This window comes from Cynocephalus volans, chromosome 3 (assembly GCF_027409185.1).
Source record: "Cynocephalus volans isolate mCynVol1 chromosome 3, mCynVol1.pri, whole genome shotgun sequence".
Classification (NCBI taxonomy): domain Eukaryota; kingdom Metazoa; phylum Chordata; class Mammalia; order Dermoptera; family Cynocephalidae; genus Cynocephalus; species Cynocephalus volans.
Window position 1 is genome coordinate 15822454 of NC_084462.1, and position 142452 is coordinate 15964905.

General features: G+C 46.8%; 3 protein-coding genes and 1 pseudogene across 12 annotated transcripts in view; 2 read left to right on the plus strand and 2 right to left on the minus strand.

Annotated features, from left to right (window-relative positions):
• The first annotated feature begins 22063 nt into the window (after positions 1–22063).
• Positions 22064–73552, plus strand: SUN1 (Sad1 and UNC84 domain containing 1). Of its 6 annotated transcripts, none has more exons than XM_063091419.1 (23): positions 22064–22129; positions 34188–34284; positions 39884–40072; positions 41637–41821; positions 42869–42895; positions 43001–43183; positions 48414–48611; positions 49212–49295; positions 49632–49742; positions 51001–51099; positions 51612–51705; positions 52386–52444; positions 52608–52753; positions 53368–53607; positions 57422–57508; positions 58819–58862; positions 60681–60816; positions 62531–62785; positions 63449–63533; positions 66016–66131; positions 68971–69138; positions 71319–71411; positions 71797–73552. In XM_063091419.1, exons 2-23 carry the CDS (start codon positions 34208–34210, stop codon positions 71908–71910), a joined length of 2790 nt encoding a protein of 929 aa, XP_062947489.1. In that variant the 5' UTR covers positions 22064–22129; positions 34188–34207; the 3' UTR covers positions 71911–73552. The 6 variants fall into 6 exon arrangements, with proteins under 6 accessions (XP_062947489.1, XP_062947490.1, XP_062947488.1 ...); XM_063091420.1 differs by lacking the exon at positions 22064–22129 and adding an exon at positions 22558–22632 and having other exon boundaries at positions 71800–73552; XM_063091418.1 differs by lacking the exon at positions 22064–22129 and adding an exon at positions 22565–22632.
• A 1248-nt stretch (positions 73553–74800) lies between these two features.
• GET4 (guided entry of tail-anchored proteins factor 4) lies at positions 74801–93558 on the plus strand. Of its 5 annotated transcripts, none has more exons than XM_063089046.1 (9): positions 74801–75030; positions 82738–82816; positions 83287–83368; positions 84306–84455; positions 88368–88506; positions 89879–90019; positions 90253–90328; positions 90483–90555; positions 92359–93558. In XM_063089046.1, the coding sequence occupies exons 1-9, from the start codon at positions 74864–74866 to the stop codon at positions 92445–92447; spliced, it is 996 nt and encodes a 331-aa protein (XP_062945116.1). In that variant the 5' UTR covers positions 74801–74863; the 3' UTR covers positions 92448–93558. The 5 variants fall into 5 exon arrangements, with proteins under 5 accessions (XP_062945116.1, XP_062945121.1, XP_062945118.1 ...); XM_063089051.1 differs by lacking the exon at positions 74801–75030 and adding an exon at positions 75168–75393; XM_063089048.1 differs by lacking the exon at positions 74801–75030 and adding an exon at positions 75168–75387.
• Positions 86138–87230, minus strand: LOC134371673 (glutamine synthetase-like; annotated as a pseudogene).
• A 3764-nt stretch (positions 93559–97322) lies between the features above and the next one.
• ADAP1 (ArfGAP with dual PH domains 1) overlaps positions 97323–142452 on the minus strand; it is a 51075-nt gene continuing 5945 nt past the window's right edge. The window contains exons 2-11 of the mRNA XM_063091515.1: positions 130568–130698; positions 123948–124039; positions 116614–116696; positions 103973–104085; positions 102928–103074; positions 99558–99641; positions 99016–99078; positions 98055–98126; positions 97532–97760; positions 97323–97351 (exon numbers count right to left, since the gene is read on the minus strand). Coding sequence (XP_062947585.1) covers positions 97323–97351; positions 97532–97760; positions 98055–98126; positions 99016–99078; positions 99558–99641; positions 102928–103074; positions 103973–104085; positions 116614–116696; positions 123948–124039; positions 130568–130698 — 1043 coding nt within the window. The remainder of the gene's footprint in view (positions 97352–97531; positions 97761–98054; positions 98127–99015; positions 99079–99557; positions 99642–102927; positions 103075–103972; positions 104086–116613; positions 116697–123947; positions 124040–130567; positions 130699–142452) is intronic.

The following is a 142452-nucleotide window of genomic DNA, read 5'->3' on the forward strand; positions in this document are numbered from 1 at the left end:
CTGGATCAAGAAAATAATAAAATACTTATTATATGATTATTCTTATTTCTAAAACAAATTTGTCATAGAGGAAGGAAGTGTTTAAAATGATCCACTCTAAAGGCTGGTGGGTTAGGTCAGTTGGTTAGAGCAGGGTGTTACAACACCAAGGTCAAGGTTTCTTATCCCTGTTTGCGCCAGCTGCCAAAAAAAAAAAAAAAAAAGTAAAATGATCCACTCTGGGTGTCAAGTACTAAGGAAACTAGGTTTGCAAATAACAGCCTGAACTGATTCAGGAGCCCCATCTGATGACAGATTAATATGCAGCTAGAACAAAGGAGGGTGTTCCTCCAGCTGCTTTCAGACCCAGGAGACCTTCCAGTCTAAAATCCTTTCTTCCCTTGGGTAGTGCTGGGAGCACTGCTGAATGTTCACTACCTGTTGATCCTGTCCCTCCAGGGACATGCCTACATCATGTCCGCTTTGTGCTTGTCCAGACTGGAAGACCCCTTCACTGAGGGAGTGTGCCAGGCCAGCAGCCTCTGAATGTTTGTTTATTTATCAACACCTCACTTTATTCCACTAAGGATGAACGGACTTCCAACAAGAAGACAGTCATTAAAAGAGACAAAATCAGGACCAAGAAGAAGAAATCAGCGCCCAGCTGAGATTGGACACCTGTAAAAGAGACGGAGCATTAGCTCCTCAGAGAAGACAGTGCTGCTCCTAGGATGGAAGGAGGCTTCTGCTCCCAGCTGAGCCAGGACAATTTAGAGGACCCAGTGGGGAATGGGCTGCCTACCCTTCAAGCCAACTCCTGGGCTCTTGACTGGCACGTATGAGGAATTTTCTACCGGAATATTATGATAATCTCCCCTTGGAACCAGAGGAGAATAGGGTTAGATTGTGAGTCTGTATTCATTTCAACATTTTTTTTTTTTTTTTGTCGTTTTTTTCGTGACCGACACTCAGCCAGTGAGTGCACCGGTCAGTCCTATATAGGATCCGAACCCGCGGCGGGAGCGTCGCTGCGCTCCCAGCGCAGCACTCTACCAACTGCGCCACGGCTCGGCCCGCATTTCAACATTTTAATGATTCTGTTGGGTTGAGGTTTGTACCCCTCCATGTGTAGCACCCATTGAATTTGGATGGGATCTTCCACACCCCTGGCTCCAGGGGTGGACCCTCAAAATCAACCTCTTACTTTCCCTACTAGTCTGAGGCAATAGTTCTTAAACCCAGATTGCTGGGCTCAGACCTTCTGATTTAGTAGATCTGGGATGGAGCCTGAGAATTTGCATTTCTAGCAAATTCTCAGATGATGATGCTGATCTGAGGACCACACGTTGAGAACAACTGGTTAAGGCAAACAGTGCATAGGCATTTCCCTGTCCTGAGTGATGAGACATCCAGGAGTGGTCCAGTCAGAGCAGAAGACTGTATATTTGTTTATGTGTTTTATTTCTTTGATGGCTGCATAAAAGAGAAAAGGAATTCTCTCTTTGTCCAAGAAATGGAGCCAGAACCCTGATCAAATTGTACTTGCAATACACCCCCAAGTCTTTCAGTTACTAAAGATACTAAAATCAACACTGCTTTAGCCAGTTTGAGCTGGGTGTTCTATTACAGTTGTCCCTCAGTATCCTCAGGGAATTGGTTCCAGGACCTCCCCTCCAGATACTAAAATCTGAAGATGCTCAAGTCCCTTATATAAATGGCATGTTTGCATATAAACTATGCACATCTTCTCATGTACTTTAAATCATCTCTAGATTACTTATAATACCTAATACAATGTAAATGCTATGTAAATAGTTGTCACACTGTATTGGGGGTTTTTTGTATTTTTGTATTTTTTATTTTTTTTTATTTTTTATTTATTTATTTATTTTTTAAAGATGACCGGTAAGGGGATCTTAACCCTTGATTTGGTGTTGTCAGCACCACGCTCAGCCAGTGAGCGAACCGGCCATCCGTATATGGGATCCGAACCTGGGGCCTTGGTGTTATCAGCACCGCACTCTCCCGAGTGAGCCACGGGCCGGCCCTGTATTTTTTATTTTTTATGAGTATTTTTGATCCATGGTTGGTTGAGTCAGTGGATGCAGAACCTGTGGATAGAAAAGGCCTATTGTACTTGCAAAACAAAACATCAGAATTGAAACAGAATTAGATAAAACACTGATCATAATGACCTGGATTAAATAAAATTTGTATATCCTAAACTTGTGCCTAAGAGAAAGTGATTAAGCCATTAGGCATTAGACTCCCATTCCTCTAAGTGTAGTTCACTTCCAACCATCCCTGGTACCCCCAGAGATTTGGGAGGCGACCAGTTGAACATGAGTGGATAGGGGGAGTTCTGCTGGCAGACTAGCTACAGCAGTTGGCAATGAGTCTATCCTCTCCCAGTGATGCTGTGAGATTCAGCCTGACTGTACTCTCTGTTTACAACCTTTGCACCCCAAACACCACCACTGAGGAGCCCTGACAGGAGCCCAACCTGGCTAGGTGTGGTCCATGAAAAGCCCAGCCCACTTGCTATTAACCACATCCTTCCTGAAGGGGAGAATACAGAGCTGGCAGATAACCCTTTCCTGGGGCCTGGGATGGAAGGATGAGGGCAAGAGCCCCTTCCTTCTTCACCACACACCCTCCTTGCCCTTTCTTATGACTGGTGGAAAGAGTACTCCACATATAAATAGGCTTCTTTAAAAAATGGCTGATTTCAGGACTAGAAAGTCAGGGAGTGCTCAAAAAAGTACACGGGTGAAGAAAGAACTCAGGAGTTGTATTAGTCCATTTTTGTTGCTTATAACAAAATACATGGAACTGGGTATTTTATAAAGAAAAACAAAATTTGGGCCGAGCCTTGGCGCACTCGGGAGAGTGCGGCACTGGGAGCGCAGCGACACTCCCGCCGCGGGTTCGGATCCTATATAGGAATGGCCGGTGCGCTCACTGGCTGAGTGCTGGTCACGAAAAAGACAAAAAAAAAAAAAAAGAAAAACAAAATTTATTGCTTACAGTTTCTGAGGTGGGGAAATGCAAAGTCCATCTGGTGACAGTGACCCCAGGGGCCTCACATTGCAAGATGGTGGGAGCAGAGAGAGCAGAGAGAGAAAGATAGACTCTCCTCTTCTTTTAGAGCCCCCCAAACCACACCCATGACCACCATTTTTAATCCATTGACTACAGCATGGTCCTGCAATCCAATCACCTCTTTGGGGCTCCATCTTTTGATTACCGTAATAGAATTTCCCACCCTCTTAACAGTCACAGTGGGGTCTAAGTTTCTAATACATAAAACTTGGGGGACACAATTCAAGCTTCAAAGAGTTTTGAGGGGACATAATTCAATCCACTACAGGAGTCAACTTGAAGGTGCTCTTGATGGATAAAGCTGGAAAAATATGAGCAACAAAATAATAGTACTATTGACTATATCTTATAGAATAACATAAATATCCATGAGTCTGTGTGATACAAATAAAGAATAGAAAAATGGAGAGCAGACAGTTCTTCCTTACAGAAATGTTCCAATTAATAGATGTAGGAGGAATGAGGGAAATACATAGAAAATCAACATTAGGCAAGCACCGTAGTAAAAATTGTAGCAAGCAAGATCCACTGAGGGATGCTAAAATTACGGAGCAAAAGTTTTGAGACAAACAGGTTATTTGCATAGTTTCAAATATCTCCCCTAAGATATTTATTAATTACAAAGGGAAAAATAGTAACTTCACGGTAGAGAAACTCAGCCAACACAATTTAACCAAGTGATCAAGGTGAAGAAATATCGACATCATGTACCCCAAATATGATGTGCCAAGAAGGATACAAGGTCACTTTTGTGGTGTTCTGGCCAAAATGCATGGCCTTAAACTAAGCATTGGAAAAACATCAGACAAATGCAAACACAGGACATTCTACGAAATAACTGAGCAGTACTCTAAAAAATGTCGAGCCTAAAAGACAGGGACATTGTGAGGAACTGTCCCAGACTGAATGAGTCTAAGAAGACCTGACAACTAAATGAAATGTGGGATCTTGGGTTGTCCATTAGTGGAAGAACTGGTGAAATCTGAATAAAGTCTGTAGTTTAGTTGACAGTATTGTACCAGAATTAAATTCCTGGTTTTGATATTTGTACCATAGTTATGTAAGATGTTAACATTAGAAGCTGAGCAGAGAACATGGGAACTCTGTACTATGTTTGCAATTTTTCTGTAAAAAAAAAAAAGTCTAAAATTATTTCAACATAGAGTTTAAAATCAGGGCCAGTCCTGTGTCTCAGAAAGGGCAAGCTGGTGAGAGGTCAGGTTGGATGCTGTTTTGTGGAATATCTGCTTCCTGGCCCATCTCTACTACCTGTGGGAAGTACAAATGAACTGAGCAGGAACAAGCTTGTTGCTTTGTGTTGCTTCGCCCCCCACGGATTTGTCACCCCACTTCCCCTGGGTGACAGAGATGCAAAGGATTACTCAAAGCCCATCTCTTCTGAGCAGTGAGAAGCCCCGAAGTGGTTAACTTCCCTGGGAATGCTCAAGCTAGAGGCAACCCTTCATTGGGAAATTAATGCCAAATTGGGGTTCTCTTCCTGCATTTATTTTCCAGACCAGGAAGTTACAGGAAGAGACATAGGTGGGGTTATAGTTTAACAGTATAGGCTGGTAACTTTCAGTGAAACAAGCCAGATGACATTCCAGTAAGGCAAATAACAAAAGCTTGATCTTAGCAAAAATTCCTTCCTACAGTGATTTCTCAGTATCTTTACATAACAATCAGTAACTAGTCTGTCCCTGAGCCAGCAACCTTGCTGTGCCACAAATCTTTATCTTACACCAAAGATTTATAGCCTGAGGGAAATTTCCAGTCCTCTGCAAGGTTAATATTTGAAACTGCAAGGCTTTGGAAAACCAGGCCCTGTGAAGTACATATGCTTTTTAGTATAATCCACAAAGCTTAGCAAATTGGAGCAGCCAGAAGGAGATCAGTGTCAGGGAGTTTCCAAATGAGCAAGAGGAAGATGGCAGGAGGCCAGTTTGGACAGGCGGCAAGAGTCAGATCATTAGGGTCTCATCAGGTGAGAATGGAAAAGATACACTCACCCCCCTCACTGCCATTCTTACAATTTCATTATTCTCTTAGGTTTTCCTTTAGTACCTGTTCAGTATTAAATAATGTACAGTACTTAAACCTCTATGTCTTGTCCCACAAACTTTGGACAGAATCTCTGTCCTCTGCCCACCACAGAAGATGAAGTTCCCATCTTTTCCTTGCTTCTCCCCCTTCTACACACCTCATGACAGCTGGACATTTGCTTTTACATTGTCGAGGTTACTATTTAGAACAGATTGAAAATATTTACGTTTTCATGATTTGCAGGTAGATTGATTCCAAAGGCTAAAGATCAATCCACAATATTTTCTGATGATGGCTATATATATGTTATTTATTGAATAGCCTAGTGTGTTAGCATTTTCCTCTCTTTAAGCCCTATGTCCTTAAAGAAAAAGATTATACATTATACTCAAAATAATGCCACAGTTTGGCTTGCTTCATATTTGTAGGGTTTTTTTTTGTTGTTGTTGTTTGTTTGTTTGTTTTTAAAAAGGTGACCAGTAAGGGGATCTTAACCCTTGACTTGGTGTTGTCAGCACCATGCTCACCCAGTGAGCTAACCGGCCATCCCTATATGGGATCCGAACCTGTGGCCTTGGTGTTATCAGCACCACACTCTCCCGAGTGAGCCACAGGCCGGCCTGGCTTGCTTCATATTTGGACCAAGACTTTCATGTACAGCTTTTTATTTTATTTATTGAGTTTATTATAGCCTTTCTTTTTTCCTATTGACAAAAAAAAAATAGTGTGCCTTCACCATATTCTCACATTTACCCAGCCACTCATGCTAAACATTGCTCAGAATGCCCTGCCTTTTTTTCCCCTGGAGTTGTCCATCTCGGAGGCCTCCAGCCTCCTTGCCCTCAAGGCCTGCTGCCCAGCCTCACCCAGGGACATCACTCCACAATGCTCCAGATTACTCTACTGCTCGGCTGGTCCCAGGCTTTCCCTATTCGTGGCTTCTTTCTTCATTTGCTGAGATACATTACAAGCACATCCTCAGATGGGGGTGTCCTACATATTTAAAAATGCCTTTAATTTTGCCCTTATAACGGGGCTTAAAATTCTAGATCCAAAACTTTCCCTCAAAATTTTGTTGTTGTTGTTTGTTTTGTTTTGGCACCTGCATGGTACAGGGATCCAACCCTAGACCTGGTGTTATCAGCACCATGCACTAACCAGCTGAGCTAAATGGCCAGCCCTCCTTCAGAATCTTAAAGGCACAACTTCATTATCTTGCTGTTGACTGTTTGATGCCTGTACCTTTGTAGGAATCATGAGTTTTATCTAGGGATACTTTTAAGATCTTTTCTCTATGCCTGATGCTCTGAAATTTCACAAGAGCAAGTCTACATGGGTGTCTTTTTTCATTCACCCTGCTCTGTGCTTGATGGGACCTTTTACCTTTTACCTGTGGTTGAGCTAAATTGTTGCTTTGCTGCTGATTCCCTGGGGAAGGCTTTTTGTGCAGCTCAGGTTTTAACTGTTGACCTTGTAAGTACTTCCAGTCTTGTGAGGTCTGGTTCACCTGGGTTGAGTGGAAACTCTGGACTGGATCTAAGTCTTTTCAGCAAACTGCATCCCCTGCAGTTCTATATTCCTGACCAGTCTCCACTGAGTGGTCCTGCACTGATTGGGGGGCAGATCAGCTGTCCTTGCGGTGCCCCAGTGTTTCCCCAATGACCTGTCTCCCCCACCGCCCGCACTCCAAACATTTCCCATGGGACGGGCTGTGTGCAGGTCCCTTCTGATGACTCACCAGCCTCTAAGTAGTTCTTTTTTCAGTTGTTGTGGCTCCTCCCTCCTATGTCCCCGTGAACCCTATCAGTGGTCTTGCTGGCCTAGGGGCCACCATGGCCCTCTCTTCCCCTGCTGCCTCCAAGAAACTTCATAGGAAGGGCACAGCGGTGGCTTTTGCCAGCTCTTGCTCCGTGTGCTCACCAGCTCCAGTCTTGAAGCAGCCAGGATTCGAAATGGTAGGAGCGGTCCTTTCTTTCTCTCATCATGGCTTCTCCTGCCTTCGTGAACTCCATGGGCTTCTCCTCCTCTTCCCTTGAGCTCTAGCAGCCCCAGCTTGGCTGTCGTTGCTTTTTAATAGTTGCAAATTGGTTGATGTGTGGGAGAGAGTGACACTGCAGACCATCTATTCTGCCATCTTTCCCAATTAGAATATTATTAAGATTCTCCTTTGTTTCCTGATCACCGGTTCCCTGTGGAAGTACTGCAGTCATTGCATTTCTTAGTCCTTGGTCTTTCTTTTTCATACTGCTGGTTTCCCTAGTGTCTCCCATGTAAGAACAGAAAACTTGCTTGATCATTCCAGGTAAGTCAGTTTTCTTAATAGGCCTCTCTTTGACTTAGGGAGGTTGACAGGGTGCTTCATGTCCAAGGGTACGGTTTACCAGGTGTCCAGCTTTGTGAGGTATGGAAAGGGAAGAGGCATTGGAGAACCTCACTAGATGCTAAACTAAGAAAGGAATTACCTGGGATACCCAAGCCCACTCTAAAACCCTCCCAAGCAGTTTGCTCCATTTCTTTGAAAAGAGGTATCTGGCTTTTTGACCAGGGAAGCATGCCAGCTGTCAGTTGCTCTGTGGCCCGGGTATGGGAGGGAGCAGTTGTTCCAGCTGGAGCTTTACTTAATCCCTGTGGTGCCAACCCCACCCCCAGACCTGCCACTCTGAGCCCAGAGACCACTGAAAAGATGCACCCCACCTCTGTTCAGCCCACTGGAGTGCCTATTCTGGGATGCTGCCCCCTCTACTGCACTTCACCCACGTGCACCTCCTACCGCCTCTGCCCTCCCTGAACGTGTTGAAGTCTCTCCTCCACTGACGCCTCTCCCCTCTCCTTCCTCTTCCTTTCTTTTCTGTGCTTTTCCACTAGCCATTTCACTGAGGCCTCAGATGGGAAGGGGAGACAGTGGCTGTGTCCAGCTCTGCCTCTTGCACTGAGATCTTTTGTCTGTGGGTGGTGGAGAACGTCCCTGTGTGTTGTTGGGTAGAAAAAGCAGATAGTAACACAGTATCTATACAGACCGCTTTTATAAAAATAAAAGAGACAGAATAAATATTAAAATGTTCCCAGAAGTTACCTCTATGTTATGGGATTAAAGTGATCTATGTTTGTTTTTAACTTTAAAAATATTGTGTGTTTTTTAGCACATTTGGTTAGAGCCCAGTGTTATAACACCAAGATCAGCGGTTTGGAACCCCATACAGGCCAGTCAACAAAAATAAAATAAAATAAAATATTGTGTTTTTAAAAAACTTTTTGTGTATTTTCTAAAAACTTTTGTTATGAGTGTGGCAGTTTGCATAGTGGCTAACGCTTCAGGCTGTGGAGTCACATGGATCTGTATTTTTGAGTGTTGGATCTGCCACTCACGAGCAGAGTGAATGTGGGCAAATCAACTCTCCAAGCCTCAATATCCTCGTTTGTCATAGAGCTGTTGTGAGGGTTCAATAAGATTGCATGTGCCAAGAGCCCCGAAAAGTGCAAGGCAGCCAACAGGAAGTACCTAATAAATAAGGGCTATTACTATGCTATTTAAGATTAAGAAAAAAAAAAAAAAAACAGTGAACAATTCACAACATCAAAATTTGAACAAATAGCTTTCCTGGGTACCTTTCAGGGTGAATGAACTGCAAACGGTACAGCCAGGTAACTGGACCAATTAACTCCTATAAAGCAGTTCATTATGGGAATCACTTGGATTCTGGAGAACGTCTACCAAAGATAGCGATTTTGGTGTGAGAAGAGTTAACGTTGAATGTCATATTGTGGCATTACTTGGCTACCTGGACTACTTGCTTATTGAGGCCATTCCAGAATGACCCATCAATTCTCTATGCCAGGGAAATCCAGCCAGTTTTTCTAAAGCAGTTCATAGAGTCATCAAGATTATACTCGTACTTTAACCACACGAATAAGAGGACACACCCAGCCAGAGATATGTCAAGGGCCCCTTCCTGCATTCCTACCTCCCAAAGAAGGCTAAAGAGCAGTTTTCTCTGGATAGCACATTGCTTGTCCTGCAACAAATTTCTGATTGTGACATGAAAGGCTGATGAAAAGTTATTAAAAGCTTAAATAAACAGTCCTTAATCATCCTTGGTAGATTTCTCTGCAAGGAGAGAAAGTAGCCGTGATTAGAGTAGAATTAGTGTGCTGGGAGCCCAGCAGCTCCTCCTGTAAGAGGTTGGACCAAGACCCTCAAGCCTGGCATTTACTGGGAGAAACACTGATGTAAAGTGTTTTATTAGTTTTTATGTGTGTGTGTTTTAGGTATTTCCTGATATAACATTTTCGAAGGGATGGGTGTCCATGCAAACTAATAGACATACAGTCCATTCATTCTACAAAACATATCGAGCACCTGGTGTGGGTTGGACACTGTGCTGAGCACTGATGAAATGGTGATGACCAGACGCTTCTGCCTCCAGAAAACTTAGAGTCTAGTATACCGCTGTCCAACAGAAATACAGTGTGAGCACATGTAATTACAATTCTTCCGATAGCTACTGTGTTGGTCAGTTTTAGGTGTCAACTTGACCAGACTAAGGAATACCTAGAGAACTGGCAAAGCATTATTTTTAGGTGGGTCTATGAGGGTGTTTCCAGAGGAGATTGGCGTGTGAGTCTAAGTGGATTAAGTGGGGAAGATCCACCCTCAGTGTGGGCAGGAACCACCCAATTGGCTGGGGGCCCGGGAGAGAACAAAAAGAGAGGAAAGGCAAAGTGGTCTCATTCTCTCCTGGAGCCTGGGACACTCCCTTGGACCTGCCCTTGGACCCCAAACTCTCTGTCCTTGGGACTCCATGGCTTTCGCCAGTGGGCCACCACCTCCCGCCCCCCAGTTTCTCAGGCCTTTGACCATCTACTTCCCTGATTCTGAGATTTTCGGACTGGGACTGAGCTACACTACCAGCATCCCAGGGTCTCCAGCTTGCAGATGGCCTGGCATGGGACTTCTCAGCCTCCATGATTGTGTAAGCCAATTCCCCTAATAAATCCCCTCTCATATACCTTTATATATATATACATATCCTATTGGTTCTGTCTCTCTGGAGAACGCTGACTGATACAGCTACCTTAAAAGGTAAAAAAAAAAACAAAAAAAACCAGGAAATCAATTTTGATAATATATTTTATTTAAACTGCTATATCAAAAAATTATTTCATTAATCAATATAAAATATAATGAGTAATCTTGCATTTTTTTTCCATACTAAGTCTTCTGGATCTGGTGTGTATTTTACATGCACAGCACCTCTCCATTACGTTAGTCCGCCTGTTAACTGTCCTGGATACCGAGATTGCTTTGGTTTTAGTGCTAAAAGTCCTTGGTCCTGGAAACTCATCCAGAGGATGAAAAACGTCCTGGTTTTTGGTGGTGGGTATGAAAGTTCAGGGGAAAATGCAAAACCCACATGGTGGCCCCCCAAAATAGGGGCTAAAAGCAACATAGTTTTTAGTGTCCAACAGGTTCAGCAAAGATTGTCCACCGTTTGTGGTCACTGAGGCTGCTTCTCTGCAACCATTGATGTTGTCAAACATGAATTGTGGTTCACAAAACGATCATCCTCTGTCGCACCATTCCAAGTGACGTGGCTTACGGGTGCAATTTAAGTGTGTCGTAATCATGAACGTTAAATTGTCAGATTTTGGCTTTGCCTGTGGATTAACTGTTGTGCTTTGTGTTGAGATAGTGTTTAACGTTGTGAGTATTGTGCCCATGTTCTCTAAGAGTTCAGGCAATGAAAACGATTAGAATACCAATGCCAGCTTGACAGTCACTGCCAAAGACGACGACTACACGACCATTAGTTTAATAACAGTTGGAAGGACACACATGATTAGAGAGGTAAGTAACCAAACAGAGCATCCTACGCAATTTGCAGAAAAGAATTTGGGATTGGTTGTGGTGGAGAAGGGGATGAAAACACATATGCAGACTCAGTCTCGAGTCCCCAGTGAGGCAGGCAAGTTCTTCTAAAGTTTTTTCATTTTCCAAAAAGCCACCGAGGCTCAGTTAAAAATACTGGCCGCTGAATTAGTGTGGGCAAACCACAGTAATGAACCCCCAGTACCACGCTGTTCCCTCGAGTGCTCTATGAGGCTGAATAAAGTTACATTTCCTCATTTAGAGGTTGGAACTAAAATGTCCTGTGGGTGAACGAAAGGGGAAATTTTGATAACAGATGCATCGTCTGCCCTTCCAGTATAGAGCTGATTCTGTCAGATCTTACCAGCAATGATGCTTTCTACAGTATATCAAGTGATGGCTCCCAGCCCAGCAACAACAAATATGTTCTTTCAGCTCCTAGTTACTTTAGTTTGAAAAAAGGGAGTTTCAGATCATCCTCTTGATTTCTATGAAGATTTTAATGAAACCACAGAAAACATTAAAGGAAGGATTATTGATATTTCATCCAAATACAAACTAGATTTTGCTCGTCTTTCTGCATATTTGGCAGATTCCATTCGGTCTATCATCTTATTACCAAAGAAAATGAAAATATCTTACTTCTAAATGTCCTGAACTCTGCTAATAAAGGCGAGATTTACTTACCTGTGATTCTGGGGATTTCATAATGAAAGTTCTGCTCACCTTTCAGTTTCCTCAAAATGTGTAGATACAATGAGCTTTTAGACTTTATAAAAATGGAAGAAGAAAGTGCCTTCAATATTTCCTACAAGATAGCTATCATTGTTGCTGATCGTAGAAAAGATGTTAAAATGTTGGCCTGTCCTAAAATCTTATTTTTTAAAGTATGGAACAGAAGAATATTGTTTCTGATTTTTTTTTTTTTTTGGTGGCTGCCCAGTCCAGGGATCTGAACCCTTGTCTTTGGTGACCACACACTAATCAACTGAGCTAACTGGCTGGCCTGAGAATATTGTTTTCTAAATACGCAGAGGATTAAAACAGAGGAAGGGATCACAGGGAAACATAAATGTATATGCTGTTGCTCCAAAACCGGGGTTTTTTTTGGCAGGGGCAGGTGGCTGGCACAGGGATCCAAACCTGTCACCTTGGTTTTATAAGGCTGCACTCTAACCAACTGAGCTAACCAGCCAGCCCTTGTCCAAGATTGTTTGATGATCTTTGAAGAGGATAAATGGATGAACTGACTGCACCTGAGCTGTTCAGTGTTCTGTGTAGGTTGTGACAATAACTACAGGAAAGAAAAAAAAGAAAAAACCTCATTTTTTGGAAATAAGACAGCTTCAGATCTCAAAAGGGTATCACCAGAAAAGGGCAGCCAAGTTAAGGTGACTTTCTCATTCCCTTATTTATTTGAAATCCAGCTTCTATTTAAAGTTTACATTGCTTCTGTGCTTTAAAACCATTTTCCCTGAGGAGAGGTTCAACTTATGATGACTTTCAATGTGCTGCAGAGTGTTTAAAAATGGACATTTTAGACATTGATAGACTATCTGATAAATTTATACATGCAAAGGACCTGATTAACAAGCAGCTGGTCTACCGAAATAAGCCTATAGATACAAAGTGGAAGGACATTTTTTGAGACCTGGAAACTAATACCCACAAATCTAAAAGCCTGTGTTGCTAATAAGATGTCATCACACGGGACTGACACCAATGGAGTGACTGTATCAGTGGCTTCCTAAGCAGAGCTGTATTGCACATTTGGCTGTATTTTGTTTTTCTACTGCATGAAAGACAAGAAGGATGTAAAAGCTGTAGGCAGTTCAGAGAAGTAGTGTTAGATAAGGAAACAGAGCAAAAATGTCCTACTGTAGGATGGGACAGAAATAACATGTCAATGTCATTTTTTATTAAACATAGGTAAAATGTGTTGAATTAGTCCCAGTGTGTTTGTGTGCTGCTTTTTGAAAGTCTTACGTTAGAAAGCAAGATCATGATATACGCAGCAACGTGGATGAATCTCCAGGGAGCTATGCTGAGTGAAAAAAGCCAACCTCAAAAGGGAACATACTACATGATTGTATTTATATAACATTTTTGAGATCATAAAATTTTAGAAAAATAGGGCAGATTAGTGGTTGCCAGGAGTTAGGGACACAGGGTAGATAGGGGGACAGTGCAGGCGTGATTATACAAGGGCAACAGAGAGCCCCATGGTGCTGGAACTTGTCCGTATCTTCACTGTGGTGGTGGACACAGGAACCTACACCTGTGAAAAAATGCATAGAACTGCAAAATAGTAGTAACAATAAATATTTTTAAAAAGTAAAAAAAATGAAGAATTTTTTTGAAAGATTCTAAAGATCCATAGAACTAAACACACACACACACACATACACACACTAATGAGTAGGAGTAAAATTGGGGGAATCTGAATAAGATTGGTGAATTGTATCATTGTCAAAAATCCTGGTTGTGATACACCTTAGTTTTGCAAAATGTTACCATTGGGGAAATGATGTATTATTTCTCATAATTGTATGTGAATCTACAGTTATCTCAATAATGTCTTCATATTATCAAATATGTCTTCAGAACACATAATAGCAAAGCCTGTAAGATTTAAATATCCAAAAAAGTTTTTAAAAATTTTAAATAAATTGCTATACCAGAGGACAGAAAAAAAATTATAGATAATATTGTTATATTTTTCCTCCCTATTCCTACTATTAATTACTACTAATTGTCACTGTTAACTAGTATTATGTCTGTTTTGTTTGAATAATAGCATTTATGTAACAGAAAAGTAAATAATACGTGTTTCCAAAAAATACCTTTTTATATTTTTTATGTTAAAGTAACAGCACACGTGTGGATAATGGATATATAACTAATTATTTATTTTGGCGGCTGGTTGGTATGGGAATCCAAACCCGTGACCTTGGTTTTACCAGACCACACTCCCCCAAGTGAGCTAACTGGCCGGCCCTTTTATTATTACTGTGTTTTGGCAGGAGGAGCTGGTATGGCCATGTCCTGCGTTGGTGGCGCTCTAAAAACTTGGTCACTATAAGCCCATCCCAAGGGCTCAGTAGCCCTTAATTTCATGGTATCAAAAACAGAATCCCTGCTCTCACAGAGAGCCTAATGCAGGGAGGCCTTCCAGCACCCTGAGAAACTCTGCCCTGTTTAGTGTCTGTTTTCCAGAAAATGTGTCCTCTACTCACCTTTCTGGAGAACATAAGCCATAAAAACGTCCCTTTTCTTGATCCAACAATTCCACTTCCAGGAATTTATTCTAAGGAACTAGGACAAGTGGGCAAAGTTGAGTGTTCAAGGATGTTTCTAGAGCTCTATTTATTTCTATAGAAATGAACCAGAAACAATGTGAGCACATTCATTTTCACGAGACACATCTCCAGCCGTAGTGAAATTCGATGAAGCAGATTTATTCAGACAAATGAAAAAGGAAGGTCCCAGAAGAAAATGTGGTGTGTGACTCTATTTTTGTCGTAAAAAAAAAATAGATGTCAGATAATACTCCAAAATATGAATAGTGGTTATTTTTTATGGGTCACTATAGTGATGTTTTGATGTGTTATTAGGTTTATCCCCCCTTTATGCTGAGTTAAAAATTTTTTTTTGGACAACACATATGGATTGCTTGTTGAAATGGAAAAATGGTAAAAACTTAAAATCAGCTGCCACAATGACAGCTACTTTTCTCATTAGCACCACAATCCCCTAAGTAGGCATCTGTCTTCAAATTTCTGCTCAAGACCAGCAGCTTTGCCCCAGAAACCTGCTTTCCTAGGTCCCAGTCACTGTCACTTTTCTTCGCCTCCCTTCAGCCTTTTCCTAGGCAAGTTCCCACAGCCCACTCCCAGACTGGCCCAGTGGCTTTCAGCCCAGGTCCCCTGAAACAATGCTCCTCCTGCCCAAAACAAAGGGGCAGCCTGTCATTCTCATCCATCCGGCCCCTGGAGTCACCATTTTCAAACCTGCCCTTCTCTCTCTGAACAGGATAAAGCCCCAAGCAAGTGGATTTTACAATCAGGTGGGAGGATTTTGTCCACAGGAAGACCTTGGAGGTGGCTACCTTCCAGATGGCCTGGGCAGCCCAATTGACCGGTTTCTGAGCCCTCCCTCAGCCCCTCAGAATCCTAGAAGGTCTCGGGGGTCGGGGATGTCCACCACTGGATCCCTGGAGAGGAGTACGCCTCTGTTTCTGGGAAATGCATCAAGTGGGAAGCACATACAGCTGCCCTAACAGAAGGGCTTCTCTCCTCAGCCCCACTGGGCGTGGCTGTGGGATGGCAGGCCCAGCATTGCCAGATACTTTGATTTCTCAAGACAAGCTGGAAGTCCAGATTTAAAAAAAAAAATTTTAAGTCTTTTAATCTTTAAATATCGTCAACTAATTCATGTTTTCTTAAAACACTGTGCAGGGCCCAACAAACATATCCGCAGTCTGTATTGAGTCCACAGGCGGCTCATTTGGAAACTCGGATACAGAGCTACTCAGTATTTATCTCCGAAGTGCAGATTACACACCAGGCCCTCTGAGGGCCCACTGCCTATCAAACTTGGGGGGATCCAGCAGTGAACAGAACCACAAAAGTCCCTTCCCTTGAAGATCTTTCATTCTGGTGGTGGGGAGACAGATATGAAACAAAACAAATTAGTAAGACAGTGATAAATTAAATCCATGCTAGAGGGGGATGGGGACTGACTGCATAACTGCTTAACAGGCATTGGTTTCTTTGGGGGGTGATGAAAAAGTTCTGGAACTAGATATAGGTGGTGGTTGTACAACACTGTGAATGTAATAAATTCCATTGAATTATACACTACTTAAAAATTTTTTAATTTTTAAGAAATTTTTTAAAGTTTAATAGGAGCCAAATTGATGCCAGAGGTAAGAATCTGGGAGGCCCAGTAGCCAGCCCCAACCCACCCCATCCTCTTACCAGCTTCTTTACTCCACCACAGGAAAGAATTCAAGAGCAGAGTCACAGTAGAAAGTGAGAACAGGTTTAATACAACGAATGAGAGATACAGATTTCACAGAGAGAGAGCGTGGCATACATAGCTCCAGAGACTGAGCATACATAGCTCCAGCTACTGAGCAGGGCCCACACCAAGTTTAACACAAGAGTAAAAAGTACATACTTAAAGTTTAGTATGGAGTGCAGGCTGGCTCAAGAAAGTGAGCAGCTGCCTACTGAAAGTAAGTTTGAACAAAAAGAAAGCATACACACCTCAGCCAGCCAAGTGCAGGTTGGCCCCAGGAAAGCGAGCAACAACCCGCCTTCTGTCAAGATTCAGCGTTTATGGTTTCGCTATCTAATACATATTCATGACACCTAATGAATATTTAACTAAGGGGGGTTCCCTGCTAATGTAACATAGCCTTGCACATGCTCAGTTCGTCTCTTTTTAGGGCATGTTCATTGGTCAAATTCTATCACATACACCAGACATATTCAAGAATATTCCCTGCTCTTTAGCACCTCTGGTGAAGTTTATTCAAAGGATAAACTCCACTTTACTGAGCATGCTCAGCTACTAGGGTTCCACAGCCCCTCTTTTCTGAGCATGCCCAGCCACTGGATTTGCATAAGCCAGCCATCTGCAATATCAATTTCCCAGGGTTGGTGCCAAAAGTAGGTCTAACTAGCAACAGTAACTCTCCTCTAGGGGAGGGCCTAGAAGAGTGGCTTGAGACCTTGGGAAGTGACTTGAAACCCAGAGGTGTGTACTGAAACCCGAGCCCAGGGAAACAGCACCTCGTATCTCAAAATGTGAGGATCAACACAGGAAACACCATCCGACACAGTCAGAGATGTGCTCATCTGAGTTGCACACTTTGCATGGTCGGTTTTCTAAAATTGTGGTAAAATACACATCACACAAAAGTTACCATCTAACCGTTTTTAAGTGTACGGTTCAGCAGTGTTAAGTGTGTTCACATTGCTGTGTAACCATCATCGCCTTCCATTTCCAGAACTTTTTAATCTTCCCAAACTGAAACTCTGGCCCATTAGACAAAGACTCTCCATTTCTTCCCTCTCCCAGCCACTGGCACCCACAATTCTACCTTCTGTCTCTATGAGTTTGACTACTCTAGGTCCCTCATGTAAATAGAATCATACAATATGTGTCCTTTTGCATCTGGATTATTTCACTTAGTATAATGTCCTCAAGGTTCATCCACGATATAGCATGTGTCAGAATTTCCTTTCTTTTTTTTTTTTTTTTTAAAAGATGACCGGTAAGGGGATCTCAACCCTTGGCTTGGTGTTGTCAGCACCACGCTCAGCCAGTGAGCAAACCGGCCATCCCTATATAGGATCCGAACCCGTGGCCTTGGTGTTATCAGCACCGCACTCTACCGAGTGAGCCACGGGCCAGCCTAGAATTTCCTTTCTTTTTAAGGCTGAATAATATTCCAGTGTATGTATATGCCACTTTTTCTTTCTCACAGATGGACACTTGGTTTGCTTCCACCTTTTAGCTATTGTGAAGAATGCCACTATGAATATGGGTGTACAAATATCTCTTCAAGACCCTACTTTCAATTATTTTTGAGAATATGCTCACAGTGAAATTGCTGGATCATATGGTAATTCTATATTCAGTTTTTTGAGGAACTGCCAGACTGTTTTCCACAGTGGCTGCACCATTTTACATTCCCATAAAATGATTAATTTTATGTTAAATGAATTTTTCCTCAATTAAAAAAAAAAACAACAAAGTTGGAAAGTGCACTTTGGGCCATGGTAAGGTCTTAGGTGTCTCCTCGGAGAGACCCGGAAGCTCTGGTGGGTTGTGCACGGAGGAGGGGCATGATCTGACATGTCCAGCCCCCTGTCAAGAAGAGTCTGAAGGCCAAGGGTGGAAGCAGGGAGACTGGTTGGGAAGCCACTGTAGTAATAAAGCCAGGACTGATGGTGGCTTGGGCCAGGGTCAGAGCAGCCGAGGGGGTGGAATGTGCTCAGATTCTAGACCTGTTTTAAAGGTAGAGCCAAAGCATCACTGAAGGGCGTTCAGTAGAGAGAGGGGTCAAGGAGGGCTCCATGGTTTGGGGCACTAAGAACAGGAGGGAACATGTTGTCTTTGACTGCCATGAGGAAGATCAGAGTAGGAGCAGGATTGGGGTGACATCAGGAATTCTGATTTGGAGATGTTAAATTGGAGATGCCATGAGATACCCAAGAAGAGATAGAGAGTAGAACATTTGCATCCATAGTTAAGGGATGGTTCCCATCTGGAGATACGAATTTGCATGTCATCAGTTTACGGGTGATATTGAAAGTGATGACTGTGTAGACAGAAATGACACCCAATGATGAGTCCTGAACTCTCCAATGTCTAGAGGTCAGGGAGATGATGAAGAACCAGGAAAAAAGGTGAGAAGAAGCCTTAGGAGAATGAGAGAGACAGCCAGAAGCTGAGTGGGGAAGGGTCAAACCTATAGATAGATCACGTGAAGTAAGGCCTGAGAACTCACTGTTGGCTTTAGCCACTCAGAGTGACTAGTGACCTTGACAGGAGTTATTTTGGCAGTGTGGGAAGGATGGGTTAAAGAGAGATCAACAGGAGACTGGTAGAGAGAAGGAGTACAGATGATTCTTTCAAGGAGTTTTGCTGAAAAGAGAAGAGAAATGAGGAAGCAAGTAGGGGGGAATTGGGGAAATGTTTTGTTTTTAGGATGCAAACAATTTTATTTCACGAAGAATTGGGGGTGGGTGGGATGTCTCTCAGCAGGTTCATTAAACAATTATAGAAGATTAAATAGTGGCCCCCAACAGGTGTGTCCACCCCAAAACTCAGAATGTGACTTTATTTAGAATAAGTGTCTTTGCAGATGTAATTAAGGTAAAGATCTCAAGATGAGATTATCCTGTTTTAGAGAGGACCCTAAATTCGATGACAAGTGTCCTTCTGAAAGAAGGAGAAAGACAGAAAAAGAAAACACACAGAGACATAGGGGAGAAGGCCAGGTGAAGACAGAGGCAGACATTGGAGACAGACAGCCACAGGCCAAGGGATGCCTAGAGCCATCAGACACTGAAAGACACAAGGAAGAATCCTCCCCCAGAGCCTGTGTGGGTCCCACCACTTAAGGTCAGCCTTTCTCACGAAGTTCCCCCGCAGCAGTGACACGTGCCTCTGCTGCTGCCCATCTCCATTCTCAGGAGATCAAGGATTAGTCCCTCTTGTGTGTCTTCCAGCAGCTCTCTGGAATATTGCTTTAGGGATGGGTGGTGAGTCAAAACAGAGACAGACCTTTTGTCAATGGTGAGAACATCTGCACATGGATTTTTAGATGCTGGAAAAACTGGCCAAAACAAGGATTGTCGCTGCTCTCTGTTCCTTTTACCAGTCCCTGAAGACTTACTCACCCTGAAACCACACCAGGACTCAAGCTGCCCTTGCTGGCCACCAGCGGCAAAACCCATTTCCTTTGTGGATGCTTCCCACCCAAAGAAGGAACCAGAAGCAAGCAGAATGGAGACCCAGCATGTGGAGAAGTCAAACATTTCCTTAAGAGAAAGGGATTTCCTGAGCCTTGGAGGAGATGGGCTGTGTCATTTTCCTTCACCCAGCTCTCTGCTGGCCCTGCCTTCTGATCTTCATGCAGGCACCCTAATCTGGATGGCACAAAGCCTCTGGGCTTGGGTTTCTTACTCCTGTCTCAGGAGTCGGATTTTGTTTACAACTGATAGGCAGAACCTGCTGCCACATGTGAGGTGTGAGCTCCTCAAGAGAAAAGTAATGCAATCTCCCGGGAGCTTAGCAATAGGGGTGTCTGTAGCTCTCAATTCTGCAGCAAACACAGAGGCCCTAAAGACAGTGAGCATGCTGCACTTGGCTACAGAGTCGCCACGCCATGTCTCACTCCAGCCAGACTGCTGGCATGGCCTTTGCTTCAGTTTCCCTCACTGTAAAACAGCAATGGCTATACTGCTCTGTATTGCTTGGCAGCACTGGGCAGATAAGGAAGAGCCTCAGGGACAGACACTTTGGAAGTACAGCATGTCACCCAGTATCCTCCGATGAAGCAAGGATAGCCGGCCAGGCAGAGGATCACATACCCAGGCTGTGCTTTGGAGGGCACAGAGCCTCAAGACCCTCCTGCCTGCACCTTGTACTCGTTTCTCCCTTAATGTGCTCCACAGACCTAGGCCTTATAGGGTGCTATACAGGCCCTCTAGAGTGGACAGGGTGGAGGCCAGCACTCTTGGGAGCAGGGTCCTAGTACTTGAATGTCCATCGTCTCTAGTGAGAGACTGAGGCAGTGAGCTGTGGGTACAGAGGGTACATAACCATCTGTCAAAATTTTTCCCCAAAACAGATCTATTTAAACAATAGATCTAATTCAAGGTTTTAACAGCAACATAAGGGCCATCAATGCTAACGCTCTATTAAAAAAAAAGTTCATTTATCTAAACTATTATTGAGAGAAAAGTGAGAAATAGATAATAAAATCAAAGAACTATACCTAAGGGAAATGTCCATACAAAAACATGCCTGTGAATGTTTATATAGGCTTTGTTCATAATAGCCCTAAACTTGAAATAACCCAAATGTCCACCAACTAGTTCAGGGTTCAGCAAGCTATGGCCTTGGGGCCTGTCCAGGCAGCTGCCTGTCTGCGTAAATAAAGTTTTACTGGAACACAGCCATGCGCATTCGCCTATGTACTGTCTGTGGCTGCCTGTGTAATAGCAGACTTGAGTATTTGCCACAGAGAGGGTGTGGCTCGCAAAGCCTAAAATATTTACTCTCTGGCTGGTTACAGAAGTTTGCCGACCCCTTGACTGGCGAATGGAATGGACAAACTGTGAAATCTTACTCAGCAACAAGAAGGAGCAACCACATGCAACAACACGATGAACCTGCAAAACCCCATGCAGAGCGAAAAAGACAATCTCAAGAAACTACATCCTGTATGCTTCCATTTATGTGAAATTCCGGAAAAGGTAAAACCATAGGACAGAAAACAAATTCGTCAGTGGACGTGGGGAGAGGAGCGTGTCCGCAAAGGCGCCGGAGGGAACTTTTGGGGGTGAAGGAAATGTTCTATATTTTTCTGATGATGGTGGCAGTTACGTAACTGTATACATTTGTCAAAATACATCGAATCGAACACATTAAAAAGGTGAATACTACTGTATGTAAATTATACTTCAGCTAAAAAATGCAAAACAAGGCAATATTTGCAATAGGTGGTGCAGTCCCTAGCACGAGAAAAAGGGAACCTGCAGATTCCACAGGGGAGAAGATCTAGCGTTTCAATCAGCAGGAACCCTGAGCAGAAGATACATTGAAGTTTCTCCCAACACATCCCACAAAGGGGTACCTGGGGCAGTAGAGAAGCCGTGGACAGGGGCCCACGGGAGGAACCTCGCAGCCTGGTTCGTTCAGGAAGTACCAGGCCTACTGTGTGCCTGCCCACGCCGAGAGGGAGAGGCCAGCACACCGAGAAGCGCAAACCAAGGGGGCGCGGTGCCTTAAAGGGGGGACACGCGGCGGACCTCTGAAGACTGCAGAGGAATTGGGGTGGGGGCTGTCTCCTGAGAGCCAGGCTCCGGGGAGAGGGCCAACAGGGGCGCGGGCAAGGACCCACTGGCTGGGACCTGACCGGTGGTCTGGCTGTCGCGGTCTGAGGGGCGGGGCGGGGTGGGGCGCCGCGGAGGCCGGGAGGGCGCGAGCATGGCACTGCCTGAGAAGCGCCGACGGTGCGCGGAGTCCAGGACCCGGCAGGGGCCAGCCCTAGAAGCGGCCCTTCCCCGGAATGTGGACCCCTGCCCGAGGCGCTACCCCTCCCGGAGCTGCGGGCCCAACCCTCTCCGCCCCTCCCCCGTGACGCGATCCAGGCCCCTCCTTCTCCCTTCCCCCTCCCCCCACCGCCCAGGCGCCCGTCGCGCCTCTCCACCCGCGGTCGGTAGCTGCCTCATCATTGGTCGGGAAGCCTCAGGTGGCGCTCTCAGGATTGGTAGACGTCCTCATTGCTCCCGCCCCCGGTCCCGGGAGCGCCATGCGATTGGCTGGCGCGGGAAGAGTGTCCTCTCGGGCCTGAGCGGCTCGGGCGAAGCCTGGGGCGGCGGCAGCGCGAGGCAGGTGAGCTGTGAGCGGGCCGTGGCCCGGCGGGGGGGTCCGGGGAGGGGCCGGCCCCTGGCCGGGGGCTCCGGGGAGGGACCGGGGGCCGGGGACACCAGGGTCGCGGTTGGGGCGGAAGTGTCCCTCACGGCTGGCTGCGGGCCGCGGGCCCTCCTGGGCCGCCAACGGCTGCTGCCCCCGCCTGCCCGGCGCCCCCTCCTCCCGGCCAGGCCGCGGCGCACTCGCGGCTCTAGGGCCGCGTCATCTCCCAGCCCCCGAGCCTCCAGCCCTCTGACCCCAAACCCCCCTTCCTCCAGGCCTCTGAGGCCCCTGGCTCGCGCGCAGGTGCCGACGTCCCGCAACCCGGTCTTCCCGAGGGACCCTGGGGCGGGTGCCCCCAGCTGCTCCGTCAGTGTGTGGAGAGCGCGGGCGCTGCGTCTCACCGGCTGGGGCTAATTGACGGGGTCAGGGAAGAGCAGAGAGAAGTGTTGCTTTTGGGGTGCTGGGCTATCCAGGAGTCCAAGGTGGGTGCCCGCAGAATGGCGGGGGTCCGTGGATAGCATGGGAAGAGGCGTCCAGGCCCTGCGTTTTTTACGGGTCAGGGGCCCAGGAACGCCCACTTGGACTTCTGCCATTTAAAATTCGAAGCCCCCTAACTCTGTTCACTAGTGTTTTGTAAGCTCAGCACCTTCAGGTACTGTGAGGGGGCGGAGAAACTGTATATATTGACCCCCGGACTCGGTGCTGCTCGTCCTTACCGACCCCGGAGGTGTGTGGTCTGAGCGTGGGAAGTGCCCAGGACAGGGACTGGCACGAAAGGAGTACTGGACAAATGATGTCCTTATTACTAGTTCTGTTGCTGTTACTACTTACTGCTGCTCCCAGGGCGCATGGGAAGTACGGTGTGAGCTCTTGCACGTCTGAAGGCGACTTCATGCTCCCCTCACGATTGTTGGTGTGCCTGGCTGTGTCATGGCAGATTGAAAACTGCTCATTTTTCTGTCTTCTATGCTTTCAGTATCGCTATTGAAGTGCTTTGCTGCTCCAATTCTTAATCCTTTGTATAGAATCCTTTTGTGTGCGATCTGTTTTTATTCCTTGAGTCTTCAGTGTGCAGAAACTTCATGTGTTTTGGTCTGTTTTGTTGGATATCTCACAGTTTGCTGAAGTCTGGAAACTCACTAGTTGTGGGAATTTTCTCAAACTGTTTCTTTAACAATTTTCTCCTCTTTATTTACTCTTCTCTTTTCTGCGGGTTTTGGAAATACTAGTATTTCTAGTATTTTGGAAATACTAGTTTTGGGAATACTAGTATTTGGGCATTGGACCTCTTGCGCTGGCTAAGTTTTTTGTTTTTATCTCTCCCATTTTCCATCTTTATCTTTTTGTTCTACTTTCTTTTTCTTTCTTTCTTTCTTTCTTTCTTTCTTTTTTTTTTGGCAGCTGGCTAGTCCAGGGAGCCTAACCCCTGACCTTGGGGTTTTAAGGTTGCACTCTAGCCAACTAAGCTAACCTGCCAGCTTCTACTTCCCAGGAGATTTCCTCAGTCTTTTCTTCCATCTCGTCTATTTAGCATTTTAATTTGGCCATCATATTTTAAATTTATCAGAGCTCTTTCTTCCCCTTCTAATGTTTAGCAACATATTCTTATTTCATAAATGCAGTATCTTCTCATTCTCCTTCCATGGCCTCACGTTTTGCTTGTTTTGTCCTGTGGCTTTCCTGAAGTGTTGGTGACCTGCGGTTGAACATGGCATCTAAGCATGAGACATTGCAGAGTCCATTGGAAGTTCTGCACACATGTGTTGGTGATATGACTGGTTAGGTTCCTTGAGGAAACTTCAGTGTCATTATCTTTTGGTCCTAATGGGTTTTTAGATTCCCAGAGGACTTTCCAATGTCCTGCCCCATTTGAGAAGTGGAGTGAAAGAGTGTGGGTTGTCAGTACAGAAAGGCTGTCTTATCCCCCTTCCCAGGTTGGCATCCTGGGACTCCACTGTGCCTTTTTTCCTGGGCCCTAGGTGAACCCTTGGTTTATCCTCTATTCTTTTTTGGGGTGGGTATTGAAAGGATCGATGCATGGTGGCTAAATTCTATTTTTTTTTATTGTGGTAAAATACACATAACATAAAATTTACCATTTAAACTGTACAGTTCAGTGGCATTAAGTAGATTCAGTGTTGTGTAACCATTACCATCATCTAGTTCCAGAACTTTATCATAACCCTAAATGGAAAACCCCCTACCCATTAGGCAGTCACTCCTCACTTTTCCTTCCCCACAGCCCCTGGAAACTGCTAATGTGCTTTCTCTCTCTCTATGGATCAGCCTATTCCGGATATTTCATATAAATGGGATCATACAAATGTAATCTTTTGTGTCTGGCTTCTTTCACTTAAAATAATATCTTCAAGGTTCATCCATGTTGTAGCATGTATTGGTATTTCATTCTTTTTTTATGGCTAAATAATTTTCCATTTTATAGATAGACCACGGTTTTTGTTTGGTTTATTTGATTCCTGATATCTTTATTTATTTGTTTGTTTGGCACCTGGCTGGAACAGGAATCTGAACCCTTGACCTTGGTATTATAATAAGCACCATGCTCTAACTGACTGAGCTAACCATTCAGCCTAGATAGACCACGTTTTATTTATCCGTTCATCTGTTGATAGACATTGGGTTGTTTCTACCTGATGGCTGTTGTCAATAGTACTGCTATGAACATTTGTGTACAGGTTTTTATTTGAGCACCTGTTTTCAATTCATTGTGTATATACCTAGGAGTGGAATTGCTGGGTCATATGGTAATTCTGTTTAACTTTTTGAGGAACTGCCAAACTGTTTTTCACAGTAGGTGCACCAATTTTCATTCCCACCAACAGTGTATGAGGGTTCCACTTTCTTCACGTCTTGGCCAACATTTGTTATTTCCCTTTTTTTTTTTTAATGGCCATCCTACTGGGTGTGAAGTGATATCTCATTTTTTGATTTGTAGTTCCCTGATGACTAGTAATGTTGAACATCTTTTCATATCCTTGTTGGTCATTTGTATATGTTTGGGGAAATATTCAAGTCGTTTCCCATTTTTAAATTGGGTTGTCTTTTTGTTGAGTTGTAAAAGTTCTTTATATATTATGGATACTAGACTTATCAGATATATGATTTGCAAATACTTTCTTCCAGCCTTTGGGTTTTCTATTCACTCTCTTGGTAGTGTGCTTTTATGTACAAATTAATAAAGTCCAATTTATTTATTTTTATTTTGTTGTACATGCTTTTGGTGTCATCCCTAAGAATCCTTTGCCACATCCAAGGTCATGAAGATTTATCCCTATGTTTTCTTTAAGAGTTTTGTAGTTTTAGCTCTTATATTTAGGTCTTTGATCCATTTTAAGTTCACTTTTGTATATGATGTGAGGTAGGGGTCTAACTTGCATGTGGAAATTCAGTTGTTCTAGCACCACTTGTTGAAGAGACTATTTTTCCCCTGTTGAGTGGTCTTGGCACCCTTGTCAAAATCAGTCAGCCATCTATGTCAGGGTTTATTTCTGCACTTTTAATTCTGTTTTGTTGGTCTCTATGTCTATCCTTATGCTAGTACCACACTGTTGTTTTTTGTTTTTTTGTTTGATGGCTGACTGGTATGGGGATCTGAACCCTTAACCTTAGTGTTATCAACACCATACTCTAACCAACTGAGCTACTGGCCAGCCGCACACTGTTTTGTAGTAAGTTTTGAAATTGGGACGAATGAGTTCTCCAGCTTTGTTCTTTTTTCTCAATATTGTTTTTTGCTATTTGGGACCTGTTGCAGTAACATAAGAATTTAAGGATTGGCTTTTCCATATCTGTAGAAAAGACCGTTGGGATTTTGACAGAGATCATATTAAATCTGTAGGTCATTTGGGAAGTATTGCCATTTTCTTCTCACCCATGAACATGGAGTGTCTTTCCATTTACGTAGAATCTTTTAAAATTTCTTTCAAAAATGTTATGTGGTTTTTAGTGTACAAGTTTGCACTTCCTTGCTTAAATTTATTCCAGAGTTTTTTATTCTTTCAGATTCTATTATAAAAGGAATTGTTTTCTTAATTTCTCTTTTAGATTGTTCACTGGTAGTGTATACAACTGATGTGTGTTCGATCTTGTATCCTGCAACTTTACTGAATTTATGAGCTCTAATAGTTTTTTTGTGTGAATTCCTTAGGATTTTCTATATAGGAGATCATGTCATTTGAGGATAAAGATAGTTTTACTTCTTTCTTTCCAATTTGCATTCCTTTTTTCCCCCTTAACTAATTGCTCTGGCTAGAAATTCCAGTACAGTGTTGAATTGCAGTGGTGAAAGTGAGCATCCTTTTCTTGTTCCTGATCTTAGTGGAAAGCTTTCAGTCTTTCACTTTTGAGTGTGATGTTAGTTGTGGGTTTTTCCTAGACACCCTTTGTTGTGTTGAGGAAGTTCCCTTTTATTGCTAGTTTGTTGAGAGTTTTTATCATGAAAGGGTGTTGGAGTTTGTCAAGTGCTTTTTTTTTTTTTTTTAAAGCACCAATTGGTTCATTGGATCATGTGGTTTTGTCTAACTGCTTCTTAAACAGACTTTCAGTATTCGGTTCCTACTGTGTTTTGCTGCCATCCTACACCCTCACTTCCAAATGTAAACAGGTGCCATTAATTTTTGAGTCTTTTGGGGTTTTATGATGAAATTGGATTGTTTTTTAGTGTTCCCCATTGTATAGTTATGATTCAGCTTTTTCTGGCCTAAATCAGTTTTCATCCATCTATTTAGCTTCCAAAAGTTTCTTGCTATTGTCTTTTCTCCCTTTCTTTTTGTTCTTATATATATCTTAAAAAAAAAAAAAACCTTTCCAAAGGGGTGCCTGGACGAGAGTAGAAGCTAACTAACATCTGTATTCAACACATCATTTTTAACTGGAAATTCCAGAGTGTCCTATTTTCAAAGAATGCTGGTATTTAATGGAGTCTGTTGTCAGTTCATAACCATTGTTTCCTAGTCCTGAATTTTTCACGATCAAATGGTTTCCTAAATAGTCCACTTCATAGTGTTTCCATATTCTGAAAATAAAGCCAATTTAAATTTCCTTACTGTAAAAGCCACGTAGTGTTTTTAGGAGAAGTGACACAAGATAAAACCATCCTTCAGCTTCGACTCTTGCCCTTACTTAAATGTTTCAAGGTGAGGCAAGAGTACAGGGCACTGCAGTACATATAAGGTACATCTGGGTTCATGAGTCTGACTGAGAGCAAGATAGTCAGGTGGCAAGACAGTGAGCTGGGCCCCCACTTGCTGCTGTGAGTGCCTGGGGGCCTGGTGTGCTCCTTGTTGCCCGTGGAGAGTTGCAATATCATTTAGTCAACTGAAAACATGCTCTTGTTTTCTTCCTCTTGCTTCCTAAGTTTGGAACATATTTCGACTATTTACCCCACTTAATTTTCAGATAGAGAAGACTAGACCTGCATTTGAAAGTTTACTTCCACTGGGATAAAATAAACTAGGAGATGACAGATGAAAAATACAGAACATGATGTTGCTGCTTATAATATACTATTTATTATAATTATATACTATAATTGGCTCAACTTCATTAAATAACTTGTATAATTCATTAGTTGGTTTTGCAGTTTGAAATGTATCTGTAACTGAGCATGTGTGTTAGGTTGGTGCTTTGGTTTTCATTTGGTCTCATAGGGGCACACGGTGAATAGCCATATGTTGCAAGTTTTAGTTTCGAAGATAAGATTCGTGTGACAGATGCTTTTTGACATTTGTGCAGAATTAAACTGCAGGTCACAGACAGGTAGTGTGGAAGTGATCACGTCCACATCAGTGGTTCCCTGGTTCCCAGGGAGAGGCCTGCCTGGGGTCATGTATAGTTTGAAAACAAAGCAGCCCTTGGTTGCTTTGTTCTTAGTCATTACATTTTCTTTGTTTTGATTTTTAATATTATTAAACAGATCAATTTATGATTTCTTTACTTGCTATTTATGCTACAGCCTCTTCAGTATTGGAAAGTACTCACCTTTAACCTGGTACATATTTGGGAGAACAGAGCATTGCAGGGGTGATCTACAAATGTTGTGGATGAACTGTTTGTATTTACAGTACAAATAGGATCCTGTTGTTGCTGTTCCTAATTATCATTCCCAGTTACAGTTGCAAAGGAAACAGAGCTAACACACCCATTCTGGTTAGAGGAATCTACTAGGAGAAAGAATAAAGAAGGCCCAAGTACACATGTCCCTTATTGCTTTCCATAAATTCTTTTCATAAATTGGGCATGGTTTTTCCTGAGGTGTAGTTATACAAGGAGCAGAGAGTGGTGGAGAACTCATATGTATTTTCAGCTTAGTGGCAAAGCAAGTGAGGTGCAGAGCACAATGGATGCTCCCCACTTTGTAGGCACATACACTGCATTCATTTGTTCTACTACTGAGGGTTAGATATGAGGGTGAATAAGTCACAGTTTCTGCCCTCAGAGTTCAGGTCTGGTTGGAGAGAAAGAGTCTTAATAAGTAATTATTACGATTTGTGTTAGGTGACAAACGCTAGGGAGCACTAAAATTGGCACCTAACTGGGGTGGTGCTGGGGACTGGGGACCATGGGAGCTGCCTGGAGGTGATATCTCAGTGGGATCTTAAGGGTGAGAAGTTAGCCAGGCAGATTTTGGATGTAACTGGACCCAAGGAGATGGGGAAAGGGAGTCAGGAAATAAGGATGGCGCCCAGACCAAAGGACATTAATTGCAAGGACAGAGTAGAGGAGTGGCATGGAAGTGGGGTGGGGGAGTAGAGGGTTACCTGCAGTCAGTGATGGATCATAAAGGATGGATTGGTGGAAGATGAGCAGGGAGAAGTAAGGGGGCATTTGGATGGAGGACCTGTGTGCTCAGGGAGCCACAGTAGGAGTCTGAGGGAGTGAGATGGACAGACTCCTCTGTAGATTGATCTCCTCTGTAGATTGATCATTCAGGTAGTTTTCTCAAGAATTGGCTTGAGGGAGCAAGACTGGAGGTAGGGAATCAAGTCAGGGCATTTGCAAGGAGCCAGTAAGAGATGGCATTGGGAGGTAGGTGGCCTGGCATGGGTTATAAGGAGATTTAGTGAACTCTAAGTTTGAAGCAAATACACTGAGACTATTTAAACTATTTAATATTTCTGTATTCCAAGAAGAAAGACCTTTTACAGTGATATGTATAAATTCAATAATCTGACCTTGTGTTTTTGCTGAAACATTGTGATAACTATTACTGACAGAGGAAGTAGGGTTTTTATTAAAAAGATCTAGAGCCCTTTAGGATATGTACACAGGTGATGATGTATCTTCACATAGAAGTAATTATTCTCCTTAACACTCCAGCTATTTTCTTCATGTAAACAAACCCATCTAGCCTACACCTCTTCCTGTTGTTTCATTATTTCCAAAAAAAGTAAAGAAACATTGTATCTTGGCTAGAAACTATCTTCCAATATAGAGTTGCTGCTAATAGTAACAGTTCACTGTGTGGACTAGGTGGGCAGCACTGAATCCTTCTGCAACATTCTGAGGATTAGGTCCAATCTGTATTCCCAGTAATAGTATCAGGGATGTGTAGGTGCTGTTGTTATTCCCATTTTGTAGCTAGAGATCGTATCTTGCCTCCAAGTTCCAACAGCTCAGTTAGTAGAAGAGTATGAATTGAACCCAAGGGGTCTGGCTGCCCTACACTACTTCACAAATGAAGATGAAATTCGTTTCCTTTAGAAAATAATATTTATTAGGTTAATTTTAAAAATCATAAAACCAATACCTCCTCTTTAAAAAAATTTCAAACAATGAGGAAGGACTTAAATGAGACGTAGAAGTTCCATTCCCCAGAATTTACCATGAAATTCAGGGCCTCTCTTTGTAACACATCTATTTGCAAAATGTTGACTTACATATTCTTTCCAAGATTTCCTGGTGCCCTTGAAAACATTTTCAATCCATTTTTTCATTTACTGTTTCATTACCGTTCAGATTATGAATGCAAATCAGATCTCCCTGGAGTCTCTTTGGGGCCCTAGCAGCCCCCCCTTCAGGGCATGATGCTGCTAGGAAGGCTCTAATGTTACATTATCGGCTTTAATTAGAAGCAGTGTAAACGGAGACTGGGAACAGTGTTTTGAAAATGTTAAGCACTTAATTTAGTCATCAGTAGCACTAGTATCAGAACTGCATTTTTACTTTTAAGTGTTTTGATAATCTTTTGAGAGGGCTGTGGCAGCCTTCTAACCCCTTGGCTCTGAGTCCAAGCCATCCAAGCTGACCCATTTACTTTTGTCTTTTATTTAGGGCAGAATGAGTGGATCTTTCATCTCAGGGATTGCTAATCCAAAAGAAAAAAATCTGCTTTCCAAAAAATTTCCCCCCCAAAATCTGCTTTAAAATTTAAAACATAAGCTATATAACTTTATTCCACAGAATACTTGTAGCTGACATTTAAGTGTTTGTAATCTGTCCAGCACTAGCCTTACATTCATTATTTTGTTTAATCCTCTTTTTAAAACTTTATTTCATTTTATTTTGCCCTATAATTTTATTTAATGCTCAGTTTTGTATAGGACTAAATATTCCATTAAAAATGTTCTGAATCCATATTATGCTCTGTTAAAGGAGAAAGAGGAGGGAGGGAAAGAAAGGAAGCCGAGGAAAGAATGAGAGCAGCAGGGTGAGGAGAGCAGGGCCCAGGGTGTGGAGAGGAGTAGTAAAGTCAGTCCTAACAGGTCTCAGCCTGTAATTCAGTTCTGCAGTGAACTTAGAGAAGAGGGTGCTAATCCTCCTGCCTTGTGAATGCTGAGTTGAGGTTGTCACAGTCTCTGCAGCTACCTCCTCCTCTTGGACACTTGCACTTCTGGGCCCGGGGTTATTTTCTGGCCTGTGGAGTAAAGGCCAGAACAGCAGTTTCCTGGACCATGGGTCTAATTAGACGGGCTGGATCAGGTGGGGTAAGGAGCACTGTTTCCTCATTTAGAAGTTTTAGGAAATAGGGAAAATGATAGATTCTGTATATAGTTTTATATTTAGGTGTGTTTCACTGGAGAACATAAACTTGAAATTCATGTGATTATAAAAGCAAAATCAGAATCATGAAGAAAGATTAAGGGTTAGTAATCATGTACTTCTGCTTCTCTTGTTTCCACTGCAGCAGCTGCTGAACCATGAATGGGTGATTTTTTTCTTGCTTTCCTGTCCTAGGGCCTGGCACCCTGGAGGCTAGCAGGTGTCCACACTCTGGTGCTGTCTTGGTGCTATGATCTTTGGGCGCTTTGTTACATTTGTAGCTCCTCTCATTGGATATGTTACCAAAGATCTACCCTGTGTTACTCAGTTTATGTCTGTGTTGTCGCCTGTGGGGTTCTTTTACTTGCTCACTCTGCCATGATCCTGTTATGACTGTGATAGAGCATGGGGACTGATGGCCAGTAGCTGCTTTTGGTTCTTCAATAGAATTTTATTTCAGAGAAGTTGTGGCATAAGGCCTCCATTAAACATGTTTAGAGGTGCATGGCGTGGCTTTCTAGTGCATCTCACTGAATTGAAGAACCAGGTTGAAAGCATGTTGCAGCTGGTCCTAGGTGCTGATGGATGCTTGGGCTCCTTTTGTCACACCTCTGATGGCTTTTGAAAACACCATTTGTTATGAGTTAGAAACTAACGGTATATCTCTTTCAAGTAGATAAAAATGTGAGAACATACTAATGTAACTTTTTAAAAATAAAAAGCCTGTGAATTTACTGTCTTGCATGTCCTCATTACCAGGCTCTGATAATGCTGGTCATTTCTGTGTGAGAAAGGTTGGATCTCATGCTCAGTCCCCTCACCAGCCTCACAGGTAGTGGTATTACTAGTCCAGCTTCACAGAGAAGCCTTACTGAGTGTCAGGGCCAGCCTCAGCCAATTAGTTAGTGGGGTTAGAGTGGGGCTTTGAGTCCATATCTCTATGATTCCATCCATGCTCTTAACTAGATGCTATAATGGCTTCGCATCATGATCTTTATGCCTTACAGGCATCTGCCATTCATTTGTGTATAACACTTCTGCAAACTTCAGTGGTGTGCAAACCAATCTAAGAAATAATCAGTTCACTAAGTGTGTATTGAATACCAATTGCAGAGGACTTGGTAGAAATTAGTGATCAGTGATTATAAGAACTTTAACCTGGAGTTTCGTAATGACAAATAATGCAGGTATATTAAATATTAAAGTAAAAAATCACTTTGGGAATGAAGTTAGGAATTTTGTTTTTTGTTTGTGAGTAACAGGAGATTAAAAAAAAAGTATATCTACCCTAAAGGATGAGAACAATAATTGGGTGTTAATATTGTTACTGAGCCCAGCATTTTACGGTTGTTCAGTATGTTCTTACTAAACATGAGCATAGTCAGAAGCCATTGTTACATTGCTGCTGGGGTGTGGCTCTGTTCCCCAGTGACAGGGGAGTGAGGCCCACACAGGTCACTGAGCCAGAGTGCTCTAAAGGAGACAGGTGTGAACTTGTAGTCAAAGGATGGACACCATACAGAGCAAGCTCTGCTCCTTTGCCATCCTCTTCTGTGTTTGTGTGATTGAATCTAGATTTAGGTGTTGGTTAAAGTAGACAAGAGGGAGATTGAGGCAATTAAACAGGTATTAAACATTACATAAATTAAATAATTACAGTTAATCTTATTTGCAAAAAGACGTTGAAGTCTAAATTAACAGAATGCCAAATAAGAAGGAACTGTACTTGTTGAACGTGTGTTCTGGGTAGAATTAGTGGGCTAGGTGTCCCTGAAAAGGACTGAAGAACTTTGAAAATGTTTTTTAATATACAGGAGTTTTGTGGTATTTGTTTAAATGAGTAGCTGCAGTAAAAGTTATATAAAAGTGGTCTTTATTTCTACAAGTACTTAATTTTTAAAAGAATATGTGGGTGGGCTATTTCAAAGAAAGTGGTGTGAATTGAAGCTGTTGGCTCAGTTTGTAGAACTTAGTCATTTATATATATTTTTTTTTGTTCAGGATGTTCTTTATTTTTAGTTTTATTTTCCTTAGATTTTTCAACACAGATTATGATTCACATTACTACTATGAGGACTTTTTTTTTAACGATTTTTTTTTTCATTTGGGGTGTGTATGTGTGAATATTTTTAGCTAGAGGAAAGTTTGAGTCATCCTTAAGAAATCTAGACAACCTGAGAAACAATATGCTGAACACTTTTTAATTTAAAAAATAATCTGTGTTTTCTTTTGGGGGGGAAGTCTAAACAATGCCTTAAGCTTTTTTTATTATTCATCATGCAGTTTATTTTCTTTTTTTTTTTTTTTAAAAGATGACCGGTAAGGGGATCTTAACCCTTGACTTGGTGTTGTGAGCACCACGCTCAGCCAGTGAGCGAACCGGCCATCCGTATATGGGATCCGAACCCGGGGCCTTGGTGTTCTGAGCACCACACTCTCCCGAGTGAGCCACGGGCCGGCCCCATGCAGTTTATTTTCTGATTCTTAGGTGCTTGTGATAACTTTGGCTATCTAGGAAAGTATAGTAGTACTGCCTCTTGACCATGGAATAAGAATTTGTTTTATTTTAGTTAGTAACAGTAAAAACTTAGAAGGTTGCAAACATTTTGACACCTTTGGGTATTTAAATATATTTTGAAAAGGGTTCTAAAAAAAAAAATAAATAAATAAAATAAATAAAAAAAAAAAAAAAGAAAAGGGTTCTGAGTTACTTTCAGTATTTCTTTGCAAATGTCCCAGTTTTCGTAATTATAAGTCAGTCAGTCCAGGATTTACGCTAGTTACTTTTTTACAGGTATGTTAGGGTACTAGATATAACAGAAGTGTACCTGGGCTTGTAACTATGAGGAAATTTGTCTCCTTTGTTTGAAAAAACAAAACAAAACACAACTGTTGGCTTTGTTTCATTAAAGTTTTGATAGTGATATTTAGTCAGTCTTATGTTTGTAACATAGGTTGACTAAAGCAGGTAGGACTTCTCTGTATTTTCTAACCCTTTCAAACACTCTGCATTACTTTTTTTCTCCACTTTCTGCAGTATGATTTGAGATCGTGAACATGGACTTTTCCCGGCTCCATATGTACACCCCTCCTCAGTGTGTGCCAGAGAACACTGGCTACACGTATGCACTCAGGTGAGTGTGTGCCTGTACTGTGTGATGCTGACTCACTTCTTGGGTGCCATGGAACTTAAGGGGAACATTATAGTACTGCCAACTAAATGTTACATTTTGAAAGTGAAAATATCTATAAACTTTATATTATAGTATGGCTTTACAAAACTACTAAATTGACATGGAAGTTGTGAGGCTGTTTTGAAAGCTGTGCCTTTTGCATTAGTTTATTCTGGTGACTTGGTGGTTAGTTATTGTGGATGACTTGATGTTTTAGACCCCACCCAGTGGCCGTGATCTCGAGAATAAATCTTTGTGGTTATGGCTAATGTTTTGTGATTTATATTAATGGCTTTATATTTTAAAGTTAACCGAAGTAACTTGGAAAATTATTTACTTTTGATAGGAAGCATCATAAAACAGAATTTTGATGAAGCCCAAGGTTTTAAGAGCATGACCTTTGTCAGATGCTAAGTTTTCTGTTTTTATTAATATTCTGATGTACTGAATCTTGAAGTTTGAGTCTTAAATGTTGGTGACCTGTCTTCCACATTTCTAGCTTACCAAATAGAAAGGATGATTGAAATGAAACTTAAGTTTTATAAAATTTTGGGTTAGTGCCAAAGGAAAATATATTACTAGATTGGTTAGGATTTGATCGGCAGGTAGAAAAACTCACACATTCTGGCAGATGTTTATGACATGTGAGGAAAATGCTCATGTAATTTTTTTTCAGTGGCTTATTTTCTAAATGGTGAAAATGTAATGAAACCTTAAGGAAATTAGAAGGTATTTTTAAGAAAAATACTTTTAAACATTGTTAGTCAAATCTCATATTTGGTGATTGAGTTTTTATTCCACATTCTAGGTCATGTCACATTTTCCATAGCAACACACACTGTTTTTGTTAAGAGTCCTATAGTGTTTTAGAACAAAATGACTGGGCCAACTCAAGTAAAAACTACTCTTTATTCTGTATTGTGTGTGGAACATGTAAACAATTTTTCTTGGGAACTTATTTTTAGCTTTTATAACCTATTTTAAATGTAGTTTTAAAAAAACGTGTGTGTCTAGATCTCTGCAATGTGAAAGTAATACTGTTAATTTCAGTGACATTCACAGCCTTCCTTCAGTTAGACCTGTGGGCACCTGGAGTGAGAAATGAAAGAAGAAAAGTGGGCAGGAGCCAGCTAGATGTAGTTTTTTGAACTGCATTGGGAATTAGGACTTTATTGGGGTGTTTTTGTTTTGTGTTTTTTTTTTTTTTTTTTTTTTGGCGGCTGGCCAGTATGAAGGAATTTGGACTTTACTTAAGGGTGGTGGGAACCCATGAAGGGTTTTAATCGAGGGAGCTATGTTTGGAAGGCTGCTGTAGGATTGAAGTCCCAGTGGTGGCCTGGACCAGACAGTGTGGGGCAGGGAGTGGGGAGGGAGATAAAAACCATTTGAAAGAGGCTTAGCAGGGAAAGTGGAGGGGCCTTGCTGATGGATGGTGTGGTGGCCAGGGCTGCATCCGTGTTCCTGGCATGGGCAGCTTGGGTAGGAAGGTGTGGCCTGTCAGCAGGAGAAGGCATGCAATGAGGGCTCAGGGGAGGTATGGGCAGCAGGTCCAGGGTTGGTGGTCATCAACACAGAGAGACTAGGCCCTAGGAGCAAGTGAGCTTGCCATGGGGCAAAAGGCCAAAGGAGGGGAGCTGGCAGAACTGACAAGATGGACCCTCTGCAGTGGCGGTGTGTCGGGTAAGGGACCAAAAGCAAGCTGAGGGCATGCAGCCATGTGTCAGGGTTGGTCTGGGTGTTGGGTGCCTGGTCCCACCTCTTACTGTGTCAGTAGTCGGCTTCTGTCCCCACTCAGCAGTGGGCTCTATCCTTCCTTTCTCCTTCTTTCTTCTCTCCTTTGGCTCCTCATTTCCCCAGACTCTTCTCTGAAAATTCTACCTTCCTGTGCTTCTTCTCCTCTCCTGGCTTCTAGGGCAGACACTGCTGCATCCTGACCCAGCAGCATCTCCCCACCTTGCTTTCCCGTTGGCAACACTCACCCCCACCAACTCTTTCTCCCACAGCCTGGAGGGGTGCTACCTGCCTGGTATAATGCTCTCAAGCTTGCAGCAGTATAAAACTGTGCAGAGGAAGCAGTCAGGTTAATCCCAGTAAGGATAGTGCCAGGCCTCTGGGGCAGAAAAATGATAGGGCTAGGGTGTCCCTATGAGCTGAATCTCCTGTAGTGAAAGATTTGGAGTGAAGTGTGAGCAGGGGTCAGAGGTTTGAGTTCAGTGCTTCAGAGGGGCAGTTGTTGGGGGTTAGATATACAAGTAAGCAATGTTCTGAACCACAAAATAGTTGGATCAGACTCTTAGTATGTGACTTGCTTTGCCCACATACTTCTTCCTAGTAACTTTGAGCTGTTCTTATGATAGTACAGCTAAATTAAACATTGGCAGTAAGTTTCATTTGTGTACTTTTTGTCTGGTAGACTACTATACTTCCCATAATTTATTAATGCCTACCATCTATATTTGCTTCTGGTTTTCAATTATGGTAGTTTAAAAAAAATCTTTTAATAAAAAGTAAATCTAAATAATAGAAACTTAAAAAAGAACAATGTATAACTAATGAAATAAAATCATACTCTTAAGGGATGAGATCTGTAATTTTCTTTAGAGTCTTTTTCTCTATCATCTTTTTTTTATATTCTTGTATGACACTTAATTCTCTCTAATCCTGGAGTGAACACCTACCTCAGTTTTAAACATTGTACCCCACCCATCCCCCCAAAGTTTATAGAAAAATTAGTAAAATACTTTATTACCACAATTTGATGGGATTGTGTTGCCTCCAAGGACAGTGCTGGGTTTGGTGCTCAGTACTCCTGTGTCCAGTGGACATTGGAGTCTCGCTTTTGGGGCTCTGGGCACACCTATCTACATTCATCTGTAGGAACCATGTTACAGTTGGTGGTTGGGTTTGCAGCCTGGTACATGAGCGTGGTTAGCTTGTGATGTGCCTGAGCTGTAGTACTGATGGAACCCTATGGTGCTAGTGTTGAAAGAAAGGTCACCTAATGCATCAGATGAGCAGCTGAGACTCAGAGGAACTTGCCTGGTAGGATTAGGACTAGAAATTCTGGTCTTTGAGCTTGGAGCCCTGGAATGGCTGCTTTGCCCTCCCTTTCTTTCCTCTTATCCCTCTTCCTGTCCACCTCCTACCCCCTGTTAAACACAACTACATTACCTTGATTAAAACTTCAACACTATACATGCAGCTCAATGTGAAATCACCTTGTGTAACCATTGTTATCAGTGTGAAGAGAACCTTCCAGATCTTTTCCATGCTTTACGCATACATAAAGAATATGTGGTTTTATTTTAGAGTTTGTTTTAACATAAATAGACTGATACTAGAATATTTCCTTTTTTCGTTTAACAGTATATTCTGGAGGACTTTCTGTGACTATCTGTAGATCTTTTATGTTTTTTTCATGGCCTCACAGTGTTATATAATATGGATGTATCCTAGTTTACTTAACCATTTCCCAGTTAATGTACATTTTCCAATCTTTTGCTATAAACAGTGCTGCAGCAAACATTCTTATATACAGCTTTCTTTCCAGTGCTCTGTTCAACCAAAATAACAAGTATTTGGAATACTCGTGAAGGCTTTCAGGTTTGTGTTGGAAATTGGATCCCATCTAGACTTTAAACCTAGTAGTTAGATTAAGAGGATAAGTGTGGTGGTGGGAGGGGTAGTATTCAAAGGTGTTCAAAGATGAACTGAAAATGGTGATTATATTGGTCCATACCTACGTGATAAATTCTGATTTGAAAGAACATAATTTTCTTAAACTAAAATCATAATTGTATGAAATATTCTGCTAGAAGAAAACTAACCACATTTTCGGGCCGGCCCTGTGGCGCACTCGGGAGAGTGCGGCGCTTGGGAGCGCAGCGGCGCTCCCGCCGCGGGTTCGGATCCTATATAGGAATGGCCGGTGCGCTCACTGGCTGAGCGCGGTGCGGACAACACCAAGCCAAGGGTTGCGATCCCCTTACCGGTCACAAAAAGACAAAAAAAAAAAAGAAAGAAAACTAACCACATTTTAGATTATACTGAAATTGCATCTAGCTTAGTGTCCTTACTAAGTAGTCAGCATGGGTTAGTGCAATATCTTTCTCGCTCCCACCACAGCCTCTAAGAACCTCTTTCTTAAATTGTGTGACGCACTAAATGCATATGACACCTTGAAGTGATTTGTATTAATTTACTATTGGTTTGATTGAACATATTTTCTAGTGTTTTAGATATAGTAAGTTTATGATGAATATAATTCTGAAAATATTTTTATAATATAAAATGTAATGCAAAAATATTTTTAAACCCATTTACTTTACTTAGACACTCCTGGTTTCTGTTGATTTCCAAATCCTCAGCCCAGCCTGGCCTCCTGAGTGTGAGCTGTTTTTCCCACTGCCTTAGGAATGTTCCTCCCAGAGTGTTCCACCAGCATCTCTGCATCTCTGTGGATAAACTATTCAAGAGACCTTGAGCCTCCTCCCCTCTTCAGCAGGGCATGCAGGCTCTTTGCAGTCAGGCCCTAATTCTCACTCTCGCACTTCCTCCTCCTTAGCTCTGCCACCTGCCTACTGCACCATAGTTATGTTGTGCCCCCAGTGTGGCCACCACTGTGCCTTTTGCCTGCTTTGATTTCTCCTCTTGTGTCAGGGAAGCACTCAGCTGCCTCCTCTCTGTGGCGTTCTTGACACATGCCTCTCCCCTGAGATGAACTCCATAACTCCCTCTTTTCTTGTGGTACTTTGTCCTCACCTTTGTTGTAATGCTCATGTCTGTATCTGTAGAGTCCTCCCTGGCAGAGTGACCATATGATTTGTGTTGAGTGAAAGGGCACTGTTAATTATGCTGGGGTAGTCCAGACTGTCTGGGTGGGTCAGGATGCATAATGCCTGCCCACCCAGCAGGGGCACAAGGTAGGTGCTCAATAAATATTTTTTGACTTGGAAAATCTTGCTAGCCACACAAAATGGTACATCTTTTTGTTTAATTACCCTGATTTGATGGTTACATGGAAGGTAGCTTTGAGTTTGCCTCTAGCTTTAGTTGAGTTAGACACCAAGCAGCACCTATGGTTCTGTCACTTACTTTTTCTTTTTATATGAATTCATTCACTACCATACTGGCATATTGGATTACATTTCATGGATTGGTCACTATCGAATTAACTGCCTTATTAGTCATAGTTTCTGTTAGTAAATGTACTCTGATTTTTTTTTATGTTGTTGACATAGTTCCCCAAAGATGGGGATTCTTATGGATTTACCAAGCAGTTCTTCTTAGGGTAAGTACTAGATTTAAATATATAGCCATCTGGGAAATTGATTATTTTACATCTATGTGTGAAGTAAGAGTGGTCAGAATATATGTAATAAGCAGTTGTTGACTGATTAATATGCCACCTTACTTTTGCTTTGTAGTAAAGTTGGTACACAATAATAGTTGCTCTTTAAAATTCCCAATATGCTACCTATTCTTTTCATTATTTGTTCAGTTTTTTTTTCAAAACTGGAACCATAAGCATTATTTATGTTCATAAGTTTTTTCTTTCTAGTTCAAGTTATTCTTCTGATGCTCTGGATTTTGAGACTGAACACAAATTGGATCCCGTATTTGATTCTCCAAGGATGTCCCGCCGTAGTTTGCACCTGGTCACGACGGCATACACCAGTGGAGATGGCCAGGCTGTGGATGCACACTCCTGCCCTGGCAGTACTGCCTCCCTCAAGGACAGAGCAGCCAGGTGAGCACTGCAAAGCTTTGTCTTCATATGATTTCATTCCGATTGAAACCAAACTTAAAAACACTTTTGGTCTCTGAAAACTGTGCTCTCTCGTATTTAACACACACACATATCCACCATGTAAAGTCATAGCTTTGCTATAAATAAAGACTGAAACTAATTCTGGAATACATGTGGGTTGTCTGGTATTGATGTTCTGCAGTTAAGGTTTCAAGTTCTCTTTGTTGGTTCACTGAAACTCTCTCAAGAGATGGCTGACACCCTCAGATGCAGATACATTCCATGTCCAGTACCAGTGCTCATGCATCATCCTTGCGAAGGGAATTAAACTTCAGCTGTCTCACCAAATGTTTAAGGGGGAAGGAATATTACCAAATCACCCCCATGGTATTGTAGATGGTCTCTGCATCATTAATGAATCAAGTCTATTTGTTAAAATCTTTGAGTTAACTGACATAACATATGAGTACATTATCTTTAGTTATTTATCCAAATTTGTGATTATCGAGTTCATCTGATCTCTGGACTCTCCGTGTGCCTGTTACAGTCTGCAAGGTTCTTGTGCCATTTGGAGATAACGAATAAAAATGACAGCTTTACTTCTTGTTGCTCACGTAAGAATGACATTTTCAATCTGAACATCATCTTTCGCTCAAGAATGGGGATGGTAGCTATTAAGAGACGTGGTGGAATTGATGACGTTCAGCAGTGCTGTGCTGGGATCTGTAACTGTGCTGGTGGGTTTCCATGAGCATCACAGTCGCCTCAGGAGTTTGTTATTTGAAAAATTAGGTTCCTGTACCTCACCCTTGGAAAGTCAGGTTCAGTAGTTTCGTGGTGGCAGGCTAAGAACCAGTTGATTTCAACGTGTGGCTCCATGAGAACCACCCAGCTGTGCTGAGCTAATACAGAACCTGGTGGTACCAGGTTTGTTGCTGCCCTGCGCTCATGTGGTCATCTTTTTCACACTGTTTCGTGTTACTCCTGCCTTTCACCCACCACCGATCCCCTTGAAGGGGGAGGATCTTGTTCCATTGGCCTGTGTATCCCAATTACCTAACTTGATGTTGACTATTCATAAATGTTTATTTTTGAGGGCTTTGCTTTTGTGGTAAATATGAATGCAAAAATTATTTTGGGTTACCACCTTTCTTGTTGTACTTAACACAATTTTACCTTTACCAGTGACTGAGAAGTAATATGGGATATTTATATGTTTGCAGTTACTTGAAAAGGAGAGGGGTTAAGTTTATAAATCAGTTTTTTATTATTAGGTCATTTTTATTTTTAGTTATATTAGGTTTTAACCACTTTTGGGTCATGGGACTCAATCGTTTGAAAACTATTTTGTGTTGACAGTTTCAGGGGCGTTCTTGGACCCAAGCTTAAACATTCCTTTTTTAGATTAATAGATGTTTCATTACAATGGAAAAGGTGTAAGAAAATGGTTTGCCTTAAAATGCTACATTTATTCTCAGGTAAAGATTTTGTGTTGGTAAAATCTATTCATTTTGTATTTACCAGAAAAAGTCTATAAACTTGTTTCTTATTCCTTTCTTTTTAGGACAGTAAGACAGCGCCAAAGTGCAAGCAGACCAGCTTTCAGTGTCAACCACATGTCAAGGAAGGTACCGTCCTCAGATGTCAGCCAGGGCAGCTCTCGAAATCTGCAGGGCATGGCGTCTCTGCGGCCTCCTGTGCTAGATGAGTCTTTGATTAGTAAGCAGACCAAAGTGGACCACTTCTGGGGTGAGTTACTGGGAGATGCAGATCGCCTCATCTACAGTTGAGTTATTTCTCAGGTTATTTTGGGAAGAAGGGAGGTTATGACCCCAGGTCATCCATTTGCCGTGTTACTAGTTGGGAGGAGCATTGGGGAGGTTTGTGCTTGTCACCAGGCTCAAATAGGAAATGTGTTGGAAGTTGTTTTCATCAGCTGCCTCCTCTGGTTATGCTAATGTATAGTTACTTGTCCTGATGTGGAAGATTAAGTAATCAGGTAGTAATCAGATAAGTCTGTTTTTCTAAATGCATTACTCTTGTAGGATGTTTAAACAAAGGCAGTGCAAAAATTCACCAGTGTGTTTCCAAAATGCTCTAAGCAATGAGGCAGCGAAGGGAAAGTCATTAGAAAGCATTCCTGCATGGAGGAATTGAGGCTAAGACAGTCGTGGCTTATGCACTGGCTTGACTTGTGGCAACAACAGTGCGGCCCACATCCTGCTGTTAAGAATGTGTGACATCACCAAGGCTGTGCACAGGGGAGAGAAAATTGGATAAGGAATACAGAGCTGCTTCTTTATGTTCAGCTTGTGTTGGCCCTTTTCAGACCATTAGAAGATCCAGATTAGTTCAAAAAAATTTTTGAGTGCTAATTTTGGGAAGCATTGGTATTTGTGTTTGTTCTGTTTTGCTCAGCTAGTGAGAGTAGTTGCCAGGCAACAGAGATGCATATGCTGCTAATTATAGGGTTTCTGCCTTGCTGAATGAGAGTACTGGGTTTTTATCTAATTCTCCTTATACTTTCTACCTACCTCTTTAGGCCAAATTGTGTGTGTATTGGTATGTGTATGTATTTTCTCCAAAGATGTGGTTTCACCTTGAATCAAAAGATAGTATCTGCATATATCTGGAGAAATTTCCATTAATTCTAGGCATTTTAGGAAATAAATCTTGACCAATGCCATAATGCTAATTTACTCACCGTTGTAACTTTTACCTTTTTGTTTGTTGGGTTTTGTTCTGTTTTGATAAGTTGAGCTCAACAGCAAAAATGTGTGTGGTTTTTTTTTTTAGGTCTTGATGATGATGGTGATCTTAAAGGTAATTTAGTCCTTTTTTCTTCCCCACACTTTTCAAAATAGAAGTTTTAGTTAGATATCTGCAGATTTTAATAAAAGGGTTCCATCTACTTTTTGAAAACTTTAGGTGGAAATAAAGCTGCCATTCAGGGAAATGGTGACCTGGCAGCTGGGGCAGATGCTGCCTCACACAACGGGTATACCTGCAGCGACTGCAGCATGCTCTCTGAGCGCAAAGGTGTGCTCACTGCACACGCCACTGCCCGTGGACTTTCATCAAGGATTTATTCTAGGGACAGGAATCAAAAACGTAAGTCTTACTCTTTTACAAGTTAGAAAAATATTTAATGTCCAAATGTTTCCTTTTCTTTTGATAAACGTGATTTTATAGGCCTCAGTGACTGCCCTATTTCTATTATAGCCTTGAACTCAAAATTATCCTTTAAAAGTTTAAAGAAATGTACCAAAAATTGGCTTTGTCTTACTAGTCCTCTTTCAACTTATATTTTATGTGGCTAGTATTTTTGTACCTATAAGTATTTTGAAATTCTATAAACTTGGAGTTTTGTTGAGCAAAAGGAAACTACTACTTAAGTGGAAGTGTAATAAAACTATGCAGTCACTTTCAGATGCATTCTTTCATTTTCACAAAACAGCATAGATGTTCAAATGTACTGAAGGAATAGCTTTATAGTGGTGCTTTCATCTCTACAGCAAAAAGTGTTTTTGCTACTGTTAAAGTGAGGAAAATATTTTCTGTGGTCACAAGAGTTTTGGTTATAGTGACAGAGGGGACTTCAGAGAATATGCAGATTCTGGGAGGGGTACCCAGAGCCCTGGTTTTGTCTGGGATTGCAGCAGTCATTGCAGGGAACCCTTCCATAGGCAGCCCCTGCCTATGGCATAGGAGAGTTGACTTCAGTGTCCTGGATCTCCTTGCTTGAACATGGAGGTCCTCAGAATGGCTGGGGGAGATGTACAGGTGTCAGGAGTGCTGGGGCTTCCTCCCGGGCACAGGGGACAGCAGAGCCACAGACCATTTTTTTAGGTTTCAGGTGTGGCTGGAATGTCCCTGGAGGCTTGGAGACTGCACGCTTTTCATGACTATCCAGCCTGTTGTTACTGTCATCTACAGCAGGAAGAGGCTGGAGCCTTTGACTTCCTTGACATGTGTCCTGGCTCATTCCCAGGTCCTCGGCACTGTGTCTGTTGATTCCACATCCTGGTGTATTTGGAGATGCTGGAAGTTCTAGGAGGGCAGGACTGTGTCTGTCTCATCTGCTGCGCCTGGTGCCGGGGGTGCTCAGCTAATCTTTTTCAAATGACTGTTTGGACATAAGGAATTCAGTCTTCATTTTTTTTAGTTTTAGCATCTTAGTTTTCTTTTTACCATTTTATCCTTGTGGCCAAAGCTTTAAGTTTTGTCTTGACACTGTTAGCATTAATATAACAAAATAAAGAAGCATAAAAGGGGAATGGAGAGGTGGCAGAATCAAATGGTATGTGAACTTCCTTTATAACACTTTGGGGACTGAGTTGTACTTGGCAGTGTTGAGCATTGCAGCCCCATTTTACAGACAAGCAGACTGAGGCTCAGCCAGTTCAGAGAACTTGCTGGTGAGCAATGGAGCTTGGGACTGAACCCAAGCATTTTAATTCCAGGTGCTCCCCCCTTTATGCTGCACTGCCTCCGGGAGTTCTTAACTATTATTGAGCACCTTGGGGCCAGGCACGGTGCTGAACACATTATGTAATCTGCACAAGGATTCTGTGTATTCAGGGTTTATTGAGGCTGCCTGTTGAAGCTTGCCATTGCTAGGTTGAACATAACATTTTTCTTAGAGTAAAATCACATTCCACAAACTAATCTGATAGAATAATGATGGTCACAGTTAACTGAATATCTATAGAAATATTTGTTGCTTTCCTAAGGCCTCCTTACTTGTATCATATTAAATGTTATGTCTCTTTATGACCAGCCACTCTTTGTGTTGATAATACAATGGGGTCAGTAGGCCTAAGTTCAGCCATGTAGTTGACTATGTCTTCAGATAGAGAAGTAGTTGGTGTGATATTGGTAGTAGCCTCCTGAAATTCATCACACATCCCTGCTTAAATGGTCTTGAGGGTTTTTTTTTTTTTTTTTTTTTTTTTTTCTCAAAGATGACCGGTAAGGGGATCTTAACCCTTGACTTGGTGTTGTCAGCACCACACTCAGCCAGTGAGCGAACCGGCCATCCATATATGGGATCCGAACCCGGGGCCTTGGTGTTATTAGCACCGCACTCTACCGAGTGAGCCACGGGCCGGCCCCTTGACGGTTTTTGAAGAGAATACAAATTACATCTTCATTTGATGTGGGCTTCTATTCTTATCACCTTCCTTGATCTCTTAGACTATAACAGTGATTTGTAGAGCCAACACTGATTTATGACCCTGTTAAAAAAGAAAAAATCTATTTCTAATTATTAGAGTAAAATATGTTTATCAAAGAACATTTGAAAATCACAAACATGCACAAAGAAGAAAATTAAAATCCCCTATAACCTACCACCCAGAGATAACCACACATGATGTATTAGGTCTAGCCTTCCAGGTTTTTCCTTTATTACATGGTCGAGATCATATCGCATGAATTGTTATGTAAATCATATTTACTTAAAATATGTATGACTTTTCTCAAGCATAAATTAACTTTCCCCTCCACATTTTTTCTTTTTTTTTTTTTGTTTTTACATGCTGTATTAGTCTCTTTTCTGTTGCTTATAACAGAATGCCTAAAACTGGGTTATTTATTTATTTATTTATTTATTTATTTATTATTTATCTATCTATCTATATATTTCTCTATCTGTCTGTTTACACTGGCCTGTACGGGGATCCAAACCCATGACCTTGGTGTTACAAGGCTGTGCTCTAACCAACTGAGCTAGCTGGCCAGCCCATAGGCTGGGTAATTTATAAAGAAATGAAATTTATTTCTTACAGTTTTGGAGGTTGGGAAGTCCCAGGTCCAGGGGCCACATCTGGTGAGGGCTGCCTTCTTGGTGGGAACTCTACAGAGACCCGTGGCAATGGAGGGCATCATGTGGTAAGAATGGCATAAGCCAGAGAGCTAACCTTCTCACTTGCTCTCCTTATAAAGCCATCAGAACCACTCCCTGATAACCCAGCAAACCATCAGCCCATGGATTAATCCATTCATGAGGGCAAGACTCACGCAATCCAATCACCTCTTAAAGGCCCCACCTTTCAAATAGTATAATCGGATATCCCAACCTCTTAGCACATAAACTTTTGGGAGACACATTCAACCCACAGCATGTGCATTCTCATTGAAATTCTTTCTTTCTTTTTTTTTTTTTTTGTCTTTTTTGTGAGCGGCACTCACCGGCCATTCCCATATAGGATCCGAACCTGCGGCGGGAGCATCGCTGTGCTCCCAGCGCCACACTCTCCCGAGTGCGCCACGGGCTCGGCCTCCCGAGTGCGCCACGGGCTCGGCCCTCATTGAAATTCTCATTGTAAAATCTCTAAATAGTGTAGTTAAAGTAAGTCCTTCCCCCAGCCCAATCCAATCTCCTTCTAGAGGGAACCACTGCTAACAATAATAGTTCAGTGTGAATTCTTTTTTTTAATGAGGTAAAATTCGTATAACATAAAATTAACCATTAAGCATTTTGAAGTGTACAATTCAGTGGCATTTAGTTTATGTTTTCACAATATTATGCAGCCAGTACCTGAATTCTGCTTTCATGTACCTATAGAACTACATAGTTAAAAAAAAAAAAAAAAAACTGTATAGTTTTGTCTTTACTTAAAAGCTATCATACCACCTGGAATCTTTTAAAAAATGTATCCACATTAAGACATTCTAATTGAATTTGGTATGACATGTGGCTCGGGTACAGATGTTTTTAAAAAAGACCCAAGTAAAATTGGGGAAACACTGCTTTTTTATGGTTAACTTTTGGAAAGTAAAAATTAGAGATCTTTAAAAAAAAAAAAAAAAAAGTTATCATAGTACATGTGTATGTGTGTATATTTATATAGTTTTGCAACTTTTTTCATTTTATATGTTAAATGAGATTAATCTCATTCTTTTTTATTCCTGTCTAACATTACATTTATGTTTGTATCAAAATTTAATCAGTTTCTACATGAACATTCAGGTTTTTTTATGTTTTTATAGCATTAAAAACATCATTTCTTTGGGTGTGTTTTCTTGTTCATATGTATTTGTATACATATGCAAAGCTAGAAGTAGAATCAATATGTAAGAATAATGTGCAATTTCAGTTTAAATAGATTCTTCCAGTTGCCTTCGTAAAAGGCTGGTCCACATTGTTGTCCTCTTTAGCAGGATGAGGGTCCCTTTTTTCTTTACTCTTTCAACGTCTTCATATTTTTTGTCTTTTTAAATTTTGCCAATTTGATGGATAAAAAATGGAATTTTAGTGTTTTTGATTATCAGTGAGACTTACCATGCATTAATTACCTCTTGGTAATTTTTTTGCTTTTTTTACCAACCTCTATATAAATTTTATACTGCAGTGTAAAAGTTGGCACTAGGCTAATAGTCTCAGCTCTGTTTTTTCAGTACAGTGTTCCAGTTCACAAATTGGAATTTTTTCTATTCTTTTGAAAATACTAAAGCTCTAATTTTATTTCTCTAATAAGGTCATTCCAACTCATACTTCACCAATTCAAGTGGGCCTCATACCATGTATTCTGAACTCAACAATTTTCACTGGGCTGGGGAAGTAAGTGGAAGAGCTGAGTCTCAGAAGCACTGTAGGTTGCAAACAGAGACTACAGTGCCCCAAAAGAGGCGGGTTGGAATTGACAATGTGCACACAAGCCTACTCCATGAAGAAACATTTTTTTCAAGAATAAAAATTTCTAGCAGCTGTGATTTGCAGAATATCACCCCACACATTTAGGTTAGCAGAAAAAATATCAGTGATCAATCACATTGTATCTTCTGAAGCTTATAGGCACTATTAAAAAGTAGCAAAGGATGCCTTTATATTTTTTATATAGATATTACATAATTTAATTGATCACTTGTCAATGATCTTTTCGATTGTTATTCCCCTGTTGCAAATGCTGTAGCAAATGTCCTTGAAGGTGTTTTTGGTGTTCTTGTTTACTCCTTCTCAAGTTGGTGGGTCAGAGGTCACGTAAGGAAGTAGCTGTTTGGCATTATCTAAATATTGTAGTGTCTGTATAAATGATATTGGGGTGAAATGATCTCAAATTGGATATTTTATAGAAGATTGCTAGTGCAAAAGACATGGTGTTAGGCTTTCCCGCGTTGGCTTGGTTTGCAGCTCCATGTCTCGGTATTGCTGTCATCTGTCAGTAAGGCTCTTACCAAGTTGTCTTTGGTGCCCGTTTTTAAAGTGTTGCCTGAAATTAATAATCTGGGTATCTGACTTATCAAGGGAGTAAATGTTGGCTATGGGTATCTGACTTATCAAGGGAGTAAATGTTGGCTTTATGGGAAGAAATAACGTGTGTTCACGGTTTTTTAATAGGCGGTGCATCTTTCTACACGGATAGGATTTTGTGGCTGGCCAAATACACTTCGTCATCTTTTTCGTCATTCCTAGTTCAACTTTTTCACGTGGTTTTAATGAAGCTCAATTATGAATCAGAAAATTACAAATTGCAAAGTTATGAATCAAAAGATTATGAGTCAAAAAGCTATAAGTCAAAAAGCTATAAATCGAAAGGTATTTAAATAATTTTTTTCACCTTTTCCCACCAAATAATGCTTTCAAGGTGGAAAAAAACTATGCTTTTTCTTACAAGGCACTTCATTCACATTTCTCCTCTTGTGATCTTAACGCTCTTGCTTGTGGCTGCTTTCTTTGGATCTTTTTATTATGGGAGCTTATGAAAGTTTTAATGTGTTCTGAATACAGTTCAGTTTTCTGAAAGTTGATCAATGCTTAAGCATTTTTAAAGGTTTTTTTTTAAAATATGAAGGTTAATATACTCAACTTTTGATTTTTGCTTATTACCATTTTAAAGCAAATACACTATTTGAATGGTATTTAGAATCATGGTGTTTCAAAAAAATTTTAAGCAGGCCCATCTTTGTATTGTATTGGCTACACATAGTATTTAGCCAGGTGGGGTTTTAAAATCTCTTCTCATAATCAAAGCCTTGGCACCTGTATTCACCTACATTGTAGGAGCCATCAGCTGTTCTGAAACTTGGAAGTGATCTGTTTAGCATGTTCTTTGATTCTGCTGGCTTTGTTGGGGTCTGAGAAGCATTTGTGCTCAGCATTGGTGAGTTTTCTAAGCCTCTTTTGCGTATGTTGCAGCTCATGCCAGTTACTGTGGGAGAATGAATGTAAAAGAGTTTCTCAGAGAGGATGGCCACCTCAGTGTAAATGGGGAATCACTGTGTAAGTATGGCTTCATTTTACATGTGGAACGGTTGGTCTTGGAATTGGTTCCCTCCAGTTGTAGTACTGGGCCGCTAGTAATAGAGAATGAACAACCCAAATGATGAACACGATGGCCCTCATTAATTAAGATGGGCTGGTAGAGCTGGCACTTAAACCCCTAATAATAGAAGCTAATAGCCATCAGATGCGTATGCTTTGGTTTTTTTTTTTTTTTTTTTTTTTTTGCATAATAATGTTTCCTAGTTTTTTAAAACTACTATTGTGTGCACAGTTCAGGTTGACAAGGTTTGTATATTAATCTGTCCCATTAACTGCTTGTCACCACACCCACAGGCGATGACTGTAAGGGGAAGAAGCACCTTGAAACACACTCAGCCCTCCACTTGCAGTCTTCAAGGCCACGCAGGGTGGCAGGGACCATTTGGCACATCTGTGCTTATGCAGGTTGTCTCTTGCACTTTGTTTTGTTTTGTTTTTATCATGTTCTTTCACAAGTGCTTGTTCCTCGTTTGGTTTGTGTTTGGAATTCAAGTATTTTAAAGCGCTGCTTTAAAAACTGACAGGAATAATATTAACTTGGTTTAAAATATGGAGAATCTCATTTTTGAAAAGCTTCTTTGTAAATTTATTTAGTATGAATTAAATGTGTGAAAGGCAATTTATTTCAGATGAGATTAAAAGTTTAGAAAAGGCTAATTACTAATTACCCTCCTGTGCTGGAGTATTGCAAAAAGCTCCTTGCCCCTCTGTCCTGTTGCTGGAAGTACCTCATTGCTTTCGTGATTACTGTCTGTGTCCTGAAGTTCACGGTAAGGACGTTTACACTTAAAAAATTAGATGATTTCCAGTTTATACCTGTAACTTTCTTGGTAAAAGGGATAACTTCCTTAGGCAAGTTTTTTTTTTTTAAGCTGAGCTTCAAAAATAATTGTCTCTTAGCTATTAATCAATAAAGATAAAGCAATTGGTATTTTTTTAAAAAATCCTCAAACCATATTTCTTTGCATATCAGCCAAGTTGGAATTACTTAGTAGTTTCAGGGGTCAACATGCAAATGTTAATGAGTATATAACTTTCAGCAATTACTCTTGAAAAAATGGAACAAAATAGATTTTATAAACAGTTTTCTGCCTTTTATAATGTGTTATGTGTGATACTAAGTTTGTTGTGTTGTATTGTCATCCAGTGGAACTACCAGTTATCATTCCAAAATACTTTTTCACTGGTAAATGTTAGCCTTTAGAATAATTTTAATTTCTGACTTTGAATAATCATTTTCACACCCATAGTGTTTGAACTGCTGGTGTCTGTGCAGTTTCAGTTTGCTTTAAAATATTATCTTTCAATATAAATTCTGCTATCATCAATTGCCAACATTTATAGGGTAGTTTCCAACCACCACCACCACCCTTGGGTTTTATAAGGGATATTTATCTGCATTTTACATTTTAAATATCTGCTGGCAGAAGTGAATGAAAACTATTAAAAAATATAGAGGGTTTTCATAAGTTAATTTCAGCAAGTATCCTGCTTAGGCTTAAAATAGTTGTTTTTGTCTAGAGGCCCTTGATTTACTAATATGAGAGAGTTTTGGTAAAATGTGTATCAATAGGAGTTTCTTGCCATATTGTCATTATGAAGAGCTGGTTCTCTGGATTCTGTGTTTGAGGGTCCCCTCCCGCACACATCTTCTCTGTCACAGGTTACTTCTTGATGCAAATGCTGCAAAGGATCGGAGCTGCAGGATGGTTTGTGTTCGAGATGGTGTGGTCGGTTCTTTGGTTGGCCATTGTTGCTCCAGGTGGTTATTTTGGATTTCTGTGTTAGCATTCTCTCCAAAGCTTTTGGCAGTTAAGCACCTGCAATAAATAATTTACTTAACCAAATAAAAATTTCATTTTAGGTTCTCATGCTTTGATCCTTGATGTAACATATAACATATTTCATTCTTTATTACTTAGAAATGCTAACATACTATACTTTTGGTTGCATGAGCATCTTTGTTTCTCTGGTGTATTGGGTTTTGTGTAAGTCCAGCTGCTTGATTTCAGTGTAACTAAGAATGCATGGATTTGGTGTTTTCTCTCTTGTATCTTGTCTTGAGTATTTATCTGCATTCTATATTGCTTTTCTTGCTGTGATGACTGGCATCATCTTAATATGCTTCATCCCTAATCTCATCTTAATATACTTGAAAATATCTATTAGTAAATTCCCTTGTGCTTCTAACTTGGTCATCAAAAAAACAGTCCATTTAAGAGCTTGGTTTTCCTAAGAACATTTCCTTAGAATGTTTGGCTTTTTCTCTTTTAGGGAAGGCAGCCTCTGGAATGTTCTGGTGGCTAGGGATTGGATGGTACCAGTTTGTTACTTTTATTTCTTGGCTGAATGTGTTTCTTCTTACAAGGTAAGGAAATTGCTATCATGTCAGTTTGGTGTTTTAAAGAACCCAATTTTGTGCCAATTGCAGGTTATCGTTTGATTTATTATTATTATTATTTGGGGGGGACAGCTGGCTAGTACAGGGATCAAACCCTGTATGATTTATTATTTTATAATGATTTAACTTATATTTACATAGTGTTTTGTAGTTTGGTATACCATTTCATATTTTATAGAGTGCTTTTATATTCTTATATAATTTTTTAAACCAGCCTGAGAGATAGGAAAGGCAGGGAAAGGCAAGTGTGCAGAGGTGGGGCAGTAAGAAGGTGGCATAGCTGGAAGGCCTGGTCAGGAGGAGACCCAGTGCCTGTGATTCCTGCACTAGTGCAGTCCCAGGGGACCAGGCTGCCAAGGGGATAGCGATTCAAGGTACTCAAGGCCTTTCCTGTAGCACCAGCATGGCGCCTTCCTTGCTCATAGAAAGTTAGTGAACATGTTTGATTGTTAACATGGGTCTTGCGGATACCGTTTTATGGGAAAGTTCTCCTGTAGGTATATACAAACTTTGTAGATTAAACTATAACTGCTTTCCTAATATTGTAAGGGGGATATTTTGTATAAAATTATCTAGAGGAGGGAAATAGAATGGTGAACCATGCCTTTTACTTTTTCCAAGTTAAATGTTCTTATTTTTATTCCTAGGTGCCTTCGAAATATTTCCAAGTTTTTAATCTTGCTCATCCCACTATTACTTTTAATAGGTAAGTAAAATTTGGCTTAGTTACTTTAGAAAATTAGTATATACCCATACATATATGTAAATAAGTGATAAAATTGAGCATTTAAATACCTTTTTTTTTCTTTTTTTTTTTTTGAGAAGCAGTGTATGCACATGTGTGTATAGTTGTTTTTCTCTCCTTCAAGGTGCAGGTCTCTCTTTATGGAGCCAGGGTGATCTCTTTTCATTACTGCCTCTATTAAACTGGACAAACAGGCATAGAACACAGAGGGTAGATGACCTCAAGAACATATTTAAACCTGAAACTTCTCACTTGAATCAGCCTCTACAGGTAACCAGTTAGAAAATTCTCTTATAGGGCTGGCCCGTGGCTCACTTGGGAAAGTATGGTGCTGATAACACCAAGGCCACGGGTTCAGGTCCCTATATAGGGATGGCCGGTTGGCTCACTTCAGAGAGCGTGGTGCTGATAACACCAAGTCAAGGGTTAATATCCCCTTATTGGTCATGTTTTAAAAAAGAAAGAAAGAAAATTCTCTTATATTCCTCAGTAAATTTTCAGACTGCTTGTGAACAAGGTGACCTATTTTAGAAAGTATTTTTAAATGTCAAATAAGCAAATCTTATAGCTCAAATAAATGTTCTCAAATAGTTCAAATAATGCACATTTAAAGTAATCTTCTTATTTGGTTAGTTTTAATTTTAGAAACAATGGTATTTGTTACTTTGCAAAATATCGAAAGTATAAAGAAGAAAATGAAAACTCCCTGTAGTCATATTGCATTAAGGATAATCAATAATAATTAAGGTATTTGTATTTTCCTTTAGTATGTGTTTGTGCCCTGTAGTTGGCATCTTGCTTTAACATTCTATTTTGTGTTTTTGATTGACCCTGTACTCATGGTCACTTGACTGCCTAGTTTCATTTTTTGCTTGCTGTGTTAGGGTGACGGTGAGGCTTTTCAGTGGCATCGGATGAATGACGTGGACCAGCAGGTGACCTCTTTGTCTAAGCAGTGCCACCACCATGGCGAGAAACTCCGAGAACTGACGATTTTACTTCAGAAGCTGCAGGCACGGGTGGACCAGATGGATAATGGTGGTGCAGCGCTGTCATCATTGGTTAGAGATGCCATGGGACAGCACCTGCAGGAGATGACAGCCACTGGGCTGCTGGGCTCCAAGGTAATGCTGAGAAGCTTCTGTAGGTTGTGTGGACAGAGTGGATAGGAGAGGTGCTGCTGTGAGAAGGGGTTGTATTATCTGTTTTTAATTGTTGGGAGCAGCACACACTGAGAGGGAGTGGGGTTTCCATAGTGCCCTGTGGAAGCAGGAGATGGTAGTCCCTAAAAGGGGTGAGGATAGAGTTGTGTGGTAATGCCCAGGAATGAAGTCTGATGGTCATGGTAGTAACATGGCCTTTTCATCCTTTTCTACGAATTGTCCCTAGCCTGCATTTTACCTTTTGTAAATATATTGAACATAATTAAATGGAAGTCTTAGCTGTGCTTTTACTGGTACTGTCAGCATTGATTTGATTTGCATTTCCCTGTCATTGTTAATTTGAAAAGTACAAATCTGTGATCTAAAAATATCTCAAGTGCTGGCCTGTGGCTCACTTGGGAGGAGAGTGTGGTGCTGATAATACCAAGGCCAAGGGTTTGGATCCCTATATAGGGATGGCCAGTTAGCTCACTTGGGAGAGTGTGATGCTGACAGCACCAAGTCAAGGGTTAAGATCCCCTTACTGGTTATCTTTTAAAAAAATAAAAAATAAAAATATCTCAAGATTATGATATAGTTGGTTAAGAGTAGCTACTCTTCCATATGGAACACAGGCCTGTATATAAATGTCTTGTTTATTTGCCATTCTGATAGAAAGGTCAGCCCATTGTCCTCAAAACTGATGTTTATTTTCTTATGTTCCAAAATTATTTAGTTTAGATATTTTGGACTGAAATCTTTAAAATATATATTATGCCCATGCCTTGTCAACGTGCTTCTCCCTGGTGTCTTTTGTATAAGCAAAGAGCCCACTGTCTTCCTACCTGTCAAAGCCACAGTCTGGGAATGACCCATATCCCACTGGGTAGGGTCTCATCCATCTCATGCCTGGTCAGTTCTGCCTTCTAGCCCTGTCCACATGGAGCCAGGTGATACTTTTTAACTCCTGCCTGTACTGTGGTCTCAGGTCAAATATCACTTACTTCTGGCTGCCTGACCAGGTTACTCTCTCCAGTTGTAGGTTCCTACCATCTTATACTTCACCTATAATAGTATCAGCATTTTTCACTGTGTATAGTTGTTGCTTGTTTAATTTGCTGTCTTCTCACACCTGATAGGGGCTAAAAAGAATATTTGTTGAATAAATGAGCATTTCTTAATGCTGATGTGGCAGGAAGCACATCAGTTTATGTATTACATTGTTATGTGCTGACACCAGGACTCTGAGGTTGCAGAGATGTTCATGCCTTCTCTGAATGGCCGTGGATTGCCATGCTTGGAGTTTTCATATCCACTCAAGGGACACTTTACTGCCCTACTTTGGTTCCTGCATAGTTGCTTATTTTTAATTTCTCAGCCATAAAATTGGGATGATTTCAGTAAGATCCAATTAACATAGTTATTTTCTGTTCCTATTGGCCATTTAACAACTTTGTAAATGAAAAAGGGAAATAAAAGGGTAAGTCTGAACTTTGTTTCTTTGCAGATATGTTAAAACAGTAGAAAGGGTTGAAACTAGTCCATCTCAAAAATAGATGCTGGTTGAAAAAAAAAACTATAGCTGGAATCCTCTTGGTGGTAGATCACTGAATTCTGTGCCCATAGGCAGGACAGTTGCCAAGCAGTCACACCAGGAAAGCACATTGACCTCAAGAAGTATTTTCCAACTGAGGCACCCACCACAGGAATGACATAGTGAGGATCTGGCAACCTTTGGTTATGGGGTCTTGTAAAGAAAATAATTGACTATTGTTAAAAAACAAAAACAAAAACAAGAAAAAAACAAGATAAATAAGAATTTCTTTAGCTAGTGTTCTGTAAACTACATCGTATGTAGCCTGGGCTCATTTTTGAATTAAATCCCAGTACAGATTTAGCCCGTTCTTCTGCTGTCTTCCATTGCCTCTCTACAGGTGTGATTCTGATGGTCACCTTGGTGGAGGGCAGAATCCCAGACTTCCTTCTAAAGCAGTCACACATTTGTGTTAAATACCTTCACTATCTGGTAATTGGTGATCTGTCATCTTTTCACTTGAGCTACTGGCATATATTTATCTTATATTTGCACTAGTAGAGTATGCCACTAGTTTTATTTGGCCATATAAATTTAAATTAATTAAAACTAAATAAAAAAAATTTATTTATTTTTTTTAATCCAAAAGATGACCGTAAGGGGATCTTAACCCTTGACTTGGTGTTGTCAGCATCATGCTCACCCAGTGAGCTAACTGGCCATCCCTATATGGGATGTGAACCTGTGGCCTTGGTGTTGTCAGCACCACACTCTCCCGAGTGAGCCACGGGCCAGCCCTAAATAAAAATTTTTAAATTCAGTTTCTCAGTTGCACCAGTCACATTTCAAGTGCTTAATAGCCACATGTGGCTGGTAGCTGCTGTGTTGGATAGTACTGTCAGAGATTGTTAGAGCCTCAGGTGTCTCGGCTGAGTGTGGTGGCTGACCTTCATCCCTTGGCTCTGGTTTATCTCATTTTTAATCTTATTTTTTTCCTTTTTTTATTGAATCATAATTAATTATACATATTTTTAGTGTTCAACATTGACCATATTGATCAAATCAATATTACTAGCCTATACTTTATTACAAATCATACTTATTCTTTGTGCCCCTTATGCAATCTCTCCGCATTGCCTTCTCCCCACCCCCACCTCTGATAACCCTAGATTTTTTCTCTCCTTCTGAAAGGGTAACAGTTACTCTATTGATTTGTTACCTCGATGATCTGTCCAATGCTGAGAGTGGTGTGTTCAGATCCCCCACTATTATTGTAGAGCAGATGCTGTTTCTGTCGTGCTCTTTCCTGGTTGCAGGAGGAAGGGTCGATCCCCTGCTCCATGCCTCAGGACCCCTAATCTTATTTTTATGTGAATTTTTATGAATCGTTTTGGTTATATTTTGGAATGAAATGGAGTATAATTTAACAAACAAAATGCTGCATAATCAGAATATTTTATTACTCTCTATTTCTGTCCTGGAACTTGAATTTTAGTCATTCAGTGTGTGCAGTGTCTTCGCTTTTGCTGTTCTCTGCTGCGTTGTTGCCCTCTTTTTTGTATAATTGGTGATGATTTGTCTCCACCTTCCCAGGGACTGTATCTGGTAATCTTACTATGATTTTACCTTCCTAAGAATTGCTGAAGAAATTGATCAAAACAAACTACTGTTTTTCAACTGTTAGTTTAATGTTGCATCCTCTCACCAAACCGGAAAAGTCACCTACATAGTCAACTACTTAATAAACTTCTGTAATCACCTAATGAAAACTTGATTCTGCATGATATTATCAAATGTTCTGGGAAAATGTTCTAATCGGTTTAATGTTTAATATAATGTTTGTATATCATAAATTTCATATGACTATGAAATGATGGAAGGGGAAATAAGTGTACTTTTATCCATGGTTATTTTACTTTAAATCATTAAATATATTGAGTGCCTAATATTTGTTGAATGAGTGGTAATTGATTTGCCTTCTATACAGAGAGTGTTTTCTGGTATTTATACAACTTTATATTAATATTCTTAAGTAACTAGAAAAGCTATTTTGTGCATTTTGGCACAGGTTTAAGGTCTCTAAAGTTAGAGATGAAGATAAGGACATTATTGGGTGATTACTCCTTTAAGTATGCTATGCCAAGTTGTGACCAATCTCTAATGTTTTGATATTCTGTATAGAAATGACTTGACCTAACTTGCTATGTTTTTGTTTGTTGTTTAACTTTCTCTACCATTTGTTCATTCATTTTCTTTTCTAAGACTGACTTTATAACTTTACACCAAGAACATGAAGTACGTATCTCAAACTTGGAAGATATTCTTGGAAAACTGACAGAAAAATCTGAGGTATTTATTCTTGACTTTATAATTGTCACCCCCCACAAAGTGATTTTTTTAATAAGAGAAAAAATCAACTACAGTTAACGTTTTAAAGTTTCTTAGCTATTGAATGTACTTTTAGGGTATCTGCTGTTGTCCTTTATAAAACTGAAAAAAATGTTTCTGACTGTTCCCTTTCTTCCCTTGGCAGTTTCATTTTATTGCTTTAATGTTTACTTGGTGTGCCTGACTCACTGGTTCCAGGTGTCTCTTGAGGGGACAGAGCAGGGCTATGGAGGTGAAGCAGTGGCTCTGCCTCTGTCAGACAGCCTCTGGATTCAAGTCCAGCTATTCTTGGTTCCAGGATTCCTGTTTTTCTTCAGTATCACACATCCTCCACCGGGATTACATTGTCTTTAGAGGGAGAATAAAGAACTTGAACCTTTTGACAGACGAAATTAATTTGGGGTAGGAAAGTGTGTTGTTCTATGTTGGTAGAGCCAGAGGAAGGAAGGAGGTGTCTGCATTGGTCTGAGCAGCAGAGATCATGGAGTATTAGGTTCAGCTTCTTTTTATCTCCAGTGCGCAACACAGAACCCGGCATGTTAGGTACTCATATGTGCATATTTGTTGAATTAAACTGCAAAACGTGATTAACCTAAGGGTTAGGTGTATAACAGCCCTATGGGAGTCTTCGGACCAGACCAGCTCCTGTATTACTGACCCTGTTAGAATCAAGTGAATTCACTTGAGAGGAAATGGAGGGGGCTGAGAGAAGCCAGCCAGAGGCGAGAATTAGCCAGCCTCATGAAGGAGATCTAGAATTCATTTCATTTTGTGGTTGTCTTGTCCTATGTTGGAGCTGTGAAGGCCTCTGTTAAGTCAGAGTTTGAATAGATGCTGTTATTCAACTTAGTATAGTGTTGTTATCTTGGACGTCTTTGAATAGACCAAAATAGTGTCACATCTTCATGTGTAAATTTGTCTTTTCCTTGTCCTTCCACATTTAAAATACATTCTCCAGAGGTGGTGGCAGTGTTCTGTTTCTCAGGCTGGGTGCCAGGTACAGGAGCCGCTTGTTTTGAAAATTCATCAAGCTGTTCCCATGTGATTTGTGTACCTCTCTGAATATATGTTATATTTTTTAAAAGTTTACTTTGAAAAATGAAATAAACGTACTCCACCCACCAGCCAACAGGCAGGTCTGGACTCTGAGTTAAGGGTAAGGGAAATCTCAGATAAATATATATAGTTTTAAGTTAATCAAGTGTATGATTTTAGGACAAGTTAGTATTTAACTTGTGTATTTAAACATATTGTTTTCTCATACTTTTTAGGCCATCCAGAAGGAATTGGAACAGACCAAGCTAAGAACAATTAGGTAGGATAATTTCAAATAGTTTAATATTTTGTCTTCCATGTTTCTGTTTTTGTTTTTGGGGGGCAGCAGCAGTAATTTTTTTTTTTTTTTTGGCGGCTGGCCAGTAGTATAGGGATCGAACCCTAGACTTTGGTGTTATCAGCACCACACTCTAACCAACTGAGCTAACTGGTCAGGCTGTAGCAAAAATTAACGAGGGGTGCTGATATTTGCGTGCACCCACGTGTCACCTGAAGTAACCGGTTTTTGTGGTTGAAACATTGCTATCTGTGTGTCTTTCTCGGTGCCCCTTTGGAGCTATGTGAGGACAGAGGGCATCCTGAGGAGCTTGTGAGATCCCCCTCTTTCCACGCAGCATGGACAGTCTGTTGTTCACCACTCCCAAAGCTGATTGTGCCCCTACTTTGACATAGAGTCTCACAACCAGGTGTCCTTGGAGGGCTACACTCAGGGAGTAGATCGAAGGGGTCAATGTTGGAGCTCATGTCACTGGTGGACTCTATGCCTGGCTTCTGCTGGCACCATTGGCATCTGAGTAGACCCTGAGTTAAACCTCAGCCATTGTCCCTCCTGCTCAGCATCCCCACAAATAGGTAGGACACCTGCCTTTGGGGCAGCTCAGTACATGTTGGGCAACTTCCACCAAAGTGGGGCCAGCCTTTCCGCACTTGAAATCAGTGACTCTTGTGCCTCTGCTGAGCCATTTCTTTGCTGTCTAAACAGCTCTGGTCCCCTAGCAGATTCCTGGGGGATCTCATGTTTGATTCCTCACTACTGGGTTGCTTTCTTCTGCACATTTATCAATTTGCTTGAAGTCTCCCTGAGTGTAGTTTCCTTTTCCTTGATATTCCCAAAGCTACATCTTTTTTTCCCCATATCTTTAATTTTATCCACATAGCAAGTTTTCTTCACACTCCTTCCCCTTTGTCTAATGTGACAGCCTTTACCTTTTTCTTGTTTCCAGTAATCCTTATGGCTGGACTCAAGAGGGACCACATAGATGAGCTTTAACTTATTACATGATAACTGCATCCTCCTGTCTTTTGCTCCTGTGTATTTCTGTCTTTTAGACACTGTATATATCCTTCTATAAGGGTGGATATGTGTTAGAGCATATCTTATTTTCCAGAGCCTTTATTTCAACAAAAGTTCTTTTGATGTGCTAATATGTAGATCCTAAAATGTAGATCTAGAAGTGTACTTTTTTGAGATATGAATTGTTAGTATCTCAACAACTTTATCTACCTATATATTTTTTCTATATCTCTACCTATAAACAGATATAAATATATTACAGTATTTTATAACATATAGTACTTACGTAAGATAGAATTATTAAAACAAACCCTGAAGCCATATATTTTTAGTGCAATTGTTTTTCTGTTAGCATGAAAATTTAGATTCACTTTTAAAATGATTATTGTTAAATATTGCTTCATTTCTGAAGTCTTCTTTATAATTTTAAGAAAATAGATTCAGTTTTTAAATAATAAATAGCTTTTCGAGAGATCTTTCACTTGTCACTAAAAGACTGTTACTAACATTTTGGTAGACAGCCTGTTTGTGTGGGTGTGTATATTTGTATGTACATACATAAATTGATGGGGGGGAAATCCCTTTGGGATTTTGATTTGAAACTGTCATTAATTTCCATGTTAATATAGTACAAGTTAATATCTTTATAGTATTGACTTATCCAAGACTAGGATTGGTTTCTCCTAAATGTGTTAATGGTATGCGTTTACTTTAAAGCATAAGAGACTTATGGTACCATGACTTGTTTCTTCCTCCTCTTCACCCCTCATCATTGATTTCCAGTGGGATTGATGAAGAGCAGCACCTCCTATCCACAGTGAAGCATCTCGAACTGGAGCTGGATCATCTAAAATTGGAATTGTCAAATTGGCAACATTTGAAAACCAGCTGTGAGAAGGTAGACACAATACATGAAAAAGTAAGTTTCCTCAGTTTTTATTTTTTGTTTTATAATAGGAAGTAAAAGAAAACAAGTTACTGACTTATGTTTATTAAGATGTTTAATTTCAGCTTCTTTTAAAGACTTTTTTTAGTATATTTGAAGTTTTTAAGCATTTCAAAATAACAAATTCAGAGCTTCTTGAATTTCCCCCATTTCAGCAACATAACATATCAACACTTAGGTGTATATCTATCTGTACTTCCTAATATATATACAACCATGTACTAACATTTATTTGGGGTGGGTGGCTTTTGTATATCTTTTCACGTAAGTATACTCACACTGTACCTTGCAGCTTTTTTTGTTCTAGGTCATACCTATCATGGACTTTGCTTCAGGTTCTTCCATCCTTAGGCAAAGGAGAAAATGTAGACATTTATGGCTGCTTAAGAATGAAAACACAAACATTTGAATGACAAAAGTTATCATAAGTCCAAATCTGACAGTAGATGGAAAAAGTATTTGCAACACATACAGTAAAATTATCTCTAATGTGCAGAAAGCTCCTAGAATTGGTAAGAAGAGAAACAGTGGAGCTGGCAAAGCATGTGAGCAAGGAGCTCAGTATTGGTAATTAGATCTGCAAATTACAACGGCTATAGTCCTCAGTCCACCAATCAGCAAGAATGAAGACTGGCTTCAGTGCTGACCTGGGGCAACGGGTTTTCTCGTGGCCCAATGGGATTGTGAACACCTACAGCCTCTGGAGAAAAATCTTAATAGACAATTACAAATACACACCCTTTTTAAAACCAGTACCTACATTCTTGGGAATCATCCTAAAGAAATAAAAGCACCAGTACAAAAGGCTATGAGAGCAGAATGTTCAGTCCTCTAAAGTTATCATCAGAGAGGGCTGGCCTGTGGCTCACTCGGGAGAGTGTGGTGCTGATAACACCAATGCCACAGGTTCGGATCCCATATAGGAATGGCCAGTTAGCTCACTGGGTAAGCATGGTGCTGACAACACCAAGTCAAGGGTTAAGATCCCCTTATCAGTCATCTTTTTAAAAAAATTTTAAAAAATAAAGTTATCATCAGAGAAGGACGAGGGGCAAGAAGTGTACAGAATGCCATTGTTAGATCAATGTTGACTAAATAATGTCCTGATATAGAATGTTAGAGAACTGTTTTGAATGAATAAGCTAGGTCTGTACGATTCTGGAAGGTTGTACTTTTTCTTGTGTTTCTCCTCCCATACTCCATTCCTTGTGAAGTATTCAGAGAAATTTATATACATAATTGTGTATGTGTGTAGAAATAATACACATTGAATATTTAGCATATATACATTTTGAGTTTGTTTGTATGACTGTGCCCTTACCCAGACCAAGTTGGTTGAAAACAGGGGCTGATTCATTAATCTGTGTGCCTGACCTGTAGAGGTGCTTAGTAGAGTCATGCCGAGTGGAAACACACTGTCTGAACAACACAGGCAGTCTCTCTCTCTTTCTTTAGTTCCACGGGTATAAATTTCATTGATACCATATTCTATATTCCTATTCTCTTTAAAGCATTGCAACATTTTTGGAGGGGTTGTTAAATTTAATATTCAGGAAAAAATTGCGTCACATTATGGATTTTGAGACAGTATATGGTATTTCTGAGGTATCTTAAGGTAATGTATGTGAAAACTTGAAATGATTTAGTTAAAATAGTAAATTGATGTTACATTTACTAATTTTACTAGGTTGATGCCCAAGTCAAAGAAACTATCAAACTCATGTTTTCCGAAGATCAGCAAGGTGGTTCTGTTGAATGGCTGCTACAAAAGTTTTCTTCTCAATTTATAACCAAGGATGACTTGCAAATTTTATTACGAGATTTAGAGCTGCAGATACTGAAGAACATCACCCACCACATTTCTGTGACAAAACAGATCCCAACTTCTGAAACTATAGTGTCTGCTGTAAATGAGGCAGGGATTTCTGGAATAACAGAAGCGGTAGGTAATGAGAAATGTTTAGAATCCACATCATGGTGAGACTCATTATCTAGTTATTAATCTAACGAATTTTGATGTCTTGTTCTTAAAATGGGTCTTGTGGGGATGTGGTTAGGCATAAGTAATGTATATAAAGCATGCTGAGCATACTGCCAAGTACAGAGAAGGTGACTGTTGCTCTCATTGTCATCGTCATTGGTATTGAATTGCTTTTGGGAGTTCTTTATACTTTGTGAATCTATTTGTCCCAAAGATTCCATTCACCTGTACAGTGGCATACCTTCTGAAATTATGTAAAAATTTCCTGGTATACCCAAATTCCCCAAATGTTCCATGTTATAGTCCCGAAGTCTAATCCTTGTGTCTTTCACATTTTATGGCACCCAGGGGATATTTCTGGCTCAGAGGTTTATTGTGACTATGTCTGAGCTCCAGGTGAAGAGGCTCCTTTACCCTCCCATCTCCATCTGATGGCCTTGGCAGTCAGAGGTGCAAGACTGAAATGTGGAATTGCTGAAACATCCCCATGCCTGTCATCCCCTAAATATACTTAATTGAAATGTTCTTAATATAAATATCTGGTCTTCATTTATGTCATTAAAACATAAGTCTCTTCTCCCCTGTTCTGACTTTTGATGTTCCATTTTGCATGTGTCTTTCTAGCAAGCTCATGTCATTGTAAACAATGCTTTGAAGCTGTATTCCCAAGATAAGACTGGGATGGTGGATTTTGCTCTGGAATCTGGAGGTAAGTAAATGGACATTTTAATTATTAAATAAAATGGTTACCTGTTAGCAGGGGTGTGAACTTGAGAAGCTGTTACCTGCCCTACTTCCAGCAGTTAAGAAACTTGTTAGAGCTTTTTCAAATCTGAGAGAACAGCATTACTATGAGAAAGCCCCTAGTGTTCTTTCTTCCTGTTCAGTTGCTTTTTGGGCACAGGTTCTCCCCATGAAGGGCCGATGGTGTATGCTTATGACATACATGGTTCAGTTTGGGTAGAACTGTATCAGAGTTTACTCCTGCAGAAATATTGGTCAATTGTTGATGGTCTCATGAGCTGTGATTCAGTGATTGTTTAGTGCCTGCAGTAGACCCGACAGTGACCACATAACCTGCCTCTGGAGCTTTTACTCCAACAGGGAGATGGCCAATAAACAGAAAAACAGGCTAAATGGAGAGAATGATACAAGTGTCGTTTTGGCTTCTCAAAGAAATAATGAAATTGTGGTTTATCCCATCTGAGAAATGTTGCATACTTCAGGTGCACAAGTCTAGACTAGAATCTCAAGGACAGACACATTTGAAAAATCAAAATTGTGGTTTAGGAAAGTGCTGAGGGCCACATAATACCCTCAGTGATGTTTGGGAGAGCACACTAGATCAAACATTTGAGTATTTCTCTGAAGAAGCATGAGAATAGTCATACCATGTGAGAAAAAATTAAATAACATCATGTCAGTCGAGGGAAGATTTTGCCGTCATAGTATCATAGAAAATCTTGGTTTCCTGAATTTTTAAAATTTAGGAATTACAGATGAGGACTGCTGTACTAACGTCTCTTGGAAGATAAGGAAATTTTTAATACACATTAGTACATAAAAGGTTGGGGAGCCCTGCAGAGGCACTAATGATTTAAAAAACCCATGATCTGTTTCATTTAGCTGATCCCAGTAGTTTAGGAAATCAGCTGATGTGGTTGGTCAGGAACCAAATCCTCATTATTACTGAAACAGCTGGATTTGATTCCAATCATTTACTGTCTTATGGGATATTAATGTAGTAGATGAGAACTGCTGTTATATGTAAAAACTACTATATTCTCCTAAATGTTAGATAGAAGTCAATCAGACTGTTAACTGCTCTCAATATATATTTTGTTTAAAATGACATTTTTAGAAAATTAAGTGATTTTAGATGTATATTTTGAAATTTAGTGATTTATGAAGAAATTATTTTCAGTTCAGAGGCATCAAATGACACTTTATACAGTTTGGGCTGATAGTTGTCATTTGTTCTTAGACCCATAATTAATCCTTACAGATTTATATGTCATTGATTCAGAATTCTGACAGTTCTGATGAGGCTGAACTGAAGGTTATATTACTGAACAAAAGATTAGCTCTTTATTAGCTAAAGTAAATCACTATATTTAAGGAGACTTTTTTAGAACGAGAATAGGATATTTTAAAAAGATAATTCAGTGATTCAGAAATTCAGGTCTTGATCAGCTACATCAAAATCACCTTGTTTTCTTGTTTAAAATATGAATTCCTGCCCCCATCCCCTATATCACTTCTCCTGCTATCAGAGTAGAAATCCTAAAGGTTGGACCTAAGACTCTATTGCACAGATGCTGTAAGGGATTATGATGTGCAGCTAGATTGAGAAACCATTGCTTCTTAGAATACAAACTTTTCAGGAGTTTTTATTCTTATTTATGTATTTTTCTTTGTTGCTACTGCTGCTGCTTCCTATGCTGGCATGTTTTTGTTGTTGTTATTGTTTCTGTTTTGTTTTTGCCCAAAATACTGTCTGCCCTATTTCCTATTGAGGGGCAAACTGGACTTTTTTTTTTTTAATGCTTCTTTTTATTATTATTGAGATATAGTACACATAATGTAAACTCCACCATTTTAAAGTATACAACTCTGTAGTTTTTAATATATTTACAACATTTTGTGGCAATCACCACAATCACCAGAATATCTCTGTCACCCCAAATAGAAACTCTGTACCTTTTAGCAATCACACCCCATCCTCCTAGCATTTTTATTTTAATTGGTAATTATCATAATATCATATCACTTTGGCCTATTAAGTCGGTCCTCTAAAAGCTCACCTCCCATTAGATAATGGGGGCAATCAACAACTAAAAGTTCCCCCAAATCTACATTATCAGTTCTTGGTTGGATTCTTTATTCTTTATGTGGAAAAATGAACAAAAGTTAGTTCAGAGTAGCTGTTCCTCTAATAGTAGAGGTTTGTATTTTGATAACTTTTCAGTTTCAGTAGGTACAAATTGTGTATCCTAACACAATTGCAAGCCTTTAACACCAAATTTGGAAAAAGTAAAATTAAGAATAGGACTCATCTTAAAGTAGAAGATTATATAAGTAAAAACTTGAGAATTTTAAAAACACTTTGAATAAATCCTTAAGATGGGTAATGATATTGCTTCCAAAATGGTGGAATCAGATACTGAAACAAATCTGAATTTTGCTTTAAGGTGGTAGTATCTTGAGTACTCGCTGTTCTGAAACTTATGAAACCAAGACGGCATTGATAAGTCTGTTTGGAATTCCCTTGTGGTACTTCTCACAGTCCCCTCGTGTGGTGATCCAGGTGAGTGAACTGCTTGTCAGTCAGAGCTCATCTTTTTCAAGTGTGGGCTTCATAACTCTGCCACATGCTTGTCTAGGCCCTCAAGCCTATCATGGTGCCGGTTGTGCCCAATTTATTGATGTATTTTATTTTAGCTTTCTATTAAGGTATAATATACATACAGAAAAATGTACAAATTGTAAGTATACAGCTCAGTGAAATTTCATAAAATGAACACATCTGTGGAATTAGCACCAGCACAAGAAACAGCATTCTCAGCACTATGAAGTCCCCTGAATCCCCAGTCTCACTTCTGAGGGTGACTTCTAATACCACTTATTTATTCTGCTTGTGTTTGAACTTTGCACAGATGAGATCACATAGCGTGTACTCGTCATGTTGGGTTCTTCTCCATCTTGTTTGTAAGCAGTAGTTGTTTGCTCATTTTCATGAGTTAATGGTCTTCCATTGTGAGATTGTAACTTGTGCTTTCTCAGTTTTTTAAAGAGATAGAATACGTGAGAGCATTCATTAGAGTAACAAAAAAGACCACCTCCTTTTTCCTTTAATTTTACTTGTCATATAGCACCAGCAGATTTGGGGGAACTTTTAGTTTTTGATTGCCCCCATTATCTACTAATGCTTTTCTGTGACTTTATTAGTATATAAATTTAAAGGACTATAGGATGAAGAATTTAAATTGTCAGATACATTCATTTTACCTCAATATTAAAATGCTGCCAAATATTCATGACATTTTTGGAAGAAAGTTCAAGTAATTCCTTTTATGTGAAACATCCACATAGTAGCTATCTTTCACTAAAAAAAACACAGGTCTAGTCTTAAAGAATTCATGAAGTAAGTTGAACATTAAGTATCAGTAAACCTAAAATTTAGAATCCTCTGGTACCATCATAGTAATTATCTTGTCTCCTTAGTTGACCCGGCTGAAGTGTCTGATGTGCATAACTGTAGCGCTTTCTTGCAGTCATCAGCACTTCATGGACTCACCCAAGTCATCTCTCGTAAGGGTGCCAGCCATGGCAGAATCTGTAAAAACACTCATCGTTGTAGTCAGATGCAGACTCTTTACTACAGTAAATTAGCACAACCCCTGGTACATGATAGGTATCTGCTTTTCCCCTGTACCAGTTTGCAAGGACCACCAGAGCAGCCTGCGGTTACCTGGCAGGGCCAGCAGAACACCTTCACATTGTTCCCTCAGGGCTATGTCAATTCTCCTGCTCTTTGCCATAATATAGTTCAAAGGTTGGACCTAAGACTCTATTGTACAGGTCAAAGAGGTCTTGATATTCTTGGCATTCCCCAAGATATCACACTGGTCCACAGCGTTATCACTGTTACACTGACTGGATCTGGTGATAAGGAAGTAGCAAGTACTTTAGATGTCTTAGAGGCATGTGACGGAGAGACTAGGAAGTAAGCCTCACTCTGGTATGACTCTCTACCAGAAGAAACCATAGTAATTTGAACAGGGAAAATTTAACATAAAGAACTATTAACTGTAATGGGATTGGAGTAATAGGAGATTGGCTACTAGGAAGTAAAGAGAATTTTTAAAGAATATAGTAATGGCAGATAAAAGGACCAACTTCCACCCCTAGGACTGAGGTAGAGCAGTACAGCACCCAAGAAAGTGTCTCCCCGAGCCCTACCCCAGGGCTGAGGTCTAGACATTTTTGTAGAGGGCATGGCCATGGTTCACTGAGTGACAGAGAAGTGGCTGTGGAACGTATCCAAAATCTAGCCTCCAGGGTGCTGGGGAAAGCTGTTCACAAGGAAGGGACTCACTGGGTATTCTAAAACAAAAACTCCCAAGAGAGGATGCCAAGGGAACCTGCTGGATGCTGCAGGAGTCAGTTGCTGGGGTGTTTGGACCCGCAGTGTTCCTCCAGCACCTACTATTGACAAAGTTTAATCTTTGGGCTGGCAAAGGAAGAACAGTTAAAGGGCCTGGATTCATTTTCACGGGGCAGGCAATAAGGATGAATTTGGAGCTGAGAGGTAATAAACGGATAACTGGCACAAAGGATAAACCAAAATGTATACAGGCACATGATTCAGCCTTTTCTTTATAAAAATGAAAATAAATATGCATGTATCATTATATCCTTGCCCCTCCCCCTCCTGCTTTATTTCACAAAAGTTGACCTGCTCATTTCTTCCTCACTTGGTCAGCACCACACAGCAGCCTGCGACCTCACTGGATTGGGTCCCATAACTTATTTAGCTAGTCTCCTATTCGTGAGCTTGCCTTTTGCTGTTAAAGTACTCTTGTAATAAAATATCCGTAAGCCTATGTCATTTTGTACTTTTGCCAGCATATTTTAGGGATAGAAGTAGGACTACTGGGTCTAGGAGTAAAGGCATAAGCATTTGTGCTAGATATTGCCAAGTTATGCCTGCTGGGGTTGTGCATTTTGTAGTTTGAACAGCACTCTATGAAAATTCATTTTCCTACAGCATCAACAGATTTTGTCAAACTTTTGGATTATTGTCAATCTAATGGGTGATAAATGGTAACTCCCTATAATTTTCATTTGTATTTTTTTTGTTATTATGTAAGGTGGAGAGTACCTTTTCATGTTCGAGGACTCTTTAAATTTACTTTTTCTTTGAAATATGTTTGTCTCGCCCATTTTTCTTTAAGGTTCTTAACTTTTATAAACTTTCCTTGTGTATTGGAGGTAGTAACCCTTTGAGAAGTTGCAGGTACCTTCTCCATTTTTGTCTTGTGATCTTGCGTGTGACAATTTTTACCATGCACAAATTGTTTTGTTTTTATTTCAATATTATCAGTCTTTTCTCTTATTGCTTCTGTTTTTTTGCCTTTCCCTAGCCTGACATATATCCAGGTAACTGCTGGGCATTTAAAGGCTCCCAGGGGTACCTGGTGGTGAGGCTGTCGATGATGATCCACCCAACCACCTTCACGCTGGAGCACATACCAAAGACGCTGTCGCCAACAGGCAGCATCACCAGTGCCCCTAAGGACTTTGCAGTCTACGTGAGTGCACTTGGCCATGGAAGGCACCAAGAGACAGCTCTTCTCCTTCTCACCCCTTTCTGGGAATTTCCCAAAGACGAGTGATAGGAAGTACATAGTCTTGGTGAAGCTGTGTTCTGCCTTGCCCTCTGCCCTTTAACACTCGGAGTAAGCAGATTAAATGTTTAGGGAAACATTTTAACATTCCAATTTGTATGTAGTGCTAAAGGGATCAAGTTAAATATTCTTATCTTTGAGAAGTTTATTCATCACTTATCACCTATAAGGGATGTTCTGACAACTGTGTGTTGTTGAAGCAACTGAATGATAAAAGATGAAGTAAATTTTGTTTTCTTTCTTTTACAATTTATAGAAACAAAGAAACTGAAAAAGAATGTCCATAATCCCAACACCTACAAAAAGCACCATTAATATTGTACATTTTTTGGCCCCCCTCTTTTCTCTTTAAAGAATACAGTTGAGTCAATACTGTTTATAAAACTGTTTCCTGCCAGCAGTTTAGCGCAGTTGGTTGGTTAGAGCGTGGTGCTGACGACACCAAGGTCCAGGGTTTGATCCCTGTACTGCCAGCTGCCAAAAACAAATAAAATATAGTATAAAACTTTGTTTCCTGCCTTTAAAAAAAAATTTTACCATAAGCATTTTTCCATGGCATTAAACTATAGACATCTTTAAGCAATATAAAATACCATTGTATAGGTAAACCCCTTATTTACCTGACCAGTTCTCCTATTGTTGGATATTTCAGTTTTCTGCCTTTCAGTGTAAGTGCAACATTGACACATCTTTAGATACTCAAAAGGGGCATTTCGGTTGCAGAGGGCGTGAGCATGTCCAAGGCCATTGAGTCATTGCTTCTGTGTTACTGGCATTTCTACCAGCAGGACATGAGAAATTTGTTCATATCATGGTTCTCTTTTTAAGAGTTGAGCCTTCTTTTTTAATCTCTGCTAACTTGATAAGTGAAAAATTGTATCTTATTCTAATCTGCATTTCTCTGTATTTCACACGCTTATATCCTTTTTTTGTAGATTCTAGTCTTGTTTTTGTTCTTTTATCTTTTGTTCACTTACATTTACTCTGCTGAGTCAGAGTGTTAAAGGGCAGAGGGGAAGGCAGAAGACATTCCTTATGAATATCTGAGCTTTTTAATATGTAAATATTAATCATGTGCCATTCTGTTATAGATGTACTTCCCATTGTCACCTTTAATTTTGTGTTTAGTTATATCTACTCTTATCTGTAATTTCTTCCATGGCATTTTTTTTTTTTTTTTTTTTTAAAGATGACCGGTGAGGGGATCTTAACCCTTGGCTTGGTGTTGTCAGCACCACGCTCAGCCAGTGAGCTAACCGGCCATCCCTATATGGGATCCGAACCCGGGGCCTTGGTGTTATCAGCACCACACTCTCCCGAGTGAGCCACGGGCCGGCCCTTCCATGGCATTTTTTATGCCTGGAAAGTCCTTTCCCATTATGAAACAGGCATTCAAATAGTCCCCTATATTTTCTACTAGTTTTTATTTTTTTATTTATGATAAAATTTTTGTAACATGAGATTTACCGTTAACCACTTTTAAGTGTACCGTTCAGTGGCGTTAAGTACAGTCACATTGTTGTGCAGCCATTATCTCCATTAATCTCCAGAACATTTTCATCTTCCTAAACTGAAACACTGTTCCCATTAAACACTAACTCCCGTGTGCCCTCCCCAGCTGCTGGCACCCACCCTTCTGTGCTCATGCATGCTTGCATGCTCTCTTGCTCACTATCTAGCTCTGAGTCTGCCTTCTCTGGTGCCTCACTCTGCTTATGTGTTTTCATTTCCCCTGGGCTTATCAAGTGCTCCCAAGTTTCTACTTGGGAGCCTTGAGGGCAGCAGTGGGCTGTTCGGTTTATGTGTGTCCTGTGCAGTTGGACACAGTCACTTCTTTGCTACTTGTTAGTGTGTCATCTTTCAGCCTCAATTTTCCTTATCTTTATAATGGGAGGAATCATAGCTGCCTTATGAGGTTGTTGTGGATTATGTAAAGCCCTTAAGAAAATGCCCACCCTTCCAGAGAAGGCACTATCATTGCATTATGGAGAAGTGATTTCCCCTAATTTATATTGAAGGGAAAGAGTCCTAATTAAATCAGTGGATTTTTTAATTACTTAATGACTATGTGTTCTTGGTTTCAGGGATTAGAAAATGAATATCAAGATGAAGGGCAGCTTCTGGGACAGTTTATGTATGATCAAGAAGGAGAATCGCTCCAAATGTTCCATGCACTGGTAAGGACTGTGGTAGCTGTGGATTCCCAAGTTCGCTCACCTTCTTTGTGTCAGCAGGACCCAACCAACTTTAACAGTCTTGTTGAAAGTAACAGGATCAACCTTTGAAAAAAATTAATCTGAGCTTTCTACTTGGCTTTTCTTTAATAAGCTACGCATAGATGTGTCATGTGTATTGAAATTGAAAGTCAATCTATGGCTAATAATGAGTTCTCAGAGTTTTACTCAAGCTTCTTGTCCTGTGATAGATAACTTACAGGGTTCATATTGAAAAATCTAATTTCCAAGTTGGCTGCTTCCTGTCAAATATCATGTTTGGGGAAGTGATTGGGCTTGGGGTTATTAATTGAAATAAATGTGGGTTTTTTTTCCCCCTTGATTTCAGAAGAGACCTGATAGAGCTTTCCAAATAGTGGAACTTCGGATTCTTTCTAACTGGGGCCATCCTGAATACACCTGTTTGTATCGGTTCAGAGTTCATGGAGAACCTATCAAGTAAAGACACTACTCACTGTTTTTGTACATTTTTGTATATACCAAGACAGCCTGAAACACTGGAATCCTTCATGGATGAGGGCATATACTCGTATACTAACAGGATAACGTCACCTCTTAAATGTTACCGACTGCAAGCAGGAGGACATGAAAATTTATGATAAATGCTCTGTGATGCTCAGCCCGCTGCTGTGTCCACAGAAACACTGCATGGGAGTGCATGGGCCCACAAAGATCAGCACCACAGGGGTCTCTGTGGGAATCCAATTGAATGTATGGTTCTCAAAAACACTTTGTTTTGGGGTTTGTTTTTGAATATAGAGTTCTTTATATTTGTATTTTCTTGACATCAGGAACAAAGCAAATGAAGTTAAAAGGTTTGACGTGTTCTTGAAGCTTTGATATCTAGCCTTTCACTGGCTTTTTTAACGGACTTTTGGAGGTCAGATATATTTCATCTGTTAAATCCAACACACATTTCTTTCAGGGAAAAACAACGTCACCAAATTTTCAATGGAGATCTAAACTCCTTTCCTTCAGATGGGATTTTCCCTTCTTCATCACTAGTAGTTATTAGGTCTCCATGTGGGGAAATAACTAAAATGTGTTTTTCTGCTTAGTTTGCTGTTACTCTGAGAAAGACTTACAGTGAGGACTCCTACTAGTATCTGTTGAGAAATATGGGAGAGTTTCATTTTCGTTACAGGTTGAAGTGAGTCTGATTGGAAAAGGGATGGTTTGGATCTAAACAAATACCATAAATGGAGTTCTCCAGTGTCAGTTAGGCTCTTCCCATTGGGATTCACAGTATGGAAAGGAACCAAGAAATCTTATCTTTTGAATGTTTACAGGTTTTGTTTTGAATTTTGCTGGAAAGGGAACACTACTAACATGCCCTAAATCTTTCAGAGGCTGTATTTTTACTTCACTGGTGGTTATCAAAGAAGTTTTCCCATGTGGCAAATTCATGAAACCATTATGTTTTAGGATCATAATTTTTCCTACAGCAGCACTTTTTGCTGGCTCTAGTTGGGATTTGCCTTTTATTAAGACTGTTGGCCATTCTCACTTGATTCTTGTGAGACTCATTTTGGTTATAAGTAATGTTTAATACTTAGACAATTTTACTGAGCAGACTTTATAAATGAGACATCTGCAAGGCACTTAAAGTGTTACAGATGTTTTACCTTAAAAATTATTATTTAAGTTTTATTGGGTTCAGACAGTTTTTGGTGTACCGTAAAAGTTGTATTTTCAGAAAAAGATAAAATGATGGTGCTGACTGGTTTTCTGAAGACTTTTATGTATATTGCACAATAGTCCTCAAATATATAAAACTACATAAAGTAGCATTTTTTTCACTCTTCCTAGAATTGGAACTAATGCCTATGCAGTTAAGTTGGGTAAAATGTGTACATATGTTTTATATTACAGGTTACGTATATAAGTCAATCTCTTATGTAAAACTAAATTTGGGAGTTGGGATGGGAATATTTTGAATATTAATTTATTTTTAAAGATGCAAAATAGGACTTTGTGCAATGTATTTTTGTAAATGCTTTTCAAAATATTTGTCTTCTTTAGTGCTTCTTTTGCTGCCACCAAAATTGATAAGATGCTATTGAGATGTTTAAAATAAAGTTTTAATTTTAAAAAGTGCATGTGATATTTCAAATGAATAATAATAAACAGTATATTTCTTTTCTCAGTTTGTTTTGTCTTTGCCCATGGGGGAGTGGGGAGGGATGACTAGGTTTGTGTGCTCATTCTATAAGTTCTATGGCACAGGGCCACTGAACCTGTCCTCTGTGACCATGGGTTTCCCAAAGCACCTCTTCCTGTAGGGGAGTCCACTCAGAAAACTGACTGAATTACAGATCAGAAGGCTGCATGAAGAGGAGAAAATTAGGAAAAGAGGAGATGGATCTCCTTAGGAGTATCTGTCATTGCAGTTTCTGTATATAAGGTAGGTTCTGGTACTAGCTCATTTTCAAGCCTTCCCTTAGGATTTCTGCCCTTTTATTTTTAAACAAATGGTAGCATACTCACCATACTGTTTTGTACCTTTTTTCCAATTATTGAACATATCTTGGAGACCTCACATCAGTAAAGCACTTTCTGAAACAGCTCTGTGGTTTTCCATTGTATGCCTGGGTGTATCATATTGACTTAACTAGTCCCCAATTTATGGACATTTTTGTTTTTCTATTATAAACAATTCTGTAATCAATTTTAAAGAGTCTACTGATACTGGAAATCCAACAGAGCCTTCAAACAACTTTGTAAACCGCTATGGCTAAATCGGAACCCTATTTCGGCTGCCAAATCGGACAAAATCTAGTTTTCCAGCATCGTTTTAGGAAGGTGACTGTTCGGGATTAGAAAGGGACTAGAGGAAAGTTTATCTTGAGCAATGGATGTAATGTGAACTTCGGTTTTGGTCCTCAAAAAGGGGACACTACCATTAAACACCAAGGGTAGCCACTAGAAGAGGCTAAAGGCAGCTTTAATATTCTAAAAATATTTTTTATTAAAAATTTTTCTAGCATTTAAATACATATCTCAATGACAGCTGAAACGGCAGCTGTTAAACCCCACGACGTGGGAGGCTGGGGCGATGAGGACTTAACTCCCCGGGACGCTCTGTGGTCCGAGAAGGTGGCGGCCGCAGCGTTAGTCTCCCCTCCGGTCCAAACGCCCCTCAATGCCTCGGTAGTCATGTGTCGCCGCCATTGTGACGCGAGCCTGCGGTCACGTGGTCAGTCGCCCGCAGGCTCTACAGCCCCGCCCAGCCCCGTCCCAAGGTCACGTGCCGCCCGCCGTCGCGCCCGCCCCCGACTGCGCGCGGCTCCACGCGGGCCACCGTAGAGGGCGTCGGGCGGCCGCCGGGACGGAAGCCGGGAGGTGCTGCTGACCGCGCCTGCGACAGCGTCAGCCCTGCGCGGAGCGCCGGCGCGATGGCGGCGGCGGCGGCGGCGGCGGCGGCGATGGCCGAGCAGGAGAGCGCCCGGAACGGCGCCCGCAATCGCGGGGGCGTCCAGCGCGTGGAGGGCAAGTTGCGTGCCAGCGTGGAGAAGGGCGACTACTACGAGGCGCACCAGATGTACCGGACTCTCTTCTTCAGGTAGCCGCCGCCGCGTCCGGCTTTCCGCCTCGGCCCGGCCCGGCGGCCCCGCCCCCGGCCGCCGCCCATTGGCCGCATGGCGTCACCCAGCGTCCCCATTGGCTCGCGCCGCTGCCTGTCGCGGAGGCCGAGTCGGATCCAGTGGCCGCGGGGTCGCCGGCCGTAGGGCTCCGGCCTCCCTTACCCGGCCCGGACCTCCCTACGCGACCTCACTGTCCTACCGACCCCGCCGCACCCTGCCCGCTCCCGCTGGCCCCGAACCGTCCGGTCTCCGGGCCGCGCCTACACCGAGCTCCGTTCCGTTTCGAAAACCCCTACGCAAAGTCCCTCGATGTGCCTTCCACTGAGAATCCAGTCGTGAGGGTTTAAAACCGTTTCTCTTTTTGTCATGTCGCCCCCGCTCACCCGTGTTTTGATTTGTGACTAAATGAGCTATTTTTGTAGCCCCGGCCACGTGCGGCTGTCGAGGTGTGAAGTGTGGGCGCCGGGGGCGGAACGCGGGGCTGGGGGCTCAGCGCGGAGGAAAGAGAAATAGCGCAGCAAGTTTTAAAACACCGACTACAGGTTGAAACGATACACGAATATATGGGATTAGATAAATGTCTTTTTATTACTGTGGCTGCTAGAAATTTTCAAAGTGCTGTCTTGCTTGCGTTGATTTCCTTTTGGATTGTGCTGTTACATGTCTGCTGTCATACGGCTACTGCTTTAATTTTTTAATTGTTCTTATTCGCATGCCGTTCCTGTACATTATACATATTCTAAGCTCCTTTATGGTTCAGGCCAGAAAACAATTTGGCCAGTTACTAGAACTGTTCGTTAGAGTACTTTTCCAAACTGCCACAGAACAGTAAATGATTTGGTATAATTAAGGGCAATTCAGTCTGGCCTTTATAGAATTCAGGCCTAGTTTCTTTCTTTTAATATACTTTATTTTTTTTTAGAGCAGTTTTAGTTCTGAAGCAAAATTGAGCTGAAAGTACAGAATTCCCATATGCCCCCCCCCACCCTGCTCCCACACATACACAACCTCCCCCACCAGAGTGGTGCATTTTCTACAACTGATGAATTCACATTGTTCCATCATTTACATTAGGGGTCACTCTTGGTGGTGTACATTCTGTGGGTTTGGACAAATGTATAATGACATGTATGCATTAGAGTGTCATTCAGAGTAGTTTCATTGTTTTAAAAATCTTATGTTACACCGAGATTATTCAATTTTCTTAAAATAGCAAGTTGAATCATTATCTTAAGAACTCTGGGAGTGCTTTTCTGCTTTGGTTGTGGTTTACTAATTTATATTTGGATTAGAGATGGTCTTTTGTGCCCCAGACTATGCTTGGGCTTCCTTTGTCCAGAGTGAGACCTGAGTAGAGAGTGACTGCATTAATGTAGTGGGGAGAGGACACAGTCTAGATGTAGTGTGAGACATTGGAGCCCCCAGCCACATAATCTGTGCCATACCCTTACTTAAAACACTTATTGTGCTAGGAAAGTAAAAGAGACAAGAGTGTTGAAATCAGTAGCTCTCAATCTTAGCTGACTTGACAGATCTGGGATGAGTCCCTGTCATCTTTGTTTTTAAAGATTTTTTTAATGTTATTTTTATAGACCCTCCTGTGCATCCAAGGTTGGGAACCATGGATTCATAGTTCCTGACTTTAAGGGACTTACGAAGTGCTATGAGTTACTGCTCTGAGTCTTAAGTGACCTGAATGGCAACCTTGTTTCTGGAATTTTCTGTCAACTCCTGACATTCTATAAATACAAACCAGTGGCTACATCTAGTTTTATCATTGTGTTGTAAATGCCTTTCTTTTTTGAAAACCTAGCCGTTTAATTGATTTAGAAAGAGATTTGCCTTTCTACAGAGTAGAAACTTTTAAATTTACCTCCAACAGAAACAAGTCCTTAATGCTTGATGTTTGTAGTGACAACTTTTTAATGCTAGTTGAATTTGTCGCTGAACGTTAACAACTTCCAAATGGCATAGGTTGTGGTAGCCCCTTAAATCTGTTACTCAAGGAACAAGCTGAAGATGTAAATCTGCATTAAACTATGTAACAGTGAACCTTCCAACTGGGAGACTGGCCAATCATAAATCTGTATGACGTGGAACTTTTGAAGTGCTCAAGATTTGTCCTGATGTGTGCTGTTCTTGGGGATTTGTACATAAATATTTGCCCAGTGATTAATCAGCAAAAATGAATCTTCCCAAAAATAAACACAGAGTTCCTTGTTTGGAACCGGTTCTACGGTGATGAGAGATTTGATTGTTAATTTAGCTTTTAAGTGAGGAGTCCTTGGTTAAGGGTGTATTTCATAGTGAAGTAGGGGCGGTGATGAATGAGTTCTTCACTTTATTGCTTTCTGGACTGCATGTCCCTGAGCTCCAAATGTGAAGTTAGCAAGGAGCATGCACAGCAAGGGTTAACTGGGATGGGAGTATTGTGTGGCCCAGGCTTTAGAGTCAGACCTGGGCTCAAATGCCATCTCTCCTGTGGGACCTGGAACCTGGGGCCTAGTATATGTTATTGACCCTCTCTGAGCCATGGCTTCCTGTGATTCATTTGGGAATAAAGGAGACCAATTCAACAGTGGCAGTTGTTACCTCTCTGATGCCACCTAGGAGGCCCACTGAGATAATGTGGAGCTGTCCCTGTCCTTCCAGGGTAGAATTCCACTTGGATTCCCAGCCCTGGCTTAGTACACTCCATGATTGTGTAGCTTCTAGAGAAGTCAAATTCTCCAAATTATACTCATTTTTTAATGTCTGTCAGTAAATAGATACACACATCCCCAACTTACAGTGGTTCGACTATGATTTTTCAACTTTACGGCGGTGTGAAAGCCATATACATTCAGTAGAAACTGTACTTTGAGTAGCTATACAACCAGTCTGTTTTCAACTTTCAGTACACTGTTCAATAAATTACATGAGATAGTCAACACTTCATTATAAAATAGGCTTTGTGTTAGGTGATTTTGCCCATCTGTAGGCTAATGTAAGTGTTCTGACCACATTTAGGGTAGATTAGGCTAAGCTGTGATGTCAGTAGGTTAGGTATAGTAATGATATTTTCAACTTTACATAAGTCAAGGAGCATCAGTACGTATTTGCATACTTAACGTTAAAATATTTACATGAAATGTACAATTGATGAGCTTTGATATATGAATATACCTATGAAACCATCACTGAACAAGATATTGAAAATATCCATCACCACTAAAGTTTTCTAATCCGCCTTTATGTAAGGGCTCTGTCACTTGCCCCCATCAGTCCTTGCCCCCAGGCAACCACTGATCTGCTGTCTGTCATTATGGATTAAATTGCATTTTCTAGAATTTTATGTAAATGGAATCACAGTATGTACTACACTTTTTTGTCTGATTTTTTGGATGCACTCAATTATTTTGAGATTCATCTATACATGTGTCTGTAGTTAATTTTCATTGCTGAGTGGTATTTCATTGTGTGGATATATCACAATTTGTTTATCCACTCAGCTGTTGGATAAATTCACTGAGTAATATTATTTTAATTCATTTATAGCCCACAGCAGTTTAAGGTGGAGGATGGACAAGTATTGGGCAACCCAGTGGATCGGTCTTGCCGGGTATATGAGCGTTTGTGTATGTGTCCCACAGAGATTCGGCAGTAGGTTCCTGGTTCACCTGGTTACGTTGGAGGCTAAGAACGTTAAAGAGTGTTTCACCTTTGCCCTGGTGATGGTACTGGATATGGTAGGTCATCTTATCGCTCCAGTCTTCTGTCTGCCAGTATGAAGAGGGAATCAGTTTTCCAAGCCTGTTGGATTATTGGTACTTCGTGAAGTCAATTAATCTGTGTGGCTTTGGGGACAACTTTCCAGAATGGCCAGTGTGCCACCATTTTTGTACAAAGGGGCCTCAGTGTTGGCTGCCGTGTTTGCAGATTTGCTTTTAGAAACTTTGATGTAGTTGAGAACCCAGCCCAGGAGGCAATAATCTACAGCATCCACTAATAGAACTGCTGGGCCTCTGCACTGCCCTCAGCTCACCTCCTGGAATTCCTCCCTGTGGCCCTCCTGTCATTTAACCTCATGGAAAGTGGGTCTTCCTGCCCCATAATTTTTTCTGAGATTTCTTTGAATTGTTGATTATTTGTTGTGACCCATAACTTTATTTTGCCTCTTAAGTCATATAAAGAAAAATTTTTTTAAAAAAGCTTGTAATATATGTTCTGCTCACACCTCAGCCCAGTGTCTAAGATGAACTTTTTCCTAAAGGAGCTGTTGAGAATTCAGGCAGCTGTGCCTCGTCAGTTCAGGTTTTGTTCTTGGAGTGACTCTTTCTGAAGCAAAGTGGTCCTCAGTTCTCTCAAACTTCATAGTGTCTGGGCTGAAGGCCGGCAGTGGCCGGCCCAATCAGTCATCATAGGGATTTTGTTGTAAAACCTGTAATTATTCCTTGTCTTTAGACACATCTGTGGTATATCTTCAGTACTTCATATTCATCCTCAGCCTTTTCCTGACAGTTGAACATACAGTGAACCAGCTTCAGTCTAGTGAGAGTGTAATTGAGACTGGAGATTCACCCCAGTCTCCAGTCCTTCATTTGACACCCACATAATTTTTAGCACTAGTATTAGTACTTCCATTTCTTTTTTCTTTTTCTTTTTTAAATAAAATAAGAGCAAAATAAATGAGAATACTTGCAGAGACACATTGCTGTGTGGATAAAGATGTTGCTGTCATACGTCCTTTTTTTTTTTTTTAAAAGATGACTGGTAGGGGATCTCAACCCTTGGCTTGGTGTTGTTAGCACCACGCTCAGCCACTGAGCTAACCGGCCATCCCTATATAGGATCCGAACCCGTGGCCTTGGTGTTATCAGCACCGCACTCTCCCGAGTGAGCCACGGGCCGGCCCTATATGTCCATTTTTGGCTGGCAGACAGCATCAGCACACGTCAACTTGGAATGTCATTCATCAGCAGATGACAAAAGTTCAATTTCATTGTATAAAAGGTGTGCTTTTGGGGTGTTTATATAATAGAGTGTCCAACAGTGTGCAGCATGCAGAGATCAGGCTGTGTGGATGGAATGGTGGTGGAGGGCCAGGGGAGGAGACCCGACTTCTACTCCAGCTGCTGCCAACTCTCCTGTGGTTTCAGGGCCTTAGAGGGTACCAGTCCTTGCTTAGTCACCCAGAAACAAAAACCCCTTCCAGCTCCCAGAATTCTTCAATGCAAAAAGAAGCACGTTTACTTTTGTAGTTACCTTAGACTATTTTGTCTTTTACCAGCTTTCCTTGATCTGGCAACAGGCGATTTCAGCTAGCTGGCAAATGGCTGGAAAATTGTGGTCCTGTGTGTGTGCACACAGAATTATCCATTTCCCTCCCTTCTCTCCCCTTACATGAACTCACAGCAAGATCACAGGGAGCTGCTGGGCCTGGTAGTAATCCAAGCTGGGCTGTGGGGGGGTGTTGCTATAATCATTGGCAGCACCCTTTGAAAGTGGGTTTCCTTATCTCAGGAATTTGGTTTGTCTGCCTTTCAAGGAGTTATTTTTTCTTCATCTGGTTTTCTAAGAGGTTATCTCTTGCTGTACCTCAGGTAGAAGAGTCTAGAACTCTGTAGTATCATGCATAAGCAGAAACAAAGTGGTGTGATTATCACTTAAGATAAATGTGTACAGTTCTGTATATGTCTGTGCAGATGGGAGCATGAGGTATACTCAGAGTATACCTCTGAGTACTTTTTCCAGCATATCACATGTCAATGCCTGGCACCAGGCTAAGTGGAAGGGCTCGGAGAGTCTTCAGGGCAGCTCCTGACATCCTTTGTGAGCTAGGTCATGACACTGCAGGACTGGAATTAGGCTGGTTGGTAACAGAATAAATTGCCCTGTTGAGATGTTGCACTGGTATGAGAGTAGGTCTCCATCTACAATGTTTAGAGTGTATGTGTCAGAGAGAATGACTGCTCTTGAGAGTGGTGTTGATGAAACCCAAGACCAGGTTGATGACCTGTACACTGACACTGTGGTTTTCTTTCTTGGACTGTAGTCTTTTACCTCCTGGTCCCCACCCACATAGTGCAGGCAGATGGAGTCTCCTGTTGGGGGTCTGTGTGCCAAGCTAACAGGATTCCCCCAAGTGCTGCCTGGTGAGGGTGGGGGATGTTTGGGAGAGGTCTGGTTGTGGTGTCTTTTTGAAGAAAACACATTTTTGGTGGTTAATTGAATAGCCAGCCAATCTGCATTCCCTGCTAGCTTGTCTGTCCTGGGGATGTTAAAGTAGTATTTCCCAGACTTGAGCCATTTGTGTGTCATTGTCATGGTTTTTGCTGTGTCTTTATATCACCTGCTATTTGCTTAATATTTTTCTTTGACTTGTCTTTAAACACAGCTTTGTCCAAGGAAATTTGGCTTACACAGAGTTGACTGATGATACTTTTCCTGATAATAAAATGATGATAAACGTGTAGCCAATGATGTAAAATGTTCTGAGTGCCACCTATTCATGTGGCCCGATGCTGTGGTTTGGTAGGCATGGCATGTTTCAGCAGGAAGCCATCTCCTGCTTTCCACACTTTCTGTTCTTGCAGGCTGGGGCCCTGCACTGCACCAAGCAGCTCAGGCTGCCCCTGCTTCCCTCGGCATTTTGTCCATTGCAGACAGATCCATTTGTCCTTTCTCTGGTTCTGGATGTGTTTGGTTATCAGCCATGCTTCTCGCTGCTCTGTGCTTCTGTCCCTGTGCAGTTCAAGAGACCAGCTCTTCCCAGCCTCCTGTACTTTGTGAGAAATGCATTTGCAGCGGGGAAGTGATATAGGACATGGGTGGTGGTGTCCACCCAGGCCCATCCCTCCCAAGGGAGGAGGAGCACAGCATGTGTTGGGAGCAGGTGGGGTATCCTTAGATGGAAACTTTGAGGGACACTGACCCCCGTGATTGAAGCTGAATGGGACTTCAGCAGAGGGAAGAAGTTTGCTGCAGTCACTGTTGTTATTGTCCCCAGTAGGACTCCATCCTGGATCCCCCACTGTCCCTTGTCCCCTGCATGCAGTCTAGTCCTTCTGTTCGCAGATGGACGAGTGTATGTCTCCCTTGCTCCTTTATGTAACACCCTCCCAGCCTTTCCCTGGTCCCTTCTGCTGAAACTTGTGAGCTGCTCGAGAAAGAGCTGCTTTCTGGCTCTGGGCCTGTTTGGGCACAGATGGGCCTTGCCCCCCTGCCTTGTCTGCCCTGAGTATTCAGGCCCACCCCACGAAGCCCCAGCTTGCTGACAGCAGAGACCTTAGTGTCCACAGCACTCCATGCAGCCTCACAGGAAGAGCTGAGCCTGGGACACTCTGACAGGCCTGGAGGTGGCAGGAGAAGCCCCTGGGGAGCAGGCTCCATGGCTGCCCGGCTTACACTGGGTAGGGCCTGCTCAGCAAGATGCCTGGGACAAAGACTCTTCCTTCCTTTGGAGCTCACGTACCTCAGGAGTAACTTTGTTTCCGTTCTTGATGAAAGGTATATGTGTATATAGGAAGGCTTATTTTCATAAAGCTTTTACATCTACCTAAACACCTTTTTAGCTTTGGACCTCCAAAACCACATGAGACTTGGTGGACATAACAATGAGAATGTGTTCCCCTCTGGAGAATGTCTGTAGTGAGTGTCTTGTGTCACTGGGCTCCCTCTGTTCACACTTTCTCTCTTTATCTCAGATACATGTCCCAAAGCAAACATGTTGAAGCCAGAGAGCTCATGTACTCAGGAGCGCTGTTGTTCTTCAGTCATGGCCAAGTAAGTGCTTTTACTTTTTCTTGTGTGTCCTTTTCTGCTCTGGGCAGGAGAGTTGAAATGGGAATGACAAGGAAGAGGTCTGATGGATGACATGAGGCCATCCTGGCTCTGGCTGCAGGTGGCAGAGAGTCCTGGTATTCCTGATGCAAGTGCTTCACTCTCAAGGGCCTGTCACAGCAGGCCCCTCATGGCCAGGGCTGTGGTGCTTTGTGGCATCGGGGTGCTGCACGTGCTTTATTTTGGTATAAACAGCCCTGTCCATTTTTATTTGCCCCTGGCCTGGACTTGTCAGTTATTTGGCTGCACTGCTAAGTGACGTTGTGCTCAGAACAGGTTCCCTTAGCTTCAGTTTGTTCACAGGCTTCTATCTGGAACACCAGACCAGCTGCACAGCTTTATCTTGTCTGTTCTGAATGAATCAGAGCTTTGTTTTAAACTGTGTGATTCTTGTTTGTTTATATGTTTTGTAGCAAAACAGTGCTGCAGACTTATCCATGCTGGTCTTAGAGTCTCTGGAGAAGGCGGAAGTGGATGTGTCCAACGAGTTACTGGGTGAGAATTCCTACTGTGTCGAGTTTTGCAATGCACAAAGTACCTTTCACCTCAGACTGTTTCATAGCTGGCCTCTAAGATAGCACCTCCCTGAGTTACTTTACTCCGTTTTGTGCCTGCGTTGTGGGGTCTCTTGTGCTCTGGGATTAATCTTGTTGCAGAGGTAGCTCCTGCCCAGTTGAAGTGAACCATGCCCACCTGATGACCCCGCTCTGAGTATACTGGCACACTTAGCAGGACATGCTGTGTTTTATAGGTGGAGCATGACTTGGGCACTGTCCCCTCCCCAGCATGGGAGCCACCCATACTGTCTGCACAGTAATTGACCTCTCCGCTGCTCTGATGGACGGCGGCCTCCCAGCCAGCCGGCGAGGTGGGGCACCCTTTTGTCCAGAGGCTTGGCTTCTCGGTCTGTCCCGTTTGGTAAGCGTGCGGTTGGCGAAGCCCTTCTTGTGAGCTGCCCAGTTAGAAGATACAGGAGAGGTCCCACTCCTGGCCTTGCTGCTCGTGCAGAGGCCTGTAGGCTAGAGCCAAGGACCCCAAGGAGGCTGTTTCTGGGCTCCAGCCTGGTGCTTTTCTTCCACTCATCCCAGGCATTGCTCCTCTGAGGGCCAGCTTCCCCTGACAGCCCACCCTTTTACCTGCTCCCCAACGTTGGCTAAGCCATGAAGCCAGGAAGGTGTTTGTCCTTCCTTGTTGCGCTCTGGGGCTTGCAGCACTGGCATTGCAGCGGAGAGGTCAATTGGGGGTGGCCCTGTATAGCACTTGAATCCATGGACACGCACCAGGGATAGGCACCAGCATGCCAGTGGTTTCTCAGCTTCCTTTTAAAGTTAAATAATTATTGCGTTTAATTCATTTTTGTAAGATGTGCAGTACAAAGAACAAGAGTAGTCGTGTGTTCCTGTGGGTGAGGATCTGTTTGTATTGTTTTCAGAAAATCTGGCTAAAGTGTTTAGTTTGATGGATCCGAATTCTCCAGAGCGAGTGGCTTTTGTGTCTAGAGCCCTGAAATGGTCCAGTGGAGGATCTGGGAAGCTGGGCCACCCCCGGCTCCACCAGCTGCTGGCCCTCACCCTGTGGAAAGGTAGGTTCCAGTGAGCCCTGAGGCATGGAGGAGGCCATTCTGTACTCACGGGGTTGGTGGGGGTCCTGGCCAGTGAGCATCTGTCCCTTTCTGTGCTCCCTGGGACTTTTATTTGCATTATCCATTTTAATTGATTGAAATCATCCGTCACAGCTAACAAGGAGGGGAGATTTTGCTTTCTGAAATGATATGGGTCAGGTTTTCTCTGTCTAGCTAAACCTAGATGTTTATGCTTTGATATGAAGTTGCCCCTTGATTAAGTCACCATTGCTCACAGGAGAAACACCCACAATGGTAGGGGGAAGACGAGGGGGCCGTGGTTGGCCTGGCCCCATCCTTCTTTCTAGGCTCTTACCTCGAATACTTCTTTCTTCTCTGTGAAACATTCAAAGCCTCATATAGACTGCCATGTCCCCCTCCTACTGCAGGGCTTGTACATGCTGTTTCTTCTTTCTGGAACGTCCCTTCCCACCCCCCACCCCCCAAGAACAGTGCTTTGCTCTGCTTCTTAACACTTATCTCATTTTCTAACTAAGCATTTGTGGGGATTATTCAGTCTGTGAGGTGGGGATCATGGATGTTTTTGCTCAATGTGGTTGGTATTCTTAGCTCCAGATCTGCTGCTTAGGTAGAGGAAAAGGCACTCAATAAATATTTGCTGAGTAGCTTGAATGACATGTTGTTTACTAGGGTTTTAAAGAGTTCCCTCTCACAGTAGCGTTCCTGAGGACATTAATGTCCTAAGTGACTCTAGCTTTGTAAGATTAGCTCATTCACGTACCCAGCAGGCCTTTGCTAGGGCCCTACCACATGCTCTGGAGCTGTAAACAGGGATGGTGGTGCGGGGATGGCAGTGTGCTCATGTCCTCTGGGCATGCACCTGGGTCTGGGTAAGATGAGAGGAAGGTGATATTGTGGCTGGGGCTCAGTGGAGATGCCCAGCAGCGCCGAAGGGCACAGAGGAGCACACCCTCTTCGTTTGAAGTTCTAGGCTAAAGGTGACTTTACTCCAGAAAGTAGCGCAGATTAACTTTGTGAACAAGATCTAAGACAGCAAGCTCCTCCTAGAAACAGCTACGTCTGACAAACGATGTGATAAGTGGCTGAAAGAATGTATATTCTTTACAAGTTAGCAACACCAGAGTCCATTTCTGCCCTTCTCTTTTTTATCCACCAAACAAATATTGGGTGCCCACCATGCGCCAGGCCCTTGTTGATGCTGAGATTTCGTAGCCCTGCCTGCCAAACACTTCCCCACTGGAGAGTGGCAGCTGGAATGGGAGAAGCCTTGGCCCTGGAGAGGAGGGAGCAGTACACCCTTGAGGGGGTGCAGGGGTTGAGAAGCAACACCTTTCCCTCTTCACTGAGAGTGATTACACCTGCTGTACTGTGTTCTCTGCTGTGACAGGTGGGGCTCTCGGCCCGCTCTGGGTGCCTGGCACGCTTTCCCCACCTTCGGCTCTCTTCTTCATCGTGAAGAGATTAAGAACTTGATCCCTCTATCCTGGCTAAAAAAGCAAGATAAACTGGGCACAAGGAACTAAAAAAGATCTTGATATTCCACCCTTTGAGTGTCAGTTGGGACAATTAGGACAATCAAGATGGGGGCGGGGAGAGCTGGAGCGGGAAGAAGAACTAGCAGGGGCTCGATGGCTGGAAGTCTAATCCACTTCGTTTTTGGATTAGAAGTGTTCATTTCCTGTTTCGTTGAGAAGACGTGCGGATGAGGGCTTCCGTCACTCCAAAAGGGTTGCAGTTGGCAGAGGGGTGATGGTCTTCAGAGTAGTCCCTCCTTTCCTGACCGACAGTCTGGGGAATGCGGATGCTGGCACCATGGTTGGCTGCGCTAGTAGAAAAGTCGTTGATGTAGGAGGTTTCGTGGAATCCACTTAGGCACAGGTCATTGTCCAGGCCTCCCTTGGGGTCGTAGGTGTGAATGTGGTACTGGTGCCACTTGCTTAGCTTCTCAGTGGCCTCCCCAGTGTACTGCAGACCATTCTCCCACCTGGCCTTGGTGCCGAAGTTGGTACGGCAACCTGCATCATTCCACTTCCCGGGAATGGGCTTGGGATCAAAGTTCCTGTCACTCCAGAGTCCTCACAAACACAATGCAAGATGAAACGGGCCACCCAGAGATGATGTCCCATGCTGATACTTCACAGGGTCCTATTTGGAATTCCCACTGGGCAGGTATGACCTTGGCATTTGTCCCTGCAGACTTGACTCCAGCATATAAGCAGGCCCAGTAGTGAGCCTCCATGATATCCCTGCCATAGGCTCGCTCTGCTCCCACCACACCACAGTAATATGGACCTTGGGGCCCAGGGAAACTGCCGGAAGACCAACGGAAGAGATGCCCCATGAGAGTGTATTCCTGCTCTATTCTGAACCAGGGGGTGCTGGTTTTCTACCATGTCCATTTTCTGTTTACAAGTGTGCCTTAAACTGGTCTCTGCAGGCTTTTGGTTGTACTTGAAAACTTCACAGAACACTAGTTTGTTAGGGTCTTTGCAGAAGGGGTCCCGAAACATGGCAGTAGGCATGATACATCTTACTGTTGGAACCTTCACACTGAAAAGTTCTAGAGCCATCAAAACACTACTCGGACATCTCCTGCACACGTGGGCTCACAGTCCAGGGCACGGGTCCCGCAGTGCAGTCCTTCTCCAGTACCCTTGATCCACACTGGCATAGTTTGGACTTTCTCACCCTGAGAAGGAATGTATACACCTGCTTGATGCCTTTCGTCAAGTGAGAACTTGCTGAGGTGGCCATGGTGGAAGGTGTACCGGGCAGCGAGCAAGCAGGCAGGCGGGTGGGCAGGCTGTGACAGCAAGGTGAGGAGAGCGGCGAGGAGGCTGGGTGCTGCTTGGACCACCCTCTCATCTGCCATTCTCGGCCTTTGTAAAAGCTGACCATTTCTATTCATTTGTGATTAAATAGCCAGTGTGCAGTAGGAAGGCTGAACAAATAGCTTAACTTAGAGGAAACACTCACTTTCTTTCTACTGCCCTTTTATTTTATTGGCACTACAACTTCACACCTAAAGGTATAACCATGGGAAATGTGGACTAAGGAAAGCTGCTCAGATGTTAATGTGCCCACACTTCACTCTTAAATGCCAGTTCTGGTTCAGGAGGTGGGGGCGGGGACTGCCCAGCTCCCAGGTGGTGCTGATGCTTTCGAGCAGGGACCCCTTACACAGCGAAGGTCTACCTTTGCGAGGGCACAACAGGTTGAGGCACAGTGTGGCGATGTCTTAGGGACATTACCTGCTCAGCTCTCCACTCTGTGCACCCAGCTGAGCACAACCGATCCTCCTGGCTCGGAGTGGAGGGTGTGTGGGGGCAGGTGTGAGGACGGGGCAGGGTAGAGAGTGTGTTGGTCAGTGTTATGATGCGGGTGGATGTTAGGGGTCTTGCCTAACCTCACTGGGATTCTCTGGGAGAAAGTAAAGTGTAAGACTCTCTTTGCTTTTTATCTGAGAGTCAAGGTGCTATTTTGGAGGGGCACACATGTTAGGATTTTGTATTACATTGCTCTACATGAAATTGCCGTTTTTGTGGATCGAAAGGGTCAAATACTAGCACTTTTTTATGGTTCATCTCATATACACATTAATGTGGGTAAAACTTTGCAGCTTATACAGCTTAGAAAAATAAGGTCTTCGGTTGCAGAAACACCTGTCCTTTTCAGCTGTTTCGCACTTAGTGCTCTGAGCCTAAGGAAGTTGGATGTTGGCATGAGCCAGCTTTGTGTGCTGGAGGAACTGTCCTTATCCCCTTGGGTTCACACTGGCTTCTAGCAGGTAGAAGTAGACCTGGTACAGAGTACAGAGGATGGATCTTTTTAATATATCTGGTGTAATATATTGTATTTATAATATGTCTGTATGTCACATTTCCTTTGCAGAACAAAACTATTGTGAATCTCGGTATCACTTCCTGCACTCTACTGATGGAGAAGGATGTGCCAATATGTTAGTAGAATATTCTACCTCAAGGGGATTTCGCAGTGAGGTGGACATGTTCGTGGCCCAGGCTGTCCTACAGTAAGTATTCTGTGTTTACTTAATCAAATCTTTGCTTAAACTGCTGCCTTGGGTTCCAGAGACCGCCTCAGAGCAGGTTGTCACCTGACCGAGACATGCAGAAAGGTAAACTTCGAGTTCACGCGGGGCAGAACAACAAGCTCACACATCAGCCAGGGTGATTAATTTTTAATAAATTTCAAGGAGTATCTTGGAATATGAAGTTAGTATGTTTTCAAAGGCTGTGTGTGTTCTTGCAGCTGTTTCTATGAATCTAAACCTTGTAATACGTGGACAAGGCCACACCCCACGTGTTGCTTCTCACCAGCTCTTCATTCCAGCAGATCCTCTAATCTCTGTTCTGTTAGGCTTTGTTCGTCCTCTTTTTTCTTCCCTACAGTTTATCTTGGAACTGTTGAAACATACTTCAGGGTTCATAGAATTGTTAGTCAACGTCTGCACCACAAGACCCTCCCGCCAGCTCACTGACCATGTGGGAGGTGTCAGTCAGAGGGCCACCCGACTGTTCCTGACTTCAGCCTTCTTCCCTTTCTCATGAAAATGGTTCACATTTGATCAAGTTGATTTCCTCCTGCAGAGAAAACCTTGATTGGGTGGGCAGGTGTTGGGATAGGATTTGTGCTGTCACAGAATGCCTGCAGCCTGTACATCACCTCAGTCTGCAGGACTCTGCCACCCAGCTGTTGCTGACATCTGCTACTTGGAAACTCACTGGCCCTGGCTTTATAACACATGGTACAGATGTTTTCTTAGCACTGAACTGGGTGCTGCTGCTAAGGTCTCTGAGCCCTGTCTCAGGAGTCCCTCTGGGACTGCCCTTGAGTGAGACCCTCCCTGAGCATAAGTCAGGGTGTGTCCTAGCACCCAGTGAGGCATCAGGGGTGCAGGCCATTTACTCCCCAGACCCCTGGGTTGAGTATTCTCATGCAGGCAGGCATCTGATGGGTGCAGACGGGGGTGTAGAAAGCAGAGGTCTTAGTTCCGGGAGTCAGACAGATGTGGGTCCACCTTCTGGCTCCACTGTTCCATAGCTCGGTTGACCTTCAGAAAGCCACAGCACCTTTCCAAGCTAACTTTCTTCACCTGTAAATTGTAAAATGGGTAGTTTTGCCGTGCATGTAAGGGTGGCACATGTGGAGGACAGGGCCTGCCAGGCCTTCCATACACCAGAGCTGTGGTCCCTGCTGTGAGTCCTGTGTGGCGCAGGCCTGCGAAGGAGCCCGGTCTTGTGTCACAGGCTGGCACATGTGTTTGTTGACTGAGGCTTTCTATGCCTGCAGTGGTGTCAAGTGTTTGATGTTCATGTGAAAAACTGTAGAAACCCTGTGTCCTTCTTCAGTATTTCCACCCACTGGAACATTCTTATTTCTAGATTTCTCTGTTTAAAAAATAAAAACAGTGCATCAGTGGTCTTCTCAACGTACACCCAGAAGCATCCGTCAATCGAGGACGGGCCTCCGTTTGTACAGCCCCTGCTCAATTTCATCTGGTTCCTGCTGTTGGCTGTGGATGGGTAAATTTTTTTAGTCCAGGGTGTGTGAGTGTGTGTAGTTGTGAGGGGGGGGGGCATGTGTGTGTATGGTATATGTGTAGGTGTGTATAAGTGTGTAGACGTGAGCGTGTGTGTAGGTGTGTATGTACAGATATGTGTACATATGTGACTGTAGGTGTAGGTGTGTGTAGTTGTGGGTGGGTGTGGTTTTCTTTTCCATTAGAAACAAGTCTTTGCCATGTCCTGTGTTTCAGCGGCAAGCTGACAGTGTTCACAGTGCTATGTGAGCAGTACCAGCCGTCCCTCAGGAGGGACCCAATGTACAACGAGGTGAGGGGCTTGCAGCATTGGGCCATCAGGCAGCAGCTTTAGAGGGAGGGAAATGTCCTTAAGTCCACGTGTAGCCCTCCCTTGGAGCCCTGGGGCCTCAGGTAGGTCCAACCCATTCCGTGTTCTCCAGGGCCTCTGCTTTTGTCTCTTTCAGTACCTCGACAGGATAGGACAGCTCTTCTTCGGTGTGCCGCCCAAGCAGACGTCTTCCTATGGAGGCTTGCTAGGTAAGCCCAGGAGCAGAGGGTGCCTCTAGCTGGGTGGGCATGACAGTCTCCTCATGGGCTCCCTGTGCCTGGCCCACCTCCAGGTCCTCTTTGGCATCTTCCCAAAATGGAGGTGCGGACAGTTGTGTCCAGGGTGCACTCACCATTGGCCACAGTTGAGGCTGTGTTTCTGACCTACCACTGCAGTCCAGGCCCTGTCTACTGCAGCCTCGGGCCTGGTCCCGTGGTTGCCACACAGTCTGCTCTGAGCTTGGACTGTGAACGTGTCCTTCCACCAGGGCAGGGCCAGTGAGGTCTTTTATGTGATAGAGATTTTAAACGTGTTCAGTTTTGTTTTTTGACTAGTAAATCATATTTCACAGAGTTTAGAATTCAGAAGTACCCACCTCTCGGCCTGTCTCCCTGCTCCTCAGTTCTCCCGTTGGGGGCAAACAGCCCTGAGGTTTCTCTTGCTTCCTGGCAGGATGACTCTGCATGTGCCAGCCAATACACACCTGGCTTCTTCTCTGTCAGTGGTGCCAGGTTGTGCCCAGTGCCTGCACCTCGGGCTTGTACCTGCGAGAGCTAGGGGTGCTCCGGGGCAGGCTGTGCTGCCGTACATAACTGCATCTGCCTATACCCATGTTGGAGGGGCTCGGACAGGGCGTGGTGTGTGTTTCTAATTTTCAGAGAGGCTTCCAAGTTGCACTCCATGGAAAGGCCTTTCTTGTTGAGATTACTTTAAAAGTTGTTTCCTCTTAATTGTAGATTTCGCTTTTTCCCAGTACATTTTATCTGTTTGGGGTTTATGTTCAGTGGAAGGGGTAGGTGGAGGCCCTCTTGCCTTCTTCCCCAGCTGTCAGTGTACTGGCACCACCACCATGTAGTGAAGTGATGCCACCATGCCTCCCACATTCCCATGCACCGATGGGTCTCTGCGGGATGGTGGTACCTTGGGAGTGAGGGTGCAGGTCAGTGTGTGCTCATGTCTTAGCTTGAAACAATGGCTTAATGTTTTTATGTCAATCAGGCTCCATCCCCCAGCACCACTCCCTATCAGAAACATCCTGACTTTTCATGCTTTTTATTTTTTCATCAGAACTTCCTAGTTAGCTTTTCCATTTCCCCCAGAAATGCTGTTAACATGTTCATTGGGCTGGAGCTCACAGCATTAGAGAGCAAGGAAGACTCTGCACCTCCACTGCTGTGTCTTTGTGTCCAAAGAACGTTAACTTCATTTGTTCCGTTTCCCTCACAGTTTGGTTTAAGGGAATTTTTTAAACTTTGATTTTGTATTTACATAACAGTTGTTTCTTGGATAAAAATTAGGTGAGTAAAAGGACAGACATCAACAGTGACAGCAGTTAGCATTTTTATGTGCAACCTTTGAAGCTTTGGATGCATCTGATTTATTTATGTGCTGATTGAGTACAACATGCACATGCTTTATAGCTCTCTTTGGCTGAAAATTATCTTTCCATGATGTTACTTTGATAACTCTTTAGGATTCTCCTGTGTGACTGTACTGTGTCCCCTACTGATGGACATTTAGGATTCTTTGTCTTCCCCTCTCATAAAGCCATGCAGCAGACTTTCTCCAGCATTTCTTTGTGATCATTAGGTCCATATCCCATAGAGAGAGTCCTCGCCGTGGGTTCCTGGGTTGCAGGCATGAGCATTGTGAGGCTTTTGCTCATCTTGTCGAACATCCTCAGAAACTAGGGTGGCAGGCGCATTCATCCATGGGAAGGTGGGGTTCTTGGGGTGGGGCTGGTGAGGAAGAGCTGTTCTGACACCTGACTGCTGCAGCGTGTTTCGTTCCAGGGAACCTTCTGAGTAGCCTCATGGGCTCCTCAGAGCAGGAAGAGGGGGAGGAGAGCCAGGATGACAGCAGCCCCATCGAACTGGACTGAAGCTGCCCCCGGGGCCTGCATGAGGACACCCGCAGTCCACAACTCCAGGGACAGTTTCAGATGCGGGTCCTGGCATGTGGTTCCTCACACCCAGCGGCTCTTGGTTCTGAGGCTGGCGGTGGCTGCTGTCTGGTGTCTGTCTCTATTTATGTAAGGTGGCTGAGGGCTGCGTGGCCTGCTGCTGTGTAGCTGGGACTCGAGAGTGAGGCCTGGGCTTCAGCTGGCTGGCGTGTTCCCTTCAGATTGACCCACAATAAAGCACAGGCCTTACTGCGGCATCACCCTTTCCCAGTCCTTTGTTTCTGGTTCCTTTGGGGAGGGCTGAGGGGGTCACACAGGTGGCCTGTTGCCAGGGACTGGGCAAGTTGCTCTTGGTGTTCCCACACCTGGTGTCCAGTGCAGCCCGTGCCATGCCAAGGGAGGCGGTAGCTGCTCAGACACGTGCACTGAGCTGGGCTTCCTCTGGTCTTGCGAACTAGAGCAGTTTTCCTTTTTATCTTGTTTTACTTTGGACATGGGGTAGCTCTGCAATCATGGTGTGCTTGTTCCCATCACAGATGGAGCACATGTGCGCAGTGCCATCATCCTCATGCCCCTCAAAGGTGGGGAGCAGCTGGCCGGGCCCAGTGCCCACGTGGTACTTGAGGCTGTGGCCATGGGCCCCCTGGTGTCCTGGTGTGGCCTGTGAGATTACGCCCTGCAAATCCCGGAGCCACAGTCCTGCTGGTCTCTGAGAGCACCACATTGCTGCTCTGGAAACGTCATTGTTAAAAAGGGATACCGTAGAACGTTCCATTTCTTTCGTAATGCAATATTTATTTTTATTGGGCGATTGATTCCTTTGACCTAACATTTTAAATTTTAACCAAATAACCAGTCCAGGAATTATCAGATCTGTCCTTTATCACCCATGCTATTCCAGATGTTACCAGTATAATTATAAAAGGGGAAACACTTTATTTTTTCACAATTAAGTAAGAGTTGTAGATTAATACACAGTGATCATGCATGGGAAGGAGGGAAATAATATACAACTTTATTTACTGTAAAAATGGAATTTAAAGGAAGGTTTGTGTTAATTGTTGAGTATAAATAAATTCTTTATACTGGGCTTTGCAGCACTGGTCCTTTCTGAATGAGCTGTGGGGGCTGGTTATGGGGCTGGGCTGTGGGGTCTCAGGTGTTGGCCACCCCACTGGCCTAGGGATCACAGGTAGGGCCACGGGTGCTGAGTTGGGGTGTCTGCTTCCCTTGGTTCTGCCCTGCCCCTGGGTGGGGGTGTCTGAGCAGAGACCCTGTGAGCCCTCCAGGAAGAAGCATGTGCTGTGATGAGTGCTTTCCTGGGTTTGTCCATACTGCCTGTGCATGGATGGAGTGAAGTGGCAACCAGTGGCCAGTGGTGGGAAAGTCCCAAAATTGTCTGTGATTTTTAGAAATAAATGTGTGTGTGTGTAACTTTATTGAAATTTGGAAAAATCACATCCACCAGGTTATGGGCTTCACATCATCAAAGAGCAGGCCCTTGGGTTGCAGGGGAGGTGGAGGCTGCGCTGTCGCCCACTGGAGCTTTCCACAAACTGCTCCAGTTTAGAGGGGAAGAGCCCCAGGGCTGTCTCAGGAGGGGGTGGCGCAGGGCTCAGGAGGCCTCGCTGCGACAGTCATGGGGAAGGAGGGCAGGCAGGGGTCTGCTGAGCCCAGGCTGGAGCACCTCCATTCTGCTGTGATGCCTGCTTTGAAACCATGGATTTGATCCAATGTGATTGATATATTCAGGAATAATTTGAGCAGAATGCGAGTTTCATTTATGCGCGGTTTTGCTCAGGATTAACACTAAATAAACAGAACTGCGCAGGAACACACAGTCCAGGCACCACTGTGTGCACCTGTGCCGTGCCCACTTTGGGGAACCCCCCCTCCTGACAGTAATCCAAGCTGCAGCGCCCACTTCCACATGCAGACCTCAGGACTCTCAAGGTGAAGTGCTGTATCTGTTGTATCTGCTCTCAAGGTGAAGTGCTGTATCTGTTGTATCTGTGTATGGTACTTGTAACCATCTCACGTGTAAGACAGCACTACTGTTGATGTCACATGTTGGGGCAACCGTTCCCATGGCCCCATGGTCTGAACTATGCCTTGTTGGACAGCACAGCTGGCACATGGTACAGGCCCAGGCAGTGAGTGGCCCATAACTGTCCATGGCCCCCTGCCAAGGGGAGGTCCTGGTGTAACCCAAATGACTGACCTTTTATGGGTTGTAAGTTTCCCACCTTGTTGGTTCTTTGGTTTCCTTTTAAAATGTGAAGGTTGTCAGTGTCCTTGGTAGAATACATGCAAACATGCATGTATATACACAAACGTGCACATGCACTCACACACACCCACTCACAAATATGTGCACACAAACGTATACGTTCACTCAAAGTGTACACATGCGTGTGTGTGCAGACATTTGCAAGCAACCCATGCACACAGACATTCAGAGCCTGTGCCCACACTTCATAGTGGAAGAAAAGTCTAGAAGATTAGCCCAAGAGAGCTATGGGCAGGGCTGACCCCATGCAGTGGGGTAAATCCAGGGGGACCTCAGGGTTCTCATTTCTGACCCAGACACAGTGGGCTGGAGTCTCTGCATCTGGAAACTGTGGCAATAGTAGTGGACTGCGGCAAGGCAGTAGCTGAGCAGCTCAGAGCCAGTCTTGTTCGTGAGGACCAGGGTGAACCCCCAGCCTCTCCTTTCCTGGGGCAGTGGCCATCTCTCCTTCCTCGGAGCTGGTGGGAATGGGGTTGGGAAGCCTCTGCCCCCCTCCCAGGACCTCAGTTTCCTCATTTGGGAAGTGGGGCTCAGCATGTTCTGTGGGAGGATACGGGAGGGCTGAGGGGCTTAGGCTGGAGGGCCAGCCAGGAGCAGGGGCTCCCCACCCCCGGGATGAGTCATGTGCCCTGACGCAGACTGGGGCATACCTTACCAGAGACCCCCTTGCTGTGCTAGGCTTGTCCTCCAGGCTGCAGGTGGAGGTGAGGACTCTGGGCCCCAGAGGGCCTGGCTGGCCAGCCACAGGTACATACCAGGAAGTGGGCACACCCACAGGAGATGGGCACCCAAGGGCCTCTGCACACAGTGCCAGAAATAGCCCTGGGACTGACAGCGCCAAGGAGTGTGGGCCCTGAGACGGCCAGGGAGCAGGGACCTGGGGGGCAGGGACTTGGTAGGTGGGGGCCGGCCTTCCTCCTGGGCTGCAGCTCCCCGCTACATAACGAGTACAGTGGCCAGCAGCTCAGACCCACTGCCAACCTGGACTCCTGTGCTGCAGGGTCAAGCGGGGAGCACATGGCCCCTTCTTGCAGGGGTCCCAGCCCCCATCTCGGCCCTGCCCCTGCAGAGCCGACACAGTTACTCCTGTGTCCATCTACAGGCTGCCAGGGCAGGACCGTGTGTTCCCAGCTCAGCCCCCTCCCCACTCCAGCCTCAGACACACAGATAAGACCACGCCAGAGCCACACTTTATTCCAGGATGTGACAAGGGGTGGCAGGATTCCCGGCCTCGGGAACCCTCTCCTTTCCCCTCGAGGGCTTGTGAGGGTTGCCCTGGGGCACAGTTCTGCCAGGCAGGGCTGGGAGAGGGCTAGGGCCGCCCAGGTCACTGGCAGGTGCATCCCCACCTACATGCTCCACCCAGCCTGCCCAGATATCCAGGACGTGCCTTACATGGGTCCCATGCAAGGGGAGCCCTCGGAGCCTAGCCCTGTTCTGGACAGCCAGGGCACTTCACAGGAAGATGGGGTGAGAAATAAATACATGGTGGCTTCAACTACTGGCCTGCCAGCAGCGAGCTGCAGTCCAGGGGGAAATGCCCGGACTTCTCCCCCGGGGTGGGGGAAGGAGAGGGTGTGAGCTGGGCTCCAGGGCCACCCCTCCTCTGGTGGCCTCACGGCAGCTCAAGCCATCATACTCAAATGGCTCAAAGACCACAGGTCAGGGCCGGAGGGCGTGAGTCGCTGGTCAGTGGCAAGCACCAAGATGGGCACACAGATGCCAGCAAGCAGACGGGCGGCCGCACCAGCCTCCTACGTCAGGACTGCTGGGCACCCACGGGCAGCCCCTGCTGAGCCTCCGGTCACCCTCCCGCTCCAAACCAAGTGCCTCAGGGCTCAGGGTGGTGACCAGCCCTGGGACCAGGAGCACTGGAGGGGCCGCAGCCGGTGGGGGACCCCCAGGACCTCTGCACACACTGTTCACTCCACCTAGAAAACCGCCCCCAACTGGGTCAGCTCCTTGAGGATAAGGCCGAGTTTTCCACTCCAGCCCCCAGAACCAACACACAGCAGGTGCTCAATAAATACTTGTTGGGGAAGGGGCCCAGCCAGGGCCGGCTGGGCTGAGTCAGGGCAGGACAGGGAAGGGGCAGGGTAGGCATGCAGGCCGGTCCCAGAGTCCTCAGCGGACAGGCCGGCCCTGCTGCCCGCTGTCTCAGCAGCCCAGCTGTGCTGGTCACAGGCAGGTGGCAGCAAGAGTTTGTGGGGGCTGCTGGGGCTGCCCCTGAGCTGGCAGGCCAGGCAGGGCCCTCAGAAGAAGGGGGTCCGGTGGGCAGGGAGGGGAGCAGGTCAGCTGGGTGTGGTCAGCAGCAGCATGGCGGGTCAGAGGTCAGGCCAGGCCTGGGGTCGCGTCTGCCCGCGACGAGGTTCCAGAGAAACTGGTCCTGGTGGCTAAAGCTTAGGTCCTAATTGGCTGTGCCAGGGCCCTGCTCGGGGCCAGGACAGCTGGCCTCGTCAGGATGCCGGGCTCCCTCCATCTGTGGGCCCTGCACAGTCTGGCCACCTCTTCACCAGCCCCATCACAATGAGTCCAGTGTCCTTGGGCCTCCAAACAATTTCTTCCTACGGTTTATGTTTGAAGTGGGCTTCCACTGGAAATGGGAACAGGTGTCAGCCTGGCATGGCCACACAGGCAGAGCGGCGAGCTCAGTCCCAGGCCACTCCTGACAAAACCCGCCTGGAGCTTCCATCCAAGAGGCTGCCCCATGAGCATGGGGACACGGGGCCCCAGAGCCCAACCTGCCTCCCGCTGGCCCACCCACCGCTCTCACCTGCATACTCCTGGGGCAGCATGGGCCTGTCCACCACCTTCCGAAAAGCCTCCACCCACTCCCTCTGGTCTGACTCCGTCTCGCAGGTGAACAGGAACTTGCGATCGGGCGTGACGATGGTGATGCCATGCAGCCAGTGGTGGCCCTGGGTGGATGGCGGGAGCCCTTCCAGCACCGTGTAGCCACTCTCCTTGCTGCCAATGAAGACTTCCCCTCGGGCGAAGGCGTCCTGTGGGTGGGGACCAGGCTGGAGTTAGGGGCTGTGTGCCCCTGCACCCCATGCCCAGCCCACCCACCAGGCAAGGGGTGACCGAGTCTCTTCCTTCGGGGCTGCTTCCTCTCCAAGCCCAGCTTTGCCCAGAACCAGGTGAAGCCCAAAGGCTAGGTCCCGGGGAAATCCAGCTCCTGCCTCCTGGGCAGCAAGGCCAACCAGGGAACATCAGCCAGTCAGCTTATTCTCCACATGACTGAGGGCAGCCACGTGGCCGCCTGAAGCTGTTCTGGGGTCACAGCCCTTCCTTACCAGGGGGTCTTTGAAATACATGAGCCTCCGGTCATCCATGGTGAACCAGCGCTTCCGGAAGCCTTCTGTTTGCTATGGGTAAGAGAGGGCCAGTGAGGCAGGCCCCTGCCCTCAGCTGACCACAGCTCACCACCCCAGAGGGCAGGATCGTGAGTTCATTCATTCATTCGTTTATTTTTAAAGATCTCAATTGGCTTTACTGCCATTCTAGAATCAGGCAATACATTATCCCATAAACTAGAATAAGTGTTCCCCGTTCATTCATTTATTCCTTCACTCAGTCATGCCTTCTGCGGGCCGCTGGACCCTGCTCTGTTCACCAACCAGCTGGCGAACGGTCTTTGCATGTGCTGCTTCTCCCGCCTCCACGCCAGCCCCAGCCCTGCTGGCAGGCCCCAAGTAGGGTCTGGCCTTGCTTAAAGTCCTGCCACACCTGCACTTCCATGGAGCATCTGTCTCAGTTTCCAGATCCTCCGGGGTCCTGGGACTCGTGTCCCCCCCAACCCCCACACAGCAGGGAATGGCACGACGTGGGCACCTAGCCCACGAAGGTGCACAAGTCCTTGCCAAAGGGCAGAAGGGCAAGGCAGGGCTGGCCGGACCTGGCAGGTGGGGCTGGAGCCAGAGCACCAGCATCCACAGCCCAGGACAGTGGTCCTGGGTCAGCTGGGACTCACCTGAAACTGACCTGCTCTTATAAAATGTTTCAGGGTCAGGGCCCTCCATGCCGAGAAGCCCAGCTCAAAAACAGGCTGTACCTGGGAAGGTCGCTGGTGCTTCAGCCCAAGACCCCCCGATGCACCCTCGTCCTGCCCAACTGTGCCCTGGGCCCCCCTCCTGGCCTGCACAGCAACCTCCCCCTCAGTCGGCCACCCCAGCCCCGCCAGCCCCAGGTAGAGTGAGGCCTGGGCACCCACGGCAGCCAGGCGCCCCGGCTCAGCAGCCTGCCCTGCATGCCCACCTTGGGCCCTGTTTTCTCCATGTAGCCTTCCTTCAGGTAGTTCCTGGAGAGCTTTGGCACCAGCTGGGGCAGAAAATGCACGGTCAGGCAGGGCCCAATGAGGTGCCCAGGACTGGCCCCTCGGATGCCTGGGTCCCCCCTATCCCCCAAGCCAAGGGACCCTTACCCAGCCTGTGTCCCCTCCAGGCCCCCAGCTGCGAGGGGAGGGCCCAGGCCTGGCCCAGCCCCCTTGCCTGCCTCCCTGTCTCTGTCTCTCTCCCATCCCTCCCTTTCTCTCCTCCCTCTTCCTCCCCACCCCTCTCCCCACCCCTCCCTCTCTCTTTCTTCCCACTACAGCTGAGCTAAAAGTCCCCAGAATGAAGCAGGACAGCTGCGGCCACCTTAGGGCAGGCCTCAGGCCAGTCAGCAACAGGGCCTCTCTGGGGGTCCATGGAGGCCCTTGGTCAGCCCCCTGTCCCACCACGGGGCACAAGGGCTGAGATGTCCACCTCCCGCGTCCCGCCCCCCCAGCCCCAGGAGGGGACCGCAGGGCAGCCACTCACGTCTGCGTCACTGGCCCCCGGGAAGGCCACCTGCAGGTAGTGGAAACGGGCGGCTCGGAGAGCATTGAACCAGTCCACGATCTCCTAAGGGGCAAAGGCTGGCATGGGCTGTGGGCCAAGGGAGGGACCGCAGGGCTGCACAGCCCAGCCCCAAGGAGAGGGGCAATCTTGCCATGGGCTCTGCCCCGAGACTCATCCCATCCCCTCAGCTCCAGGCACCCCGTGGTTGGAGCTGATGCAGATTCCAGGTCCCACTGAAGGACTGGCTGCGCCCCCTACTCAGGCCCAACGCCATGTGCCCGTGCTGGGGTGAGGGCTGCCACAGACAGGAGTTGCCCATTGGGCGGCAGAGTCCTGAGATGGGCCTGGGCCTAAGGGCCAGCCTGGGCCAAGACCGAGAGATGGCCCAATGCACAATAGTCAGGGAACAAGACGGGGCAGGGGGACGATGAGGGAGTGGTGACATTTGAGCTGGTCTCCACGGACCTGGCCCTACTGTGGGGCCTTGGGCCAGACTTTCCTCCTCTCAAATTGGGCTGTTTTTACGGCGATCCTTATTCTGTAGCTTGCGCAAGTCTTGCGGAGGAGGGACGAGGAGGAGGCTCATCTATTTATCAACCAACCCACTTGGAGCTGTGCCCCCCAGCTCTCCCCACTGAGAGCTCAGGGTGCAGGGCAGAGCTGTTCCCCAGGGGGATGGGCCCCTGATCCTCACAGGAGAGAGAGGAGTGAGCTGGAATTCGCGAATGGGAAGGGGCCATGACCCTGGGGCTGCCTGGGCCCCTCTGTGCCTTGCTGCCACCCAGCCCTGCCCCTCCTGCCTTGTGGCCGTCGGGTACCCTCAGGTCTCCAGACTCAGCCCCAGCTGCCCTCTCTCCCCAGACTCAGCGCCCATCCTGGGGTCTGCGCATCTCCTCATCCTCCTTTTACTTTGTGCCCTCATCCCAGGCTCCTGGCCCAGTCACAGCCTGGAACTGTGGCGCCTGTAAAGGTGCGATGTCCCCACCCTCGGTTCCAGCCTCTCCGTGCGGCTGCTGTGCTCCAGGAGGAGCCAGGGACCCGCGCACCCCTGGTCCCCCCTCCCTCCCCTCCCTAGGCCCTTCCATCCTGGGGTCTGCCCAGCCACTTTTTCCCACTGTCTGGCAAAACCCCAAACCCAGACAAAGCCAACTGTCCACTTCGCCTGCCAACACCTGTCCCAGAGCCAGCAAGGGGCCACCTGCAATGCAGGCAGCCTCAGCCTCCTCCCGCAGCACCAGCTTCAACCCGGTAGCAGTGGCGGGGTCACTGTGGTCCTGCCCACATCTCCACACGTTTGTCACAGGCCCCAGCCCACCTCCTGCAGCCACCGCCTCCCCCTCCCTCCCAGCCCCCATAGGCCCCGCCCACCTCCTTCCCTGCCCCGCCCACCTCCTTCCCTGCCCCGCCCTCCTCTGGCTCTCCCCTCCTAGGGTGCACAGGGATCCATCCCTCTCTGGCCTCTGCACGAAGCCCCTCTGTGCCTGCGCTCCTCCGCCCCTCCCCATACTGGCCCCTGATCTTCCTCATCCAGGCCCACCCACCCTCTGCTGCAGATCCCACCTCCCCCAGACCTCACACTGCGGTTGGCCCCTCACTCTGCGGTGGCAATGGCTCACACCTACCTGGGCCTTTGCATGTGTCTCTGTGGGGCCAGCCTGCCAGATCCACAGCCCTCCCCTCTCACTGCTGTCCCAGCCCCTCCCCTCCTGTGCACCAGCCCTCCACTGTCAGTGATTCCCCAGTCCCAAATCCGGACCACCTTGCCCTCACCTTCTCCTGGACACACACACCCCTCCCCTTGGCTTTCAGGACACAGCCTTCTCTGGGCTTCCTCCCGCCCCTCTGTCTTGTCCTCGGCATGGTAGCCTGGAGACCCCTGGCGGTGGAGGCTCCCTCCTCTCCCTGCCCCGTGCAGGCCAGCACTCCAATGAGTCCTCTCTGCTCTGTCCCCCGTTAGACGGCACGCAGTGGCACAATCCATCCTGCTGCCTTGCCCACTGCCCACCAGGTACCCCACGTCACCCCTGCTGCCCCAACACCACCAAGTCTCCCGGTTCCTCCCTCCCGCCCAGGGGCCCAGCGACTGTTGTCTCCCACCAGTGGGCAGCACTAGCCTCCCCCTCCCCTCAGCCCTCCCTTGACAGCCAGAGGGATCCACAGGCGTGCAGATCGGGTCCTGACGCTTCACACTGCGCCCCCAGTGAAGGCAGAGTCCTCGGCATGGCCCTGCTGGATCTGGCCAGGAAACTTGAGGGTGTGTTCCATTAAAAGAAGGGAGGAAACCAAAAAAAGACTTGGGATCCTGGAAACAGCGAATCAGCCCAGGAGCGAGATGAGGCTGCACGAGGGGTATCTCTAGAAAGCCGAAATCAGAGGCTACCTGGCACCTGACTGCAGCCAGGCTTAGTCCTGGAGAGTCCAGGTGAGCACACAGTTAACTAGGGGGAAAAAGCAGCTATTAACTCTAGGGAAGATAAAACATCATGCAGGAAAGGAAAAGCAGCCACAGTCTGCTCCCCTGCTCAAGCCCCCCCAGAACTTCCACAGTCAGGGCAGCGCGCAGGCCGAGTGCAGACGCGAGAAAACTCCACAGGGGCAGGAATGGGACAGGCACGCGTGGTGGCAACTGGAAAGAGCTAGATCCTCATCTTCCACAGCGGGAAGTCGGCAGATGGTGCCTAAAATGGACAAATCTGGCAGCAGTGCAAGTGTGTTATTTATAGAAATGGGGACAAATTCCCAAAGGATCAGTTAAACAAGCCAAAAGGTGAATGCCTCCAGGGAGGGGGCAGTGGGGCCAGGAGGGGCCTCAAACTTGTTTCTCAGGCCTTACGGAACTATTTAACTCTTTAAACCACGTGCACATATACTTTTGATCAAAACAGAAATGGAAACCAAAGCAACAAAAAGAAGACGGGGTCCACCACTGGGCCCCCTGCAGTCTGGCCCAGGACGAAAGGACAGACTTTGAGGGAGTTTTGCTTGGGGTTCCCTCCCACCCCCACCCTCCGAGGATGCTGGATGTAAAGGTGGCAGGACTGCCGTGGGGCAGGGGCAGGTGCTCAGGGCTGAGCTGACCTCTCCCAGCACAGCCACTGTGCGGCCAAAGGGATGCAGCCCGGACAGCCCCGAGCCAGCGGCCGTCCCCTTCTTTTCCATGTGGGACTCCAGTTCCTCCCACAGGGCACGCTCAGGGCCTGGAGGGGTGATGGTAGATGCCACTGGCTGAGCTGGCAGTCCCCTCTGGTGGGGCACAGGCTGGGCTCTCCCAGAGACAGCACGGACAACCTGACTCCTGAGCAGCCCGGCCCCTCCCCAACGCCGCCCCGGCCCAGCCCATGTGCCCCACCTTCCCGTCCTCATGGTAGATGAAGATGTTGCGGGTGCTGTTGTCCTTCAGGTAGGTGACCTGCAGGCCGTGGGGGTGGCCAATCTTGGCCGGCTGGAAGGTTGCGTTGAGATGCTCGATCTTCATGATGGCTTTGGGCTCCTTGGCCTGGGAAGAAAGGCCGGGTCTAAGCACTGGGATTGTCTGAGCTCAAGGGAGTAGCAAGGGTGGGCTCTGTGCATGCTGGTGGCACACCTGCTGTGCCATGTGGCTTTGGGCAGGTTACTTAACCTCTCTGGGCCTCAGCTTCCAGGTCTGTAAACTAAAGGTAACAGTATCTGCCCCTCAGGGATGACGAGGACTAATGACATTGTGCGGCAGGTGCTAGATATCTGGGTAGACCCTTCTCTGCCCCTTCCAGCAAACAGCTTCTCTGTCTGGTCTGTGCTCCCACCCCGGTCCCTCTGCCCTTTCTCTCCCTGCCTCCGTCCCTGCCAGCTCGCTGGTGTCTCCCGACTCTTTCCTCTCCTTGCACTCAGCCCCTGGCATGGCACCGGGCACACAGCAGGATCTCAGTGAAGGCTGAATGACTGAGTGACTGAGGATGAGCTGAGGGGCCGGGGCCCAGGTGTGCTCCTGAATGCCCCCAATCCAGGGCTCCTGATCCCAGAAGGGCAGGCAGCCTCTTCTTGAGGCCAAAAGTCCCAGAGAAAGGGCCTTTAATGTAAGAGCCACTGCAGAATGGCTGTGTGGCCCCAGGAAGGTTGCCAAACACCTCTGAGCCTGGTACCATGTGTATAAGACACAGGTTAGGGTGGCCCTTTCTCAGACTGGGAGATGTCCTCATGCGGGTCTCCCCATGGGGTGTATGTTCTCTTGGGGGCAGTGTCATCTTGGGGTATGTGTCCTGTTGGGGGGTGTGTCCTCATGTGAGAGTAGTAACACGGCTCCCAGGAATTGCAGGAGGGCAGCCGAGGACAGGATGCAGCCACTGCAGGCCCCCAGGGTGGGGGGGTCACAATGCTGCCCAGTCACACGCCCCACCCTTGCCCCATGCCTGGCTCACGTCATTTCTGTTGAAATACTTCAGGGCCCCCTCTCGCTCTGTCAGCACAAATTTCCGGCTTAAAAACTGCCCATTGTCCCGGCCACGCTTCCAGAGAAGGCCCTCACGGTATCCTAGGGGGAGAGAAGGGACATGGTGTCAGGCAGTCATGGTGGACCAGGGATAGGGGACACGGGGTCAGATGGCCCAGTCCGAGGAGGCCATGGGTGAGTGGACTCCAGCCAGCTGTCCTTGCACCTGTCTCAGGGGCCCTTCTGCCACCCTGGGTAGGCATGGGCAGCAAGCAGCATGTGGGAGGCAGTGGTGTGGGGTCTACTCCTGCTTGCTCATTGCCCAGAAGGACCAGGAGGCTCAGGCCAGACTTGCCCTCCCACAGGTGCTCAGGGGCCCAGGCCACTTCTCCTTCCCCAACCAGGCCAGCTGCCGGGTCTAACTGGAGCTTTTTTTTAAAAGTGCAGCATGTGCACACAGGGAAGCGAGCAACGTGCCTAATCGTGAACTTTCACACGTGTGCACACCCACGTCCTGCTGAGCAGGACAGCCCCTGAGGTGTCCACTTGGGATCCTCAGCCACTGGGCAAGTCACCTCATATAGCAGAAGGGACTCTGCAGATGCAATTAATGGTCTTGAGAATGGAGATCGTCCTGGATCATCCAGGTGAACCTGATGTCATCACAAGCCTTATAAGAGCAATCAGAGGCAGATTTGACGACAGAAGAGAAGGAGATGTGACCATGGAAAGAGATCAGAGTGATGCAGCCATGAGCCCAGGATCACCTGGGGCCACCAGGAACTGGGAGAGGCAGAAAGGGTCCTCCCCGGAGGCCCCGGGAGCCAGCCTTGCCCACGCCTTCAGCTCCATAAGACATCTGAATTCTGATCTCCAGAGAATAGACGTGTGGTTTTAAGCCACTAAATTGTGGTCAGTGACTCACACACACCACTCAGATGGACAGTTCCAGCACTCCAGTGCTCCCTCTTGCCCCTCCTCCCACCCCCAGTGCTACTGTGACTTTGCGGCTTTGCAGTCATGCCCACTGCACTCCCGTTCCTTTAGCCTGTCCTGGGACTCCACGTCGAGTGCGATCAAGCACCGTGTGCTCTTCGGTGGGTCTGGCTGCGTCTGCTCCACGCAGCGTCCCTTGGAGACGTGTCCGTGTCACTGTGTGCGCTAGCCCACGGTCCACCATCCACCAGCCGATGGACATCAGGGCTGCCTCCAGCTTTGGCTGTCATGAGCGGCTCTGCTGTGCATAGGGCTGAATGTGTCCCTGGTGGGCGCAGTCCCCACTACTTCTGGGCATCTTCCCAGGGCAAGGCTGCCAGGCAAGCAATGGGTGTTTGGGGCTTGTCCATCTGCCTTAATGCCAGGTTGCAGAGTGAGCTTTCTTTGGGTGGTCCAGGAGCCCCTGTGAGGTGTCACCCAGGGGCTGGGGGCTGCTGGTCTGTGACCCAAGGGAAAAAAATCGTCTGGATGTGGCAGGGTGCTGTTAGTGCCAGTGTGGAATAGAGCAACCCCCTGCATATATGTCATCAGACTCAGACCCCGGCAGCCTTGGCCGGCTCGTATTTCAGACACCACCACTCAGCCCTGACCACCAAGCCCCTGCCCCTCCCTGGTGTCCCCTCAGCCCAGGCAGCCCCATCCCTGACACCAGAATCAAGAGGCTATTTTCTCTATGCTCTGAGACACAGGGCCATAAAAAGGCGACAGTCTGGCGTCGGGGAGGGGGCAGCTGGCGCCTCAGCCTGTCTCGGGACAGTGCCAGATCGGGCCTCTTCTTTCTCCACCACTGGAGGTCCCTGCATCTCTCAAGCCTGTGGAGAGGCTGACGTGCCCCCTGCATACAGCACCAGCAGGCAAATCTCCTTTGTGTGCTGCTCTGGGAATAGGGCTACCAACATGACCCCTGAGCCAAGAAGGCCCTGCTCAGGATGTTTGTTGACTGACTAAATGAGCACCTGGCCCAGGCAAAGCTGGGAAGCCCACTTGGCTGCTCCTTCAGTATCGGAGCCCAGCCTCTCTGGACTCGATGCTTTGTGGGTGAGGGTGGATGCTGAGAAGTGCCAGGGTGCAGTGTCCCTGAGTAACAGCAGCAGGCTGGAGTGACAGTGTCCACATTAGCAGTCCCCACAGCACCTCCTGAACACAGCTGGGTACTTCACACACATGGCCTCATTTATACCCACAGGAACCTCCAAGGCACATCCTGTTGTAGAGTGGGGATAATCCTACTTTACAGATGGGGAAACTGAGGCTCAGAGACATGAAGTCATTGGTCTGAAGTCACTCACCAGCAAGGGGTGGAGCCGGCTGGGCCCCGGCCTGTGTGGCTACCCAGCCCATCCTGCCGCAGACCCAGCAGGAGCCCTGTCCAGCCATCCAGACCCAGGGAAGCCGCTGGTGGGGACAGATCTCCTGTCCCTGCCACACCCGCGATGCCCAGCAGGTGGCAGCAGCGCCTCGGGAAGCCCCTCAGGGCAGCAGCTGGGCCGCCCGGTTAAAGCCCTGAGGGAGGGAGCACAGTGCCGTGGCAGCTTCATCAACACTCTGCTGTCCAGATGCAAGCTCAAAGTCGCAGGACAGAGGGGACACGCTTGCGAGGCTGTCTGGCTTTCCCGACAGCAAGCCGCCAGGATGCCTAATTCCAGGCATGATGACAGGCAGCAAGAGTGATATTCTCGGATGGGTGCTGGCCAGGATCCCTGCCTTGGCCCTCACCGCACAAGTCAGCCGGCCCCACGCCATGTCCAACCTCTCTGAGCTCCGCCTCCTTTTCGGTGACTTGGGAATGTGGCCACCCAGGGCCCTGGCCAGACAAGGCTCTGCACAGCCCCCACCTTGGCTGGCCCCTTGGCCACAACGGAGAAGGCGCAGGTGCTGGTATTTCCACCCCCTCTGAAGACTCCAGGCCCAAGGTTCGGCTGTCACATGCAGAGCCCGCAACACAGCCAGCAGGGCTCCAGGCCACTGTGCTGCTCCCACCTTTTCCTCCACAATCCCAGCCACACCACCTCCCTCAGGAGAGGGACCCCTGCAGGCTGCACCTCACAGGCACCTGCACACAGTGGGGACCTGGACGCACTCAAAACTGGTGTGACAAGCAGTGGCCATCTTCTCTTCAAGGACTGGCCAGTCACGGGCCACAGTCCAACAGTTCACCTACTGTGTGCCTGTACCCGCTGTGTGCCGGGTACTACCTGCTGGGGAGCTACAGGGGCCAGTCCACACCCCGTGCCCTACTTAGGTGCCTCTTCTAAACCCCCCGCCATGGAGCGCCTGGAGTGAGCTCATAAAATGATTCTCAGCATCAGAGTCATGAGACACCACTACACCCCCACTAGAATAGCAAAACCAAACCAAAACAAAAACTGATGACCCAAGTGTGGGCAAGGAGGCAGGGCACCAGCCCCTCCGCGTGGCTGGTGAGAATGCAAAATGGCACAGCCGCTCCAGAAAAGAGTTTGGCGGTTTCCTGTAAAGCTAAACATGCACTTATTATACGACTGGGGAGAAATGAGAGGCCAAAAGAAAAGAAAAGTACATTCACATGCAAGCCTGTTCACAGTGTTTATGGTGGCTTCCCTCACCATTGTCACAAACTGGACGTGCCCCATGCCCCGCCGGGAGGAGCGGATAACGCAGGTGTGGCTCACGTGTGCCTGGAACACGGCTGCAGTATGAGGGACTGAGCGGGGGACACAGGCCACAGTACATGCACCGTGCTGAGTGTGAGGAGCCAGACTCAAAAGGCTACTCTGTATGGTCCCACCTAGTGACATTCTGGAAAAGTAAAGCTGTAGGGGCAGAAAGCAGCATAGCGGTTGCAGGGGCTGGGCTGGAGGGAAGGTGACTACAGAGGGGCACTGCAGAGTCTTCGGGGTGATGGAACTGTCCCATATCTTGCATTTGTCATAGCACAGAGAACTGTACTCTAAATAGAATATGCAAAGTATACGTAAATTATACCACATTGTATGTAATTTACACATTAACTTTCTTTTTAATTGGGGCAGGGGACCACGTGACCTTGTTCTGAGGGTGACAAGAAGGCTTGCCAGGTAGTGGCCCAGGAACCCCCTGTGGGACCCTCCCAGGGTGGGAGATCGGTCCCCACACCACCTGGCATCTTCTGCCAGGGGCAGGGGTCAGGGTGGCCAATGGAGGGCTGGCCTTTGGGCATAGAGCCAGGGCCTGGGGAGGCACCAGAGGAACTGAGACCCCGATCACTCCACCTGACTGCCCCTCAAAGGGCCAGGACCTGGTTTGCAGGCCTTTGGGTCCCAGCTATCCTGCTGTCCTGCCCTTGTCCAGAGATGAATGCTGGGGCTCCCGGCTGGGCAGCCATGCCTTGTTGGGCACAGTTCCCAGAGCTGAAGGCCACGTCTGTGGGCCTGCTCAGGGCTCTGCCTCTGCTGCCCAGGCCATCTGGGCTCCGTCCACCCAAGCGCTCCGGGTCCCTGCAGACCTGTCGACACACCTGCCAGGGACGGGGCCTCAGGGCTCCTTCTATGTCAGTCGGGGAGGCCAAGAACTGACATCCATACCCTGCAGAGGATTTGGGTGCCCAGCTCCACCCTATTTGGTGCCCCTTCTCCAAACATACATGGGAGCCCTCGCCCTCTGCGTGCTGGGACCTCACAGTGAGAATTAAACTCCAGGGAGGAGAGAGATGCTGCGTAGACAGCAGGAGGGCTGAGACTTCAGGGCGGCCTATTCCACGAACTGGCTGCAGACTCGGGGGTCCTCCTCAGCCGGGCGCTGCTCCCAGGGAAGCCAGCTCTATAGAGGGGCCACCACCTTGGAGAATGAGTCTCATCCACCCAGCTTGGGATCTGGGGAGTCCCAGCATCGACGACCACCGTCCACGTGGCCCTCTACATGCCACTTCCCCAGGCTCTGGCTCTAGAAACAGCTCCCACCCCCATCCCCCCACCTGCCCCGTCCACCTCCTCCTTCCTGGGAGGAGTCCTCCCTCAGAGAAACAGGGCCTGCGCCTGGGCAGCACTGGGCAGAGGTGACAGTGTCCACGACCCCACAGTGGCCCTACTGGGGGCTCCTGGGACTATAGTGGGGGTCAGGGACAGTTTCTCCCAATGAGCACAACCTGATTCATTGTGGGGGGCTTCAGATCACGGTCTGGAGTGTGCAGCTCTCAGGCGTCAAGATGCCGACATCCCAGGCTACTCAGCAGGGCCTGGGCGTGTGCGATGCGAGCTCCCCCTACTCACCCCCATGCACTCGCTCCCTTGTTCATTCGTTCAACAGCCAGCCCAGGAGTACTGGCCAGGAGAGGTCTGCTGGGCAGCAGGGCTCTGACCTGTGGATCCGTTATTGGGATGCTAAGCTGCATCCTCATTTTGTACACAAGGAATCCAGGGCCCGGAGACACTGCCTGACCTCTGAAAGGTCACACCGTGGCCATCAGGGAAGCGGGGACCAGTCAGGACCTCACCAGCTGGCCTGGTGTGGCCCTCCGCTCCGCCTCTTCCTGGCTGTGGCCCTTCCTTGTGTCTCAGTTTTCCATCTATCAAAGAGGCAGGGCTGAAGTGAGGACTAGATGGAATGGTCCCCGTCGGCCAGCGAGACGACTGCACATATCCATACAGTGCATTCATGCCTCAGCACGACTCGAACAAGCATCCCCCGCTCTGTGACTTCAGCACATCACAGGTAAGGGGGCCCCATGGAGGCCACAAGTCTAAGGCTCCTAGGGGTGGGGCCAGAGTGTGGGGCTGAGGGCTCCCCGGGGTCCTGATCACCTCTCCCTGGCCCTCTGCAGCAGCCAGCATGGGCTGGCACATGACAGGCCCTGAAGAGACCCCCCCCCAGTCACAGATGGGCTTGCCAGCTTCAGCAATGTCCTCCCACCTGGAGCAACATGCATAGACGCCCCACCCGGGTTGCCTGGCAGAGCTGCAGGAGGGGGACACCCCTTGGGCCAGATCAGCCCAGAAGCATGCCCTCCCCAGTCCACATGCTCCAAACCCTAAGACCCCCACACAGGGGCTCCAGCACCAGCGCAGCAAACCTTATCCTCGCAAGGATGGTCCTGAGTCCAGCAGCCACCTGCCCTGGTCAGGAAGGGGCCCAGATGGACTGCCCCCAAGGCCTCCCAGCCAAGCCCCATGAACACCTGACACCCCAAGGAGCACCCCCAGGGACGTCTCCCACTGACCATGCACCCCCAAAAGTGATGTCATTTAATACTTCCCCAAATATTCATGTGCTGGATGCCATGTTGTCCCCACTACACAGATGGGGAAACTGAGGCATGGGGAGGGGCTCTGTCATTCACTCAAGGAGTGCAGGTCCCAGACCTCAGCACTGAGCCCCTGGCCTTGCCTGCCCTCCCTGGCTCCATTTGCCCTGTGACACTTAGGACAAAGGTCAGGGGGAGGGGCACAGCTCCAGACCGTCCCTGCCTGGCACAATCAGGCGTCCCTGGAGGAGCCCATCCTCAGCCAGAGGAGAGGAGGCAGGGAGATGGGGCAAATTCCCCGTGGGGGCACAGGGTCCGAAGCCTCAGGCGGGAGGCCATGTCTGTTAGTGAGGTGGTGGCCTGGGTGGCTGGCCTCTGGACAACACGAGGCATTGTCCAGACCCCTGTGAAAGGCCACCATTGAGGCTCTGGCTCAAGGCGGGGGATGGTCTGGGGAAGGAGCCAGGAGCAGCTGTCACCCAGGGTCACCCCCCAGCGAGCACGAGCCTGGGGTGGGGCAGGTGGGAGGCGAGGCCTGGCCCAGGCATGAGGATGGGTCCATAGTGCCCCGAGATCTGGGGGGTGCAGGCACCTCCTATGCACCATGACCTTGGCTGAGGGAGGCAGCCATAGAGGGTGGGGGTGCTGGGCTGGCTCCCTCCATCTGGGGTTCACCTGGGGCTGCATGTTCCCAGTGTCTTTCACTGGTGGTGTTGACCATGACACAATGCAGTGACAGTGACATTCTCTGAGTTTCTCTCCCGGAAAGTTATCACCTTTTCCTTCATGGTTAGTAGCATCTTGGGGAAGACATGGTGAAATGCTCTGCATCCTGCTGCCACCCCGGGGCTGGCCCGCTCACGTCAGCACATGGCGGGGTTCACAGCGGCGTTCGCCTCGTGCTGATTTTCTCCTGTTTCCCTCATTCCTTCTGCATTTAACTGTGACTCTTCTGCAAAGAAGAGCTGCCCTCCCCCGTCCCTTATTTATTTACTCTCTCATTCATCACTGTGGACCAGCGGTGTTTACTTTACTCTCTGGGTTACAGCCCTGTCACATCACTGTTCATTTTGTTGTTCAAATAGTTCCAGCTTTGGCCATTAGGAGCCTCTTCAGAGAAACTCCATTCTAAACGCTTCCTTTTGGGATGCCCTAAGTGAGGGACCTGGGCTGGGCTCCCTGGGGATGTGTCCCAACCAGAGTCCTTCCTCAGCTGGGGAAGTTGAGGCCCCTGAGCAGGTGCTGGCCCCTCAGGTGGGTCTGCCCCACCCTGCAGGACACCTGGGGTCCCCAGCCTTCTCCCTGCCACCCTGAGAGTCCTGTGATACCACCTGCCCCTCATTCCAGAAGCTGTAGGTGCAGGCTTCTCACACAGGACATGGCAGCCAGCCCCCTGTGGCCCTAGGCTGCAGCAGCCCCTGGGAGCTGCAGTTCCAGCTCATTCTGGGTCAGGCCCAAGGCCACTCCTCTCTGTGGAGTCGGGGGCAGGAAGCCTTTCCCAAGCCCTGCGTTTCCCCTTTCTTCTGGGCCCCTGCACCAGGAGGGACTTCTGCATTTTGCCGTGACAGGGGTGGGGTGTCACCCGCACTGCTGTGAGAAAGTGCTCTTGTGGCAAACTTGGTGGCAGTGCAGGAAGGCCACTGGGAATCCCCGGGGTGTCCTTAGGGAGGCTGGGCGAGGAGACCTCAAGGAAGGACCGGCTGGTCCTGGAGCCTTGATCAGGGGTGGCAGGCCCTGGCCTGCCCTGGAGAGAAGGGCACATCCTCTCCATCTGCTCCACCCACCCTGGACACTGAGGCTGGCGGGGGAGGGGACAAAGGAGGGTGGAGGAGGGAGGCTGGGGCTGCTTTGGCCATGTGGTTCTGCTGCTCTGGGTCCCAGGGGTCGCAGCAGTCTCCCTGCAGCTGGAGCTTTGGGCGTCAAGGCTCTCTGGCCAGTGTGTCTGCTGCCTCCCCATGTGACCTTGAGGGTGACAGTGTCCCGAGGATGGTCTGGTGGAGGCCTGGGTGGAGACAGGGACGGCTAGATGACCCCCAGGGTCCTGCACACACCCAGGATTCTGCTCCCGTCAGTCACAGCCCATCAGGGAGGGGCGCTGTCAGGGCAGGTGGCACGGGCATGCATACTCAGGCCCCCGAGGAGGAAGCGGCAGCAGCATTGAGGGTGGCAACAGCTTTCAAGAAACAGGAACAAACATAAACGCTTCATTAAAGGTCTCTGCGCTGGGGTCTGTAATTAATCCATCCCCTCCCTTCGAGGCCACCAGCAGCAGCAGCCCACTGCCCCTTTGGTGGCAGCAGAGATGATGGCCTGGGGTAGGGTGGTGCTGGGAGAGGCCAAAGGGGAGCCTGCTTAGAGGTAAGGAGGGAGAGGGACAGAGGGACAGGGGTGCTGAGGGTGCCCTAGCGCTTCCCTGGAAGGGAGGAGGGACACATGGCGGAAAGAGCTGGAAGGCTCCCAGGCCACCCTTCCCGTGTAAGTTATTTCTCTTTTGGCAAGAGCCACGTCCAGACCCCACCTTCAATGCCAGTGACCCCCCGCCCAAGGTGGAGAGAAAGCTGGCTTGGACAGCAGGGGTGTCGCCTGAGAACACGGGGGACCAGCTCAGGCCTCGCTCCTGCCTAGGGCCCCGAGGGACCCGCGGGCACAGGCCAGCCCTGGACAGACAGGAGCCTTCACCGGGCCTGGCGGGTCTGTGCCTGTCCACACTCAGCCGAGTCTCCTGAGTGCTTTCCTCTCAGTCTCCACCCGTGCTCAGGAAGATAACGGCAATGCTCTGTCAGGCAGCCCTGACTCACCTGACCCCAGGTGGGCACCGTGGCCTGAGCCCTCTGCGAGAGGCTTGTGCACTCCTGTCCCGCTAACGGCGGCGTCACACCTCGCCTCCAGCCTCACGCCAGGCCCCGGCTGTCCAGGGCAGACGACGGAGGTGTGCAGACAGAACGGGGCCCGCCCTGCGGACAGATGCCAGCCTGGATCCCAAGGCTTTGCTGCCTTGCACTGAGAAGCAACTATCTGCTCATCCGTGGCCTTCAAAGGCTTCAGGGCAAGGCCTCGGGCTCTGGCCCACAAACCTGTGCCCTGAGAATCTCTGTGCCTCTCAAGTCTACCCTGCTGGAAGGCCTCTCTCTCCTCCGTTCTTGTGCCCCGCGTCCAGCAAGGGCTGTAAGTTTCGTGTCAAACACTCTCATGGTATTGGGGATATTTCACGAGAAGAAGAGCAGAAACGGTAATGGGAGAACCTAGAGCTGGGGAAGGAGACTTCCTGGCTTACAACGGCTGTCACCACCTCCGAGCCCTACATGACATGACACAAAGGGAGAAACCTGGCCCCTAGCCAACCAAAGTGCCTGGAACTAACACCCAAGTTCTCCTGCAAAATGCTCACTCGCTCGCTCACTCTCCAAACCCGTGATGGACACGACCTGCAGGTCTTACTGCCTGGCATGCACCCCCACTCCTGGAGCAGAGGCCCCAATTTTCCTCAGGAGGGCCACTTCCAGTTCCAGTGGCAGGCACATGACACAGGGCACCACACCTGCCTGGTCCCAGTGACTGTATCACATCTCCCTCCTGGACCAGCCAGAGCCAACAAGAGAAGAGACTTTTCCTGACGTTTCTGTGAGTCCCACCCGCCCTTTCCTCACCGCGTGCGAGTGAGAGGGGACGTGAAATCGGGGCCTGCAGGGGTGATGCTGCCAGCAGGAGGGTTGGTGCTAACCCAGAGAAGCAGAACCAGGAGGCGGAGACAGTGAGACCAAGTCCCAACAACACTGATTGAACCCCTAGATCAGCTGCACCTCACGCCAACCCCAATTATGCGAGCCGATCCGTTTCCAGTGCTGCTCAAGCCCAGTTGAACTGGAGTTTCTTTGCTTACAACCAGAAGGGCCTGATACGAGAACAGACGCAAGATTCGGCGATGCCGTTGTGTCCACCCAGCCCCTCCAGCCTCTGAAATGAGGCCACACACCATCTTGTTATAAATTGCTAAGGTGCTTATGGCGGGAGAAACAAAGGGGCTCCGGTGATTCTTCCGGGGGCTCCAGCAGGGACGGAACAGGGGAGCGTCCAGTGTCTGTGTGCCTTCTCTCTCTCACATGTACATTACGAGTCACTAGGAGAGGAGGACATGACTATCTGGGTGGACAGTAATTGAATCAAAGGCTACTACAGCCAGCTGGGTGCCAAGTGGGAGGTGGAGGGCAGGAGGAGAGGACAGGAGAGCCAGGTGTCTCCAGCCTGCTCTGGGCAAGCGACATTCACCGCTGCATGCGGGGGGGGGGGGCCCCCTCCAGTCGCATGGCTGGGAGGCGCTGGGTCCACCTGGCAGCCTTGATCGCAACTGCAATCTGCTCCTGGGAATAAAACTGGGTGGTGCGGACAGAGCCCCCAAGGGAGGAGCCTGCAGGAAGTGGGCGCTGGTGCGGGTGAGCTCCATCTGTGGGGGAGTGGGGCTCGGGGGAGGGGTTTCAGCAATTGGGGCAGTCCTCGACCTGACCCCCCTCCGCTGCCTATGTCACAGCCCACTTCCTCTCTGCAGCCAGTGGTGGGATTTCTTTCCTTTCTTTATTGAGGTGAGATTCACAAATACAACTCACTATTTTGAAGTCAGCAATTCTGTGGCGTTCAGTACATTCACAGTGTTGTGCTATACCCACCTCTATCTAGTTCTAAAACATTCTCATCGTCCCAAAAGACACCCTGTAACTGTTAGCACTCACTCCCCGTCCTCCCTCCCAGCCCCAGCAACCATTAATCCACTCTGTCTCTGTAGATTTGCCTGTTTTGGACATTTCATATAAACAGAACCTCCGTGGCCTTCTGCATCTGGCTTCTTCCTCTGAGCTTAATGCTGTCAAGATTCATCCACGTTGAGCACGTGTCAGTACTTCATTCCCTTTTCATGGCTGAGTAATATTCCACTGTGTGGAAATACCACATTTGTTAATCAGCTGATGGGCGTTTGGGCTGTTTCCAGCTTTTGGCTATGGTGAATAGTTCTGCTGTGGACAATTGTGTACTAATATCTGCACGAGTCCCTGTTTTCAATTCTCTTGCAAATATGCTAGGAGTAGAATTGCTGGGTCACACAGTAGTTCTACGTTCCACTGTCTGGGGGTCACCTTTCTTTTATACAAGGGTGCATACAGGGCTCCAGCTAGCAGTGACACACAGTGCTCAGAGTTGAAGGTCATGAGACCTGGCTCAAGGCTCCACCTGCCAAGGGGCCTCTGGGAGGGGGGCTGCCTCTTCTCCTCCTCCTGCGGAGCTCCATGTGGCCTTGCTGGAGTGAGCAGGACTGGAGCCATGCTGGGACCTAAAACTGCCTGGGCTGCGGAGGTGGGGGTGGTGTGTGAAGATTTAAAAAGGACAGTTTTTTTCTCTCCACTCTTGCTTCCCATCCCCTGACTTTCTTATCTCCCTCGCTAAGTAGGAAAACAAGGCCGAGAAGCTAATTAGTACTTTGCAAAGCTAACAGTTCTTTCTTTGAGACTTGTGGAATTTTGAGAAATGATCGAGGCCAAATGACTGGAAGCTGACCTTGGGCACCAGCCGTGTACACTGGTGCAAATCAGAACCTTGCAGGGTCCTGAGATAACAGCGAAGATGAGAACAGAAACCAGATGAGGCCTTGGCAAGACCTTGTACCTGACCCGTAGAAATGGACCCCTCGTAGCTCACATCTCCTGCTCTCCTGCTTTCTCCTCCCCCGTTCCATTCCCTCAACCCCTCCTTTAAAAACCCCTCAGTAAATGTAAATCTTTGAGATGGGACAGCCTACCACCTCCTTCAGCTGAATACATCTGCTTTCCTAACACCGTTTGACTTGTGAGTTTTTTTCTTTCCTTCTCAAGGGGGCGGACAGCCGGACCTGAGTCTGGTAACAGCCTCACCAGGCTGCACCAGCCTTCCTGAATCCACCGTGGGCTAACAGTGCTGACGACTTAAAACCAGGCCCTGTCACGTTGCTTGCCCCAGTTTCCCCATCTGTCGAGAACAGCGTAGCAGAGGAAGGGACATTTTATGAAGCCGGAGCTTGCCGATGCACCATGTATGGAAGGTCAGATCTCAGCTGAGAGCCCACCTGCCTGCAGCCTAGCCAGCACTCTCTCACCTGGGCCTGAGGGCGGCGTCTGCCCCACCCTCCCAAGTGAGGTCCCTCAGGCCACCCCAGAGGGAAGCGCGCCGCCCCCACCCGCAGGGGAGGGGCCCGCCACAGCCCGTGGGCTCCCCACGCGCGCCTGCTCAGCCAGGGCTGCACTATGAACAGCGTGGGACTCAGCTCCGCGGTCACCCAGCTCAAAGCCAGAAGGCAAAACGGGGACAGAGCGGGTTCAAACCAATGAGCCAGTTATCCAGGTTAGTGACGATTCTACCGCTGTGAGGTGGGGAGAGACAGAGAGAGAGACACAGAGAGAAGCTCCAACCCTCACCTGCCGAGTAGGGCTCCTGCTTCTCGGGGTGGATGAACTCCTGCCGCTCGTACTTGGCACGGATCCACTGCTCCCGCAGGAGTCTGGGGAGACAGGACAGACACTAAACCAAGGCTGCCTCTGATCCATCAGGTGCCTGGGGAATGGTCCCTGGGCCGGGACCTGTGGGATTCTTAGGCAGACTCTGGGCCACCACCCCTCTGGGCACGAGACCCCGGAAAGAACTGCGCTGTCAGAAGCTTCAGCACCGAGCACGTGATGGACGGTGGCCAGCCGCCTCTGGGGAGGCTGGGCTCAAGGGCCCGCTGGCTGTGATTTCTCAGAGGGTTTGCTAATCAGATGGTTTCACTTTCAAATACCTCTCCTTTTTAAGAAAATTAAGATATAATTCACATACCATAAAATTAAGCCTTTAAAAATGTACAATTAAGTGGTTCATAGTCTATTCACCCAGGTTGTGCAACCATCACCACTGTCCAATTCCAGAACATTTGTATCACCCCAAATAGAAACCCACACCCATTAGCTGTCACTCCCCCCACCCCCAGCCCCTGGCAACCACTAATCTACTTTCGGTCTCTATAGAGACAGATCTGTCTGTTCTGCACAGAGACGGAATCATGCCGTATGTGGGCTTTTGCCTCTGGCTGCTTTCACGCAGCATGATTTTGAGGTTCGTCCACGTTGTAGTGCGTGTCAGTATTTCCTTCCTTTTTTTTCCAGCCGGCTGGTACAGGGATTGAACCCTGGACTTTGGTATCATCAGCACCGCACTATAACCTTTTTATGGCTGAATAATATTCCTTTAAACACTTCCTTTCAATATACGCCTCTTTGATTATTGGGAAGGCTGGGGTCATACTAGGATTTAGGAAGTAAAAGGCCACGCCAGCCCTCCTGGCCCTGTGCTCTGCAGTTCTAGGGTTGAGCTGGCCCCTCTGCAGAGAAGGATGACGACCAGCACCCAGACCCAGACCCAGACCCGTGCTCCTGGGCCTCCAGAGAACACCAGCCCAGAATACTCTTCGGGGAGAGGGTGGGTCCCCAGGGAGCCCCATGGACTACAGCAGGAAGAGAGCCAGGAGCCCCTGCAAGGAATCCAGAGGCTTCGTGAGAATCCTGGGGTGTCCCGGGGTCAGGGGTAGGGCTGGTGGCCTCAGCACATTTCCTCAGGCTTTGGGGTTTTTCCATTTCTGGTCAATTACACAGAACAGAACAAATAGGAAACCTCTGGCTTCATGCTGGGCCCATGTGGTCAGCCTTGAAGCTGGGCTCAAATCCAGGTCTGTGGGGGTCCCAGGGGTCCTCCTGCTATAGCCCCCTGCCTTGGGCTGGGTCTCTGTGGGAGCATGGGAGTGTCCTGCAACTGCCATAACAAACCACCTGAAACCGGGGGGCTCAAAGCTACATGAACTTACTCTCTCACAGTCTGGAGACCAGAAGTCTGAGATCAAGGTGTCGGCAGGGCTGGTTCCTTCTGGAGGCTCTGAGGGAGACCCTGCTGCAGGCCTCTCCAGTTCTGGCAGCTGCGGCACTTCTTGGCGTACCTTGTCCCCAATCTCTGCCTCCTCCCCTGTGTGTCTGTCTCAGTCTCCCTCTGCTTTCTCTTATAAAGACATCAGTCATGGGGTTTAGGGACCCCCTAATCCAGGATGACCTCATCTTGATTTGATTACATCTGCAAAGACTCTATTTCCAAATAAATTCACTTCCCACATTCTGCAAGGTAAGACTTAAACACATCTTTTTGGGGTCACTATTCAGCCCCCTGAAGGGCCCTAGCTGTGTGACCCTGGAGGAGTCTGCCTCCCTCCTGTACCCCAGGGGTAACACACCTGGCCTCACAGAGCCACATGCGTGGAAGCCAGGGACCCGTCACATGACTCAGGCATCAGGAGGGCTTTGATAAGCACATCTGCAAACAGCCACTGTGCATTCTCACCAGGCCCACCAGGGCAGGGGCCCCACGAGGTCCCAGGCCACTGCTTTGTTGCAGACACAGGTCCTGGTGGCTCCACCTGCAGCAGGAAGCCCCGAGAGCAGCACTGGAGGTCAATGGCTATGTCCCCCCGGCAGAGTGATCCCAAATCCTCTGTCACTGTGGGATCTCGGTGCTAGCCCTTCACCATGGGCCCCCCGAGACAGCCAATGTGGCCAGCTGGCCCTGACCTAGCTGTGGGGTCCTGCCCTGCTCTCCTGAGGCCATCTCCAGCTTCCTGCACCAGGGAAAACCAGCACTGACCAGGGCTCCCAAGCCCCGTGACAGGGGTAGCACCAACATCCCATCTGATGATGAGGAAGTGGGCTCAGGACACCTGGGGGGCCGGCCAGGACGGAAACCCATGAGGAGCTCCAAAGCCCCCCCACTCCCAGGGATCTGTCCTGTGTTTCAGAGGGCTCAGGGGAGCGAGGCTTCACAGCCCCTAACCACCATCCGCTCAGTGCCTGGGCCCTTGGGGTGGGGGATGGGTCCCCTCAACCCAGAGCAAACCAGGAACTGGGACACTGCTGAGCTGCCATGGCCTGGAACTGGGCGGGGGAGGTGTTAGGCAAGTGCTTGGGGTGAGCACTTCCCCAGGGAGCAGATTCATGGGGGTGGACAAAGCCCCCCACTCCTCCTAGCTTCAGGACTGCCCCTGCTCTAAGCCCCAGGGCCCACACCTCACCTCTGCCCCTCACAGTGCTCCCCAGCCTCAGGTGGCCACCAGAGACCCTTCCTCCCATCCCCCAGGGATGGTCCAGCCTGGGGCCCCTCACCCGCTTGGTGGATGAATGTGGCCTGCGACAGGGGAGTGTGGCCAGTCGCCCCCGTGGCCAATGCTCATGCACTCCAGGGGCTCTGTGTCCACTTGTCCTGCACCTGTTCCACCTGAATTCATCACTGAATGTCGCTCTTTCCCTCAGTCCTACACCTCATGGAGTTTAGGATGTTGTAAATACCCTGCCTGGAGGTGGGGGGCTCTGGGCTTTGTCTCTTGGGAGTGACCCACCCCAGGGCCACAGCTAAGGCCACATACCCCCTCACAGCCTCACAGGAAGCCTTTCTTCCTGCCCCCATGTCCCCCTATGTCCTGCAAACCCCAGACCTCCTGTCATGTCATCTGGGTGGGCTGATTTCTGGGGCTGCTGTGGGCTGAATTGTGTCCTCCCCAGACCTCTGTTGGAGCCCTAACCCCTAGGATCTCAGAATGTGACCTTATTTGGGAATAGGATGGTCGCAGATTAGTTAAATTAAGATGAAGTCATACGGGAGCAGGGTGGCCCCTAATCCAATATGGCCGGAAGGGGAAATATGGACACAGACACACACAGAGAGATGGTCGTATGCAGATGCAAGAAGATGACAAGCCAAGCAGAGAGGACTCAGGAGAAACCAGCCTTGATCCCGGACTCCATCTTCCAGCACAGTGAGAAAACACACTTCTGCTGCTTTAAGCTGCCGGCCCGTGTCGATTTGTTATGGCAGCCCCAGGAAGCTCACACAGGGCCTGCTTCAGCTGGAACACCCTGCCCACCTGTGGGGTCCCTGGGGCAGCTCTGGGGGGCTCTTCATGGGGGTGGGCAGAGAGGGGCACCCACAGAGGTGCTTCCAGGAAGCCGAGGGCTGTTCTCGGCCAATTTCCCAGCCTCATGGCCCCTACCCCAGCTGGACCCACCCCGTCACCACACAGGAATTGGGGAGATGGCTGGTTTCCATCCAGAAGTAAAAGGGAGAAGAGCAGCCCATTATGTCAAGAGAGAAACCCACGTTGACAGGAAGAGACTGGGTTTGAGTCGCGGGCCTGATGCTAGAGACAGCACATGGCAAGACTCTCTGAGCTCACTCAGGGGCTCTGAGCTTCAGAAAGGAGGGACCCCTGTATTGAGACCCACTCTGGGCCAGCCCAAGTAGCAGGTGGCATCCTCCCTGTCTTACAGCTGGGGAAACTGAGGCCTTGCCTCCCTGGAGGATGTCCCGCATGGAGCCATTTCAAGGGGTGCTGAGAAGGTGCAGCAGTGGGGTGTGAGTTCAGGGCACTCCAGAATTGGTATGTCTTTGTCCGCGTCCCTGCCTGCTACTCTGGCGCCTGCAGAGATGCCACACAGATGTCTGTGCAGTGTGTAGCTTTGCACGAGCTTTCACGTGAAGACCTGCTTGGGCGCTGGGGGCTCCAGGGGCTACTGGGGGTGGGAGGATCTGGGGGCACAGAGAGGGAAGCAGACAGGGCCTCACCTCACCAGGATGTCTGGGAATGGGGTCACCAGGGGCTCTGGCACCAGGCACAGTGCTCTTCCCTCAACTTCCCCAGCTGTGGCTGGAGTGCCTGAGGCTGAGGAGCCAGGGACAGGGGACTATGCCAGCCATAGCACCGTCACTTTCACCCCAGGAATGGAAGATGCCTGCTGGACCTCCAAGGCCACAGGGTCCGGGGGCCAAAGCTCACTGCTCTGGGTCAGAGCAGACCACTGGCTATGGACAGGGATGACCCATGTCCACTGTCCTGGCTGGTCCTCCCTGGGAGCCTGCCTTGGACATTGATTGGCTCTCATTAAGGTCATAGTGGTGGGTGATTGGGGGGCTTCTTCTTGGACTGTGAAGGACCCTGAGCAGACAAGATGCCAGGACTGGCAACGTCAGCAATCCACACTGCCCTTTACCATTGCACAGCACTCTACAGTTTTTGTAGGTATTCCCACCCACCTACCACTTTCTGCCATGCCACAGGCTCTCTACAGTTTACAAAGCACCTTCCTACGCACCTCCTACAATATTCTCCCATCAAACATCCTTACCTCCAACCACTCCATGAACTCTACAGTTTATATAGTATGTTACACTCCACCTCCTACCATTCTACAGCCCTCTACAGTCTACACAGAGATTCACGTACATCCTACTGCCATTCCATAGTACTCTACAGCTTACACAGGGATTCACATTCTATATTCTAGAGCACTCTACAGTTTATACAGGGATTCAACCCCAACTTGGGAAGGTGGGTGTCAGCCCCAGGAAACCCCCACCTGGGGCACCTGGTCACTCAGGAAGGCCCTGGTGGCAGCAGCCCCTGAGCTTGGGAGCGTCCCTCATGCCCCAGTGTCTGTCCCTGGTCCCAGCTCAGACAGGCTGGGAAGTGTGGGGAGCACGCATGCAAATGACCCAGGCCACAGAGCAGCCTGCAGGCTGGGCGATAAAATCAGATCTCAAAAATAGCTGCGTGGTCACAGCACCCGGGCTCCCTGATTCATACTGAGAAGGGACCTGGGCAGGGCTGGGGCAGTGGATTTCCCTGTGATCACGTGGGGTGCGGGAGTGGCCGGCACCTGGGCTCTCAGGATAGGGGCAGGTCTCCAGGCCCGCCCTGGTAGAATCACGGAGGCTGGGGCAAAGGTGTGAGCACTCAGAGCACAGGGGAGCATGGTCAGTCTCAGTCTTCTCCTCTGTGAAGCAGGGATCCCCAGGCCCACCTCCCAAGGGCATGTGAGGCTCCCCAAGAAAACGCCTGCCCAGCCTCTAGAGCAGGGCCTGGCACATGGTGACCTCTCATCAATAAGGAGTAAATATGCAATGAAAGAAACCGAGTCACTTGTTACCCGGACACTCCCCCAGTCCCTTCTCCCTTCAACGACCCCAAACATGTCGTCGGGGACCTGGGAGGCCAGCCGCTCCTCTAACACCATGTTAGAAAACACACAAGCGCTGCCCCCAGCCTGTGGTTCCACGGGTACCGCCGTGGGTGGGGTCCCAGGAGGTTTGCATTTACAAAGTGAGTCAACAGAAGAAAGTGCTGAGCAGACAAGAGGCTGGGTGGAGCCCAGGTGGGGCCGGAATTGAGCCCTGGCTTGGGAATGAGGTTGGGGGGCCTGGCCTGACTGCACACCTCGAAGGCTCCGGGGAGGACTGAGGGGGGCTGGAGAGTGGTTTGGCCCAGAGACCCCACAGGACATGGGCTCATCGCTGGCCGGGGACAGTGGTGCGGCCAGGCCCTCACCCTCATTTCCTGCCTGGACCTGCATGACCCCTGCCTGGCCCACAGAATGGGGATTTCCGGGCTGGGAGGCAGACGTCCCTGGTTCTCTGTGTCACTCTGGGGAACTTTCTCACCCCCATGGGACCTCAGAACGCCTCTCCAAGAGAGGGAGCCACTGAGTGATGTTCAGGAAGGAGGGCCTGGGAGGGCAGGGCTGGCCAATGGCAGGAGGGGAGACAGCAAGGTTGAGGAGCCATGCGAGGGTCTGGAGGACCAGGGCGGCCCTGGAGGGCACGTTCCTATCCTGGTGCTGAGCCTGACAAAAGCAGCACCCAAGTGGGCTGGGGTCCTAGCCTCGACCCCCAGGCCCTGTCCCAGGGGAAGCTGGTGTGCAGGGCCCCTAGCCCCCTCACCTCTGACTTCGGGAGCCCTGTGGGTGTGTCCACCTGTTCTGGGTGCCAGAAAATCAGAAATCCGCCCTGCTCTACCCTCCCGGAGCCCCTTCCCACTGGGAAAGTCAACCAGGAGAAACCAATTAGGACATGCTCGGGGCCCCAGCCAGCTCTGAGTGGCCGGAGGAGGGAGGGGGGGTCTCAGGACCAAGAGGCAGCAAAACAGAGCCAGGCCGAGGGTGCTGGACAGTGTTGGGCAGGGACAGGGAGGACGCTCCAGGTGAAAGGAACAGCCTGGGCAAAGGTCGGGAGGCAGGAAGGCATGGGGTGGGTGTGGGGAACAGGTGATCCTGCCTGGACGGGAGGAGGTGGCGCTCAGGGAGAGCTGGGGCTGGGAACTGGTTTAGGAGGGGGACAGTGGGCCACACCATCTCCTTCCCCTGCGGGTAGGGGTGAGGGGAGGGCCCTGTGTCATCCCCACCTCACTATTCCCACTGGCTTGGCAGAGAGGAGACTGAGGCTCAGAGAAGGTGGGTGAGTGTCACACTCAGCAGGGCCCCAGCTGGCCCTCATTCCTGCTCTCTCTGCAGCCTCCTGACACCAGGGGCTGCCTGGAGAGAGGGGTTCCCAGACCTTCCCCAATGGTGACCAACTCCAGATGAGCGGGAAGGACCCTTGAGGTGTACCCTGAGACCCCTGTTGAGGACCCCGCTGCCCCCAACGAACCTGGGTTGGCTAGAGCCACTGACGGGAAAACGTCCTTCCGTGCCCCCACTCCAGCCCACCGCCCACCACACCCAGAACCAAACAAATGAAAGAGAAGCAGAAATGTGCCGCACACTTGGGGGTCCTGGGGACACAGGCTGCCCCGTCCAACAGCTCTCGGCTGCGGCCACCAGCCCGCCCCACCCCATGGTCCTCCCGAGCCATCTCTGGAGCCATGGCCCAGCCCTGTTTACCAGTGACCCTGACAAAGCCCCTTTGTACTTACTGGCAGTCGGAAAATGTGGGCCGGTAGTAGAAAGAGGGCACTTTGGACTCAAATGTGGCTCTTGCGGCATCATTCCCGTGGGAGGCCATGAACTGCAACAGAAAGAGGGTGGCCAGGGTCAGAGCATTGGAGCCCCAGGCCGGAGCAGTGCCTGCTGCCCTCTAGGCCCCCATCGCAGGGGGCTGGCTGACCCCGGGTGCTGGAACGGGAACTTCCACACACCTCCCGTCCCAGGGACACCATTTCCAAGTGATCAGGGAGGGACAGGACCTACCCTTCCCTGGCATGAGGAAGGAGCCTAATGTCTCTAAAGAGGGAGAGGGTAGCCAAGAGGAGAGCTCCCCTTCTGAGCTGTGCCATTTGAGCTATGCCCAACACACACCCCGTTTCCACCCCCCAAGGTCCACTCCACAATGGGCATCCCGGGTGGAGAGCCTGCTCCATCCTGAGAGGCCCCCATTGCTGCTTTGTGCAAGGCTGGGCATATTCATTTGTCCAACCCGCACTTAGCAGGAGGACAACATGTGCCAGACACAGGGAGGACTGGAGACAGGCTTGGAGCAAGTGGACCCAGACCTGGCCAGACGGAGCTTGTGCTCCTGAGGCAGACTGCAGGCACCAAGAACATGTTTACAACCTGTAGAAAAGGCTAAGAAGGAAATAAACAGGGTGCAGTTTTGTACAGGGTGCTGGGGGAGGCTCTCCAGGAGGCCGGTCATGCTGGTTCCTGGCAGAGAAAACAGCAGGTGCAAAGGCCCTGAGGCTGGACCATGCTGGGCATGTGGGAGGAGATGCCGGGGCCAGCATGGTGGGTGTGGTGAGTGGGAGCCAGCAGGGCCTGACCACACCACACTGCAGCCCCAAGGGCTGTAAATATGCAAGACCCAAGAGGATCCACCAGATTAAAAGCACAAACAACGAGACAATTCTGCAAGAGGCTGGTACCAAATTAAAATTCTAAAATCAATGGCTTTTCTATAAAAAAATTCAATCTGTTAAGAGATATAACGGAAGGAAAGATGCTAGTTATGATAGCAACTAGACAAAATGCCTAAGAATCAGTTTAATAAGAAATGTCCAGAGTCTCTATAGAGAAAAATTTCATATGCTCCTGAAGGCTACAAAAGAAACATTGAACAAAGACACAGGAAGATGGAAAAACATTGTTTCCTTAGGTTAGTCTCTATATTTTTTACAATTCCTTTATTATTATTTGTTGTTTATTTTTTGGCAGCTGGCTGGTACAGGGATCAAATCCTAGACCTTAGTGTATCAGCACCATGTTCTAACCAACTGAGTTAACCCATCAGCTCTATTTTTATATTTTACTATTATTATTATTACTATTATTTTTTAGTGACTGGACGATACAGGGATTGAACCCTAGATATTGGTGTTATCAGTACTACGCTCTAACCAACTGAGCTAACCGGCCAGCCCTATTTTGCTCTTTTACTATTCACCAGAAAATAGCAATAGAATTTTTTAAAGCTAGCAATGGTTCTAAAGTTCATTTTAAAAATTAACAAGCAAAAATATCCTAGGAAATCCTGAAAATGAAGACTCTACCTACCAGATATTAAAATGTGTTACAATGTTACTATCAATACAACAGTTAGGCGCTGATCAGAGAGCCTAACTCAATGGAACAAACTAAAAAATCCAGGAATAGATCTTGAATCAACGGGGGGAAACATCGATTTGTTGATTAGAAAGTGTTAGGGCAACCAGGAAGCCATCTGGAGAAAAATACAGAGTCGAATATACCATTCACTAAAATACATTCCAATTGAAGAAAAGATTTAACTTCAAAAATGAAACAATAAAAGTAGCAGACAAAATCATGGGATGATTTAAAAAAATAATTTTAGGAAAGTATAGGAGAAAATCTTCATGACCTTGGATTAGGTAATGGTTTCTTAGACATGACACCAAAAGCACAAGCAACAGAAGAAAAAAAATGGATAAATGGGACTTCATCAAAATTAAAAATTTGTGCTTCAAATGATACCATAAAGAAAGTGAAAAGATATGATGAAAATATTATGCAAAATGAAAGAAGCCAGACACAAAAGGTCCCGTATCATATGATCCTGTTTATATGAGATGTCCAGAACAGGCAAATCTGTAAAGACAGAAAGCAGATTGGCGTCACCAAGGGGCTGGGAGGAGGGGAGGGGACTGACTGCTAACGGGCACGGGGTCTCCTTTGGGGGTGGTGAAAATGTTTTGGAACTAGATAGAGGTGGTGGTTGTACAACATCGTGAATGTTCTAAATGTCACTGAATGGTTCACTTCAAAATAGTTTATTTTACGTTGTGAATTTCACTCCAATAATAAAAAGGAATTATACAGATAGCTCCTTAAGAATATAAGCTACACTTTCTGCATTTAAAAAATATTGCTTTTAAAAAAGTGAAAAGACAACGACAGAACGAGAAAAACTATTTGAAAATCCTATATTTGATAAGGGACTTGTGTCCAGAATATATAGAGAACTCTTAATAATAAAGATTCCTAACTCAATAATAAAAAGACAAATAACCTAATTCTAAAATGGGTAAAGAATGGACATTTCGCCGAAGAAGATATGCAAATGCCCGATAAGTACATGAAAAGATGTTTAACATCATTAGCCATCAAATCAAATCCACGGTGAGATAGCACTTCACACCCACGAGGGTGGCTAAAGTCAAAGACAGACAGTGGTCAGTGTTGGGAGAGAAACTGGAGCCCTCATGTACTGCTGGTGGGAATGTGCAGCGTCCTGACAGAACAGATGGGCAGCTCTTCCATATGTGAAACATAGTCGCCATAGGACCCAGCCATCCCACTCCATCCCGGGAGAAATGAAGACAGAAAAACCTGCACACGAACGTTCACAGCAGCATTATTCATAGCAGATGAGAACTGGAACGACCCAGACGTCCATCAACTGAGGCATGGATAAACTAAGTGTGGTCTGTCCATACAGGGAATATTATTCAGCCGTGAAAAGGGGGCGCTGACACATTCTGTGAACCTTGAATACATCATGCTCAGTGAGAGAAGCCAGTCACAGAGGACCAGAGCTTGTGATTCCATCTATATGAATGTTCAGAATAGGCAAAGCTACGGAGACAGAAAACAGACCTTTCTACTCTCAGTAGGGGCTGGAGCAATAGGAGGGGTGGGGTCATGGGGAGTGACTGCTAATGGGTAGAGGGTTTTATTTGGGGACATGAAAATGCTCTGAAATTGGGCAGTGGTTATGCTTGCACGGCTCTGTGACCATACTAAAACGACTGAACTGTACACTTCAAAAGGGTGAATAGCATGGTCTGTGAAGGATATCTCAATAAAGCTGTTATTTAAAAAAATAACCCCCAGGCAGAGAAGACCTGTCAAGTAGGCTGTCAACCCTAAAACCACAAAAGAAAAGCTCGATCAGTCTGACTACATCGAAGTCAAAAATTTTCCATGGCAAAAATCACCGTGAGCAAAGTTGAAAGACGACCTTGAAAAAAATGTTTTCAACTAATGTCTCTAAGGGTTAACTCCCATAACGTATGAAGAACCGCTCAAAGACACGAGCAACTCGCAGAGCAGTAGAAAGTCAGGCAAAAGGCAAGAAGAAACAGCTCACGGATAAGAAAGCACACACAATTCTAAAACACTCTGCAAGACGCTCCATCTCATTCAAGATAAGAAAATTCCAGCTTAAGACTCTGTGAGAACAATTTTTCACCTATCAGATTAGCAAAGGAAGATCGCTGGGTAGCCCAGAGTGTTGGCAGGGACGTAGCAAGCACTCTCACACTGCGCTGGGGCCGTGGAAGGAGTCACGGTGGAGAGTTTGGCAAACACCTCCCTCAAATTACCAAGCTACACCACCTTTGACCTTGCCCTTCCACTTCTAGGAATCTAGACTACCAATAAACTCCCACACGTTGCAAAATGACACTCCTACAAGGCCGTTCAGTGGCCCGGTGGTCACAGCAGGAAAAGGCTGGAAACCACCTGATATCCATCCGGAGAGCAATTACCGCACGACCTCAGGGAAGAGAAGGCTCCTCGTGTACTGATTAAAATACGCACACACACTTGCACAGGCAAAGAACATCTCCTAGAAAGATGCACAGAACTCCAGCCCCCTGGTCGCCCCCCGGGGGTGGGGACAGGGAGGCTGAAGACAAGGAAGGAGGGGAGCTCACTTTCCACTAATGCTCCTTTGAACCTGCTGAATATGTTACCAAATTATTATGTTCGTAGGTTACCAAATTATTCAAAGATATTGAATTATTCAAGATATTGCAGTCAGCCTTCTGTATCCCCGGGTTCTGTATCTGTGGATTCAACCAACCGCGGACAGAAAATACTTGGGGAAAAAAAATGTTCACACAACAATAAAAAATAATACAAATAAAAAAATACAGTATAACAACGATTTACATAGTATTTACATTGCATCAGGTGTTATAAGTAATCTAGAGATGATTTAAAGTATACGGGAGGGCGTGCGTAAGTTATAAGTAAATACTACACAATTTTATATAAGGGTCTTGAGCATCCTCGGATTTGGGATCTGCAGGGAAGTGGGGTTCCTGGAACCCAGGGACAACTGTGTATCCATCCAAAGGGTGGAAGCACTGGCACATGCTACAGCATAGATGAGCCTTGAAGACATCTCGCTCAGTGAAAGAAGCCGGACACAAAGACCGTGTGGTATATGATTCCATTTTTGTTAAATGCCCAGAATAGGCAAGTCTGTATACACAGAAAGTAGATCTGTGGTTACTTAGGGCTGGGGGTGAGGGTGGGGACAGCTAAAGGGCACAGGTTTCTCTTTGAGGTGCCAAAATGTTCTAAAATTGGCTGTGATAATGGTTGCACGTATCTTTGAGTATACTAAAAACCATTAAATTGCACATAAATGGGTGAATTATATCTCAATAAAGTAGTTTTTTAAAAAGATGTTATAGAAGAATGTAAAGTTGCAAAATCAACAACCGTGACATGTGAACAGGGAAAAGGAAAGAAGAGAGAGAAGGTTCCCTCCGAGCCTGGCCCCCACAGCCTGTGTTCTCCGTGGGAGGGTAGGACACGCTTGGCCCCCTGGGGCTGTGGTACCAGCCTGGGTGGGCCCGGCTCACAACCAAGCTCTCGCATTTCCCAGCCCAGGAATGGTAAAAGGGTCTGAGCGAGGGGCTGAAGTAGGCCGCCCTTCCTCAGAGAATCACCAGCAAGAAGCCAGGCAGAGACCACGTGCCTTGGCCATGTCTGTCCTGGGATAGCCAGACAAGGAATTACCAGGACAACTGGCAGGCCTTGTTCCCCAGCCCAAGAGGTCTGGGCCACCGTGTTCCCTCCAGCTGGCTGCCTCCTCCCAGGACAGTGGGAAGGGTGACTTGGAAATGAGACACAAGCCCTCATCACCTTTTTTACATTGGCCCTTGATCCTATGTTCCCAGAAGGGAATAATCCAGGGGCCATCCTATCTGTTTCTCAGAAAGGGAGACTGAGGCTTAGACAGGCCAACTGCCTGGCAAAAGGGACTGATTTTGCAAACCAGGTGTCCAGCTCGGAGTCAGCGAGGGAAGCCCCAAGGCACTGAGCCTAAGGTGGGCCAGAGTCTCGCTCTGGCCAGGTCCTGCAGGCATTCACAGGGGCCCCTGTGAACTGCAATGTATGGGAGGATCACGTTGTCAAGTGCAGAAGCTGATTGAGAGGGCTGGGCTGGGCTGGGCGGGCCTGGGACTCTGCATTTCTAACAAGCTCCCAGGAGATGCCAATGCATCAAGGCTACACGTGGAGTAGGAAACCAGTTACTCCCAGGATGGGGGGTGGTCAGTGGTTAGAGAGTGGGGAGGGGAGTGCACATGAGGCCCCCCACCTAAGACCCTCCACCACCCCCACGGCAGCCTCCTGGCAGCCACCTGCTCTCACTGGACGGCCACCTTGGCCTCATAATGCCCTTGCCCCTACAATCCAAATCACCAGCAGTCAGGCTTTCAACACGTAAATCACATCTGTCGCTCCATGGTGCAAACCCCTCTCCCCAGGGCCTCCGTCAGAGGGGGTTAGAGCGCTCGCTCCCCTGCCTGAGCCACATTCCCTCTCTGCTTCACTTGGGCCCTACCTGCCACCCCTGCCTGAGTCACTACCCTCTATCCGGCAGCATTCTGCCAGCTGCTGGCATTTCCTGGGCATCTGCTCACCACCCTGGTCCCCTCTCCTGAAGGACTTCTCCAGAGGACAGCGACTGGTCTTCCTTGCTCAGCCCTCCATGCCTGCCACATAGTAAGTGCTCAGTAAACACATGCCCTGTAGCTGCCCACAGAGCACAGAGCTGCCCCAAGACGGAGTCAGACCCCTGCCCAGGAGGAAGGGGGGGAATCTGCATTAGAGGAGCCACTGGAAAGGGGGCTGAGGTCTTGTTGGCTGCCCCCAAACCCCAACCCAGCTCAGGTCCCCAGCCAGCTAGGCACCGCCCCCCACCCCCCACCCCACCGAGCAGCATAGACCCATCAAATTCCACAGCCAGGCTGCCTGGAGCCTGGGGGTCACCCAGAGCATGGCAGCAGGACTGCCCCGGGTCTCCACCACACCCCACCCCCTGCCCCCTGTCCAGGCCCCATACCTCCACTTGGGCCTCATCCCAGGCGTCCAGGCGGACTGACTTCACCTTGCTGACCTGGGGGATATTCCGGTGGATTCCAGAGCAGCTCAGACAGATGAACACTCCCAGGGTATAGGAAGCCCAGTCGGGATCTGGAAGGAAAAGCCCACATGTTCAGGGAGGCTCAGCTCGAGGGACCCTGGAGGCTGGACAGAGCATCAGATCAGGGATCACAAGGCTCCCAGCTGGAAGCCTAGACCCCCATCTGTGCAATGGGAGGCTGTGAAGGAGACCCTTGAGGTTCACCAGGCTCTCTGGGCCCTAAGCCAGGGTCCCCATGTCCTCAGGTGATAACCCAACCTGGTTGTCCTAACTGCCCCCCGATATGGACAGAGCTCTCCTCAAACACCCCACAACATGGGAGCTGAGAGCCGATCTGCACAGGCTCCACACTGGGTGCTGGACCCAGAGAGGGAGACCCCCACCTCAGGCGTACTGCCCTCCAGGAATCCACACCCTAGAGCCAGTTCCTATCGCTGATCCAGCGCTGGCCTGGCACCCCTTCCAGAGATCCCCAGGCAGGGCTGGGCACATGCGCCCTTTGGGGATGGCTTTCCTGGGGGATGTCTGTACACATGAATCAATCCAGGGCCAAAGGGCCAAGATCGGAAGAGAAAACACAAAACACGGAGTGCATCCTGCGTTTATGAGACACGCACAACCAAAGCAACGTGCAGCGCTTGATTGGATAAATCGTGGCCGTGAAAGATGCTGAAGATGGACAGCGTGTTAGGTGATTGCACACCACTGCACTCACTTTGTTGGACGTGACAGTTTCATGTGTCATGAAAAGGTTGGCTTGACCTTTCCTGTGACGCATCTTGATGCCTAGTTTACTCCAAAAGGTTTAACAAATATGTGTGCACACGTGGATAAAGCAAAATGGCAAAAAGCTAACAACTGTTGAGTCTAAACGGGGGGTGTGAGCGTCATGCTGCAGTCATGCCTACGTTTGCATATTTGAGACGTTCCCTACTGAAATGAGGCAAAGCGAACCCCTCAGAATGCAAAGCTTGTTAAACTGGGGCCATGGGTGGTGGTGGGCACTTGCTGCATGGCTCTCAGTATTTTTCCTCCCGTTTTGTACATCCCATTGTGGTAACTAAGCAGAGGGGGAGTGGGGTGGCTGAATATCTCTCTGGAAAGGGATGAGTCATCTCTGAAAAGGTTTTATTTTTAAGTAAAGGCTCTCCTGGGTGAGGTTTGTTTAGATGAAGACGTTTCCCAGCAGTTAGGTGTGGTCATGGGCCAAATTCTGGCCAGTGAAATGTGAGCAGAGTGGACCTGTGTCCCTCCAGCCTGCTGCTGATAACTTCCGCCCACGATGCTCTGTGTGCCCCGCCTTGGTGGATGGGGGGCTCTGAGGATGGGGAAGAGTGGGAGGGGCCTGGGCCCCTGAGTCAGACGTGCTCAGACCAGGCACCGCCACAAGGGCCTCTGTTGTGTCATGTCACATCTCTGAGATTGGGGGATGTTTGCTCCAGCAGTTAGGCTCCCTGTCTCCCCCATTAGTGGTAGTTTCTGGAGGACCTAGATCCCAGCACCCCTGGATCCAGCACAGAACCTGGCACAGAGCAGGTCTCCACTAGAGTCCATGACTGAATGAATGACCAACGTCCTACTTCAGCAGAGTCCCTATTTCCAAGAGAGACCGAAGGCTTTCTCTTCCCCCCTCAGGCATTCGACAAACATCTGCCAAGTGACACCCCATGCAGGCACGGGGAGAATTGCCTGCAGAGCAGAGTGGCTGTTGGGGGAAGAACGGAGCTATAGGCAGCAGCGAACGTTTTATAGTTACCCCCTCTTCTGGAGCGCAAGTGGGGAAGGATCACACTTAGTCCTGGAAAGGAGACAGACCTGATTTCACCCCCTGGCCTCCATCTTCTCCAGAAACCTTTGCAGAAGCTGCCCGCAAATGCTCAGCCAACGGCTGTGCACGAGGCGCCCCACAGGCATGCAGCCTTGAGCAAGCAGCAGCCCCTCTCTAGGCATCGGTTTCCTCATCTGTTAAGATGGGACACTAATGTTCACTCACAAGGGGCAGTGGGTAAAATGAGCCCACCTGGGAAAATCACTAGGACACAGTGGGGACCCCACTTCTCACTGCATGGTGGTGTTGCTGGATTCTGCCCTGACAGTGTAGACCACCAACCCAGGCTTCACTTCTCACAGCCTTTATCTACCCTTCTGGATATTCGAAGGATGGCTGAACAAAGGCCACCAAAAGCTCCTTCCCAGCCAAGTGGCCAGGATGCCCATCCCTGCCTGCCCCCCACCCCCCATCCTCGTACAGAGGCTCTGGGACAAGGCTGTCTACTCCTGCCTGGAAGACCTGTTCACAGAGCTCTTTAGCAGGAGCTGGCACAGATGGCCCATGGCCCAGTGGCCTGGCTTTGTGAGTAAAGTTTTGCAGGACTCGGCCTCGCCCGTTTACTCACAGATTATCTATGGCTCCCTTCCCACTACAACAGCAGAGTTGAGTAGTTGTGACAGAGACCGAATGGCCCTAAAATACTCACATCTTGCTTTTTTAAAAAAAGTTTACCAACCCTTGCTTAGAGGGAAACATGGTGGGACACAGACGAGCAAGCCCAAGGAAGGCCATGACCAGAAGTGACAGATTCTGGCCATTACTAACATCGCCTGTCTTTGATAAATGAGATATAAACCAGGCTTGAGCTGAGGTCACAACCTTGGGTGATGTGTGGCAACTAACAGAAGGTCCCACAGGTGCAAAACGTAAGGCTGTCTGGCCCAAGCCTTTCTCACCCACCTGGTGTTTGCCTGCGAGGATATACATACATGTGTATACACCACAAACCGATTTGAACAGTCGACTTCTAAAGAGGGCCAAGGAAGTTTAACAGAAAGGGAGATGCCAAGACCTTTTACATGAGAGTAAAAAGACACGAACCAATTAAATCACGTGTGCTGGGGACAGGGAGACACAAGATTGTCAATGAAGAGCAGGAAGTTCATACATTTTTTGAAAAGTTTTTGTGATAACACTATTATACACCCATTCGAATGTCTAAAATTTAAAAGACTGATACTGTCAAGTGCTGATGAGGATGCAGAGCAACTGGAATTCTCATACACTGCTGGTAGGAGTAGAAATTGGATCAATCCATTGTCGGAAACAGTTTGGTAGTTACTTATATCATATTAAAGTTAAATATATATCTCTCAAATGATCCAGCCATCCTACTCCTAGGTATTTACCCAAGAGAAATCAAAACATATGTACATAAAAAGATGCATATATCCAACAATATATAAAAGGAATAATACACTATGACCAACAGAGGTTTATACCAGGAATACAAGGTTGGTTTAATATTTGACAATCAATCAATGTAATTCACCATATTTCCAGATTAAAAAAGAAAAATCATATGATCATCTTAATAGAGGCAGAAAAAGCATTTGACAAAATGCATCATCCTGATAAAAACTCTCAGAAAACTAGGAATAAAGGGGAACTTCCCCAATTTGACACAGAACATTTATGAAATATCTACAGTGGATATCATATTTAATGGGAAAAACTAAGTGCTTTCCCTCTAAGACCAGGAACAAGACAAGAATGTCTGTTCTAACCACTTCTACACAACATTGAACTGGAGACTCTAATCAGGACAATAAGGCAATAAAAAGAAATAAAAAGCATCTAAATTGGAAAAGAAGTGATAAAACTGTCTTTATTCACAGACAACATTATCATCTATGTAGAAAATCCAATGGACTCTATTAAAAAAACTAATAAGTGAACTAATAAGTGGGCTTAGCAAGGTTGCAGGATACAAGGCAAATATACAAAAATCAATTGTATTTCTACATACTGGCAACAAACAATCCAAAATTGAAAATTTAAAAACATCATTTATAATAGCATAAAATGTCAGAAATACTTAGGGATAAATACGACAAAAGATATGAAAGACAGTACATTGAAAACTACAAAATACTGCTCAGAGAAATAAAAAAGACCTATAGATGTGGAGAGAGATACCACTTTCATGGATCAGGAGGTTCAATATTTACATGTACATCCTCTCCAAATTAATCTATAGATTCAATGTAATCCCAGTCATAATTTCAGCAGAATTTTTAAAAATAGAAATTAACAAGCTGATTCTAAAATTCACATGTAAATGCAAAGGACCCAGAATAGCCAAAACAACTTCAAAAAAGGGCAAAGATGGAGGCCTAACACTACTTGTTTTCAGAACTTATTATAAAATTACAGTTTTCAAGACAGTGTGGTACTAGCATGAAAACAAACAGATCGATGGAACAGAATAGAGAATCCAGAAATAGACCCACATGTGATCAACTAATTATTGATAAAGATGTAAAGGCAATTTAGTGGAGAAAGAATAATCTGTCTACCAATGGTGCTGGAACAATTAGATTTCATGTGCAAAACAACACACTCTGATCCATTCCTACTGCCATATACAAAAATAAACTCAAAATGCATGATAGTCCTAAATGTAAAACACTCCTAAAATAAAACACAGAGGAAAAGTCTTTATGAACTTGGGTTAGGCAAAGATTTTTTTAGATACAACGTCAAAAGCAGAACCCATTGGGGTGGAGGGGAGGGAGATCAGCTTCATCAGAATAAAAAAAAATCTACTCTTTGAAAGACACTGTTGAGGGAATGGAAGACAAGCCACACTGCGAGAAAACATTTGCAAATCATACACCTGATAAAGGATTTGTATCCATAGCACATAAAGAACTATTGTAATATTATAATCTTACATATCTATATATTATAATTATATAATTATAATTATATAATATTATAATTTCAGTAATAAGAAAAAAAAACCACAATCACAAAAATAGGCAAAAGATTTGAACAGATACGTGACCAAAGAAGTTATATGAGTGACAGATCACATCATCAGTCATGGGGGAGAGGGTGGTGGGCCTGACTGCCAAGGGGCCCGGGGAGATCTTTGTGGCATGATGAAAATGGTCTGTCTATACATGAACTGTGATTGTAGCTACTTCTTCCAACTCTACGCTTAAAATGGGTGCATTTTACTGTATGTAAATTACAATTCAATAAAGGAAAACTTTAAAAGGAAGTTAGTGTGTCTACAACCCCAACTCTATCCCAACAGGCTGGAGAAGCAGGAAAATCAGGGCTGGCCTCCCTCCCTCCCTCCCCCATGTGCTCAGCTCTGGGAGGCTAGCAGGGACCCTCTCCCAGACCCGGGGGGCATCCAGGCTCTCCTCTCAAGAGGAGGAGGAAGCTGGCATCTGGGTGCCGGGAACTCTTGGGCCAATACAGAGGCCTCGGTTTGGTGGAGGCCTGGTTTTAGTGGAGGAAGCAGTGGGTACTACTGCACTGCCCAGTCAAAGCCGCAGGGACCACAGGGCTGGTCCCCAATTCACAAGCATCCTCCAGGTCCTCACACCCGCAGCAGTGGCTGGAAGAAGCCAGCGCCCCTCCTCCTCCTCTTCCGTCTGCCTCCTCAAGGGCCAGACAGACCCCTCTCCTCTTCCACTTGTGTGGTGAGCACTCACCGGGGGCCAGTGCTTGACCACATGGTCTCACTCCATCCCCACAGTGACCCTTTGAGGTGAGGGGCCACACAGCAGCAGCAGAGCTGAGATTTGATCTTTGTCCCTTGTCTCTCAGAGCCTACACCCACACCTCCTTCCTGGAAGTGTGGGCCTGGGGCTGGCTGAGGACTGGGCAGGTGAGGGAAGACAGGAACCTAGGGGTGGAGGCTGGGCCATCTGGTCTAGTCAGCAGGCAGGACCTCTGCCCACCTGTGGCCCAGCCCTCCCCCCACCCCCAGGAACGGCAGGGCTCCCCAGTACCAGTTAAGGTCCATTAGGAGAAAGATGTCACGCCCCCCCCCCAATTTTTTTTTTTTTTTTTGTATTGGCTGGTATAGGAATCGAACCCTGGACCTTGGTGTTATCAACACCTGAGCAAGATGTCCCACTTTAGTCTTGGCCCTTACAGGAGCAAAATGCATAAGGGAAGTGCGGGGGCTTTGAAGGAGGAAGTCTCTCTCAGTTCTGTCGCCTCAAGGTGGGGTCTCACGGGGTTTAGGATTCTAAACTTCAGGCTTGGGGAGGTGAAGTGACCAGGCTGGTGACATGCAACAGGCTAAGCACAGCTGGGATTCCCACCCAGGGAGGCTCTAGACTCAGCACCATCAGCCTTCAGGGTGAGCAGAGAGCCCCAGGCTGAGGGGCTCAGGGCCCCAGGATGACGAGGAATCCCTCTGATCCCCAGAGGAGGCAAAGTGCCCATTTCCCTCCAGCCTCCTCCTCTTGGGCTCCCCCGGGACTGGTGTGGAAGAGGCAGAAAGACATTTTGAAAGAGATGTATTGACCAAAAAGCCCAGCCTCCACCTGCCTTTCTCTTTTCCAAACATTCTCCAGTGTCACTCAGTGCCAGGCTAATGGGCTTCTGCCTGGGGGAGCTCACAGCCCGGGCAGGAGACAGGCCTTCAGCCCCAGTCATACAAAAGAGCACTTCACTGCACCAAAGGAAAGGCCCCAGGAGAGGTGGATGGTGCCCGGGGAGCCGGCAGGGCAGCGGGGAGGCCTTCCCGGAGAGAGGCGCCTTGAGCGCTAAGGGTGCACGGGAAGTAACCAAGGCTAGAGCGGCGAGGTCCGGGCGGTGGGAAAGGCGTGTGCACAGGCCGGACAGTGGGAGGAACGCGATCAAGTGATGGGTCCTTCTGTTTCACCCCGAACATCAGGCTAAAGATTCCAAGGCATTGTCTCAGGGCTCTGTTCCTAGCAAAGATTCAGCTCAAATGTCACCTCTGATCAAAGAGGACTTAAGTCATCTGTCCACAGTTTTGCCTTGGAGCAAGCGGGCACTGGGTGGCTCCTGCCGGTGTCCAGCATGCAACAGACCCAGAGCACCCTATGAAGCAGTCGCTTATCAGTGACTTGTGCGCAAGCCGCCCCTCTCCCCTGTAAATCGCCTCAAAGATCCTAACGGCAGAAGGATGGAGTCCAGCCCCGATGCGCCCCCCCACCCCACTCCCATCAGCCAGGGGCCACACCAGCCTCCTGCTGCTCTCAGGACTCACATCCCTGCTCTCAAGCCCACCCCCAGGGTCCTGCCCTGGGTCGTGGAAGGCTTTTCGGTGGAGTCCCTGTTTTGTTTTGTTGGCAGCTGACAGGTACAGGGATCAAACCCTGGACCTTGGTGTTATCAGCACCATGCTCTACACCAACTGAGCTAACCAGCCAGCCAAAGTTCCTCCTTTAAAGAAGTCTTCACACCCTGTGAGAAGAAAGCCCTGGTAGGTGACTCGGTAGGTGACTCTGAGCAACATTTAAGACTTCTGGCCTCTGGAAGAGTGACTGCCACATCAGCCCTTGAAGCCACCAAAACAGAAGGCAGAGTCCCTGACTGGGTGTGCCCAGTCCGGCTCTGGATGCACCAGCGCCCACCCCAGGGCCAGCTCCCGATGGCCACTTCTGTGTGCATCGAGTTGACTCACGATGAACTGTTCCTGGACTGAGCCTGCATTGCAGCTAGCCAGTAATTTGCTTGATCCCCACTCTCATCCTCCCCTAAAAAGCCTCTGGGTCCATCTGCAGGAAATCCTGACAGTGTGCCCATGCCCTCCAGAATGGGCTCACGGAGGAGAGGGAAGATGAGGAGCTGGAGACCCCAACTTCCAGTAGGGACAAAGACTGGCAGGGAGGGCCCAGGGAAGAGGGGCCGGGGCTGGGCTGGGCAGCTTCCTTCTCAGGCTGCCAGGCGCAGCCAGGCCTGCCCACATGTGCACACCCTCCCCACAAACCCATCAGAGCGAAGAGAGGTACAAGGAGCGGGGGTGCCCACACATACACGGAAGCTGCCCAGCCTCTGAGACCCTCAGGGTGGGAAGAGGGCCCCGCAGCGCGAGGAGAGCTGGCTGGATACCCCCACAGGACCCCTTAGACCTGCGCAGGAGAGCCTCTCCTGAAGGCCGGGCTCCACTCTGGGTGCCCCTCCCTGTGGGGCCAGGGGCTGCAGGACCAAACAGACATGCCTGGGCAGAGCCTGCCCTGCCACCTCTCTGGACTGCTTTTAAGCACTCAGGACTCCTGAACTCCTGCCCAGTGGCCCAGAGTCAGCTTCTAGGCCTGTGTTCTACCCAGGACAGGCCATGAGGCCAACAGGTGCACCTGGGCCCGAGGGGTGGCCAAGGGCACGGGCCGGTGTGGAGGAGAGGGTGGAGGCCCCCAGTGAGGTGGGGGACAGGCCTGAGGCTCTGCCGGGCACTGTCTCCAGCAGCTGCCCTGTCTTCCCTGAGACTCTGCCCAAAGTTGCCTGCTTCCTCCCTCCTCAGTTGCATCTGCCCTCTGTCTGCCCCAGTTCTGCCCTGCCTTGGCCACCCCGAGGTGACTCAGCCCCTCACCATTTCCGGGAGCTGATCTGAGGCACCTAGGCAGGTGAGGCACACCCTGGGGCTGAGCCAGTTGGAGCAGGCGCGTCCCTCTTGGCCAAGGCCCAGGCAGGGGGAGAAGGTGAGCAGTGGAACTTGTCTGTGGAACAGCGGCCTGGCTCCATAGACCTTTGCCCTTCCCAGCGCTGGGCAGCTGAGGCGGCAGGGTGGGGCCCTGGGCGGGACGGGCTCTCCCTGGGCAGGGGCTCGGCCTGCCAGTTCTCAGCTTCCGTGTCCACCCCTTCCCCCCACAGTCACATGGTCTCCAGGGGTCTCATGAGGTGGGGCACATGCATGGCTGCTCCCTAGGCACAGAGCACCCCGCCCCGTGCGGAGCTCCAGGCCCTGTTCACTGGCTGCCCTCCCAGCACGCTGTGTCATCTGGTCTTCTGTGTACCTTGCTGACCCTCTGTGTCCCCTGCTGGGATCTAAGCTCCACTAGGGCAGCCGTGCTGCTTCTGGGCACCGATGGGTCCCACAGCAAGGGCGTACCTTGCACACAGTAGACAAGCTCGGCCAGCATCTGCAGCACCCTGCATGGGGGAGTGAGAGGCACACCCTCTCCTCTCTGCTCAGTCCCCAGCCCCTCTCCCACCTCTTCCCACTGCACTGAGAGCACGGGGCCCACCTGTGTGGGGCCTCCCTCCAGATCCAGATGCCCTCCCTTCCACCTGGCCAGGGGCCTCCTTCAAGCACATTCCCCCACTCACACCCAAACATGCTCCACATTTCAAAATCTCTCTCTTGACCCCACATCGCCCCTCCCAGCCACCTTCCTAGGCTCGCCCCCCATCTCTCATGGTCACTGCTCCCCCCCACACTCCCATCAGAGTCACCATGGCCTCTGCGGCACTAAACCTGATGGGTGATTCCTGGTCCTCCCAGATCAGCGACGTCCAACCCAGGGCCCGCCCTCCCCACGCGCTGCCACCCCCTGCGACTCCTCCACTCCCACATGGTCCTCTCCACGGGGCTCACTCCTCTGCATCTCATTGGGCCTTTTGGCTGTAAAAACCATATTTTTGGAACTAGGTAGAGATGGCAGTTATACAATATTGTGAATATTCTAAATTCTACTAAATTTTCACTTTTAAGTGATTATTTTATCACTCAATTTTTAAAAAAAGAGAAAGAGAAAGGAATATTTATATGCTGATGTGCCCCGCCCACCCCCCATTCCTGCCTCCAGCCTCTTTCCTCCAGAGCCTTCCTCAGCTACAGGCTCATGTCTCTACACCTCGGAGATCTGACAGCGACTTCTCAATCTAGACATTGCAGACCGAGCTCCTGGTCCCCACACTTGCTTCTCCACCATTTTCCCCATCTCAGCAAATAGCATCTCATCCTTTCCTTTCAAAATAGATCCAGGATTTGACCCTTCACCCGACACCCACTGCTACCACCCTAGACCAAGCCACTGTCACTGTGGTCTGCAATCCTGCAAAGCAAACACCTTCACATTTACCCCGTCAGCCCACGACCCTGTGACACTTCCAGTGGCTGGGAAGACTCCTCTGCTCACATGCCTCCCATGGCTCCCACCTTACCTGGAGTAAAAGCCAGGCCCTCACAGTGATCTCCAAGGCCCTGCATGGTCTCCGACTGTTACCTCTAACCCCGTCTGCCCCACTCTGCTCTGACCCTGCCAGCCTGCTTGTTTCCCCCACTCCACGCCAAGCACACGGCTGCCCCTGCAGCCCCCTGCCAGCCTGTCACTCCCACCCTCTCCCCTCAGCGTGGGTGGCTGCCTCCTCATGCGCCTCCCACCAGTCACCTTCTGGACAACAGCCTGACTCCCAGCTACTCCCCACCCACACCCCAAACCTAGTCATCGCCAATCACGCCACACTCTCCTTCCAGCTGTGCCCTCTCTCTGACCCTCACTCCCGCTTATTGACTCTCATTCTCCATGACCCTCCATGAACCACCTCTCCATCCACCGGAGCCTGTGCCCCAGAGCAGAATGTTCTAGAGAAAGACACACGGCCATGTAGAAGGCACTTGGTGTAGTTCTAGACAGCGTCCCATGATTCAGCTATATCCTCCCAGTACATTCTTACTCCTTGAAACGGCCTTGTCGAGCCCTGTCCTTTCCCCTGCAAGGTACCTGCCCCTGGCCACTGCCCTGGCCTCGTTCCTCATGGAGGAAGCAGCAGCAATGGCTCCGTGGGCCTCCTGTGTGCCCTCCGCGTAGGCCTCTGCTCCCTCTCTCAGCAGAATGCCTCAAAATGCCTGTGCACCTGCTGCCACCAGCTCCCACCAGCCCTTCCGCCTTGCTGTCATGGGCACGACAGCCCACGACCCTGTGACACTTGGTGCTCTCTGCTGACCCACCTCCCAGCCCGCAGGCTCCCTTCCTGAAAGCACTTTCCTCACTTGGCATGTGAGGTTCTGTGCTCTTTTGGGTCTCCTCCAATCTCCATGCTGTTCCTCCTCAGTCTCCTTTGCTGGTTCCATTTCTTTCTTTCTTTCTTTTTTTTTTTTTATTGAATCATAATTGATTGTACATATTTTGGGGATTCAATGTTGACATATATTAATCAAATCAATATTACTAGCACGTATACTGTTACAAATTGTACTAATTATTTATGCCCCTTGTCCAATCTCTCCCTATCTCCCCTCCTCCCCCCAACACTAATAACCTTAGATTTCTTCTCTCCTTCTGAAAGAGTAATGGTTACTCTCTTGATTTATTGCCTAGATGACATGTCCAAAGCTGACAGGTGTGTTCAGGTCCCCCAATATTATCATAGAGCAGATGCTTCTTCTGTCACTCTGGAATGGGCTTTGTGGAGAGAGACATCCTCTTCTTTTCTTTGGTCTCTGCTGGTGACTCTCCTTGTGTCAGTGCACTCCAGTGGCTGGTGGACCATCCGCGTGGTGGTTGTGGCATCTAGCCACTTTTGTGGCAGCCGTGGTTACTGTGGTGGCTGTGGTGGGCCACCCACATGGAGGTGATGTTTTTGGCATGCTGCTTGGTGAAGGCAGTGTGCCTGGTTGTGGGCGGAGGGTCCTGTCCCTGGCTCTATACTCTGGGCCCCCCAGGTGGGGCCACGAGGCGCTGGTAGTGTGCCTGGGCTGGAACTAATTTTTTGTCCTTTGCTTACTTCTAAAATGGGGAAACTTCCTGTGGGAACCAGTACTTGAGCTGTGTGGTTGAGCTAACTTCTTTGCTGCTGTTTCCCTAGGGAAGGCTTTTTGTGCAGCTCAGGGTTTAATGGTTGACCTTATAGGTACTTCCAGTTCTCCAGAGACCTAGTGCACCTGGGTTGTGTAGAAATTCTGATCTGGGCCTGAGTTTTTTCATCGAACTGCACCCCATGCAATTCTGCATTCCAGACCATTCTCCTCTGAGTGGTCCTGTGCTGATTGGGGGTTGGATCAGCTGTCCTTGCTGTGCCCCAGTGTTCTCCT

Coding starts and splice junctions, on each gene's coding strand:
- SUN1 (XM_063091419.1), top strand. CDS start 34,208: ATGGACTTTTCCCGGCTCCATATGTACACCCCTCCTCAGTGTGTGCCA. Junction 43,184..48,413: donor TAGGGACAGGAATCAAAAAC/GTAAGTCTTACT, acceptor GTTTTTTAATAG/GCGGTGCATCTTTCTACACG. Junction 52,754..53,367: donor ACTTGAATCAGCCTCTACAG/GTAACCAGTTAG, acceptor TTGCTGTGTTAG/GGTGACGGTGAGGCTTTTCA.
- GET4 (XM_063089046.1), top strand. CDS start 74,864: ATGGCGGCGGCGGCGGCGGCGGCGGCGGCGATGGCCGAGCAGGAGAGC. Junction 84,456..88,367: donor GGCCCTCACCCTGTGGAAAG/GTAGGTTCCAGT, acceptor TTTCCTTTGCAG/AACAAAACTATTGTGAATCT. Junction 90,556..92,358: donor TTCCTATGGAGGCTTGCTAG/GTAAGCCCAGGA, acceptor GTTTCGTTCCAG/GGAACCTTCTGAGTAGCCTC.